Source organism: Rousettus aegyptiacus, unplaced genomic scaffold, assembly GCF_014176215.1.
Source record: "Rousettus aegyptiacus isolate mRouAeg1 unplaced genomic scaffold, mRouAeg1.p scaffold_m13_p_1, whole genome shotgun sequence".
NCBI classification, from domain to species: Eukaryota; Metazoa; Chordata; class Mammalia; order Chiroptera; family Pteropodidae; genus Rousettus; species Rousettus aegyptiacus.
The window spans coordinates 93,360,000-93,504,178 of NW_023416284.1; the positions used below are offsets into that span (position 1 = coordinate 93,360,000).

General features: G+C 39.0%; 2 protein-coding genes, 1 long non-coding RNA gene and 5 pseudogenes across 11 annotated transcripts in view; 3 read left to right on the forward strand and 5 right to left on the reverse strand.

The window, feature by feature from the left end:
- LOC107497872 overlaps positions 1–4,796 on the reverse strand; it is a 6,714-nt pseudogene extending 1,918 nt beyond the window's left edge.
- A 5,823-nt stretch (positions 4,797–10,619) lies between these two features.
- LOC118607105 lies at positions 10,620–10,738 on the forward strand (annotated as a pseudogene).
- A 6,808-nt stretch (positions 10,739–17,546) lies between these two features.
- Positions 17,547–17,662, forward strand: LOC118605465 (annotated as a pseudogene).
- Positions 17,663–28,352: 10,690 nt separating this feature from the next.
- FKBP5 (FKBP prolyl isomerase 5) lies at positions 28,353–110,495 on the reverse strand. Of its 6 annotated transcripts, none has more exons than XM_016120211.2 (11): positions 110,367–110,495; positions 77,291–77,416; positions 73,113–73,257; positions 62,300–62,442; positions 61,253–61,367; positions 46,892–47,048; positions 42,035–42,125; positions 39,988–40,071; positions 33,801–33,986; positions 31,344–31,583; positions 28,353–30,656 (listed from the first exon to the last, which is right to left on the reverse strand). In XM_016120211.2, exons 2-11 carry the CDS (start codon positions 77,393–77,395, stop codon positions 30,558–30,560), a joined length of 1,365 nt encoding a protein of 454 aa, XP_015975697.1. In that variant the 5' UTR covers positions 77,396–77,416; positions 110,367–110,495; the 3' UTR covers positions 28,353–30,557. The 6 variants fall into 6 exon arrangements, with proteins under 6 accessions (XP_015975697.1, XP_015975698.1, XP_015975696.1 ...); XM_016120212.2 differs by having other exon boundaries at positions 77,291–77,419; positions 110,367–110,481; XM_016120210.2 differs by lacking the exon at positions 110,367–110,495 and adding an exon at positions 109,591–109,715 and having other exon boundaries at positions 77,291–77,419.
- LOC118605328 lies at positions 72,718–72,836 on the reverse strand (annotated as a pseudogene).
- On the reverse strand, positions 78,901–79,034 carry LOC118606260 (annotated as a pseudogene).
- Positions 110,496–131,479: 20,984 nt separating the features above from the next.
- LOC118615051 lies at positions 131,480–132,241 on the reverse strand. Its single transcript, XR_004956322.1, has 2 exons — positions 132,128–132,241; positions 131,480–132,025 (listed from the first exon to the last, which is right to left on the reverse strand). It is a non-coding gene; the product is annotated as an uncharacterized LOC118615051 (long non-coding RNA).
- A 753-nt stretch (positions 132,242–132,994) lies between these two features.
- ARMC12 (armadillo repeat containing 12) overlaps positions 132,995–144,179 on the forward strand; it is a 17,528-nt gene continuing 6,343 nt past the window's right edge. For 2 of the 4 annotated variants that reach the window (XM_036239245.1, XM_016120244.2), the window contains exons 1-3: positions 136,783–140,195; positions 140,797–140,942; positions 141,167–141,301. In XM_036239245.1, the coding sequence (XP_036095138.1) occupies positions 140,033–140,195; positions 140,797–140,942; positions 141,167–141,301 (444 nt within the window). In that variant the 5' untranslated portion in view covers positions 136,783–140,032. Of the gene's footprint in view, positions 133,082–136,782; positions 140,277–140,796; positions 140,943–141,166; positions 141,302–144,179 lie in introns of those variants that run through there. The other 2 variants (XM_036239253.1, XM_016120245.2) reach the window with 2 other exon arrangements.

The window sequence follows — 144,179 nt, forward strand, 5'->3', positions numbered from 1 at the left end:
GTATTGATACCCCAGCTTTCTTTTCATTTTTATTTGTGTACAAATTTCTTTTCCATTCCTTCAGTTTATTCTGTTTATCTTTTGATTTGAAGTGAGTCTCTTGTTTTTGATTGTTTTTATAGTTCTCATCTGTTCCTTTCTTCTCTGATCTTTTCCCATGTGATTTGCTGGGTTTTGTTAGTGTTTTGTTTAGGTTCCTCTCTTTTTATTCTTCACATCTTTTGTACTGCTTTGGTTTGTGGTTACCATGAGGTTTATGTATATCATTCTATATCTATAGCAGTTTATTTTTAAACTGATAGGTGTTATACTCTAAACAAACTACATATTTATATTCCCTCCCTCAATATTTTATATTTTTGATGTTGTATTTTAGATCTTTTTGTTTTGTGTATCTCCTAACTACTTATTGTCATTTTAGTTGAGTTTGGTACTTTTGTCTTTTGACCTTTGTAATAGCTTTTTAAACGTCTGATTTCCTTTGTTTATTATTTGACTTAATCTGAGATTTTTTTCCTTTTTCATATTTCTTATTTCTGATTATGGCCTTTTTTTGTTCTGCTTAAAGAAGGCCTGTTAAGATTTTTGTGAAGCTGGTTTAATGTCGATGAAATCCTTTAGTTTTTGTTTGTCCAGGAAACACTTTATCTCTCCTTCAACTCTGAATGATAAACTTACTGGGCAAATTATTCTAGGTTGTAGTTTCCTTTCTTCCAACACTCGAAAAATGTCCTCCCAGTCATTTCTAGCCTATAAAGTTGCTGATAATAAAGCAGATGATAGCCTTTTAAAATTCCTTTGAATAACTAGATTTTTACTCTTGCTTCCTTCAAAATTGTCTCTTTGCCTTTAAATTTTGCCATTTTAATAATAATGTGTCTTGGTGTTTTTAATTATCTCGTTGGGTTCATCTTGTTTGGAGCTCTCTGTGCTTCCTAGATTGGGATGCTTGTTTCTTTTCCAGGCCAGGTAAGTTTTCAGCCATTATTTTTTCGAATACAGTTTCTGTTTGTGAATGTTTGATGTTTTCCTAAAGGTCCTTTAAACTACCCTAAGTTTTAATTCTTTTTTTTTTTTTTTTTTTCTGTTCTGAATGGTCAATTTCCATTAGTCTATCATCCAGGTTGATCCATTCTTCTATATTGGCTAATATATACTTGATTTCTTCTAGTGTGTTTATTTCAGTTATTTTATTCTTTAGGTCCACTTGGTTCTTTATTATACCTTGTTGACATTCTCCTTAAGTTCTTCTATTTCACTCAAGTTTGCCAAGCATCCTTATGACTATTTCTTTAAATTCTTTATCAAGCCAATTGCTTATTTCCATTTCCTTAGGGTTTTTTTCTTGAGATTTTCCTTGTTCCTTCATTGGAGAGATACTTTTCTGTCTTTTCATTTTGCTTGACTTTTTATGTTTATTTATAAGAAATAGACAAAATAGCTCTCTCTCTCAGTCTTGAAAAAGTGGCATGTGTAGAAGAAACATTTATGTAGGCTATGTGTGTTGGGTGGGCTCGGCAAGCCAGTTGGAGCTGAGTGGGTGCCTCTGGTGTCTGGGGGCCTGGCCCACCAAGTTGAAGCAGCTCTGAACAGGAAGGTCAGATGCTTATAGGATTGCCTTGCTGATCCTGTTTGCTCCCTTCGGAGCCAAAATGGGCTCAGATGATGTGCCGAGGAACATGCTGTGGTGACTTTGCTGCAGGTCAGAGTGTCCGGATAGAGCTATTGGGGTGGACGGGGAACATGAACAATGACGCTCACCAGCACCTCGTTTGTTGTACAAAAAGTAGTCTTGCGTAGAAGTGACCTCTTTGTAAGCTGTTTGCGTTGAGTAGTTCTGGCAGGCTGGTTGGAGCCAGGTAGGTGTTAATGGCGCCTAGAATCCTGGCTTGCTGAGCTGGAGCAGCTCTGGGCAGGGAGGCCAGGCGTATGCGGTGATGCACTGTTGATCCTGCTGGCTCCCTTTGTTCAGACCTGGAATGTGCTCCGGGCAGGGTGTCTGGGAATGTGCTGGGTGACCCTGTGGGTAGAAGAAAGCACCCAAATAGAGCTCCTGACCACCCTATCAAGGTGGGACGGGTCATAATCAATGGCATTCACTGGATCTCGGAGAGTTCCCGCAGCTCCAGGAGAGCTCCCATGGTTTCCCAGCCTTCTCTACTCGGTCACTTTCTCTCATTTGTTGTTCAGAAGCTATTCAGTCATCCATTCATTGTCTCTCAAAAGCAATTGTTCTCTGTACAGATGTATATTCAATGCGGTCTTAGGAGGGAGGGAGTTCAGTGTCTTTCCACACTGCCATCGTCTTGGACCTCCCCCCCCTCTCCTAGTCTGGAAGGAGTGGTCTTGTGTAGGAGAGAAACCTTATCATTCAACCCTGTCCTACCGCTTCATTGTCTCTCAAACCTTTGTGGTCATACGAACAGCCTATTTTATTTTTAGTAGTTCCCAGTAGTTGAGAGTGTGCTAAGATTGTTGCAGCCACCAGCCCCCCAATAGACACACGGACCACCAGAAATCAGTGAGTTATAGGAAACGCACTCTTTATTCAGACAGCCGGGTCTGCCGGGAGTACGCAGACCCCAAATTAAGCAGCCCCGAAATGTAGAGGTACAGAGTTTTTAAGCCCTAAACCCCATTCTTCATCCTGTTTGAACACACAAGTCTATTTTTCTTCTTTTTACTAATTGTCATCCCACAGGTCAGTTGTGTAAGTGGGAGGGTACAGAAGCAGAAAGTTAATTGTTAGAGTGTTATATTCCCATGGGCGATAGCCAAACAGTAATTTTCCAGCCAGCACAAGATCTGTAAGTGCCCCAAAGGGGGGAATCTCAGACAGAACCTGGATCCTTAGGTAACAGCTTCTAAAATAGGCAAATATATACAGTCCTGTGGAACCACACACATAAACCCTTTTGGTCACCAGAGCCAGGAAATCTGTAGGTTTCCTCTGGGCAGCAGTTGCAGAAATTGGGACTACAGGTAAGTATATAAGCTCCTTTTTTGGAGATAGTACGGAGCTGCAGTGAGGCAGAGAGAGAGAGAGAGAGAGAGAGAGAGAGAGAGCGAGCCAAGCTGGTGTCCCTTGGCCTAGGTTCCTTGAGAGCAGTTCTGTAGGCCCCAAGATGTGTGTAGAAACTGAAGCCTGGCCCTAGGGCCAGAGCGCTAGGAAAAGCACACAGGCTTCTTTTGCAGAAAGGCTGGGGAGGTGTTTCAGTTCAATGTCTGTGTGGTGTCCTAGGGGTCATTGCCTGCCAGGAACTTTTCCCAATTGTTATAGTCCTATAGGAACCTGGAATGGAAACCTTCTTGGCCACCAGAGCCAGGTGATCAAGGGGCGTATCCCAGGCAGCAGCCACAATACCTGGGAACCAAATGCATGTAAGTGCTCCCCTCTGAGAGATACTAGTGCTCTGGAGCATGGCAGAGGGAGCATGCAAATATAGTGCCTGCCCTCTGTGGTCTCAGAAAAGGTTTACAGTCAGCCTGTAGATATGTGTTTAATTAGAAGCCTGCCCCTCAGGCTGCAGCTCTGATGACAAGCTAAATAGGTCTGTTTCACAGAAAGTCTATGTTCCTGGGTCTGTTGCCTCTTGATGTGTCCTGGGGTGAATAATGTTTAAGAATTCTTTCCCCATTGATTACAGTCCTGTGGGATCTGTGAGCATAAGCCCTTTGGCCACAAGAGCCAGGCAATATAAAGGTGTCCTCTGGTAGCAGCCACAAATATTAGGGCACTGGGCAAGGGTGTAAGCTCTTTCCTGGGAGATACTGGCAAGCTGGAGGGAGTGCAAAGATGGTGTCCACTGGCCTCCATTCCCTAAGAGCATCTCTGCAGGCTTCCAGATGTGTGCCAGACCAGAAGCTTGTCCCTCAGGCCAAAGCTCTGTACGAGCAAATAGTCCTTTTTCTCAGAAAGACTGGGGTGTGTTTCAGTCTGCTGTCTGTGCAGTGCCCTGGCGTTGGTGGTCTGCCAAGAACCATCTCAACATTTGTTATAGTCACATGAGACCCAGGAACGCAAGCTCCCCAGCCTTCAGAGCCAGGGATTAAGGCGTGTTCCCTGTGTAGAGGTTGCAAAATTTGAGGCACCAGATGTTAAAACCAGGGCACCAGACATGTGTAAAACTTTCCTCTGGGCGATACTGGCCCTCCGAAATGCCACAGAGGGAGAATGTGAAGATGGCTTCTGCCAGCTGGAACGAAGCAGATGGGGAGCATGAAGATGGCTCCCACCAGGAGAAAAAAAAGTCCTAGAGTTTTTAAAAACTGATGCCCACTGTCTGGAGCAAGGCAGAGGGAAAGCACAAACATGGGACCTGCCAGCCTCCATTTCTGGAGAGCACTCTGGCAGCCCCCTAGTTGTGTACCAGACCAGATGCCTGCTCCTCGGTCCAACACTCTAAGAATAGCTAATGAGCCTCTTTCACATAAAGTCTTGGCATCTCAAGTAGCTGCTTTTTTGCGGGGCCCTGGGGGTGGGTGAGTCTGAGTACGTGAACCCTTTAAGAGCAGTTTCTTAGTTCACAAGGCTTAATTTCTTAGTCTTGTAGGTCTCATAGACGCAAACCCTGTCCATTACCAAAGAGAGATGTTTCAGGAGCTCATCTCTCAAGTACAGGTTTTAAAAGTTGAGGTGGTACCTGATATGGGGTTCAAAACCTTTGCTCCTCAAGGAGAAGCTCCAGGTTTTGAGTTCCCTTCCAATTGTGGATCACTGGGTGGGATTTATGATAAGGTTGTGTCTCAGCCTCTCAGCATGACTTGATGTGGTGGTCTCTTTCTCACTTACCCATTATAAAGGAGTTGCTCAGCCAATTTTTTTTTTTTTCCAGAGGAAATTATTGCATATGTCGTTCTCGATTTGGTGTGTCCATGGGGGGAGATGAGTTCAGAATCTTCCTATGACCCCATATTAAACCAGACTCCTAGGGTTTTCTATACATAGTATCACATCATCTGCAAATAGTGAGTTTTACTTTTCTTTTTGATTTGGTTGTCTTTTATTTCTTTTTCTTTCATAATCACTCTGGCTAGAACTGCCAATACCATCGTGAATAAAAGTGGTGAGAGTGGATATCTGTGTCTTGTTCCTGATCTTAGAGGAAGAATTTTCCATTTTCAACACTAAATATGATGTTAGCTGTGGGCTTGTTATATACGGTCTTTATTATTTTGAAGTATATTCCCTCTGTACCCACTTTGCTGAGAGTTTTTTAAGAATTGATGTTAAATTTTGTTAAATAATTTTTCTGCCTCTATTGAAATGATCAAGTTATTTTTATCTTTCATTTATTAATGTGGTATATCATACTGATTGATATATGGATGTTAAATCATCCTTGCACCTCGAGGGTAAATCTTACTTGATCATGATTGTGGTGCATGACCCTTTTAATATATTGTTGAATTCATGTTGCTAATAATTTGTGGAGAATTTTCTTATCTATGTTCATCAGGCGTATTGGCCTATAATGTTTTTTTGTAGTGTCCTAATCTGGTTTTGATAACTGGGTAATGCCAGCCTTGTAAAGTGAGTTTGGAAAAGTATCTGCCTCTTCAATTTTGGAGAAAATTTAGCTTACATTGGTATTAATTCTTCTTTGAATATTTGGTAGAATACATCAGTGAAACCATCTGGTCTTGGACTTTTTTTTGGTGAGGAGGTGCTGATTACTTATTTAATCTCCTTACTACTAGTAGTTATATTTAGATTACCTACTTCTTCATAATTTAGTCTTGGTAGGTTTTGTGCTCTAGGAATTTCTCTCTTTTATCTAGGTTATCTAAATTTTTTAATGTATAGTTCATAGCCCTCTCTTATACTTTTTATTTCTATAGCATCATTAGTAATGTCCCTACTTACATTTCTGATTTTAGTAATCTTAGTCTTCTCTCTTTTTGTTAGTATCTAGTTAGAGGTTTGTTAATTTTGTTGGTCTTTTTGAAGAACCAACTTTTGGTTTCATTGGTTTTTCTCTGTTGTTTTTCTATTTTCTATTTTGTTTATCTTTGTTCAAGTCTTTATTATTTCATGTTTTGTTCTGTTTTTGGTATTTTTTTTTTGCTTTGTGTTTAGTTTGTTTTTTTTTCCCTAGTTCCTAAGTCATAAAATTAGGTTGTTGAATTGAAATCTTTGTTTTTCTTTTTAAACATAAACATTTATAGCTATAAAAGTTCCCTTTACTACTGCTTTTACCATGTACCAAAGGTTTGGTATGCTGTGTTCATTCATCTCTATTTCTAGTTTTCCCTGTGATTTCCCCTTCAATCTCTGGGTTGTTTAAAAGTGTATTGTTTAATTTCCACAATTTTTTGAATTTTTCCCTTTACTTTATTGATTTCTAGCTCTGTCCTGTTGTGATCTCAGAAGATACTTTATATGATACCTACCTTTTAAAATCTATTAAGACTTAATTTGTAGCCTAACATTTGGTCTATTTTGGAAAATGTCTCATGTGTATTTGAGAAGAATGTTTATGCTGTTGTTGTTAAGAGTGTTCTGTATATGTCTGTTAGATTTAGTTGGTTTGTTATTTTAAGTTTCCTGTTTCCTTAATGATCTTCTATCTTATTCACCCTTACGAGTTAAGTAATGAAGTCTCCAACTATTATTGTAGACCTGTATATTTTTCCCTTCAATTCTGTCAGGTTTTGCTTCATATGTTTTGAAGCAAAATATATGTCATTAGGTACATAAATGTTTGTATGTATGTGTGTGTGTATGTATGTATGTGTGTATATATACATGCATATATATGTATATATATGCATATGTGTGTGTATGTATATATATACACATATATATGTATATGTGTATGTATATATACACATATATATGTATATGTATATGTATGTGTATATATATATATATATATGTTTTAGGCGAGACAACCCTTGGTTGACTTCACAGATTGCAAGGACATTGTCAGCTTACAATCTCTTTTTAAAATTTTTTACACCTACAGCACTTGGTCTTCCTGGGTGGCCTCCCATCCAAGTACTAATCAGGCCCAACCCTGCTTAGCTTCCAAGATCAGACAGGATTGGGCCTGTTCAGGGTAGCCTGCTTTATCTCCTAGCTATATGGTGCCTTTTATTACTGAATAATGTCCTTTATGTCTTACACAAATTTTTGATTTAACGTGTATTTTGTCTGATATTAGGATAGTCACTCCTGCTCTATGTTGGTTACAATTTGCATGGAATATATTTTTGGGTCCTTTCACTTTCAAATTGTTTGTGTCTTTGGATTTCAAGTGAGTTTCTTGTAGATAGCATACAGTTGGATCTGTATTTTTATTCATTTTCCAATGAATAATGACCCCCATTTTCTTCATTCCTGCCTTCTTTTATGTTTAGTCGATTGTTTTCATAGTAAAATGTTTAAACTGCATTTTAATATCCTTTGCTATATATTCTATAGCCAGTTTCTTTGTGGTTTACCATGGTAACTACATTTACTATCATATAGTTACAACATTCTAATTTGAATTTATAGCAACCTAACTTCAATAATATACAAGAACTGTTTATAGCTGTGTCCTCATCCCTTTTGGTTACTGATATCACAAAATTTCTTTATATGTTGTATGACCAAAAACATAAACTAATAATTTTTAAAAAGTTAGTCTTACAAATTATATAGAAAACAATATTTGGAGTCACAAACCAAGATTACAATCATACTAACTTTTACAATAATAGTTTTTTCCTTAAATGTATTATTGTCTTAAATCATGTAGAAAACAAACAAAGAGTACAATTACCAACTATTTTTACAGTAATGCTAGCTTTATCTCTCTACATGGCTCAGAGCTGCTCTCTAGTGTCATTTTATTTTACCCTATAGGATTTCTTTGAGCATTTTTTGCTGGGCAGGTCTAGAGGTCACAACTCCCTCAACTTTTGTTTACTTGGGAATGTCCTGACTTTGCCACTTTTGGAGGCCAGTTTGGCTGGATATAGGATTATAGGTTGACAGTTTTTTTTCCTACTCAACACTGAATATATTGGCTCATTCTCTCCTGCTCTCACAACTTTTGGTGGGAAATCTGCTCACAATCCTGTTGAAGATCTCTCGTATGTGATGGGGTCTGTTGCTGCTTTCAAAATTTGCTCTGTCTTTTGAAAGTATGATTATAATGTATCTTGATGTGGGTGCCTTTGAGTTCATCTACCTTGGAGTTTCTTGGGGGTTTATATTCATGTCATCCATTAAATTTGGAAAATTTTCAGCTATTATTTCTTCAAATATTTCTCTACCCCTTTTTCTCCTTTTTCTGGACTCTCACAATGTGTATGTTGGTTCACTTAATAGTGTCCCACAGGTTCCTTATGCTCTGCTTTTCTTCAATATTTTTTCTTTCTATTCCTCAGCCTCAATGAGTTTCATTGTCCTATCTTAAAATTCACCAATTATTTATTCTACCTGCTCATGTCTGTCTTTGAATCCATCTAGCAAATTTTAATTTCAGTTATTGTCCCTTTCAGCTCCAGAATTTGTTTTGGTTTCTTTTTAGTTTTTTAAAAAATGTCTTTATTGATAATTCCATTTTGTTCACACATTATTGTCTTGACTTTATCCACATGTTTCTTTGGTTCTTTGAACATCTTTAAGATAGTTGTTTTAAATTTTTGATATTAAATGTAACGCTAATTTTCTCAGAGAAAGATTTTTTTTTCCTTTGAATAGGTCATACTTTCCTGTTACTTTCTATGCTTGTGAGTTTTTGTTGAACACTAGCCATTTGAGTCAAATACTGTGGTATTAACTTTGGAAATCAGCATCTCCTCCTCTTCCAGGGTTTGCTGTTTTTTGTTATTGTTTATATATATTTTTGATTGTTGGAGCCTGTGTGCTGAGGATAACCTGGGGTATAAACTTAGTGTCTTTTCTGGTGTTTTTTGAATCTTCCCCTACAATCATTTTCTAATTTTCCTCGCATATGGATTTGTTTTTGAATGTCCTAGTCTTTAATATCTGAATCCCAAAAGGAAAAAGAAGTGTGAAGTCCATTGGCCCTTTAAATCTTCTTTTAAGTCACTTGATCTAGAGAGGGAATGTTTCCACAATTCAGAGAGGTACAACAAAAAAGGCTGTCCACCTCTTTGTCTGCATGCCTCTTTGTCTGCATTTCTGTGATCAGAAGCTGCAATCAACAATCAGAGTGCACATACCCAATATTTGGTGGATAGAGTCCTTTTTGCCCACCCTAGCTCCCATAGACTGTGTGCAGCTGCTCCAGGAAAACTTGCTTCCTGCCATGTGGCTGGGGTGGGAGATGGGTAGCTGCTACTGTGATAAGAGTTGAAATTGCCTTAATTTAACTGCAGTTTACTGTTAGTGTTTTCCCCTGGAAGTTGCTAGCCTTCAACAGACTGCAGAGTTCCAAAATAGTTACACTGAACAGATTTGGCCAATGCAATTGTGTGTATATAGGGAGACCTATTCCTGGTGTTTTCTACTCTGCTATAATCCCGTAATCTTCTGAGATTTTTGTGTTTTAATTTGCCCCTAGTGCCATCCCTTGCTCTTCCACTGTAGAGTAGCTTTGAAAACTAGCTGCACACATAGTGAAAGCTAGCAGCAGGGCAACTACTGAAAGAAAAAGAATGGTGCTGAAACTTCTTTACAGCCTCATTCCCACAGAATTATCATTATTTGCCCTGTGTAGTGGCTCCCTGAAAGCCCCCACTTCTAAGGCTGTTTGTATTTGATCTGTTTCAGACTTCACCTACCACGTAAAGCCTTTTCCTGGTGCAGGTTGGGGGTGTTTGTTAAAAAACAAGTATAGGCAATTGTTTAACTTTGTGGCCCCCTGAGGCATTGGATAGTGGTTGAATCACACTATCTAGAAATCCTAAAAGAAAAAGTGGCAAATGAAATGTCCTTTGAGGATCTTGAAAAACTCTGCCCTATTTCTAGTAAACTAGAAGACCACATGTATGTGCCCAGAGCTATAAGCATGCTAAAGAAAGACCTGAGAACGTCGTCCTAAGCTCTTACCTCTGCCTGACCTTGAGGCTCCATGCAAGGAAGGAGTAACAGCTCAAGCATAGTTGTCAGCTTTCAGGCTGATTGTAGAAGGCATGCCCCAACATGAACACAGAGCCCCTTGGCAAAGACTGAGAGGCTTTTTGATTCCAAGCAATTAAGGGAATCTCTGTCCAATCATTAGCTGACCACTAAGCTAATGAAGAAAAAACTTTAGTGGCCACACACAACAAAGAACACAGACTTTACATAATTAGTTCAGAATCACCACTAAACGAACAACAGTAACTACAGCAAATAGCAATTATAACAAACTTCAGAGAGGGGAATAACTTGATTTTCAGCGTTGCCACATTTAAGAACATTTTTTTAAGATCTGCATACAAGTGGACCTGTACAACTCAAACCTATTTTGTTTAAGGGTCAACTGTATATATAAATATTAAATTATGATGTATACCTGAAACTAATATAATGTTATATTAAATTATTCTTCAACTAAAAAAACATGAACTCAAAAAATTGGAAAAGAGCTCTGTCTCACTAAATAGAGAATATCAATAAAGATACAAATTATAATAGAGAACCAAATAGAAATTCTAGAATTTAAAAGTTCAATTAGGTCTATGGCCACGCTACTTTGAACAAGCCAGATTCCATCTGATCTCGGCAGCTAAGCAGGGTCGGGCCTGGTTTGTACTTGGATGGGAGACCACATAGGAAGACCAGGTGCTGTAGGTGTAAATAAATAAATAGATAAATAAATAGATGAATAAAAATAAGGGACTGTAAGCTGACAAGGTCCTTGCAATCTGTGAGGTCAACCAAGGGTTGCCTTGCCTAAAAACATTTTTTTTTTAAAGTACGATTAAATGAAAAATTCACTAGAGTGACTCAACAACATATTTGAGTAGGCAAAAGAAAGAATTAGCGAACTTAAAGACAGTTAGTGCAAGGAACAGAAAAAAGAATAAAGAAAAATGAACAGAGCCTCAGTGATCTGGAGTACATCATTAAGAATATCAACATATGGAGAGGATGCGGAGAAATAGGAACCCTCATACATGGCTGGTGAGACTGCAAATTGGTACAGCCACTATGGAAATCAGTATGGAGGGTCCTCAAAAAACTAAGAATTGATCTACCACATGATCCAGCAATCCCTCTACTAGGTATTTACCCCAAAGACTTGAAAACCCATATCAGTAAAGATATTTGCACACCAATGTTCAAAGCAGCATTATTCACAGTGGCCAGGACATGGAAGCAACCAAAGTGTCCTATGATAGATGATTGGCTAAAGAACCTGTGGTCCATATATACAATGGAATATTACTCAGCCATAAGAAGAGATGAAATATTGCCATTTGCAACAACATGAAGGAATGAAGGACCTCAAGATAATCATACTAAGCAAAATAAGCCGGAAAAAGTTGAAAATTACATGATGTCACTTATATGCAGGACATAAACCTAAAAGCAACAAATGAACAGGACAAACAGACTCATGGACATGGACAATGGACTAGTGTTAACCAGACGGTAGGGAGTGGGGGACAATGGGGGAGGAATATGGGGTAAAGGGGGCCAAATATAGGTGGATAGAAGGAGGGTAAAGTGGGAAAAGGAGATCAAAGATATGGTAGCTGAAGTAAACTAGACTTTGGGTGGTAAACACACAATAGGATAGACAGATGTCAAATGATAATGTACACCTGAAAATTATATAATTGTATTAACCAATGTTACCCCAATAAACCTAATAAAAAAATTTAAAAAGAACACCAACATACAATACAGAATGGGAGGCCCAGAAGGAGAGGTGAGAAAGAGGGGTAGAAAGACTATCTGAAGAAATAATGGGTAAAAACTTCCCAAATTTGATGTATAACATTAATCTCTTACATCAAGCAGGATAAACTCAAAGAGATTTACACCTAGACACATCATAATAAAACTGTTGAAAGTCAAAGCCAGAGAGAATTTTGAAATTAGCAGGAGAGAAGTGACTTATCACATACAGGGATCCTGAATAAGATTAACAGATAATTTCTCATTAGAAACTATGGAGGCCTGAAGGCAGAGGAGTGACATATTTAAAATACTGAAAGAAAAAGAAACCTGCCAACCGAAAATTCTATATTCAGCAAAGCTATACTTCAAAAATGAAAGAGAAATTGAGATTCCCAGATAAACCAAAACAGAATTCATTACTAGCAGACTTTACCTTACAAGATTTACTAAAGAGGGTTCTTTAGCTGAAATAAAAGGACAGTAAATAGTAACTCAATCTACATGAAGAAATAATACTGGTAAAGGTAACTAGATAGGTAAATATAAAAAACAGCATTATACATTCTTCTTGGTAACTCTTTTTTCCTTACAGATTTTTAAATCAACTTCATAAAACATTAATTATAAATTTTTGTTGATGAGCACACAATGCATAAAGATGGAATTTGTGTGGCAATAACAGCCCAATGGAGGGGGGAGGGAATAGAGCTCTACGGGAGCAAATTTTGTATATTATTGCAATTAAGTTGGTATTAATCTGAACTAAATTAGTTATATAGAAGTTATTAATCATAATCTCCCTGACAATCACTAAGTTAACTATAGATGTGAAAATTAAAATGTTATAGTAGGAAATATCTATTTAATACAAAATAGGTAGTAATGGAGACAAAGTCAGGACATTAAAACATACAGAAAACAAATAGCAAAATGTAAAGTCTACTTTATTAGCACTTAAATATAAGTGGATTAAATACTCCAATTAAAAGGCAGAGATTGGCAGAATGAATGAAAAAACATGTTCTAACTATGTGTTGTCTACAAGAGATATGCTTTAGATTTAAAAACACAGATAAATTCAAAATGAAAGGATAGAATAAAGATACATCAAACAGCAACCAAAAGAGGGCTGGAGTGGCTATACTAATATCAGCCAAAGTACTTTAAAACAAAAATTGTTACTTGAGACAATGTTATTTTATAAGGATAAAATAGGTCAATTTATCAAGAAGATGTAATAATTATAAACATATGTTCCAGAGCCTCGAAACACATGAAACAAAAAACTGACAATTGAAGGAAGTAGAAAATTCAATAATAAATGCTGGAGATTTCAGTGTCCCACTTTAAATAATGAATGTTGGGTGAGGGGACCGACTGACAAAATGGATGCCGTCAGGCGCCCTCTCAGTAAGCCGTGCCGTTGCCAGGCAGCTTTAGCTACAGCGTCCTATGCAACCTTAGATACAGCATCCTAAACAACCTGTTGATTTTGATCGATTATAGTACCTGGCCTTAAGCCACTATTATGCACCTTGCTGTAAGAACAGTGCCGCCTCTGCAGACTGTGGGCGAGCTGGAGCTGTGCCTGCGCCTTGCTGTGTCCTGCTACGCCTGGATAAAGCTATGTTGCATCTGCCTACAGGTCCTCGCATATTCTTCCAGCTGCCAGAACTGTGCACCCAAGCTTCGGTACCCCAAACCTGCAGAACAGGCAACTAGGCAGAAGAACAAGAAAATAGAAGACTTGAATAAAAATATAAACCAATTAGACCTAAAAGACTTCTATCAAACAAGTCACCCAAGAATAGCAGAATACACATTCTTCTCAAGTGTAATGGAACGTTCTCCAGGACTGGCTATATGGTAGGTCATAAAACAAAGCACAATAAATTTAAAGGGTGAAATCATACAAAGTATGTTCTGACCACAATAAATGAAATTAGAAATTAATAGCAGAAATAAATTTGGGAAACACACAAATATGTGGAAATTAACATAATCCTAAATAACCAATGGGTCAAAGAAAAAGTCTCAATGGAAATTAGAAAATACTTTAAAATGAATGAAAACAAAAATGCAACCTACCAAAGCACATGAAATGAGGCAAAAACAGTGCTGAAAGGGAAATTTATAGCCTATATTAAAAATTTACAATGCCTATATTACAAAAGATCTCAAATTCAATAACTTGACATTCTACCTAAACAAACTAGAGAAAGAAGATCAAACTAATTCCAAAACAAGCAGAAAGAATGAAATAAAGATTAGAGTGGAAACAGAGAATAGAAAAATAGAGAAAATCAATGAAACCAGAAGTTGGATTTTGAAAAGATTAACAAAATTGACAATGCAGTCACTCTTCTATCACAGTCTGATTTCTGAAAATATACTGTTTCAGTTATCTTTTGCATTGTAAACCACCTTGAAACATTGACTTAACATAGCAGAAACCATTTATCTCCTCAAATGTCTGTATTTTAGGCAGGACCGAACTCTGCTCCAAAAGGGGAGGGCTGGGGTTGCAGCCACCCAGAAGTTCAACTTAGGCTGTCACTTCCAAGATGACCCACTCACATGGCTGGTAATTGGTGCTGGGGGCTGTAGTCCTCTTGAATATGGGCCTTTCCTCGTGGCAACTTGGGCTTCTTTACAGCATGGCAACTGGACTCCAAGAAGTATTTCAAGCAGAGGAAGTAGAAGTGGCAGATCTTTTAAAGACAAGCCTTGACAGTCTCATAGTATCCCTACTGACACATCCGGTTGATGAAAATATGTCAGAGAGCTAGCCAACTCGAAGGGAGAAAGGAGGAGAAAAGAAATTGTAGCTGTTTTTAATCCACCACATATGGCTTGCTCGTATGATTCCTCCATAAGCCCTTCTCCCTTAGGACCAAAGCAGATCCAGGGATGTTCCTGTTAGCAACCTGTGCTCTGTACCAGTTTCTGCAAACAAGAGACTTTGTTTTTATATATGAGGGTGTGCTCCTCACTCTCAAGGCGTGTATCTTGCTTCTCACGTTTGTGTGTGTGTGTGCGCGCGCGCACGAGAGAGAGAGAGAGAGAGAGAGAGAGAGAGAGACAGACAGACAGACAGAGAGAGAGACAGAGAGAGACAGAGAGAGACAGAGAGAGAGACAGGGACAGAGAGAGAGAGAGACAGAGACAGAGACAGAGACAGAGACAGAGACAGAGACAAGAGCCTGCAAAGGACAGCAAGATGAAGAGCGCAGATGAGCTGCATGCCTAGGTTTGAATTCCACCTCTGCCACCTACTAACTGGGTGACTTTGGGCAGTCACTTAATCTTTTTGAGCCTCAGCTTCATTGTAAATGTTATATAAGTATTTGCTACTGCTGCTTCTGCCGCTTTTAACTATTATGTCTGCAGCCACAGGCAACCTCTGCTACCGTCCTTGTAACCCCTTTGCTTGTTCGCTGCTGCTTTTGGCGGTCCCACCTCTGCTGTAGCTCAGGGTTTCATGTGGTGCCTAGGTTCCCTGGAAATGGACCTTATGTTTCTGTATCTCATTTTCCATGATGCTCCTGGGTGATTTTTGAGAGAAGGGAGAAAAACGCTAATTTTATTTTATGGTGATGAGAGCGCCTTTTTATTATCCTGGTACAGGGAGGGTACCTTTCACATGGTAGATTTATCTTCTGTTTTCAGGGAGACAAAGGAATGTCAGAGTATCCTTGTACCAGCTTTTTTCTCAAGTACCTTTAATTCAAAATAACCCATATGCCAAAGTGACATCTTTTGGAGTGGCAAGTTCTGCTCACCTTCAATTACACATATCCATTTGAATCCAAACAAATGTTTAATGAAAAAAGCAAGTTGCAAAAGTATCATTTTCAACCAGGGTCTTAACGGTAAGCAACAGAAAATCCTTCTGACTTAAGCCAACAAAAGATTCACTGGGAGGATATTGGCTAGTTCACAGAGTCACCAGGGGAGCTGGAGAACAGAGATCCAGGACTGAACTGTGTAGCTGAGGTGGAGCCCCAGGCACTGCCGTCACTGTCAGGGGTATAGTCTTATTGCAGAGCCTAGGTCACATGCCTGTCCCCAGCTGCAAGGAGGGTTGGGTCTTTTCGGTTTTATGATAGAAGAGGCTCTTCCTTCTCTTGGAAAGAGGCTTCAGACACTGCGCAGCCAAGAGAATGACAAATGGCCACACAGCTATTTGTGCAAAACTTATGAACACTCAAAGCAATAGGCTAGATTGAAGATAAATAGACAGCAAAAGTACAGAATTATTCATGGGAATGATATGCACTAACTCCAGGATAGTAGGGGCCCCTGAGGAGGGAGGGTAGAGGGGAAGATGTGGGCGTTCAGTTGGATCTGAAACATTTTATTTTTTAAAATGAAACCTCTGAAGCAAAGATGGCAGAAATGTTAATGTCCTTTTATGTGTGGTGGGGGTACATGAGTATCATTTTCTACACTTATTTATATGTTGCAAATATTTCCTAATTAAAAAATCACTTCTGTAAATCAATATATGTCAGGCAACTCAGGTTTCTGCTGATGTCTCCTTATATAGCTGTTAAAATATAAATTGATGCTGCACCCACAACAGAGGATGTATCAAAACTAGAAGGCTTTGCTTGCTTGCATCCACCTATTTTGTGTTTTCCAACACCTGTGAGGAGTCTTCCGTTTCCATCGCCTGAAAGTTGGCAGGGGCGCTTGGCTGCAGTTGTGAGGCTGAGTAATGCCTGGCCTGGTACTGTTTACTGGGGATGAATGATTCATTTCATTATCGGAATTCTAAGCCCTTTAAAAGGCTTCCCAAGAAGTTATCGGGTTTGAAAGATCAGAGATAAAAACTAAAGGGAAAACAAGAATCTCAGAAAAGTTGGAAAGATTTTGTAAAAGGAACCAAAAAAAACCCCTTGTTCATTGACATTGACTCTGTAGCCAGTAGGAGTGAACTAGTGAATGTTTCTGTATATAATTTTTAAAAATTGAGATATAATTGACATATAATATTGTGTAAGTTTACGGTGTACAATGTGCATTGATTTGATACACATATATTGCAATATGATTACCACCATAGCATTAGGTAACTATCATGTCACATAATTATCATTTCTTTTTTTGTGGTGAGCACCTTTAGGATCCAGTCTCCTAGCAACTTTGAAGTACCTAATACAGTGCTGTTGACTGTGGGCGCTGTGCTGTATGTTAGATTCCCATGACTTTTTCATTTTCTGGCTGCAAGTCTGTACCCTTTACCAACGGCTTCCCAACTCCCCTACCCCCAGGTCCCAATAACCACCATCCTGCTCTTTCTATGAGTTCAGCTTTTTTAGATTCCAGATACAAGTGATATCACATATTTGTTTTTCATCCTGACTTAGCATAATACTCTCAGGGTCCATCCATGTGGTTGCAGATGGCAGGATATCCTTTCTTGTGGCTGAATAATATTGCATGTATGTATGTGTTCCATATGTAGATATGTGTGTATATGTGTCTATATCCCATCTTCTTTACCCAGCCATTCATTGTGATGGATGTCTTGGCTATTGTAAATAATACTGCATTCATACATAATTTTTAATAACAGGAAATTAGTTTCTCCCTGTCTCTGCCCAATCCCCAAGTAAATGGTTTGCAAATATTCAAAGACTGTAGGTTTGAAAATGATACCAAGGACTTGGTTCCATAGTGTAGTGGTTAGCACATCTGCTTTACACGCAGAAGGTCCTGTATTTGTGTTCCAGTGGAGCCATGGTTCCTGGTCTATGGCCATGCCACCCTGAACAAGCCTGATGTCTGATCTCAGAAGCTAAGTAGGGTCAGGCCTGGTTAGTATTTGGATGGGAGACCACCTAGGAAGACCAGGTGCTGAAGGCATAATAATAATAAATATTTTTAAAAAAAGAAAATGACATCTAATTGTTAGCCTTCCAGGATTATCACCTATTTTAGTTTGGTCCTAAGCATGGTCCTATAATGTGTGCTTAATACATATTAGCTATTATTACTCATAGCAAAAAAAAATCAAATAACTCACATAAAAAAATGGGCAAAGAACTTGAATAGACATTTCTCCAGAGATGATACACTAAAGTCCAACAAGAATTTGAGAAGATGCTCAGCATCATTAATCATTAGGGAAATGCAAGTCAAAACCATAATGAGATATCACCTCACACCTATTAGGATGGCTACTAATAATAAAAAAAAGATAAGTAACAAGTGTTGGTTAGAATATAAAATGGTACAGCCTCTGGGAAACAGCGTGGTTGTTCTTCAATAAATTAAAAATAGAATTACCATAGGATCCAGCAATCCTACTTCTGGGTATATATATCCAAAAGAACTAAAAGCAGAATCTCAGAGATATTTGCACACCTGTATTCATCACAGCCAAAGGGTGGAAGCAACTCAAGTGTCCATCCATGCATGAATGAAACACACACACACACACACACACACACACACACACACACACACATAATGAAATATTATTCAGCCTTAAAAAGGAAGAAAATTCTGACACATGCTACAATCAATATGGAAGAAACTTGAGAACATTTTGCTAGGTGAAATAAACCAGTCACAAAGGGAAAAATACTTCATGATTCTACTTACATGGAGTAGCTAGAGGAGTTAAATTTATAGACACAGAAAGCGAACCGGTCGTCGTTAGGGGCTGGGGGCGGGGAGACTAGGGAGCTGTTGGTAATGGGTATAGTTTGTTTTGCAAGACGAAAAACTTTGGGACATTGGTTGTACAACATTGTGAATATACTTAGGAATACTAAATTATACATTTAAAAATAGTTACGATGGTAAATTTTCATATTTTTTTTACCATAGTTAAAAATTTTAAAGTTAAATAAATAATAGTTACAGTATTTTATGGGTCCCAAGAGGGAGGAAGTAACTTGACCAAAATCACTTCCTATCAACGCAGAGCTGGACCTAATCCCATGCTCTTGCCACTTGGCCTTTGAGTTTCTCAGACTGATGAAGTCCTGACAGGACCTTCTGAAGAAGCGCCGTTTTGGAGCTGGAGCAATAGAATCTCACTGTCGTGTAGCACGGTGCAGAAGATCTGGTCTTGGCCATCACACATTCAGGTCAAGTTGTCCCACAGTAACTTAGTTCTGAGGCTCAGACTTATAGCCCGAAGGTGGCACAGTTTGTTTCTTTTGTTATTATCACATTTGATAACAACTGAACAATGTGATGCCTCACCGCACACTTCACTACAACCTGCCCCTGTCAAGGAGATGTGGCTGGGTTCAGAGAAAGCTTAGTAGCCCATACAGAAACCACTGAGTGACCGTGAGAGAGAGGAGAAACATCCAAGGACCCCTTCAAACAGGGCAGCTTTCTCTGAAGGGTGTATTGACAGCAAAGGGGTGGGGCTGCCCAGAATATCAGGAACCAACATTTTTCTAAAATTCTAATTAAGACATGAGAAAAACATGACAAAGTTAGGCATGGTTTATCTGTCCAGTTGCTTTGTAAACGAAACTTCTGGGGTTATTTAGCTGCAGTTCAAAGGACAGGTCACTGAAAAAATAGACCTAATGGCATAATTACTTCCCACTCCCCAGACTTCTGCCTGGAGTGCCTTTTCAGAGGGAGGCATTGCTTGAAGGAGAAGATTCCACCACCAGGCAAGAGGGCTGGCAATAGTCCAGGGTGGGGCTGGGGGTACTCCACATCAGGGCACTTTTATAGCCCAGGTGCTAAGGGGTGGAGCAGGGAGGAGGAGGGTGGTCAGTTCAGGGGAGCCCTGCAGAAGGACGTGTGCATTGTAGTGGGTCTGGGCATCAGCTGTGAGGTAGGCCTTGGCTGGACTTGGCCTCCACAAAGGATGTGCGTGAGTGGGAAAGCTGGAGAGACAGAATTAAGTTTCTGTTCTGTTCTCCAAGTTTTGTAGGTATGAGTAACGGATGACAGATGCTCTGCAGTGGTACAGCTATCTGCACGCCTCATTTCCTACTTGTCTGGGAGCTGCTCAAGTACAAGGGGCCCTGTCCTTCCCCCTAGCATCCCCTGCATGTGGAGCAGTACCCAGATGGACCTGAAGTGTTTGGGGGCTGCCTGGGGTCTTACAAGAGCACCAGGACCAGGAGGGTGGTCCTAGAAATACTTCTAAGGAAAACATTTCAATTCACATTCTTCTTTCTTTATTGTGTTAAAATACTCATAACAAAACTTACCATCTTAACCATTTTTAAGTGTACAGTTCAATGGCATTAAATCCATTCACATTGCACAGCCATCACCACCGTCCATCCCCATGCACCTTCTCATCTTATAAATCTGAAACTTTATACCCATCAGCCATTAACTCCTCATTTTCCTCTCCCCTAAGCTCCTGGCAACTACCGTTATAATTTCTGTCTATGATTTTGGCTACTCTAGATACCTGATAGAAGTGAAAGCATAGAGTATTTGTCTTTTTGTGACTGGCTTATTTTTATTTCCCTTAGTGTAATGTCCTCGAAATGCATCCATGTTGTAGCATATCACAGAATTTACTTCATTTTTAAGGCTGAATAACATTCCATTGCACATACGCACCACATTTTGCTTATCCATTAATTCATCAATGGACACTTGTGTTGCTTCCACCTTTAGCTATTGTAAATAACACTGTGAACATGGGTGTACAAATCTCTCTTCAAATCCATTTGGGTAGTTACTCAGAAGTGATATTGCTGAATCATATGGTAGTTCTGTTTTAGGCAACTTCCATATTTTTTCCATCATGGCTGCACTAATTTACAATCCCATCAATCAGTGCACAAGGACTCCCTATTCTCTCTGTCCTCACCAACACTCATTATCACTTGTCTTTTTGATAACAGCCATTCGAAACAGGTATGAGGTGATATCTCATTGTGGTTTTAATTTGTATTTCCCTGATAATTAGTAAGGTCGAACACCTTTTCATGTTGGCCATCTGTGTGTCTTTGGAAAAATGTTTATTCAAATCATCTATTCATTTTTAAATCAAGTTGTTTGCTGTTGTTGTTATTGAGTTGTACGAATATTTCTTGGTATCTTGGGTATTAATCATTATCAGGTGTATGATTCACAAATATTTTCTTATTCCATAGGTTGTATTTTCATTTTGTTGATCATTTCTTTTGCTGTGCAGAAGCTTTTTAGTTTGATGTAGTCCTACTTGCTTATTTCTTGATTTTGTTATTTATGCTTTAGATGTCATATCCAAAAAATCATCGCCAAGACCCATATCAAAGAGGTTTATCCTATGTTTTCTTCTGAGTTTTATGGCTACTGTTCTTACATTTAAGTCTTTAATCCATTTTGAGTTAGTTTTTGTGAGTAGTGTGAGATAGGGATCCAGTGTCATTCTTTAACACGTGAATATCTAATTTTTCCAGCACCATTTATTAAAGGGACTGTCTCTTCTCCATTGAATAGTCTTTGTTCCCTTGTCAAATATTAGTTTACTGTATACACATGGTTTTATTTCCAGGTTCTCAATTCTGTTCTATTGGTATATGTGTCTGTTTTCATGCCAGTACCAAATTGTCTTGATTACTTTAACTTTATAAATAGCTCAACACACACTTTTGTTCTTTTTTCAGGATTGCTTTGGCTGGTCGTGATTTTTTTGTGGTTGCATATACATTTTAGGACTGTTATTTATACTTCCGTAAAACTTCCATTAGAAACTTGATAGAGATCACACTGAATCTATAGATAGCTTGTGTAGTATGGACATTTTAACAGTATTAGTTTTTCCAATCCATGAACATAGGATATCTTTCCATTTATTTGCGTCTTCTTTAATTTGATTTATCAATGTCTTGTGGTTTTCAGTCTAGAGAGCTTTCATCTCTTTGGTTAAATGTATTTTTAAGTATTTACTGTCTTTGATTCAGTTATAACTGGGATTGGTTTTTTTTTTTTCAGACAGTTCATTGTTAGTGTATAGATATGCTATTAATTTTTTGTTAATCTTGTATCCTGCAACTTTACTAAATTCATTGATTAGGTCTAACGGTTTTTTGGTGGTCTTTAGGGTCATGTACATATAAAATCACATCATCTGCAAATAGAGACAATTTCATTTCTTTCCAATTCTGATGTCTTTTCCTTTTCTTGCCAGATTGCTCTGGGTAGGACTTCTAGTACTATGTTGCATAGAAATGGTGAGAGTGGGCATTCTTGTCTTGTTCCTGATCTTAGAGAAAAAGCTTTAAACCTTTTATTATTGAGTGTATTGTTACCTGTGGGCTTGTCATATGTGGTTTTTATTATGTTGAGGTATGTTCCATTTATATCTGATTTGTTGAGTTTTTATCATGAGTGGATGTTGAGTTTTGTCAAATGCTTTTTCTGTGTTTATGGAGATATGATTTTTTCTTTCATTCTATTTACACGATGTATTACTGATTGATTTATGTATGTTGAAGCATCCTTGCATCCCTAGATTAAATCTCATTTGATCATGATGAATGATCCTTTTAATGTGCTATTGAATTTGGCTTTCTAGTTTTTTATTGAGAATTTTTGGACCTATATGTATTAGGTACCTATAGTTTTCTTGTAGTGTGTGTCTGGCGTTGCTATCGGGGTAATGCTGGTCTTGTCAATTTTGAGAGTGTTCCCTTCTTTTGGATTTTTTGGAATAATTTGAGGATTGGCATTCTTCTTAAATGCTTGTTAAAATTTACCAGTGAAGCCATTTGGTCCTGGGCTTTTCTTCATTAGATTTTTTTATTACGGATTCAATCTCCTTACTAGTAATTGGTCTGTTCAGGTTTTCTGTTTCTTCCTGATTCACTCTTGGTAGATTGTTATGTTTTAGGAATTTATCTCTTCTAGGTTGTCCAATTGTTGGCATGTAATTGTTTATAGTGGTTTCTTATGATTCTTTGTATTTCTGTAGAATTAGTAATGTTCTCATTTTTATTTCTGATTTTAGTAATTTCAGTGTTTTCCTTTTTAGTCTATCTAGCTAAAGTTTTGTCAATTTTATCTTTTCAGAGAACCAAGTTTTGGTTTCATTGATTTTATGTAGTTCTTCTATTCTCTATTTCATTTATCTGTATTCTCATCTTATTTCCTTCTTTCTTCTACCAGGGTTTTAGTTTGTTCTTTTTCTCATTCATTAAATTATAAAGCTATGGTATTTTTTAATGTAATCATCTATAGCTATGAATTTCCCATTTAGTGCCACTTTCACAGCATTCCATACGTTTTGGTACGTTGCTTTCATTTTCATTTAAGTATTTCTAATTTCCCTTGTAATTTCATTGATCCATGGATTGTTTAATTTCCACGATCTTGTAAATTTTCAGTTTTATGTTATTGATTTTTAATTCATCTTGTTTTGGTCAAAAAGATACTCTGACACTTTTTAAAATCTTTTGAGACTTAATTTGTGGCCTAACATATGGTCTATCTTGGAAAACGTCCCACATGCACTTGAGAGGAATGGATATCATGTTGTTGGGTGGTGTTCTCTGTTAGATCTAGTCAATTTATTGCTTTGTTTAAGTCCTCTATTTCCTTGTTTATCTTTTGTTTGGTTGTTTTATCCATTCTTGTAAGTGGGGCATCAAATCTCCAACTGCTATTGTAAAACTGTCCATTTCTCTCTTTAGTTCTGTCTATTTTTGCTTCATATGTTTTGATGGTCTGTCCTTAGGCGCATAAGTATTATAATCATTATATCTTCTTGCTGCATTGAAACAATTAATGTCATTCTTTGTCTTGTACCATTTTTTAATTTAAACTTGTCTGATATTAGGATAGCCACTCCTCTCTTATAGTTACTACCATTACATTTATTTTTTTTTCACCCTTTAACTTCAAACTTGTTTGTATTTGGCTCTCAAGTGAGTCTCTTGTAGATAGATATAGGTGGATGATGTGTTTTCATTCATTTTGCAGATCTCTGTCTTTTGATTGGACAGTTTAATCCATTTACATGGAAAAACTTGTCATTGTACTGTTTTCTATATGCCTAATAGCTTTTTTGTCCCTCATTTCCTGCGTTCCTGCCTTCTTTTGTGTATAGTTGACTTATTTTTTGTAGCGAAATGTTTAAATTTCTTTTTATTTCCTTTTGTGTATATATTATAGCTATCTTCTTTTTGGTTCTCATGGGGATTATATTTAACATAAAATTATATTCTAAGTTGAATTTATAACAGCTTAACTTCAATAACATACAAAAAGTGTTCCTTTACAGCTGTCCACAACCCTCTCAGTTTTTGATGTCATAAAATTACACACTGGGTGCCCAAATACACGAAGTAATCATTCTTTTAAATGCTTTAGCCTCCTAAAGTATGTAGAAAAGATTTGGAGTTACAAGCCAAAGTCACAGTAATAGAAATTTTACATTAATAATTTTTTCCTTTAGTCACGTAGAAACAAAAATCAGTTACAAACTGTTGTTGTAATACTAGTTTTTATTACTGCCCACTTACTTACCTATGGTGAGATCCTTATTTCTCCATATGGCTTTGAGGTGTCCAATGTCCTTTCGTTTCACCTTGCAGAACTCCCTTAAGCATTTCTTGCAGGGCAGGTCTTGGTGGTTACAAATTCCCTCAGCTTTTATTTATCTGGGAATATCTGAATTTCTCCCTCACTTTCGAAAGAGTTTTGCTGACTAGAGAACTCTTTTTGTTTGAGAACTTTGAATACATTGGCTCACTGTCTTCTGGCCTCCAAATATTCTGATAAGGAATCTGCAGATAATCTTTGGACGCCACCTCGTATGTGATGGTTCACTTTTCTCTCGCTGCTTTCAAGATTCCCTCTTGCTTTTGTCTTTTGAAGATATGATTACAATGTGTCTAGGTGTAAGACATCTTACTTGAAATTTGTTGAGCTTCTTGGACGTTTACGTTCATGTGTCTGATCAAATTTGATAAGTTTTCGGCCATTATTTCTTTTAATATTTTTTGCCCTCCCCTCTCTCTTATCTTTCTGGGACTCCCATGATGTGTATGTTTGTCCACTTGACGGTGTCCCACAGTTTCCTTAGGCTCTGTTCACTTTTCTTCAATCTTTATCTGTTCCTCAGCCTCAATAATTTCCATTGTCCTAGCTAATAAAATTCACTGATTCTTCTGACTGCTCATATCAGTTCTTAAATCTATCTAGTGAATTTTTAATTTCAGTTATTGTGCTTTTCAGCTTTAGGATTTTTTTCTTTTAGGTTTCCTCTTTATTGATAATTCCATTTTGTTCACAGTTTTCTTGACTTTCTTCTCCATATCTTCCTTTAGTTCTTTGAGCATCTTAGACTGTTTTAAACTATTTGTTTAATACATCTGCCATTCTTTTTCAGGACAGACTGTTGACTTTTTCCTTTGAATGAGCCTAACTTTCCTGTTTCTTTGTATGCCTTGTAATTTTTTGTTGATCATTGGCCATTTAAATCTAGTAATGTATTAGCTCTAGAAATCATCTTCTCCCTCTTCCCAGGGCTTGGTGTTTTGTTATCGTTCTTGTTTTTGACTTTTTGATTGTTGTAGGCTGTCCCTGTATTGAGGATCAGCCTGAAGTATAAATTTAATGTCTTTTCACATCTTTTCTGAGACTTTCCCTGGGCAAGTGTTACTAATTTTCCTTGTACATGCACTTGTTTCTTAATGTCCTAGTCTTTAATGTCTGGCACCTGAAAGAAAATGTAAAAAAGGAAGAGGGGACAAAAAGGCTGCCAACCCTTTAAATATCCCTGGAAGTCACTTCAGCCAGACGGGGAGGGACTTGCAATAACAAAAGGTGAAACAATGGCTGCCCACCTCTTTGCACCTCAGTGATCAGAAGCAGCAATCCAAGGACTGATCCCCAGTATTCAGGGGTCAGTCTTTTTATATCGCCACTCTGGCACCTGCAATGGCTGTGACCCCCTGCTCCAGAAAAACTTGAAGAGCTGCCACTATGTGGCTGGAGCTGCTATTGTATTAAGAGCTGAAATTTACTGTAATCTACCATCCCCGCCTCCTTCTGGAAGTTGGAAGGCCTCAAAAGACTCCAGACTTCCAAAACAGTTACATCAGATTCTGCCAGTGCAATTGTTATCCAAGTTGAGCAGTTCCTGATGAAGGCTTCTCATTCAGCCATCTTCTCAGAATTTTCCTCCACTTCAAATTTGATCTGTTTAGGCTGATGAACTGAGTTATCGGTGTGACCGGAAATAGATTTAAGATCAATGTGGCTGAAGACCATAGACCCATTTTGCAGTCATGCCCTGTTAAGTCTGCTGCTGGTTCACCATCTTGAGGAATTCAAGGCCAAAATCAAACTGCAGGAATTGCCAGAAAACCATGTGGCTCTGGTCCCGTCTCAAGACAAGTAACAGGAATAGAGGGCCACTGAGAAAGAAATGCAAGGCTGCCTCATGAAAAAGGCCAGGAAGTCAATATATTAAGTACCTACTATGTACTGGGTTGGGATGGTGTACTAGGTGCTAAGATGGTAATGAGTAAAAGGAGTGTAATGAGTTCCTGAACCCCTCGGTGGGGATCAACCTGAGTACTAACTGTATGTTCAGGCTGGTTTCATCTTTAGGAAGACTTTGGTATCTGTAGAGGGTGAGAAGACATCAAATCACTACAAGAGTAACTAGAATTAGTCATTGCAGCTCCAAATACTAATCCTGATCATCAGCTACTTGTTCTTCCTACCTTATCTCCTTGTCAGAAAATTTTAAGGAGATAACTTTAAAGCCAAGTTATAATGCCTGCAGTAAAAAGGTATTTTATGAAAACACTGATCCAAAGCAGACTCAGGTCAGAAATATTTAATACCCCAAGAAAGGCTTAGACGTTTGGTGTATTTGTAACATGTCAGCTAAGCCAAATTTGAAATACGTGGTCCGGAATTCTTTCTTGCATAGTTTTGGGTTAGCAGGGGCCACATGATCTTGTGTGAGATTTGGAGAGTAGAAACAAGGCATCAACCACATTCTTTTTCTATTCGGAAGTTCCATGGAAAGAAGGTTTGAGTACCTGGCGTGTACTAAGCACCCGGCAGCAGCACGATCGGTTTTCGCCTGTGGCTGCAGGGCAGCTTTTCCAATGCACTGATATCAGCCACTGCTACCTACCCTGCCTGCCGGTGCCTCACAAATCGCTGAAAGTTTTACTACGCTACTTGTCCCTGTTTATGTTAAAAAGGCAGGGTCCCTTCAAGTATTAAGTGTCTGTGCAAAACTAGCCAACTATAAAGGAAAACTTTTTGCCTTTTCTTGCTCCAACCAGATTCCAAGGTGGTGGGTGGTGAGGATCTAGTTTCTAGAGAAAAGGATCTGAAAAAACAACCCAAACACCAGAATTCCTTAACTCAACCCAGAGCCTACTTTAGAAAGCAAAACATGCCTACCCTTTACATATTGGTGAATCTTCCACATTATTTTTACTCCCAAGTAGAACATGAGGCCTATGGCTCTGTGCCATTTCAGTAACACCAAATGCTTAGGGATTTTAAGAAGCTACCAACATCTCATCCCATATGCCAAAAGAATCATATTTCGGACTAGGAAAAGACCTATTTTGTAATTGTACCAGGGCATCGGATGACCTGGATGACCATGCGCCGGCCACTTCACTATTCTGGGTCTTCCCCACTCTTGATTCTCCAAAGTCCTCTGCCATCGCCATTCACACATATAATACGTTGGGGAATTTGACTAATGAACTCAAATTTAACGCATTTGTCAGCAATGTTGGTGAGTCTCCCATGGTTGCCAGTCCCAGAGAATACGTCCAAATGCACCATGCTAAAAGGAGAGTTCAAAATGTTGCTAGAAAGGCCAGATAAATATGGACAAAGCTCTCCACTGACGCTCCTCATGCCTTGCAACCAGGTGCAGGCTGGCTCACCTCAAGATCCCTGATATAATCATTATTCTCTTAGGAAAAATGTGCAAATAAAGGGGATCACCTCATTACCAAGGAATTATTTAGCAGCAAAGGGTAAGTGATGAGTATTAACTCAAAACCAGAGATGAAGCAAGGAATTCAGAGGAAATAAAAGGTGCCCGGACACTGCAGTGACCTGTCTGTAGACCTTGGCGGTACTACTGGAGAAAGGTGTGCCACTGCCCTGGCCCCGGGCCACCTTGATTTTGCGGTGTGAATCTGGATTCACACAGTATGTGACATTATCTCCTTAAACTTTCAGAGCATATAAACATGAGTATCTGATAAAATCTGCTCCTTAAGAAAGAAGAAATGCATGCTCAACATAGTGCATCGCCTGACATAGCTTATATTTTACATATTTATTGAAGGGCACAATTAAATCTTTTCACTTCCCAAACAACCTACCTTACAATCACTTCAAATGGTAGAATACCTACCAGTTAATGAAAAAAAACCAAAACGCTCTTGTTTTTCTGATTATTTGGTTCATCTGAACAAAGATGCATCATTCCATCACCTTTAGCCCAATGTTGATTTCAAGGTCGTCAACACTGTCCCTACCAATATTCTGATGTCTCATTTCAACTTGGGCCCTGCCATAGTTTTCCAATGAAAACGACCTTTCTTGAAGACTAAGCAAAACCAAGAACAATGGGAAATCATGTTTTTGAATTTATTTAAAGAACACAAAAAGTGCATCTGAATGATTAAAAAAAAGATTTGTTTTTAATTCATCATATGCTGCCTCACCACTCCATATGCAGCCTGATTTAGACATCTGCTGATTTCTAGACAAACTGTTTAAAATGACTGAATTTAATACAAGAAAATGTGAAGTTTCTTTTTTGAGTGGTGAAGGGCACCTCATAACTGTTTGCTCAGAACTACTCACACACACTTTCCTCCCTCCCCTCCATACACTCTTGCCTTTTGTTCCCCCCATTGACACAACACACACTTGGGAGAAAAGTCCACTGGGATATTTTTAAAATAGTTTTTTTTTTTTGTTACCTGCAAAAAGCTAACTGGCTTTTTCAGGATCAAATCTCAACCTTGGGCTCATCGGAGTCATGCTCTAGTCAACAGAGCTACAAATACTAAGCCGTTAAGCAAATAAGCAAAATCAACTTTTGCTTTTCATATTTCCTAGGTGAGACTGGGACTTTTTAAAGAAGTATCTCACAAAAAAAGAAAAAAGCATAAATGAGAAATTTTAAAAAGTTTAGTTAAGGGAGAAACTCACTATTTAATTCCATTTGTTCTTAAGGAGACGAAAACAGGTATAAAAGGAAGTGACTTTATTCTTAGGCTTTAACGTGAGTCCTAAAAATGAAAGTGTTTTGTTAAAACCACCGTAAAAATTAAAGCTAATCTGAAATCCAATTGTCAGTGCTCTTGAGGATTTAAAATGAGATGGTCCAGGTCGAAGCCAATGTTTCCTTGGGCTGCCAAATGCATTCCCGAGTGTTTCTTAGGCTGAAGGGATAGAAAGCCATGCTCAATCTCATTTACCCGTAAGGACTAAAATTCAACTACATGTACATATTTAAGACTTTCCCTAATTCAATGCCCAAGCACTGCAGATTTTATGCTAGGTGCACTTGCAGGGAAGCTGTTTTCAATTCTTTTTCACAATTCACACCAGAACAAAGAAGCCATTGGCTCAGGTAAAGAAAGCTACTACATTGTCAGACCTGCAAAGAAAACCCTTAATATAGAGTAACTACTGATTTCAACCCCACAGGTTTTGTTTTTAAAAATTCAGCTACTTAATAGTAAAAAGTCAAGGTTTTGTTTTGTTTTTTGGACTAGAGAGGAGTGTAAATAAAGTTCCAGTATACAAATGTTTATGAGCCAGTAATTTTAAAAAGACAACAAAAAAAGCTGCATGGATTCTAAGTGGATATGTAAATAAATCCACTCCAGGTCAGAGATATAAGAACAAGTTTTAAATTCTTAATAGCAAGGGTTAGAATGGAAATAAGAAACTGAGCAGTAGCAATGCTAGTGGGCAGTATTGTATGCAAAATTATTTCCTAAAAGGAATAGAGGAAGGGAAAAAACACAATTCTGATTGCTCTTTTCACATTTCAACATCTCAGAACTTCACCCAAAACAGAGAAAGCTAATCCAGAAACTCCCTCTGCTCCCTGTCACTACTGAAGTGTTTTAGGAATGATGGGATTCCTCCTCTGGGACAGGTAGGGTGTGGCAGAAACCCACTCTCACAAGGGGGCTGGCTCTCTAAGGGTGGAGCATGGCTAAGTCAGCAAGCAAGTGGCCTCTGAGGTTCTGGCTTTCAAGTCTGTGACACTGCAGTGGACCTGAGAGGATATCAGACCCCCTACTTTGGGTTCTACTGGTTAAAAATACAACAGGTTGCATCGTAATACTTCGGTTATTTAAAAAACAAAATCTCACCCTCCTTTCCCCCATCCAACTGTAAGAAAGGAGAAATTCATTAAGCGTTTATTTTTGGGTTTCTGAAGTGCTATTAAAGTTCAATCAAATATAAAACTGGACAGTTTCAAATTGTCGGGATTATCTCAAGGGACCCTGAATTGGATATTGAAAGGTGACATAAACTGAAACGAGCTGGACTTAAGCTGTTGGCGCAGTCCCTCCACACCAACAGTCATTTCTGTTTTGTTCCACCTGGAGTGGTCCCACGCCACCCCTCAATGAGAGCACTGGGCAGCAGCAGGGTGTGGTTTTTTGGGAAGCTACCGGTTTTGCCATTTGCTTCCAGAATCACATAGACTATGACAAACTTTACATTAAACACTGTTTAGTCCTGAGTTGGGTGAAAGCCCAGGGAGGAGGGGGCCGAGTTCACCAGGACTCTTCCCTCCTTTTGCGTGGTGTCATACAATGCCTTCCACTTTCTCCTCTTTCGCTGCCTGACCTTCTTTATTGGTGACCCCTTCTAAAGTCTTCTTGCCCACTGCTTTACTGGCTTCTCCCTGAGGAAGAAATAAGCAAAACGTTGGATTAATTCCTGGCTCCTCCAGACTGTCTGTCAGGTCTACCACCAGGGGTCAGTACAATGGCTTCACAATGACTAACTGGGGAAGTCGGGGCTATGCTGCCCACAGAGTGGGGGCTTTCACTTTTCTTTTCTTTGGTTAAAATGACTAACTTGCCATTGTTTAACAGACAAGTCCATGTAACAAGAAGGGTTGTGGAGTGGAGGATAAGCTCAGGACCAGAATGCAGCTTTGCCGTGGGGGAGGCTGACCTCTCCGCTCCTGAACCTCAAAGCACAGGGCACGAAGGTGGTGCTTCCCCATCAGAGCCCACATCCCGAGAAAGTCGGAAGTCTCAACATGAAGTCGCATCTCAAAAAAACCTGACGTGTTTGATTTCTAATAAAGCTTTGGCACATACCTGGGGAATTATTTTTCCTCATCTCTTTCATGGACATGTCAGTGCCTCTCTACTACGTGCCTCTGGTGAGTAGAACAGCCCTATTCTATCTACTTCTGGATCCGAACCAGCCCCACGTCAGACTGGAAACTGTTTTCCCTATTCTTGTGCCTCTCGGGTTGTCTACCTGTCCCTGTGCCCTGTGCTTAACCTTCTTAGAATAAAAATCAAAGCAGCAAGGTCAGTTCTTGATCGACCTGAAGGCAAGTGAGTTCCGCACATACCTTTGCATCCTGCTCTGCAAACTTCTTGAACATGTTGGCATATATTCTGCGGTCCCGGTCATTGTGCTCCTTAGCCCTTTTCTGGCACACAGAGATCTGCAGTCTTGCGGCCTTATTCTGGGGATTTACTTCCAGCACTTTCTCAAAGTCACCCTTGGCGGACTCAAACTCGTTCATGAGCAGCTGGGCTTCACCCCTTCTGTACAAACCCTTCTCATTGGCACTGTCCAGTCCAAGGGCCTACAACAGATAGTCTGTATTTTAGAAAGAATGAACATAACTTGTGGAAATTTTAAAGAAACTCAGTCCTTAAATAACTTACCAAAGCTCTTTGGCCAAGGGAATTGGAAAAAGTGTATTGAAAAGATGGGCTCAAGGTTATTATATACTACTGATCGAAAAAAAAAAATTAACAACACAAATTAATTTCTGTATTTAATGCAATTCCTATAAAAAATCTAGAAGGATTTGGGAGGGTCTCTTGAAAAGTTCATTTTAAAATTCAATGGAAGGAGTAAATGACTGAGAATGGCTGAGAAAATTTTGGAAAAAGAAAAATAATGAAAGGGGACTTGACCTATGGGAGAAAAAGATATACTATTAAGCCACTAAAATTATAACAGTTTGGTTACTAGTCCATGGACAAATAGGTCAATGGAACAGAACAAATCATTCAGGAACAAATTCATGTGTATGTATGTAAAAGAGAATTAATTCTTACCGCATGTCATAAACATAAAAAGAAATTCTAAACCAAGTATATTTGCATGCAAAAAAAAATCTCCATTAAAGCATAATAGGCTTATTTATTTTTTATTATTTTTTAAAAAGTAAACCTAGTTGGAGTAGGTTTTGCAAGAACCGAATGGGGTTATTTGTATAATCTTAGGGTGGGAAAGACTTATTTTAACTAGAAAGAAAAAGATAGACTTGACTATCTTAAAATAGAATTTTCTCTACAGAAAAAAATACCATCGACAAAGTTAAAAGGTAAACAAATAAGAACAGGGTCCCTATTGTCTGACAAAGGGTTAATAGTAACAATGTAAATACTATCTCCACCAACTGAAAATAGACAAATAATGTGGTAGAAGAATGTGAACAGGCAATTCACAGAAAAAATACAAATGGCTAATAAGTAACGAAGAGATGTACAACTTCATTAGTAACCAAGAAATAAAAATAAAATTTTTTGTTGCCAATATTGAGAAAAAATACTAATATTCGACAATAATATATAATGTATACAAATTTAAAAAGTTAATGTATTAAAATGTCTTTTGACCTAGTATTTCCAGTTCTAAGAATTTGTCCTAGGAATGATCCCCCAGATATGTAAAAAGAGGCACTATATAATGTGTAACATTAAACATTTAGAAATCTAGCAAGGCGGATTGGTTAAATAAACTGATAGATGCATACAATGGATACTAAATAGATTTGAAAAAGAATGAAGGAATTACATAATAGACTGCTAAGATGCAGAAAGTGTCCCAGTTTTACAAAACTAGGTATCTAAATCTATACATTTTCATTAATAAAATATACACATAAACGTTACTCTATGTATGGAAAAAAGCAGGATGTGTGAGATGAATGTGGTCTTGGGAGAGAGGGTCAATGGGAATTTTATGAATGGGGTTTACTTTCTTGTATGTTTCTATAATGCTTGAATATGAATAACTTTATACTATTTCTATAATAAAAAATAAAGACGCACAAGTTTAAAAAATGTAATTAATAGTAACATTTCCTTCTTAGGTGAAAATTCAGTATAACATGATAGGGAACGTATTGGTGCACAAAATTCAATCTTAAAATTTAAAAATTACCTTACAAAGAATGTATGAAATAGTAGCTTGTTTTCCTTATCCCTTACTGTTTGTTCACTAAATACCAGAATTGTACATCTGATAAACCCATGCAACACTTAGGTATTAAAAGACCACTAGCAGTATTAACAATACAAATGTAAAAAGGGAGCAGGCTGCTGCTGCTTTGGGGGTCTTCGAATTATTTATGTGTATTCTTAATCAGTGAATAAATATGATTATAATAAAAAGTGACGTGGATATAGCTTCTATGTGAGCAGTTGTAGCAGGTTATAGTAAAGTACCGAAAGGACTAAGTTAAATCTGTTATTACTAAACTGAACTTGAGTTATAGGTCTAATCTGATACCAAATGCCATAAGATTTAAGTGAGGTCACAGATGAAAATTATCAAAACTTTTATTCATAATGTATTATTATAAATAGTCTAGACATCAGAAAAGTCTAATCAAAATCTTTCTGAATTTTCAATTCATATTGAGAAACAAATAATCCCAAACAAAAACAAAGGCAAATGAAAAACACTCCAACTCTCGGATGAGAGGAAACAAAAGAAGGTCAAGTATGACAGGGAGAAAAAAATGTGGAGGTGTGGAATCCACTGCACGCACACGCGGCCACTCTACCTTATCACAGCACTCGACGGCTTTGGTGTACTCTCTGAGCTTCAGGTAACACATGGCCAGGTTCAGGAAGGCAGCGAGCAGAAACGATTCTGAAGCTTTAGATTCCTTTTCTGATAAGCCGTATTCCATCTCTAACCATGATACTATCTTCCCATATTGAATCACCGCCTGCAAATACTTGCCTCCCTAGGAAGAAAAAAACTAGTAATTAGTTGTTGTACTGGCTCTGGACAGGGTACAAAAGAAGTGTAAGCTCAGACCTCCCTGAGAAAAACAAACCCTTAAAACGAAACATCCTCCTCATACTAACCCTGGTATTTCATCATTTCTTCTTGTTCTTAGGAGGTAGCTCTTCAGGCACCTTCTCCATTCTCTTTGAAGTCCCAGTGACCCCTGAGTGTTTTAGGACAGTGCACTATACAGTGCTGTTCTCTCTCACTCACTGTCCCATCCCTTCCAGAGGGGGCAATTCTTTCAGCAGGAGAGCATTTTGGGGGTTACATTCTTTGGTGCTAATATCTATCCGCGTTTCAAAGGGTTGGTGAGTAGTTTTAGACTATGTCATTAGTTTATACAAAGGGGAAGTTACTTTTCCGTTTTCTCCTGAAGATCAGCACCACACAGTAGGTACCTTCTGGCAAGTACCAATTCCAAACACAGCAAATATTAGTCATCTAAGTAAGGGGTCGGCAAACTTTCTGTAAAGGGCCAGATAATAAATAATTAAGGCTTTGCAGACCAAACAATCTCTGTTACACCTCTGTCATTGGTAGTGTAAAAGCAGGTATAGATGATCTATAAATAAATGGATGTGGCTGTGTCATAAGAGAACCTTAATTGCAAAACAGGCTGTAAACGATGGGAATATACATAGTTAAATAGCAGCATCTAACATAAAGAACTATAAAACATAAATCACATAGATGTCTGTTAGCTGCATGAGAAAAATCTTAATCTTATTTTTGCTCTCTTACCTGACCAGCAGAATTCTAACATATCATGAATAACAATTGTGTAATTAACTCACATGAATCATATATATGCTCTATACAAGAAATTATGGGGCTGAGACAATGTGTTTATTGTCATCTTAGGATGAATGAAAGAAAGCTGGTAAATACACAAATAAAGTGGGAGCAGAGGCGAGGGGGCTCTTCTGCAGGAGATGACTAGAAGCACGAAAACAGATGACACATCCTACTACCAGGGTACCAGACCCATTAGGATGTTCAATCCAATGTGTGATCAATAAAGTGTTAAGATCACATCACTAGGACTTACCATGGTCAAAGCAGTGCACACATTTCAATGTAGAGTTATAGCTCCCCACTCCAAACTTGACTATGACTAAGAAAAATCACAGAGCAGTGTCTATAAGGATGTTCTTGTTATAAAGGACTTCAAGGGCTGGCATAGGAAATGAGCTCCACCCGTAGAAAGGCACCCTGATACCAATTTTTGGTGATGAGGATATGGTAGAACAGTTCAAGTGGAGGGCCTGGGTCTAAATGAGGGCACAGCTACATCGCCCTGGAACATCCCTCTTCACAAGTGACATGTGTAGGAAAGGGAAGACATGGAGCTCGCTGGTTCTGCTCTGGAAAGCCAGTGCAAAGGAACCTGAAGTGTCAACGAAGGAGAAGAGTATCAAAATCAGTCTGCTCTCCTCTCTGCCTCAGATATTTGTGATACACATTACCCGTAAGAATATGAAACCAGGCCCTTTTCATGATAATGCTGAAATTCTTGAGGGAGTTATACTGTACTTGCTAAGGACTGAATTGTGTCGTCCTCCACCCTGCCAACTTCATACACTGAAGCCCTATCCACAAGGTGATGTTTTTGGTGATGCGGCCTTCGGAGGTTATCAGGTTGGGTGGGGCCCTGAAGGTGGAGCCCTCATGATGGAATGAGTTTCCTGGTAAGAGACACCAGAGAATTTACTCCCTCTCTCCCTACCTGCAAGTACCTAGGAAAAGTCACGTGAGGACACAGCAAGAAGATAGCCGTCTGTGACCCAAGGAGAGGGCTCTCACGGGACACTGACCCTGCTGGCACCTTCATCTTAGAATTCTAATCTCTAGAACGGTGAAAAATAAATTTCTGTTGTTTACGTCACCCAGTCTATGGTACTTTATTAGGGCAGCCCAAGGTAACTAAGGCAATACTTATATTTAGTCATAGCCACAGGCCCACTGCTCCTTCTTTGGACACTAAAAAAAGAAAAAAGACTACAGTCCTCGCTAGTTTCAGGGGCTGACACATTCTTTCTGTCACTCTTTTCTCTTGCTGGATTGCGAGCTCTTTGAGGACAGGAAGCATATCCAATCCCTTTTGGAATAGCCAAAGTTTAGCACAAATAGGCCCTTAATGAAGATTTGCAGAATAAATATTAAGGTCAAAGGAATATAACTATGAAATCGAAACTTTTTCTATCATTGGGGGAAAAAATGGAGGTGGGGTAGAAATGAAAGGTGTCGTTTCATTTAGATTAGGTAAGAAGGACAGGCATTTTCCTTGTTATGCTTAGTTTCTTCATCCTCTCTCTCCTCCTTTGTTTTTAATGTACTTATTACCTCTCCGATTATGGCCTAATATATCGTTATAGGGAAAGAAAAGAAGAGCCAGGGAGGACAAAGACCCAGGTCTTATCACTTCAGTAGGTTCTGAATAGTCAGAATGGTAGAAGGCTTTTAAAAAGAGAAACAAGCAACAGACTTCACAGTAGTTCCTTTACATTTATAGAGCATTTTGATTTCTTGAACGCTCTTTCATATATATCACATATAATTTTATTTTGACCTCAACTTCCAATGAACAAAGGTATTTGTTCTGTGGTATTTCTGCTTCTAATGTGCTAAACAGTGCTCAACTTAGGGTGATTTTGCATGCCCCGCTCCGAACATTTGTCGGTGTTTAGAGATGTTTTTTAGTTGTCACAGCTGGAGGGGGTGTGTGCACTACTGGCATCTAGTGAATAGAGGCAAGGCATGCTGCTAAATATCCTACAGTGCACGAGACAGCCTCCCACCAAAACAGAGTCATACAGCCCCAAACGTCACCAGTGCCGTGGTTAAGAAATCCTGTACTAAAAGAATGAAGGAAGAAGAGAAAAGGCAGGGGTGACTCTTATGAGTTTTCTTTTAAAACCTAAAATCCTAGAGTCATAAATTACTTGTTTCTAAATCACAGCACTGGTTTCTTGGTTCAGCAAGGGTGGTCAAAACAAAGCAAAGCCTGGTTTGTCTGAAAAGGGTTCAGTGGTTGAAAGATGATCCTTAACCAGCTTGCTGTGGACATGCCTTTTTCCCAGAGAGCACATGGGGGCGCAAGAACCCCATATCACTGCAGTGTCCACTCTGCCTCCAAGTCAGGAGAACACTAACCAGGTGTGACAGTGAATGCTCTTGTCTTAAAGAATACTGCCAGCTAGGATGGGAAAAATAAAAATCACGTCTGTTTAACTGGCTTCCACAATGCCCGGCATAATATCATGTTGTTACCTATGCTTAATAATTTAGAGTCAAATGAAGAGAGTCCTCTCCTACCTTTCTTCTCTTCAGTGTCCAGAGGTTGATATGAGGCGTTTACAATCTAAGCAGCGAAAGCTTTCCTATTTAAAAGCTGAGCACAATTCAACTCCACTGAGGGAGAGTTTGATCCACTTAGGCATAAAGCAAACTGACAAGTCAGTGAAAATGGAGCTTCAGTGTACAGATGGCATGAAATGTAGATTTTTATTTCACCCATATCCTGTTTGCACCCACAAATCTGGACTCTGTGCCTGTGCACAATGTGCGAAGTCAAACGCCCTGGGAAGAAGAGGCCCAGGAAGGCAGTGTGGCAGTGTGAAGCATGCCCTGAGATTTGAAAAGGAAATGTATACAAGAAACTATCTACCAACCATTTTGAAGCTAAAACTAGGATCACTGCTAGGATCCTTCACCTATGATTATGAAGGTGCCTCCAAGGAAGTTTTTAGTAGTACAAGATGTTCACAGACATTCTGGGATAAAAGTCTTAGGTCAGTGGTTTTGAACCTTTCATTAATTTTCCCTCAATGGACCAATGTTTTGAAGATTTTTGTCTATCAAATTGCATGTTTAAAATAATATGTTCCATATGTGTGACTGCTGATCCAGATTTTATTCAAAGATCAGTAATTTTAAAAGGGTTCATAATATTATGAAATATACAAATCACTACTGCAGTTGTGATGCTAAGAATCAACAAAGTAATTGTATAGACACTTAAGCGCTGCTTTCTGCTCCTGATCACAAACTCTAGCCATCTCTGTATATATTCAGGATACAGCTATATGACATGTGGCTTTGCAACATATTTCATTATCAATAATGTTCCCCAAAGTCCTGAGTCATCAGTAACCAATTAGAGCTTCTGAATCACAGAGCTGTTTCACTACACTGAGTTGATATAATCCTAGTCAAATGCTTAAAGCTCACCCGAACTATTAATATTCTATTTAGAAGTTGGGAAAATATAAAAAATACATATAAAGACTTTTATGAACTCCAGACATATAGAAAACACTATTCAGGACCTGTGGTCTGAAGGGATTTTACAGAAAATTTTCCTTTTATTCTCATGTATTGTGTATTTGGGTCTACAAACAACCCATTTGGAATCTTACTTGAATAGTTTAGAAGCATCCAATATACTCGAATTCAATTTTTAAAAAAATTAAACTTGTTCTCGAGAGATTAGAAATTCAAAGGATCTTAGGCCTGGAAAGAAACTTGGGAACACCTAATCTAACTCTCTCACTTTTCATAGGAAAAAAAAACCTCTTTGGACCTTAAACAACTTTAAATCATTCAGAGCTCATTCCATCATATCTCAATGCTTTCTGGTGATCCGCACATTATTTTACTACATATAACAAATATTTAGAAATAAATCTAGATAATTATGTTATCTAAGGCAGCAGATTTCAAATTTGTGTAACCATAACCCACAGTAAAAAATGTTTTACGTTATAATTGAGTAATCACGCACATAAAAGTGAACAAAAGATTTATCAAATTTATCCTTACTAAATAATGTAATATATACTTCCACTAAATTGATTTTGTGACCCAATAATGGGTCTCCTCTCAAAAGTTAGGAAAATAACCATACACACTGTTCCCTGGCTGTGTTAATTTTGTTTGATTATATATACGGTCTTACATAATTCTCTAGCCATTTTATGTGGGTGAACATCGACCCCCCTCTCCAGACAAGGTTGTCAATCCAATAGCAATGTTTTATAGCAGATGCTCCACAAATATTGCTGAAGTACATTTATGCACCACTACTTCAGACTGTTGAAAACATCATCTCATGTTTGTTCATGGATTACAGTAGCAAGAAAAAAAAAACCTTGAAAAAACTCCCATTCTTTCTCCTCCTCAGCAAGCCCTTTCGCCTTGACATGGAGAGGATACATACAGCTGGGGGCAGGGGAGGCAATACGGGCAGCATTCTGATTGGAACTAAACAAAGTGCTGTTTCTTTTCTTCTTATATCTGAGGGTTTAAGATCTAGGTAAGGAACTAACACACTCCTAAATGTTATAAGAAAGGGTTTTCGAGAAGCAATCAATGATGAATAGCATTCAGGAATTTCTGAAGATTCCTCACAAAAGGTAGTGTGGCAGGAATCATCTTTGGCCACAAGGAGAAATTAATACTCTCCTCCTGTCAGTTTCTTTTGAAATCTGTGCACGTTCTCTTTCCTTTTGTCACGTGCCTTTAGTGACTTCGCCAAGACCACAGACAAGAAAATGATGTGAAATTTACTCCTATGAATTCTATTACTTGTTAACAATTATTCTATTCATTCTTTGTTTCACTCCACAAACACTGAGTGCCAACTCTGTACCAAAAGTGCTTTAGGCCTTGAGTGAAACAGTGGTGGCTGGGCAAGCCAGACCTGGTTTGCCATTAGGGATATTGGTTACAGTCTAGAGCAGACCCTGTAAAAGGGGCATTTGTATTCCTTTGTCATATTAATTCATTCTTTCTCACCATTTCTTATATTGGAAAGTACAGACTTGTAAAAATTCAGGCTTACTCTTATCCAGAAGAGTACAGATAAAATTCAGAGTAGGGAGTATCATCAGCACAATTCATTGACCCTTGAGTAAATCTCTTGAGATGAAAAGATAATACAAGAATTCACATACCTTAAAGTACACAGTTCCCTTCTCTTTGACAATGGCAGCCTGCTCCAATTTTTCTTTGGTATCCATCTCCCAGGATTCTTTGGCCTGTTGTGTAAATTTGTGACAATGGTTAGATGAACAGAAGGAAAAAGCATCAGCTGATGCCAATAAGAACAAACAGTAGCTACTTCTACAGGATACTCACACCTCAAAACACACTGACATTTAATTTTAAAACTGTGTGCCATTGCCAATTCACTGCCAGGCTAGAACTCACTTTTTAATGACAAAGCTGCAGCTTGATCATGTTGCTCAAGAGGGAGGAGCAGGTAAAAATACAGTAAGGAACATCAACTGTTGAACATTGTGCAACAGTGCTTCTTTAGAATTAAAGGTGAGGCCACACAATGAAAGCTAGAGTCCCTTATTTCCCTCCTGCAAACTTCACCATTAAACTGCTACTATAACTTCAGCAAGATGTTTCTCTTAAGCCTCAGTTTTTCGACTCTAAAATGGGAACACAACTGTAATCAATTCACAGTCAAATATTCATGAGAATTTTTAAAATTCCTGGTCATGTAGTGGTCTCTTCCACTCTAAAATAACCAGATATATACTAAAACCTCCAAACTGTATCAACCTGATGTACGCTTCAGGAATTTCAAGTAAAACATAACTGAGAGGGTAAAGATGATACAAAAATATCATTTCAAAGCCATAAATAAATGATTTCATGGTCATCTAATTTGTATCGTGTATCATTATTCAACTCCATTAAAGATAAGAATCCAGAGACAACTGTGGTTTCGTGAACAGCTAGATTTAGAAGGATCATGAAGAGTCGACAGAACAATCTGGGGTCCTTTAGGGTATATGACAATGGCTATGTCAGAGTTTTTTACTATGTAGGAATAGGAAAGTCAAAGGTCTAAATAACTATGTGCTAAAGATTATTTTCTTCCTAACATTAAAAAAAAAACACAACACTTTGTGCTATGAAGATAACTTTGGTGGATCAGTGATGAGCTAGCAGGCCTTCAGAAGGAATTACCTGAGAGCGCATGTTAGTTTTGGGGGAACATGAAATATGGGGGGTATGATCAGGAATATCACTGTTAGGGGAGAATCCTAGAGCAGTCCTTCTCTGACTTTCTTAGCCCAAAGTTACAGACCTACAGGACAATGATCTCTTTTCAGAGTCTAATAAAATATAAACAGTCACGTTTCCAGTCCAAAGCTTAATATACAGAACATGGAGTAACACTGTGAGAATAAAAAAGGCATACAAAATGCAGTTCTTGCAGTCTCAGGGAAGGGGCCTGGGGCTTTGGTGATGCAAAGGGACTTAGCTGGACATGACAGACTATCTAGCTCAGGCATATGCTTTGCATTTGTCCAGTGACGCTACTGCTGGGAGCCTCCAGAGGCAGGCCTGAGATGGAAATGTACTCAATGGGGTATGCTGTTTCTGGAACTCAAGGCAACTGACAAACTCATTATTCTATCTGGATAGGTATGAAAAGAAAAGGCCTAGGGTTAGCAAGTATGTCTCTTGTGTTCCTTGTCACAGAGCCTGGTGGCCCATGAAGCCTTGCATTTTGGCTAATAACGTAGAGCCACAATGAAGGCCTCTTCACTGTGACTCTTGGGAAGGGTACAATTCATTCAGCACTGAAAAACTGCGCCCTGCTCCCCCAAGGAGCTGCTTGGCAGAATGTGAACCTTTTTGTCTTCAACTCTGGAAAAAAGTACAAAAAGAACAAGTCTAGGAACAAATAAGAGAACAAGTCCTGGATTCTGCCCAAGAAAGTAAAAAAAAAAGGGGGGGGGGGCTGACACATAGGAACAAAATAAGAACACTGAGCTCCTCGGCTGTAGATCAGCTGTGCTGTATCAGTTGTCCCATACTCTAGTAGCAATGTCAGAGACAAAAGACAAACATGATGAAAAGAACAACATACAAATAAATACCATCTACCTACACCACCTAGAAATATATCTTATAATTTATAGGAAGTGGCTGGAGAAGAAACCTACCACGATTTCAGAGAAGTTGGTATTTTCTCACCTTTTCGAAGCTCTTAAGTGTAACTTCATACATAAGCTCAACATTAGGTTCAATGCCAAATTTAGGCTTCCCTGCCTCTCCAAAACCATACCTGAAATGGAGAGTAAAGAAATAAAACTTTAAAAGAACTGGTGTATTTCCAGGCGCTTCCTTCAGTACTTTGCAGTATCACATTAGCTTAGAGCTATCATTTGCGAACTACACACAACAGAGATCCTGAAGACGAACCAGATGTTCAGATCAGAAAATAGAGTGCCAAGTTCCACTGCTGTGGTTTTTTAAGCAACCAGGCTAGATTTAGTTTTCTTTTCTCCTTCACATTCACATGTAATGCAGCACCTGTACTCCTTGGGACAGCCTGCTTAATGTGATTTTAAACGTCACTGCCTTTTTCAGTGCTTGATTTTATCTCTAGTTCTTTTTATAAAAGAGCCATTACTTGGCTATTAGAACTCTTTCCTAAAGCTTAATCAGCAGGATGACAGAGAAGACTGGCACTGTAATCGTTCCAGTGCTATTCATTAGAGGTATGTTTTAATAAGCTGTCAACTTTAAAGCGCTGTCTCCTAACAGTACCACTCCCAGTTAGAAGAATGGGGGAAAGGCTCACACAACAGGGGGCAAAAAAACCCCAAAACCCCAAAATGTTTTCACAGTATTTCTTCAACACTTTTAAAAAGCACACTAGAAAATGCAAATGAGATAACAAATATGTAATCAAAAAGAAAAGACCTAGCAAGCTCTAACACCTCATCAAGAGAAATACTCTCACAGCTCTGTGGCTATCAAACTGTAAAATGCTAGCACCTTTTACCTAAAACTTACTGAATAAAATCACTGTGGGCATATAAATTTTTTTTCCCAGATCGTTTAAGATCATGAACAAATCCACGGCACGCAGGGAGTGCACACCTGCCAGAAGGGGAGTTCTGGCAGCGCTGTCTGGACGAGGGCTTCCCAGCATTTACAGCAACGCCCAGCATATTAGGGAAGTGTCTGCTCATCTGTTTCAAGCCAAACTACTCTTTAGTGTATGAAAAGCCATTGCAGAAAACTTAGTAAACCCAAATATTCAGGCTATGGGTTGAAAGATGGCACACTGGGGCAATGTTAATACCTTGAATTTTCTCTGGGGCAAAAGGACTAGAGTGAAAACACTCATCTTGCTGCTTGCATCACTTTCTTTACCCCTTGCCTAAATTTCTTAGGAAGAAAGTGCTTATTCACCTCTACTGTTACACACAAAAAAATGGAAGCTGGAGCCAGAGTGAGGCAAAAAGACAGGATGAGAGCTGGCAGAAACGGGCTGTGCTAGTTTTAATAGCAGGGCAAAGGGTCTCTTCTGCAAAGAAATAAGAGAGGACATAATTACCAGTGGCCAATTTCAGGAAGTTGGTGACTAGTTTTCTACTTTGAGCTCTTAGACCTATCTTTTTTTTTTTTTTTTTTGGTTTGTTTGCCATCTGGTAAATAAAGAACATTCCTTAACTGGTTGGAACTAGGTAAATAGGTGAGTCCTTGCTGAGCATGTGTTTACTGATAGCATGTTATATTTGGAGCCCTGTGCTAAACAGGTACAAATCCAACAGATGTTCTGGCACTTGCCTTAGACCAGTGGCTCTCAATGGGGGGTTATTTTAATGCCCCCACCCCCACCAGGGACATCTGGCAATGTCCAGAGATGGGTTTGTCACAACTAGGTGGGTGCTATTGGCATCTAGAGGGAATAGGCCAGGGACACTACCAAACATCCTACAATGCACAGGACAGGCCCCACAACCGAGAAGCACCCAGCCCGAGATGTCAATAGTGCTAAGGATTAGAAAAGCTGCCTTAGTGGAACTCACAAATAAGGGTCTGAAGGCTGGGGGTGGGAGGTGTGGGGCTGGGTTAAGAGAGGCACCAAAGTGTCCTGGTTGTTATCGGTGGGATTAAAGAAGGTTGAAGAGGGATATTATTTCTACAATCCCTCCTGGGTTCAAATGAAGAGATTCTGTGGAGATGTATGTGGAACACATCATTCTGGGAAGGTGTAAACTCACACCAAACTGTTTTTGAAGCATCTAACCTGACTTGCATATTATACAGAAAGTTGTCTGACTTATGCTATAATGGCCTGGGCAAGGAAGGACCCAAGGCACACAAACTAATCTGACTAAAAGATAGAATACCACAAGTGGAATTCTAGGACTTCACCAAAAGACAAGCTGGGCTACAATAACAGAAAGAATCCGGTATTAATGTTCTTGAATTAACAGTTGCCTGCAGAGTAGAGATAATATAATGACCATCAAGCCTTCATGTGCATACAAGAAACATTTGTACTTAAGTTCTTACCAATCGTTCCCTTTTCATAGATGAAAAAACTAAGGCTCAGAGAGATGTGCTTCCTGAGATCACAGAAAGAGGCAGTATTAAGCCAGTATTTAAATTCAGACTCTGTGTGCCTTCAGATAATGGTTTAGTTTCTGACCCACACTGCCTCATAATTAGACACTATGACTCTTGGCAGCTTATCGTTTTGTATGGAGTTAGTGCAGGACAGAAAATATAAGGAAGGATTTAAAAAAAGTCAAAACTAGCCATACTTTACCTAAAACGAAAAAGATTAATAGTCATAATATTTAAAGATTAATAGTCACAATATATAAGATGTTATCGTGATAAGAGAAAATGGGTTCTTTGGAAGTATTTTATGAATTTCTTATGAAAACACCCTGCCCTGCCAAGGAGTCTATCAAAATTGATAAGAAGATAAGACCTGGAAATCTTTTGGAGAATACAGGTGACACTAAGAGTAATACAGAACATATAGTCACCAGAGCCATGTTTACAGCAGCACTCAGATGCAATGCTGTGTGATAAGTGGAAGTCTGAATAAGACAAATACATTCACTGCAAGCACTCACAAAATGCCTGGTTTGCTGGGGTTTTCTACATACATGGATAATACTACGCAGTGCATGTCTGGGTAGTCTATTGCAAAGTATGTACTTTACACAACTCTTCAACATACTAATCAACATCTTAAAGAGAAGACAACATGTTTCTTTCTAACTACATTCAAACATATGAAAAAACTTTTACACCTAGAAATTTATGAGAACTTGTTGATTACTTTTATGGCTGAAAAAATCTGAAAAATCTACCGTATGTTAAGACAGGGTCTCCTTTTTCTTGTGGCCTGAGTGTAAAATGGAAGAGAAAGATAGAAATCGCAATAGCAAAAAGAGCTAACATGCTGAGGGTCTGTGTCAGGCATAAGTCTGCCAAGTTCTTTATGTGCATTATCTCATTTAGTTCTCCATAATTTTATGAGGTAGATACTGCTATACCCATTTTACAGAAGGGGAACTGAGGTTTAGGAGACTTAAGTGACTAACACGAGAGGACACAGCTAGTAAGTTGCATAGCAGGGTTTAAGCACTGAAGACATAACAAACAATTTAAACTTGCGAGGAACTATTTTCATTAATAAATATAAGGATAATTTGTTTCTCTCTGTCATTACACTTGAGAATCTGCCCTAAATACCTTGTCAGCTAAGTTAAAATGTAACAAACTCACTCATAATATTATATGCTCACAGTGTATACAACTTATCCTCAAGAACTTAAATCTGAAAACATACATTGGACACAAAATGCCACCCTATATGAATCTAGAACTACTATAATTTAGAAAATCATTAGATATTATTTGGATATGGAGGAGACAGACTTCTCTATGCATTGTCTGATTTAAAAAGTTTCTTACAGAAAGAAATTGGTTCACTTAGAGGTGAACTACAAATACAGAATAAATGTAAATAAAACACTGAAGTAGAAATATATTAGTGGGAAAGGAATATGACAGAGAAAAAGAAGGTATTAAATAAAAGGTGCCCCCAGTGAAGGCTCTGAAGGGTTCAAGGAGTAGAGCATTTGGAACGATTTTCAAGTGGTGAAAACATCGCTTGAGAAATATGATTATGGCATGGTGAAAACATCGCTTGAGAAATATGATTATGGCCCAAGTGTTATGGCAAAGGTATATCCACACTGACTACTACTGAAGCTATACAAAGGCAAGTGATTGTACAAAAGGCACAGTATTACCTATTGGTAAGTGTAGTTCCTCAAAATCCTACTGAGTGAAATCCAAAGAGGCAGAGAAGGAGCAGACACAAGATAAGCAGATGCACTCACATGCAGACAGAATCAAAACAACCGGTTTCTCTCAAGGGTCCATTTCTCAAGATAGAAGGGTTGGATACATGGTATAATTTTAGATCTAAAAATAATACCAAACATGTTTTCACGAGACTGTTAGTGTCTGATAGTTCTAAGCTTGGAAGTGCTAATGGGTATCCTTATGATGGGAAAAATTTAGGCAAAAATGAGTCATCTCCGCTGCCTTTAGATGCAGGAAGAACATTCTTTTTCTTTTTTTCAGGGACTGTATAAGAACAGGTGGCACAAATTCAAGTAGTAATAAATCATCCAAATGCTTCTATTTCCAACCCCAATATGTTACACTGCCTCCTGCCTAATTTAGAGAAAAGGAAAGAGGGGGCAAGAGAATCACGTGAGAAGTGTCAATAGCTTCTTGTCTTGGCAATATGGTAGGCAAAATAAATAAAAAGGGAAAACTTGCCTGGCTATCTTATCCTTAACACATACATATCAATCAAGTAAACAGGCTCACAAACCTTTGTGACATAAGGCCTAGTAATTCACTCTATAACTATAGCTTGATTTAATTGTTTCCACTGTTAGCATTAACTTCATTGAAAATACCAAAATGTTGATTGAAAAAGCAAGCATATCCCTGTTCTTCAGACCACTTCGCTGTGTACTGAACTAATCAGCTGCTTACCGTGGTCCAAGATATAAAATACATTGCTCTTCCCGCTGCATTTTCTCCAGGGCTCTGTCGATTCCAATTGGAATGTCGTGGTCTTCTCCTTCACCAACGATGAATATCACATCTCTGCAATCAAACATCTTTCCACCACAGTGGCCTTCCAGGTGGACTGAGGGAGAGGAGACAAGGCAGTCAACAAAGCTGCTCCTAGGACTGGCTAATTTAGGGAAGTGATAAATGAGTATTTCCTTTTCTCATTTCATCTAGAGACACACATGATATGGCTTATCAAGGCTTAGTCCAGCCAGTCTGGAAATTTAAGAGCAATCATATTTCTTTCTGTTTTAAGTTTAAACTTATAATTACTGATAACTGTATCAATAAGATAGCTTAGTGGATAACAAAACAAAGTGGAGACATAGGTTTGATTTAAACCTACTAAGTGACACATTTCCTCACCTGTAACACAAGATCAAGAAATACTATTTAGTAGATAATTATCAAACTGGCACAAATTTAATATCAAATATATAGTAGCTTAAACATTTATAACTTCATTTTGACTTCAGATGCTTAGATGAAAAACAACTGAATGATTATTTCCCCAATGATGTACAAAGGTTAACTGAATACAGAATATTTTTTTTAAAGTCTTAATCTAGTTCACGAATACATTTGAATAAAAATGGAAAACTCAGAGTCAACATTATCAACAACTAACATAGCTATGTCCCTCAGTAGAGGAATAAATGTAAAGCTTGAAGGAGTCAACAGTCTACTATAACTTCACAAATGACTTAAACGCCTCTTCTGAAATGTTAAGTAAAGAGGTCAATTTCTTGGGGCCTAATTCCCTACTCTACTTAAACTCACTCATCTTATTCCCAGGAAATTTCATATTACATAAGGGGCTTTTATGTTTTTACAAGACAAAATAGAAAAAAGGCATATAAATATATACATATTTTTTTGATCAGTTAGACTTTTTTCTAGGATAAACAATTCTCTGAAACTTTCAAGTAATAGTAAGGATTATTCATTCCTTACCTTTTAGGTCTTTAACTTAGTAAGAAAAATGGATGGGGGTGTAGATAAGGGAAAAGGGGGTCAAATATAAGGTGGAGGGAAACTTTGGGTGGTAAATACATAATGCAATATGCATATGATGTATTATTGAACTGTACACTGAAACCAATATAATTTTCTTAAACAATGTCACTCCAATAAATTTAATTAAAAAAAAAAAGGAAAATAGATGGCTTGTATGATAGCACAACAGCAATATAATAATTTGTCTTTGATAAGAAAATGTTTTATTCCTACTTCTGTAATATAATGGCCTAGATTCAATGTAACAATTTCCTAAAATGCTTCTTTTCTAAGACTGGTTGCTCTATTTTAGATCAATAACTTGCTTCAGAGAGACTAAAAATCACTCGTTCTGTTATACTTTTTCCACGAGACAATTATTATTTTCCAATTACAACTTACTCTACTTTTGAACTACATGGCCTCAGAGGTCCCATGAAGCTCTAAAATTTTATGATTCTATGACCCAGTAACAGAACTCTAAATACAGGCCGAAAACCAGCTTCAAAGCTAATTCCTATAGTTACTCATTTGATCGGGTTACCATTAGCCAGTACCTGAGAAATAAGAGAAACCCTGAAGAGTAAACAGCAGTTATTTAGACACTAGGGTCATGGTGTCTCATGGACATTTATGCTTTTCTAATTCACTAGGATTAATATCATCCTGACTTGTTGCCACTGCAGACACAAGATGGAGTATAAGAAGCTTGGGCAAAATTAGAAAAGGCCTGCCTCTCAAGTCAGACCCTCCAGACAAGGACAAGAACTAGACTGGCTCTCAGGGTGGAGCTAGCATATAGAAATTTTGCTTTTGGTCCCACACTACAAATGCTGCTGATTCTATTACACTCACTTCTGGAATGCTCTAGCTAAAATAATCAACCTGCAGCACATTGAAAGTTCTTTTGAACTGGAAATTATTTTTAAAGTAAATTCAACTTTATTATTTTCAAATACATACATACTAGAGAGGTTTAACAGGGAGTCTAAAACTTAAGATATTTTTACTAGACTAAAAGCTGATGTTTCTTCGAAAGGAGTTGAGAATTCTGAAAAGTTTGCATTCTTAAATATTTTTAGATCTGCCCAAAAAATTGAATTTAGACTAATGTGATGACACCTTTCATGAAAAAAGATCTGTTGGGTGAGCAAAGTGAACTTCAGCCCATGTACTTGGAATTCCTCAAATAGTGAGATTTATTATCCTAGTACCTCACAACTTAGTTGATAAATCTTTTTGTCTAAAGTTTATTGTTAGAAGTATCTTCCTCCCTAAAGGAGAGTACATTTAGTGGGGAAGGAAACTATCAGTACATTCATTGTGGTTTTTGGTTGATCAAGTTTGAATGTGTTTTCAAAACAGGAAATCCAGAGACTCTGCAGAAGATTCCTGCCTGTGTGTCAGTTTCCTAGCCTGGTTTTCGGTTTGATGCATATACTTGGTATTAAAATTATATAAATAATTTCAGAAGTTCTCTTTACACCTACTCGGCCATTTAAAAAATGAAATCTTACCATTTGCAACAACACAGATGGACCTAGAGGGTATTATGCTAAGTGAAATAAGCCAGACAAAGAAGGACAGATACCATATGATTTCACTTATATGTGGAATCTAAAGAACAAAATAAATGAACATAACAAAGCAGAAACAGACTCACAGATACAGAGAACAAACTCGTGACTGCCAGATGGGGATGGGGTTGGGGGATGGGGTGAAAAAGGTGAAGAGATTAAGAAATACAAACTGGTAGTTAACAAAACAATCACGGGGACATGAAGTACAGCATAAGGAACATAGTCAATAATGTTGTAATAATTATGTATAGTGCCAGGTGGGTACTAGACTTATTGGGGGGGGATCACTTCATAAATTATGTAAATGTCTAACCACTAGGCTGTACGCCTGAAACTAACATAATACTGAATGTCAACTCTAATTGAAAAAAAAAAAAAGAACCAAGACGAATTCTGGGGAAAAAAGGTTCTTTACAAGTGATAACCTGTAATATTAGAATAAAAGAGATAAGCTACTAATAAATATGTTAGGAAAGATAAGTGAAGCAAGCATGTAAAAAAAAGTTCAAGTCAAATGATAATGAAAGCATAATCAAGAAAGCAAAAAAATAAAAAAAACCAAATCCATTCACTGAAGCTGGTCTAAGAGAAAATAAATGATAGAACGAATGTGGCCACCTAATAAAAGGTAAAAATTTATAATAACTCTCATAAATACTTACTATCTTACATATGGACTAATCTTTTTTTCCCCCCCTGGTAAATCGAACTGTTCTAAGTTGGACCTGAACAAAAACTACCTACAGTAAAATCTGAAACTGATAAACTGACGTGTGTGTGTGCACACACATGCACGCGCGCGCACACACACAGTTTTATATATACATGTAAAACTGCCATCTTTTAATACTATCTGGAATGTCAGAGCAAGAGGAGGTGTTATAGCCTCAGGGAATATACAGCCCATTGACTTTTTACATCTATAAGTAGCAAAGACTATAGCTAGCTAACTGGCTTCTGAACTTGGAACACTGTTGGACAAGTTCTACAGGACTGCTGAACCACCACCTCGGAGCCAAAGACATGTGTGCCGACTGCCACATGAGGGCTTCCCTTCATGGTGATAGAGGCACACATGCCTAGCTCCTATCCAGCCAGTTATTATTTTTTTTCAACTGTCTCAAAAATTGTCACCAAACTGTGGCAGAGCTGGCTGTGGAAGACCTGTGGTTGCTTCTGACCTTGAATCTCTTAATGCAAATACTCATTTAATAAATATTTAATAATAACCATCATGACTCACTGGGAGCTCAGCCTCCAGGGCTCAGGAGGTCTGTTGCTAATTCCAACCAGCATGATTTACGGGAAGTAAATGATCTATGACGTGCCCAAAGAGAATAAAAGTACATACAGGATGCTTCTACTTAGGGCTTTTTTTGGTAGAGAAAGAAATACGCGAGTTAAAAAGGGACAACATTTTCTCTTGACTTATAGTTTATGTAACTTAAAGAGTAGGGGAACGTCCTGCAAACCCCACAAAGTCAAACCAAATCAAATTACTAGAGCTTAGCTGCGCAATCTGAGTGTAACCACATCCAATGAGACTGGTCTGCTGCAAAACATCACTTAAACTGGAGCTCTGACTTATTGTTCTCTTACTGCCCTACAGCAATTTTGTTTTGAAGAGCACAGAACACCCTGTTCTGAATGTGGCTGGCACATGAACTCAATGTGCTGACAGCAATTTGTACTCCGATTAAAATGGGTGGGGGGAGGAAAGAGTGTACTGCAGTAACAAAAACTGGAATGCAAGAACCCCAAAACTGTAGAATTTTATTTTAGGAAGCAAAACTGACAAAGAGGCTCCATAACCTTTTTAAAAAAGTGCTGTAAACGCTCCAGCCTAAAGACGTAGCTCTGGTAAGTGTCTGTTTTTCCCTTTTCTAATTATAGTAGTTGGTGTCTGATAGCTTTGCACTCATTCCTAAAACAATTACTGGGTCATGGGGATTTGAATGGGAATGTTGTAATAGCATTACTACTAGACAAGACCGGTCATTTGGCCAGAGAAAACCAGGTTGACAGGTTACTCCTACTAGCTAAGCATTTTCTCTGATGCCTAATTCATGCCAGATGAGTTTCTCTCTGCCTGTGTCTCCTGCCTAATAGAGTAGAAGAGCATCCAAGAGACAGTGGATCTTAACGAAGCCCTGAAAAGGCAAATGAGGAAGCAGAAAAAGATTTCTAAAATCAGGAGAGCATATTAACCACTGATTAGCAGAGAAACTGTTCCCACCAGGCATAGTGGTCAAAGTGGGGGCAAATTGCCTTCCTTCCTCCTCTGCACGATTTCGTACTTTTCGAGATTAAGAAATACCACTGTAAAATTGCTTATGGAACTGAGGGATAGATGCTGAGAGCAGGCATGGAAGCTGACTACGTGAATAGAATAACATTTATGCAAATGACATATCTCAGTCTAAACAGGAAGCATTAATACGGCAATAAATTCTACACCAACACGAATCTTCACAACTCCTCTATACATGGGTTTAGCACTTGAGTCAAATGTGTATTTCAGTCCCAGTCTGCCACTTAACAACTGTAGCTTTAGGCAAGGTCATCTAAATTATCTGACTCAGTTTCTTCACTACAGCAAAGGAAAAATAGTATTAGCTAACTCATAATTGTTGAGAGGATTAAATTAGGTACTGGTTAAAGTTTTTAGCCCAGTACTTGACATTTATTCATTTGTATGTCAGGGTGTCTACCATGTTTTCACACTGTGTTACGTGTGGACACAGAGATGAACTCAATAAATGTTAGCTAGAATTATTTTCTGCAATTAGTGGTTAATTATACCAGATAAAACAAGTTTTAGAACTTAATATAAGAAACCACTTAATGGCTCTCACAGGGAGTTTTCAAAGTACGAATAAAACTCTAAAGTAGGCAAAAGCAATATCCTATGCTTCTTTGGTACCTCACAGTGCCCAACACACAGTTCAGGGCCAGAAAGTAAATATTTATTTAGTGATTAATGTGAAAACAGAGCATTAAGAAAAATGGTAGTAATTTTCACTCATAAGAATTTTCCTTTTTTATATATTAGTCAGTACTATTTTTAATAAATTTCAAGAGTTATTTAAATTCTTCAATGATATAGAGCTTTTGTTTTTTAATACTATTCTAAAATAAATGATCCAGCTTTATAACAAATAAGACTGTTTTCTACTAAGATTTTACTCTAAAACTTGATAACTTTTTAGAAGAAAGCAGCTATATAAATCTAAAATACTGAAAAAAACAAACACTGTCCATTTTAGATCCAGAGCCACAATACATTATTTTGTGAAAGATATAATAAAATGGTTTCAAGAATTTGCCCTTTTTTACCAGACGAAATGTGCCAGGACATTCATAAATACCTCAAAAGCATGTTAAAAACAAAACTGAAAACACCTCAGTTCTATCAGATCTCACACGGTCATACGTGAAATCTTTCCTCCATTTTCAATTTTTCATACCATTCTGGTTTTGGTGTTTTATTTAAAAAGAACATACAGCTAACATTTTGTTGTTTTAACCTTGTAAGAATTTTTGCTTTTAATAGGTAACTTTTTCCCACCCATATATTTTATAATCACAGATACAATTTGTTTTATTCCTACCATCTTATTTTAGGTTTTCTATATAATGTTTTTGTATTATTTTTCCTTATTACTTTTACTAGATTGGTCACATTTTCCTTGTTCCTCTACTTCCCCACTCCCCACTGGGTTTGGAAGTACTGTTCCTACTGTTCCTACTAGTACCTAACAAAAGATTTTAAACAAGTCGTTTCAAGGCATATGTATTTTCATGTTAACAATTAATCAGCACAATCTCCCCTAGAATAAGAAAATCATTTTAGGCAATTTTGTATCCCCTTTCCATTTCCTATCTTACCACATTTTGTTAAAATGATCCAGAACCTAGCTCCAGACTATCAAACTATTATTTTTAACATTAAAGTTCTACCATTTCAGGGCTTTTTTAAGATAAGTGTATACAACTTCACTGTCATGTTCTGGAAATTATTTTTTTGCTCCCTAATGTTTCTTATGCCTGAGTCTTCACTTCTTGCTTTTATTTATTTTTTGTGTGTGATGTTTTAGTATATATATCCTATAGTGCTTTTTTTTTTTTTTAAAGGGCATGAATCTGCATGTTCCAAGTTAAGTTTGTTCTCATACTTAGAAGATAATGTCTATAGAATTCCAGGTTTAAAATACTCATAGTTAGACATAATGTTTAAAGAACTGTCTTTTAGTATTTAGTGTCACGCATAGGAAGTCTGCTATTCTGATTCTCATTCCTTTGCATATAGCTTGTTCCTCTCTGGAAGAGTTCAAACTTTCTTTTAAGCGATGGAATTAAGATATTTCACCAAGATATATCTAAGCGAAAAAGCACTCTTTCCTCCTGGTATGGCACTATCAACCGGCCCTTTCAATCTTAATGACTCTTCAATCTTCTCTAGGAAATTTTCTTCTATTACATGTTTGATTAGATGAACATTTTCTATCCTTGATTTATTATCTCTGTCTTCTAATTTTTCTTTCATCTTTCTTTTTTTGCTCTGTGTTCTGAGATATTCTTGACTTTCTTTTATATCACCAATCGTAATTCTTGAACTGTCCCTTTTGCTTTTCAACCCCTTCTCTAACTTCCAATTTTGATAATCATATTCTTAATTTCCAAAACCTTTCTTATCTTCTCTTTCCTTTTTCAGAGAAGCTGGCAGTTTAACTTATAAATTTCGTATCTTGTTAAATATCTTTGAAGATAGTAATTAGCATTTTAAAAGTTCTCTTCTATTTCTTCTTAGTCCACTTTGGTGCTTCTTTTCCATGGTATTTTGCTGATGAGTCTTTGTTGTCTAGTCATATTATAAAGAAAGGATTAAGCAAGATCAAACGTTTATAGTTACCTAGCACAGTATTTCTAAGCTATTGAACACATTTCCATGGTAGGCCTTTTACCAAAAAAGGGTGGGCTAATTGTAGTGATCTCTGGGTAAAGAGATTACAAGTATTTACTGAGCATTTACTATGTCCTGAGCACAATGTGCACAGGAAGGCTGGGGACAGTTTTCCCACTGGTGATGTATGAAAAGATTTTACTTCAGAAGCAAAACACTTCAGCATATTTACTGTTGTGCAGAGCTGCTATTTCACTTTTTCCCCCTTCACATCTGTTTTAAAAGTTCAAAGACACTTTACGTTCTCATTCTCTAGTCTAACTCCTCCCATGTGGAGTCTTCTGAGACAGATCCTATTTTAGAAATCTGGCCTTCATGGCTTTAGCCTGGGAGCAAAAGTCACAGCCAGATCCTAGAGTAGTAATTTTCAATCCTGAGCTGCAAATGAGAATCACGTGGGGAAGCTGAGGAGTTCTATCTTTGGAAGTTTGAGGTTTTTATTTAACTGGTCTGAGCTAAAAGCCTGGGCATCAGGATTTTCAAAGCTCCCCAGGTAATTCTAAATTCAGCCAAAGTTCAGAATTACCACACGAGAGGTTTACTAGCCCAGCTGTTCCATTTTGTGTTATAACAACCCTGACGATTGCCCCATAGCCTGCTTTGGCTCCCCTGCACCGGCTGACTGAGCTTGGAGTTCTGCCCATGCTTGTCAAGAAGAACGGTATGTACCTCTGCGGAGGTCTTCTCTACACCTGTTTTGGGTTGGGTTTCCTGAGCCTAGTTTCCATCAGTCCAATTTCATCTACTTTACATATTCCAGAAATTCTTAATAATTTCTGATCCATTTCTTGTATTCTCCCTGTTTTCCAGCACTAATATGGATTTTTTCCTCTTTTCTGAAATCAGTTTCCACTCTCAGGTCTTATCTTTCACTCCAGCGAGGTTTGGAGAAGGAAATGAGATGAGTGGGAAGGGTGCTCCAACAATTTGAATCCCACAGATCAGGAGTCCCTAACCCTCGGACGTGACCATACCGTCTGTGGCCTGTTAGGAACGGGGCTGTACAGAGGCAGGTGAATGGCGGCAGGCGAGCGAAGCTTCATCTCTATTTGCAGCTGCTCTCCAGAGCTAGTGGCAGCACCACCTTGGATTGGATCGGATCGTCAGGTATTAGATTCTCATAAGGACACTGGTCCCTAGTGCCAAAAAAGGTTGGGGGCCACTGACATAGATCCTTCTACTGAAATTTTCTAATTTGCAAATCCTACCCATTGTCTGCATTCTTTGCTTGCAAATTTGGTTGAAAACATTGTGAAGCTAGAGGTTAGAGAGCCAAATACAGCCGGCACTTAGATGTGCCCACTCGAAACACTTAACAAATTAGATGTGAGAGATGGGGAGTTGTGGTAAGGGGTCCTGGTGGCTATTTAGAGCGTTATGTCAGTCCTATTGAATTTTCTAAGAAAGCAAAGCTTAAAAGTAACAACTAGCCACTACTGGCAATTAAACTAAAGTAGGATGACTAAAGTATCAGTCATCATAATAATGTCAATTAGAATACCTTAGAACACAGTGACTTTTTTAAAATGCAAAAAGGACACTGAATAAAAATTACAAGATCGTCATCTTAATTGACATAACAAAAAGCACACTGGAATGGAATCTAAAATTTGATTTGCAAGCATTAGGATCTTGACAGAGACAGTAAAAGCCAAAATTTCTATAAGAAAGAATAAATCCTGTCAAACTAATATAAGTTTTCTCTTTCACACAGAAACAAACAAGTTAATAAAAGGAAGCAAAAGATCACTATTCAGTAAAAGCCATTTGATTCAGTCTGTAACTTTACTTTTCGAAAAACAAATAAACAAAAATCTTGAAGGAATATGATTTAGGTAAGATTACTATTAAGATATATGTAATTAATTTGAAGGCTGTTAAGGACAAAAGACAAATTAATCATGGGTTCCAGGTTAACTCTGGTAGATCCAAAAAGATTTGCTGATGGATTGGATCTGGGATATAAGAAAAAGAGGAGTCAAGGATTTCTTTCCTTAAATCTACTTAAAGGAAGCAAAACAAATGATATAAACATACAGAGAAAAGAAATTGAATGTCATCATGTACTAGGCACCTTTCTTCATTTAACTGTCACGACAGTTTATGGGGGGGCGGGGGATTATTATTCCCATTTTACTGATAAGAAAACTAGATGCTCAAGGTGGTTAAGTAACTTGGATAGTCATAAAAATATCAAGATTCCAAATATACTTCAAGTCTGTTGCTCCCAAAGCCTGTGTGGCCATGCCCCCAACACTCACTGTACTTTTACACAGAAGTGACAGAAACTTTGTAACTCCCGTGTATCTATAATGACATATAATGAATGATCATTGTCTGTTATTCTACTTCACTATAGAACTGGATTTAGTTCTAGGGTTTCTACCTGGTTTTGAATCTAAGTGTATGGCCGATGTTACAAAAAAAGGCAAACTTGTGAAGTATGAGAAGACTTCAAAAAGAACAATGTGATCTTGGTTTCTGACAGGGACTACTTTTAAGTCAACCTCCTGTCCTCCTCCCACACATAGCTAACTCGTTTCAAAGAGGGAAAACAGGACACCTTAACTTTGATAAATGAACATACAAGAAATTTTTGTAAAACTGACTTGTTCCAGAAAACCAAAAAGGGCTTTGGGAAGAAAAAAATAAAAATTAACAATTTACTCTAAAATTTTCCAGTAAATTATAATCTAAAAAGATGAGAGACAAAAGATTAGTTATTGCCCTTTCTTAAGATATTTAAAAGCAGAGAAAATAAAATTATAAAAAGAATTATTCGAATACATTTAAAAATTTTCATTCATAGTATGTTACCCTTCGTGCAAAAAAAAAAAAAAATGTATCTGCTCATTTCTGCAAAAGAAATGAGAGAATTAGAAACTCATGAGATTAGTTACCAACAGGAAGAAATAATGGGGAAATGGGAACAGGTTAGTAGGGATAAGGGAGGAATAACACTTCTGAGTATATATTTTTGTATACAGTTGGCCCTCTGTATCTGCAGGTTCTGCATCCAACTGTGAATCGAAAATATTCGGCAGCAGCAGGCGGGGGTTACGTTGCTGCTGACATGTTCTATGTAGATAGGCCTATGATGATTGCTTCTGTACTGAACATGCACAGACTTTTTCCTTGTCATTATTCCCTAAATATAGTATAACAATTATTTACATAGCATTTACACTGTATTAGGTATAAGTAATCTAGAGATGATTTAAAGTATATGGGAGGATGTGTGTAAGTTATATGCAAATACACCATTTTATGTATGAGACTTGAGCATGGGTAGATTTTGTATCTGTGGGGGATGGAGATGGGGAGAGTTGAGTGTGTCCTGGAACAAATCCCTTGTGGATACTGAAGGATAACTGTAGTTTAGAATCTCATGGTAATGTTTCATATCTCCAAAAAACAAATGAATAATTAAAATGAACCACAGTGTGAGGGGAACTGCAAATGGAATGCAAACACAACCAATGAACCAAACTGTATTACAAATGTATAACATAACCATAGCGAAGGGAGTGAGGAAGAAAAGAACTAAGTTGGAAAACTGTTTTTAATGTATGCTGTAAGGCTAATGACAAGGGGAACTATAGACAAATATGTCCTATTAAGGAAATTTGTTTTTCACAGGGACATGGGTTGGCAATTCTGAAACTACCTTCTGTATATTCTACAATTTGTGGATGATGAGAGCCAGGTTTCTCACTGTCGGAGAAAGTAGTTTCAAATAAGCACAGGAAGAGGTTAGAAGAGACCTATGGTGTTAGACTGGAATGGGAATTATCAGTATATACTCATAGTTTTATATATATACAGACTAATATAGAAATACATATAAATGTGTGTGTATATGCATATTGAGGTACATATATTTCCTAGTTTTGTCCGCTAAGAGGTTCTTGAAACAGTAACATTCCATAAGTATACCTAGCACTCAGATCTTATTTTCTTCAAAAATGGTTAATTTTAAGCCTGGGGCAGAAAAATTACAAATGAGCCTAGAGCACCAGTGGCTCCAAAGTAACCAAGAGTTTAAAAAACGATGAAATATATAGATTGAAAAGACACAAGAGCCAAATTGGAGCAGAGTTTCCAATGGCCAAATATGGGACAATCTGAGTAATAAAATAAGTAAGAATAGTAATGTAAAATAATTTACAGAAAAACATATCCACACTGATATAAATAAATAACTGAATAAATAAATGGGAGAAGAGACAGCTCTTTCTTACAGTAGAGCTCCAATTAAATGTAGAAGGAAAAGTGGAGGGAGATAAAATCACCATTAGGCAAATATCACAGCAATAAACTGTTGCATGCGAAAATCATTCAGGGATGCTAAAATCAGTGTGTGACGGTGTAATGTAAAAGAAGATATTTGTATAGTCTCCTAGTATTTCACTCCCAATGAGATACTTAGTAATTAAAAGGAAAAATAGTAAATTTACGGTGGAGAAACATGGCAGACCTCTCCTTAACCAATGTTCACATCAGCAATAATGAGACACCAACATCTTGTACCTCCTGATAACGATGAACTGAGAAGCACACATCACTTATGTGGTATTTTCCCCCCAAAATGTCACCTCAATCTAATCAAGAGAAAACATCAGACAAATCTAAATTGAGGGTAGTCTACAAAATAGCTGGCCAGTTGTCTTCAAAAGTATTAAAGCCATGAAAAACACAAAGAAAGACTGATGAACTATCATAGACTGGAGGGGCCTAAGGAGACATGACAACTAAACACAATGTTGGATCCTGAATTTGATCGTGGACCAGAAAAAGAACATCAGTGTGGCAACTGGTGAAATTCAAATAAAGTCTGTACAAAAGTTATTATTATTATATCAATGCTAATTTCCTAATTTTGATATATGTAAGATTTTAGCATTAGGGGAAGCTGGGTGAAATATGTAAGGGAATTCTCTGTACTAGTTTCGTAACTTTTCTGTAAGTCAAAAGTTATTTTAAAACGAAATGTTTAAAAAAAAAAGACTCCCATTGAAAATATTACCAAGCAGGATTTGATTTAATTTAGCCTGCTCTAAAGTTAACTCTACAGTGGTAGTTTCGTGGTATTGTCTGTAACTGGGAAAATGTTTCCTCTTCAATTTAGTTGACAAAAACCTTCAGTTTTAAAATATATATTATAAATTGTTGAATGTGGGGAGTCACTATATCATAGGGGAAACACCCCTACCTTTGTATATGTTTGAAATTTTTCATAATTAAAAATTTAAATATATGTTATAGACAAGTTTTTCAAGTGGTTGTTCATATACTGAGGATAAATTTTTATCAGTCCTATAACTTTCATAAACATTTAGAATTCTATCACGGAATCTTTAAGGCTGGTAGGACCTTAGCTATCAAGAGGTCTACAGTGCCTATATCACTGTATAGGAAGGAAGCTAAAGCTCAGAGAGGCGAGGTCTAGTTAGAGACAGCTGAAGCCAGAATCCTATCTCCTGACTTCTGGTCTAGGTATTTCTCCAACATTATCCATCTGAGCTCATCTTCATTTATTCTAAAACTTATCATGACTGATAACTAAACACTTCAACTGCAATAGTACAGTAATATGATTTAGAACTGCTTCCAATGGGGGGGGGGGCGAGGGAATAATTTGAACTAAACTGCCAAACTCATAGAAATATGGGTCCAAAGTATATACAACATCAAAGATAAGAAAATCAATTATTACTGTTTTAGATGAACTCTTTTAAAAAGCTTACTGTTTTAAACGAACTCTTAAATTTAAAAATAGGCCTTTTATCATAGTTCATATTGCCATCTTTATTTAGTGATATTTTTCTTAATGAAAGTATTCTCGTTTTCTCAGAACTCTTTTTTGAAGTATTTCAGCACAGTAAATGACATCTTTCAAACATTTACCCATGTGGAAAGTGTTTACTGAACACCAAATGTGTATAAGGCACTGTAGGTGACGGAAACAAAAAGGTGAAGAAGACCCTAGTCCTCAAGCACTCACTGTATACTGGGCAAATGCACAAATGCTGATTGAATGTTAACTGACAAGGAGGGTACATAGTGGTGTATACAAAGTCCATTGGAAGGAAGAATGATCACTTATCCTAGTCCTCGGTCCTTACTCCCAACTTAGCAAATGAAAAAATGGAATGAATAGTCTCAGATCACTCAACAAATGGCAAAGCAGACCTTGAACCCAGGTCTCCTGATATAGAATAGAGTGAACACTATTATCTAATTTTGATCTAACTAAAATGATAAAACTGTTTTAATCTTGATGACAGCCAGTGAGATGGGTCTGGGAGCCCTGGAAGGGCATTAGGATCTACTGCTTTTTAGTAATTCTGTAACATTGGGCAATTTATATAACTTCTTTAAATTCACTTTTCTCCCCTGGGGATGATAAATCTTACCTCATAAGGTTGTGAGAAATAAATGAATAAATATGTAGGGCAACTAATGCAGTTCTTGGAACACCAAGAACCCATAGAGTAGAAATTCCTTGATGGATAGGATGAACTTTTTTCGTTTCTTTCTTTCTTTTTTTTTTTTAAGTTTGAATAGGCTAAATAAATATTTACTAATGATATCATTACTAAATAAATGTCAAATTTAAAACTATTCTTGATATATTCAAAACTTTATTTCAATAAACAGATTTAGAAAAAAAATTTCAATTTCATTCACATAAATGGAACTCGACTTTTAAAGACTAGTTCCTTTCACAACAATACTTACTTTCTACTGTAGCTCCTTCGTTTGGGTTTGAGTATCCTTCTCCTTTCCGTCTGATTCTTCGGATAATGCCTCCATCTTCAAATAAATCCTCTCCTTTGAAATCAAGGAGCTCAATCTAGAAGGGAAAAATGGATTTGGCTGAGAAAAGACCAAAAATATCAATTTAACATATTTAAAGGCAAAGGCAACCAACTGTCCTTTCATTTTATAAAATAAAATTCTGTTTTATACTTATCTATGCATCGTAGTTATTGGAAGAGTAGGGAAAAAAAGAACACAGCACATTTCAATCCTTGGAAAGAACCTTCATGTAATGATAATGTCTGGAACCACATTCTGTGGGGCGGCTGTGCAAAGATAGACAGGAAATAGTAGGAACACTGAATAGTGGGCAAAAAGCCACAGCTACCAAGTACTGGCCCCAAACTATTTTGTCTGACTTGCGAGGCTACCACTTTTTCACCCCAGATTCATGGAATTCCCTTCTTAAAATGTAGGAATAAATCCTATGAATCAGGCCTACCTACAACCGAGGGTGTACCGTACCTTGTTATGCTGTTTCGGGCATTTGCCCCCCTAATTTTTAAATCAGGTTTAGCCAAATATGGTAATTAAATACAAGATGAACACCTTATTATCACCACTGCTTCTAATGAAGATGTGTGACATTTAGAAACCTTTATAAAATGAAAATATCTTACAACATGATTTAGGTATATTTTGACATTTATCTCCCACTTTTCCATTCTGTCTTCTGGTCAATTTTAATGTCACATTCACACCACTGACCGTAACCTTTATCCCTAAGCCTGGTGTCTTTTGTTTATTTGGATATGACTTTTCTGTGCCAGAGACACGTTTCTAAGAAAGCACTGGTACACACCCCTTGGGTTTGTGGGAAACAATTTAAGAAGCCAAGCTCCAAAATAAACAAATTGGATCTGATTCTCAATAGCAAGCTTAGCTCCTTATTCCACGGCCTGTTGCTTCACAGCCAGCACTACAGTAGAGCAGATGCCGACAAGGCAACATCGCACACATACTTGCCTCAAAAAAGAGAGTTGCATTTGAGGGAATTTTGGGGACACTGCCAGCTGAGCCGTATGCATATTCTGGTTTGCACAGTAAATGGCACATCTCTCCTTTCTTCATGGTAGCCACCCCAATGTCCCATGCCTTGATAACTTGACCTGAGAGAAGGGAAAAAAAGGTGAGAGGCTAAAACTGCAATCGTATCACATAGTAAGTCTTGGTTTGCTGATGTGGGGCTTAGAACAAGTGACTTCATTTTAGACCTGCTTCTGTTTTTAAGCAAAAGCTATAGGTCATATTTAACAACATATAATTGTCATAAAATGAAAGTTCAAATAAATTTCCAGTTTTTTACTCTATATACTCAGCTAGGAAGGAAAGGCTACAAAAGAACTCAGTAAAAGCTACACTGAGAAATAGTGATTTTTTTTTTTGAGGGCTATCAGAGAAGATTCCCCACTGAGTAGGATGTAAGTTGTGTCAATTCTCAACTGCTCAAAGATTAAGTCTTTGAAAAGTGGCAGTAACATAATCTTTGAAATGTGGCTGGGTTGCAGTTGTTGCTTAATTTATAATTTCAACCATAATAATAAGTGAATGTTTTCTAGGCAGAGATGAAACAAAAATACTATAGAAAATGAAATTTGTCCTAAGGAAGCTTATAATTTAGTTGGGTAGACAAAAACAAACAAGAAACCAGAAAAGCATACATTGCATAAAAGAGCCCACAAAACAGATTTTTTCTCAAAATTTAGCACAAGATAAAATACTTTTCTAAAAAACAAAATGGTATGTGTCCTTTTGTCAAATCGGAGTGTTTTTTTGCCAACTTCCAGGAAACTACAAGTTAATTTTAGTTTTCAACTACAAAACTATGCTAATCTATGTCTTAAAATAAGTAGTCTCAAATTCGTTGGGAAACAATAGAACACGTAGGTAACTTAAAGGGATAAAATACAAAATTAAGGTGCTATGTCAACGGAAAACTTAAGTATTGAAAGTGGGATCAGATAAGCAATGAACCCCAGTAGAAGTGAATCTGAAGAGAGCTATCTATCATCTTGAACTGAGAGCTGGTGGCAGGATATCAGAATAGGGGTACCCTATACTAAGGTGTGTAACTAGGGAGGAATAAAGCATTTGAGACTCGTGACATCAGCTTAGTCTTCGGTAAGTACTATAACTTTTCAGAATATCAGATATTCTTATTTTACTTAAGAATTTATAATATGACTATTAAAATGCACGGATATGAAGTGAAAGATAAGAGATGATCCACTTCCTCCATGTAAGAAGCCACTGTTGTTTCTTTTGTATCCTTCCAGTGTGTGCTGTCGTTTTTCTAAAAGTTAATTTAAAACATAAGTGACAGCATACTATACATTCAGTTCTGAACTGCTTTTATATATAACAGATGTTCCTTGACTTATGATGGAGCTATGTTCTGATAAATCCATTTTAAGTTGAAATATCCTGTCAAAAATGCATTTAATAGATCTAACCTACCAAATATCATAGTTTAGCCTAGCCAGTTTCTACTGAATGTGTACTGCTTTTTGTACATTGTAAAAAATTGTAAGACAAACCATGGTAAGTCGAAGACTGTATCTTGATTATTCTCCATTAGTAGAAAGGAGAATATGCATTTTAGAGGTTAAAAATGCAGCCTCAGAATGCCTGGATTCAAACACCAGGTCTGCCCCTTACGAGTAGTGTGACCTTGTGCAAGTTATTTAACATCTGTGCCTCAGTTTCTTCATCTGCAAAATAATAACAGATACTAGTACCTGGGATAATAGTTGTAACTGCCATTTAGCTGTTTTAAGAATTATTAAGACTATGTCAAATGCATGACAAAGCATGTGGCATATAATACGTACTTAATAAAGGACAGCTATCATCATTATAAATACAAATAGATCTACCTCATTCTCCACTGTGGGACCACTCCACACTAACTGCAGAGTATTCTAGTCACTCTCCTATTGAGAAACACATAGTACCAACAGTACTCTAATAAGGATATTTGTCTCTTTATGTTTGCCTACTTTGTGCAAGTTTATTTGGAGGGTAAATTCCTAAGTGCAAAGGTGATGTGCGTTTTCAATGTGACAGATATTGCCCAACTGTCCTTATAAAATGCTGTTATCAATTTAAATGTCCATACATGGTTCTACTGCGAAAATGGTCCAGAATTATCAGAAGAAATGTAAAATCTGTTTTTAGGCTGCTTTCCTGTCACTGATGCTCTTCAAAGACTCTGTTTTAGTGTGGGCCATTGAGAAATTTTTTTTTTTTTAAACTATCAACTCTTTGATATTTTAAGAGACAGCTTACGCACTCCTTCAGGAAATCTTTACATCGTGGGGCTTCTACTGTACATTCATTCAAGATATTTAGCCAATTATTTGCGAGCAAAAGTCTGTCTCAGTACTAGGAATACAACAAAGGTGGCCATTCCCTTCTTCCAAGGAACATGCAATGCAGATTGGCTAGTGGAGGAGAGAGATACATGCACTAACACTGAAACGGTGTATAAAGCAAGGGGCATTTGCCTTGGGGTGAGGGTTGGAACAATTCACAAAAACTTAATTCATAGATGATACCTATGCTAGGCCTGAGAAGCTGGAAACATCGGCCTGTCAATTAAACCTAGAGGACCCACCCCCAAGCTAAATAAATCATGGCTGTGCCTTTGCTTTTCTTCTCATTTGGGAACATTAAAGCTTCTCTTACTGAATGAAACACACTGAGCAAAGAGCCAGAAGGATAATGGACACAGGTATGTTTCTAAAATTGACAGTACTGAGACTCTTAAAAAGCATCTTCGGATTTTAAAAAAACAACATATACTCATTATAGAAGAATACTTGGAAAGTATAGAAAAGCATAGAGAATAAAAAAATCTCTGAAATCCCAGTACCTAGGGTAAACTGTCAATTTCTTGGTTCATTTCCTTCAAATTATGTACTTTGTTTGCATACTAAATTTTTGTCCATATATTAAGAATATATATTACATATACATTCTTAAACTTCTGATTATAGTGTTTGGTTTTGTAGCCAGCTCTTTATAATTCACATTATGTGATTGTTTTTCTTGTTGAAAGATCTTTTAATAGCTAGATACTATTCCATCTTTTGAATATGCCATAATTTCATTACTCTCATTAATAAACATTGAGGTTTTTTTTTTTTTTAACTATTATTATAAAGTTTCAGTGAACAAGTTTGCACCTAAATCTTTACATAACTTTTTTTGGCACAGTAAAAGCCTCTTACCTAACTCAATCAGGACTATAGTTGGGTTGATTTAAAATGCTCCTTTAACTGAGGATTCATAAAAATGAACATGCATACCTGAAACTTTTGACTTAAAATGTATAGAAGTGCACTAATGCACTAACCTTTAGAAGGCCAAAGCCTTGTCTCTGAGTGTGGTTTCAGTGAAAAGAGTTCTACCTCATCTTTACTATATAAATAACACTTGTGATGTTTCATGTGCAATTTATAATGTGAGTTTCTGTAAAGTGCAGTAAGAACCTGAAAACATTTATACTGTAATCAGAATGCAGAATCCTTCTGGTAAAAAAGTATTCTGAATGGTCTCTATATTGTCTTTTACTCACCCCTAATTCAAGTCATTTAAAAAATGCCTTTAGCCAGCGATCCCCAACATTTCTGGGACCAGGGACTGGTGCTCCTATTAGAATCTAATGCCTGATGATCTGAGGTGAAGCTGAGATGGTGATGTTAGTGCTGGGGAGCGGCTGCAAATACAGATGAAGCTTCGCTCACCTCCTGCTGTGTGGCCTAGTTCCTAAGAGGCCACAGACTGGTACTAGTCTGCAGCCTGGGGACCCCTGCTTTTAAAAGCAATTTGCTTTATTAAGTCTTCCCAAAAATGTTCAACTTAGTTTTCACAGAAATAATTACTTTTCATACTAATTTCAATGTTTTATATCCCAAGTAATGAAATCATATAATTACAAAGAGTACAATGGATATAAACCTGTTTCAAATGAATCTTACCAACAACCTGAGGAAGAAAAGAGCAGCTCCTAATGTCTGAAAACTGCCTAACACAGCTTGGTGATGTCTAAGTTGGCCTTGGGCATACAGCCAGGCCATGCTATTCTCCTGTTCAACATAAACAATCTTACAAAACATCAACAACAGACAAGGTCACTCTGAGACCTTGAAAAAGTAAGACAAAACAAGAAAAACTTCAAAATTTTGTCTAAACAAGGTTAAAAAACAAGGTTACTGTGTAACCTACAGAATACCAAACATCCCCCTCTCCTGGCTAAAATGAGTGATTGCTACTACTCTAGCAGGTATAGCTTTAGCCTCACTCTAGTCAGCCTTTTTAGATAAGATTTATTAAGATACCCAAAAAATTACCCCACATTGTAATAATATCCTATCCAGAGCAAAGCCCCTCTTCCTTAAACCTTTCCCCCAAATCACCCAACACAAGCCCAAATCCTATAATAAGTCCTTATGACTTAATGCACTGTGTATTCTCCCTCCCTACAATGGTAATAAATCCAACTTGTTCAATTACAGATGTGTTCCCAGTGGTCTGTGGCTGGAGGGCATTGACAAGAGCAACTCAATTGACTGAAGCAATGTGTGGGACCACTCCGCAGAATAGGAAACCAGCAGTATTACTTAGTTTATTTACAAACAAAAAAAGAGCATCTTTATCCAGTTAATCTGGAGTTGGTTAAGCAAAGCTTCTACCAGACGTCTTTAGGTTCGATTCCTAGAAGTAGAATTACTGGTTCAAAACATAAACGTTTTTAAGATTCTTGATCTTAATTGGAGGTTTAATATACCAAGAATGTATAAATGCAATTTACTGTTATACTTAATCAGGACTTTAATAGCTCAAACAGAATTCATCAATTTCAGTTCTATTCCACTTGTAACAAAATCTGAACTAAGTATATTTATACAAATGTATAATGTAGCAATCCTTAAGTTTAAATGCTTTTTATATGTACCTAACTGTAGGCAACTGAAAAAGTTTAAAAGTATGCAAAGCCCAGTATAAAAGCAGTGTATTACACTTTTTTTCCTTCTGCAGAATATTACAGAATTTGTTCTCATTAAAAAAAATCATATAGTACATTTTGAAACATAAAATTTTATAGGTTCAATGTGGCTCATCAATTGTATCAAGTGTACCACTCTGGTGGGTAATGTTTAAAAGGAAAAATGACTATACAATCTCTACCTTCTACTCAATTTTGCTGTGTCCCTAAAATTGCTCTAAAAAATTGTCTATTAAAAAATCAGATTTTTTTCACATAACACTTTAAAACATAAAATTTTAATTTAATCATTGAATACTTTCAGTTACAATAAAGATTATAGTAACCACTTTGGAACATTCTTTTCTCTCTATTGTTTAAAAACTTGATAAAATACACATAACATATGTTTTACCATCTCACCATTTTTAAGTGTACAGGTCAGTACTGTTAAATATATTCATATTGCTGTGCAACCAAACTCAAGAACTTTTTCATCTTGCAACACTCAAACTCTACCCATTAAAAAACTCCCCATATTTCCTCCTGCCCCAAGTCGTTGATAAGAATTTCATTCTATTTTCTGTTTCTATGAGTTAGATTACTCTAGATTCCTCTAAATGTAAGTGGAATTGTACAGTATTTGTCTTTTTGTGACTGGCTCACTTTGCTTAGTGTAATGTCCTCAAAGTTCATCAGTGTTATTGCATGTGTCAGAACTTCCCTCTTTTTAAAGGCTGAATAATATTCCACTGTATGTATATATATGACATTTGGTTTATCTGTTTACCTGTAGATAAATACTTGGGTTGCTTCCACCTTTTGGCTATCAATGAATAACGCTCCTATGAACATGAGAGTGCAAATACCTCTTTGAGACCCTTTCAATTATTTTGGGCATGTACCCAGAAGTGGAATTGCTGTATTGTAACGTAATTCTATTTTTAATATTTTGAGAAGCTGTCATAATGTTTTTCATAGTGGTTGCATTATTTTACATTTGTACCAACAGCGCACAAGGGTTTTAATTTCTCCACAACCTCATCAACCTTTTGTTTTTTGATAGTAGCAATCCTGATCAATCAATGTGAGGCAATATCTTGTTGTTTTGATTTGCATTTCCCTAATGACTTGTGATATTGAGCATCCTTTCATGTGCTTGTAGGCCATTTAAATATCTTCTCTGGAGAAATGTTTAAGTCCACTGCCCATTTTATAATCAGGTCATCTGGAGTTTTTTGGTTGTTGAATTATAGGAGTTCTTTATGTATTTTGGATATTAACTCCTTATCAGATATATGATTTGCAAATATTTTCTCTCATTCTATAGGTTGCCTTTTTTAACTGTTATTGTATCTTCATGCACAGATGTTGCTTAATACTGATGTAGTCCAATTTATGTATTTTTTAATTCTGTTGCCTGTGCTTTTGGTGTCATAACCAAGAAATCACTGCCAAATCTAAGAAAATATAGTTTTAGGTCTTATGTTCAAGTCTTTGATCAATTTTGAGTTAATTGCATATGAATATCTAGTTTGGGAAAAAATCAATTGTTGAAAATACTGTCCTTTCCCCACTGAATGGTCTTAGTGTCCTTGAAAATTATTGACTATGTAACTTTTAAAAACATGTTTGCATTTGAAATATGAGCATACTTAAAATAACAGGATGAAGGCTCTACAGTATTATACAGAAAAAAATATTTATTTACTATGGGAGTAGAAACGAAGTATTCCTTTCAAAATTGATTAATACATAAATGTAAGGTTAATTACTAATAAGTTTCAGATAATTAAAAATATATCTGATTCATTTCTGCTGTACTTTCACTGAAGGATTTTTAGGACGTAGTACCAACTCTTGAGCTGCAATATTTTGCGTTTTTTTTTTTTTTTTTTTACAGATAAGCTCTAATAATTCCATTTTAAATACTGCAGTCACAACAGAATCCCCAAATCCTAACCCTAGTGTGAATTTCCATTGAATATTTCTATTCATTCCCTTGGGAGAAAATGTACCATATAAGGGATCAAGAGAGTCCAATATATATGTTTGCTGCAATACTTTTACATTATTTTTCTTCATTTTGATGAAGTAGATACTGCTATAATATAAATATAACATTATAAACTAACATTTCTTGTTTTATATAGGTAACCTAATACATTATTTTAAAGAAGTTTTACGAAAAGTATTGCTCTATTATCATATTTCTAATTGTCACCTTAAGGGGGCCTTTACAGGTTCTGTCACTGTGCTGGTTTTAGTCTTTTTCAGTTCTTGTTCCTATACTTTATATAGAAAGTACAAGAATGGAATCAAAGACTCAGAATTAAACCTAAAGCTCTTCTACAGAAGCTGCCTTTTGATAGGCGCAAGGAAGATTAGGTGCCTCATTCATGTTAACATACCACAGTACAGACAGAAGAGAGGAACCTTGGGTGCCTAAAACCCAGCTGGATGCTCTCCCCATGAGATCACACACTCTTTCTAGATAGGTGTGTCGCACGTTCCATGTCAACTCAAAATTACCTCTTTTCTGTTTGCTCAGAGGTATAGGAAAAATGATATTCAATATAGAGTGTTTTATTGAGAAAACCTGGATAGAGTAGGTGGCAGTATAAATTCTCAGCAATTCTCAAGTCTACTTGCAAAGATAACTGCTGAGAGAAGACTTCACTTAAATCTATCAACTTCTTCAAGACAAAAATTCAGAGTAGAGCAAGCATTTGGGACAGTGGGAACAAATGGGTCTGACGAGGCCATTTACTCTGCAGTCATCTAAATTAAATAATGATGTCAGCGCCATGTTGGTGGTCCTCAAGGTTCACACATCCCTAAATCAACAAAAATTTTTAAAATTCTAATTTATTTTTCATTATGGGCTATATCAAGAAGAAGAAGCCAGTTGATTTTGATTGCTATCTTACTGAAACACAAGATTAATCTCACACAGCCATTAATTCACTAAGGACCCAAAGGAGAAGGGAGCACTGGCATAGCCAGCACTAGAACTTGGAGAGAGAACACCTGGATGGGAAGCTAGGTCACCATAACATACACACGTCTGTGAGTACCAGGGAAGACAGAGTGGCAGAGGCGGAAAGAGTTTAACTCCCTAGTTTCTTACTTGCTGTTCCCTTTCCTAAATCACTGCTTAGTTAACAATTCAACCAATTTGTAGAGTCAGAAAAAATAAGAGGTTATAGTAAACACTGAGCCATGGTGGTAGGATAGGGGGATTATCCCTTTTCTCCTACGCTTAATCTGAGAATGAACTAGAAGTCTGTCATACCTGTGGTAAAAAAAATAAAAAAGACACTGTAATTTAGCTATGAATTTCCAATAAGTCACATGGTCCACAAAGTTCAGTGTGATGTATGAGCTATTATCATTCTTAGAAGATTAAAAAATAAGAATATTAAATTAACTAAAGACATTTAAAAGCATTTGAAAAGAAATTAGTAAAAATCACATTTAAAACTTGAAAACAGAGGTTCTTAACCTTTTTTTCTCAGGATGCCTTTACATCTTAATTGAGGACTCCAAATTTTTACTTATATATCTATTGATAGCTGCCATACAATAAAATGTTATATATAAACTGGTTTAAAGATAAAAATAATCTCATTATGTTAATAATTTTTATAAAAAATAACTATTTTCCGAAAAATAAAATTAGTGAGGAAAGTGGCATTGTTTTGTAATTTGAAAGCTGTAAAATGTGTCTGACTTAATAGAAGACAACCGTATTCTCACACCTACTTTTGTATTTATCTGTTGCAATTTTGGTTTAAGCACATGGAAAAGAATTCAAACCCACATAGACAGTTGAAAAGGTAGGAGTACTTTAATAGCCTTTTCAGATAATTACAAATATAATCATCTGATACTACATCAAAACTGGACAAGTGGTAGTTTCATAAAGGTTAGTTGCAATGTAGAACCTGAAAACATATCAATGAACTTTTCATATTATAGTACATTAGTACATATAGTACATTTCATATTATAGTACAACGGTTCATTTCAATCATGACTGGAATCAAACTTCTTTCCATCTGCCAATCTACCCTGCATATTGAATGGATCTTTTACTTATGCATAACTTTACAATATCTTGCATTGGTCAATGGGAAATGAGTTACACAGATCTTCCAAATGTTAACAGATTTCATTGTATAATATTTTTTAAATCACATACATTAATACCCATTGATCTCATCATTAAGTCTTTTATGTTTTGGGACGCTGTCAAGCTTAAAGTGGCAGATATAAATTTTCCAAAACTGTAATTTTCATTTGAAAACTCAATGGTAACAAATACTGTCAGCTGTTTTCCTTGAAGTGACAGACTCCATTTATTTTCAAGGAAATATCTGCTAAATACCGAGTAATCATACTTTTTGCCCTTTCTAGTAAAAATGGTGTTTCATGAAAAAAATGCAGCTAGTTCAGCTCTCAACTAAGACAAGTATATTTTCTTGAGATAACCACAGTACTTGGGTATGCAGTGTGCTTTATGTATGCTTCCCATTCTGTCAAAAAATATTAAAACAATGTGAAACTCAGAATTGACTTAATAAAGTATTTTTTATACTATACTAAGGACATTCTTAAGTGACACTGGCTCCCCCTCCCCACTTTTTTTCTTATTTAAATAGTAAATGAGGGCAGTAAAGAATACATGGGATCATGCCAGAAGAATTTGGAAAAACATGGCAGAGTTAGAGACGTCCCCAGATCTTTCTCCTTGAAACAACAATAAGCTGAACATCTAAAACTCAACAAAAACACCCAAATTGCACACCAGCACATCTGAGTGAGGGATCTGTGCATAAGAGCTACCACAGGTTTACAGGAAACACAAATGACGTAAATGGCAAAATGTATTGTGGATATATACACAGACTATATGTTTATTATTCTTACTGCACTGAACTAAAATTTACTACATGTGAGAAGTTAGCTAACCCAGTGAAGACTGAGAGTATACTAATGAATGAAGTACCAGATGGAAAAATGTAGTTAGTACAGTTATTTTCCTTTAGCTGTTATCCTGCAAGTAAAAGCAACTTTAGGAAATATACACCTTGTGGATCATACAAATGGAATAAAGATGTTGTAAGAGAGAGAGAGAGAGAGAGAGAGCGCGCGCGAGCGCGAGCGCAAAAAGAAGGCAGACAGACTACACAGCTGCTGGTACAGACAGTTTGGTGCCACTGTCTAGATTTGTGCTAAGGCACCAATGGTTGGTTGGTTGGTTGGTGGGTGGGTGGGTTATTCATTCACTCACTCACTCACTCACTCACTCATTTATGTGAGGCAACCCCTGGTTGAGCTCACAGATTGCAAAGACCTTGTCAGCTTACAATCCCTTATTTTTTATTTTTTATACCTACAGCACCTGGTCTTCCTAGGTGGTCTCCCATCCAAGTACTAACCAGGCCCGACCCTGCTTAGCTTCTGAGATCAGATGGGATCGGGTTTGCTCAGGGTAGCACAGCTGTAGACAACACCAATGGTTTTTATCACTGCAGGTTTTGTACCATCAGTCCAAATGCTAACATAGTAAAACTATAAATAATATCTTAGCATTATTAAAATAATTTTGACATTATGGAGCCTCTAAAAGAATCTCAGGGATCCCAGGAATCCATGGACCATAATTTGAGAACTACTACTCTAAAATATCTGTACTTTTGACAAGTATAGGATCCACTAGCTCCTATGTAACATAAATAGCAATAAATTTATGCAAAACACAACTCAAAAACTACTCTTTCTTACCTTTGCCAAGATTAAAGACAAATGGTTCATTTCGATCATGACTGGAATCAAACTTCTTTCCATTTGCCAATTTTCCACTGTAATGGACATAAACTTTGTCTCCGATCATTGGTGTTTCCTCACTATTCCCCACTCTTTTAACAATCTAGAAAAGACAAATATCAAGAAAAAAGAGGTGGAACTTTTAACTTCTAATCAGAGAACCAAGAAATCACATAGTCCATTTCATATTACCCAGGCAGATTTACAAATAATTTTGTCTTTTCTAAAGGCTCCCTTCCCAGTTCTCTTAATAACCCTCAGTGTTAGAGAACTGTCCCGTTCTACTCTAAATCTTTAATGTTATATTTAATTTTATTGTTAATCACACTATTCCCTCCAAATAATGAACCAACATACCCTACTTCTTTTGTTTAATGCCCCCGCCCCTTGCTCTGACACTGAATCTCTCAAAACAGAGCTAGCCCATATATAAACTGAATTACACCAAAAAGATTAGTAGACTTTCAAAAACATTCAAAAAAGTCCAAAGCAAAGTTTCAAAGGTGAGGTTTTATTTACTTCTCTCCTTTGCTAAAAACATTAGCTTTGACTAGATTCCGTTAGTTTGATTTAATTTCAAAAAGCCCAATTTCCTGGTATAATAGGTTAAACTTCCTATTATCTTAAGAATATTCGGTATATAAAAAAAACAATATCACTGCACAGTTTCATATGATACTGAATGTCTTCTAGTAAAGGAAATGCAAAAACAAAAACAACAACAAATAAACAAATCCCTCCAAGCTAAAAAATATTTAGCGATTTAAAATCAAGTATATTTATTTGTTCTTGGCCAAGCAAGCAACAAATGTAGTTGGTTAGTTCTGGGAATAGAAAATCAAATCCGGGCATGTGATGGTATAATTTATTCTGTCAATCACCTATGCCAAATCAATCATCTTTATCAGATAACAGAGGGTGGTAGCTAATGTTCAGTGTACATCTTTTTGGGGGTAGGGTCTGAATTTTTATCTAAAGAATTAAATTATTTGCTCCTAAATTCTTTGAGATGTGTCCCTCTTGCCTCATCCTCATATCATCACATAAACACTCTGAACTCAAATCTACAACTTTCTTGGTTCAAAAGCTTGGGCGAACAAGAATCATAACTAGAACTCTATCAAAAAACTGTTAGAACTAATCAATGAATTCAGTAAAGCTGCAGAATACAGAATCAACATTTAGAAATCAGTTGTCTCTACATACTAATAATGAAATATCTGAAAAAGAAACCATTCTAGAAATGCAGATCAGAACCACAATGAGATGTCACCTTATGCGTGTTAGAATGGCTACTATCAAAAAGACGAGATAACAACTGTTGGTGAGTATGTAGATAAACAGGAACCCTTGTATATCATTGGTGGGACTGTAAATTAGTACAGCCCCATACAAAAGAATATGGTTCCTCAAAAATTTAAAACTAGATCTACCATAATCCAGCAATCTCCTTTCTGGATATAAATCCAAAGAAAACAAAATCACTATCTTGGAGAGATAGCTGCAGTCCGATGTTCACTGCAGCATTGTTCCCAACAGCCAAGCCTTGGAAGGAAACTAAGTGTCCACTGATGGTTGAATAAATAAAGATGTGATCTATCTATCTATCTATCTATCTATCTATCTATCTATCTATAGATATATAGATATCTATATATAGATATCTATCTCTATATAGATATATGTATAGAGAGAGAGAGATTGAGAGAGAGGGAGATTATTCAGCCGTGAGAAAGAAGGAAATCATGCCATTGGTGACAATAAGGATGGACTTTGAGGGCACTGTGCTAAGTGAAATAAGCCAGACGAAGAAAGAAAAATACGGTATATTACTTATATGTGGAAGCTAAAAGAGCTGAATTCACAGAAATGGAGAAGGGAATGGTAGTTGCCAGGGGCTAAAGGGTGGGGAAATGGGGAAATGCCAGTAAAAGAGTATAAACTTTGAAATATAAGATTAATAATTCTGAGGAGCTAATGTACAGCATGTTGACTATAATGACACTGTATTATACACTTGAAAGTTGCTAAGAGAAGAGATCTTATGTGTTCTCACCACAAAAAAAGAAATGGTAATTATGTGAGGTGATAGAGGTGTAAACTAACCCTGTGGGAATCATTCTGAAACATATAAATGTATCAAATCATCACATTGTACATAACGTTAGAGGTTAATTATATTAATAAAGCTAGGAAAATCATTATAATTTAAAAAATTAAGTTAAGAGCTACTTTAAAAACCATTACCACCTTTCAAGGACTTCAAAGGGAAAAAAGTTTCAAAAAATTAATCTAAAAGAAATCCCATGATACTCTGAAAGTGCTCGCATTCATAAATTGCATGCAGCATTTGGGAAGAAATATGCATTTTTAGGACTATGAACAAGTAACTGGGCATATGAATGAATGGCTACCAGGAAGTCAAAAAGCTGTCCACACTAGCAAATGCTCCTGTGGTATCACTTAAGGTTTCTCCAGCAAGATCAACTTGTGCCTAAATGTGGAGTTGCCTTAAGGGTACCATCTAGTCTCCATTCATTTTAAAAATGTGAGCTCCACAATGTAATTTTATCTTCCTGGGCTAGGTAGTTACTGACTTCCTAGACCTTGGTCTTTCTTTATTTCTTTCTTTAATATATAATCATTAAGAGATCATATCATAGGCAAGGCACTGTGCTAAATGCTTTATGTAATCCTGATAACTCTATGAGGTAGGCAGTATTATTCTAGTTTTACAAATGAGAAAACTTCATGCAGACAGGTTAACTAAACTGCCCAGGGTCATACAGTTAGTAGATCTACTTAATCTTAACCAGAAGCCGCATAGTGAAACCTGAGGCTCTAGACAGTGATAAATAATATGATTTAAAGGGCTTACCATCTCAAACTGTTTCTTACAAGCCTAAAAATCTTATTAGTTTATTCCCTAGAACAAAAAAAAAAAAGGCCCGAGGCAAGTTGGGGACTGTGTTCTCTGTATGTGTGCTCTGAAAAGATGAAAGAAGATAGAAATGCTGAGGACGCACTACAGAATTTTCACTGTCTCTAACAGTATCCTGAAATCTGGGATGAGTAATTCATATAGCTACAAGGTTGAAAGGCTTCTGAAAGAAGATATCATGATATAAATCAATAGTTCCAAGTCTCCAAAATTTGGCTTGGCACACAGCAAGCCAATATTAAAACATATAAATTCAGAAAAGATTCAGGCACAGAACAAAAGCTGTCATGTAAGCAACATCAGAAAAAACAAACTAAAAAATTCTCATTTGCTACGGCAACACAAGTACTTAAAATCAGCTTAGTGTTAATATTTAGAATGTGTAAGACAATGTTTTCAGCAAAAAAAAAAAATTAACTCAATTATGCAAAACTTACATGTATAACAAGTGTAGGAGAAATAACCTAATATGACTAAAGCCATTTTAACCCCTCTCAGCTTTAGCTGATTCACTTATGTGGTACAAAAAATACATATTTGCCATATATAAATAGAAGAATCAAGAGGTGCTGATTGTCTCACAAGATTTGTGAGATACAAATTAAAAAACACACATAAAAATGATTAACTACGAAGTGAAGAAAATATAAAGTGTTTTAAAAGGAAGAAAGCTAATTCAAAAGTGAGACATATTGTCTGATGAAACCTCAAAAAACATCTTCACAGCACAGGTACACTATTTGTATATAAAAATGCATCCTTTTGAACTTTGCAAGTTAGTTTTTCTTTTTCCTTAAAAAAAGACTTTTGGCTAGCTTTAATATACTTAAATATTATATTAAAATAACAACCCATTTGTACACTCTGAGAATAGAGAGAGACAGCCTTTTGGAGTCAGACATAACTTGGACCTGAACCCCAGGGCTGGGGTCTGTCATATTTACTTAGATATATGATACATGTTTTACTATCAGCAAGTTAATTTACATAGCTGGGCCTCAGTTTCGCCATCTATATTTCGGGATTAAAAAAATCCCTCAAGTTATGAGATGAAATGAGAATTTAGCTGTAGTGTGTGGCACTTAGTAAGCCTTAATAAAGATTATCCACCTCCAGCCGCTCCCTCAACCCCCAACTTTTACAATCTTTTTGGATAGCAAATTCTCCTACATGCCATTCATCCTTGTGGCCTCACCTTTAATACTCCTCTATCTTTTTTAGAGGTAATATCCTCTCCCAGCTCAGCAACAGCTGCTGCCGGGCTTCCTCCATTGTTCTTGGCACCTTCATCAGTAGTCATTATCTTTCATAAGTAGAAAACCTGCTGAGAAGAAATATGTTTTAGCAAAAACATCACTTCTTTATGTGTCTGAAAATGCCCTCAGAAACTGAGCTTTACTTCCCCTAAGATATACTCAGGGGCAATAAGGTTAAACACTGAAAATGAAAACAAAAACATTTGCAATGAGCATGTGCTGATGTCATGAGGCATGTAAATAAAATATCATCCAGCTCTTCAATTTCCCATCCAGCTCTGGTCCCAATTAGACAGCAGTATAAGTCAGGTTAGGTAGTGATTATATTCCTTAACATAATTACACATTGAGGAGTAGTCCTTTCAGAACTTTGAAAACGTCCTTTCGTAGAGCCATATTCTTGATAGAAAATTAAGAACTTACCGGGTAACCTGATCAAAGAAATGACAACATATCATCGTGGTAAACAGAACAGGTTTGGGAACCTGACAGACCCCAGTCTGAGTCCTAGCTTCAGCAACAGCTTTTGACATTTGCAAACTTACTTAATCTCACTGAGCCTGTTTCACATCTATAAAATAGTACATTGTTCACAGAGTTACTGTGAGGCATTAATAAGATAATTTTAAGAGATCAACAGAGTCATACTTAAAAATGTAAGCATTTATTAAAATTATTTTTGGGTTTCTACATTTTTCATTTCCTGCTCAAAAATATCTATGCAATGAGATTCTTCCCTAGCATGATCTTCACAGCCCTTCACATTCTGATCCTAGCCTATCTTCCAGGTATAACTTCCACTGCTTTCTTTTATGTTTTTTCATGCAGCTTATGCTCTAGCCAAACCAGACTGATTCCTCTTCCATAATGAGCCCTGTGTGTTCCCATCTCCGTTGCTTTTGGTCACTCTTTTTCTTCTCCATTTTCCCCTTCAAAAGTTACCTCTAGCATACCAACCTTAACCTTATACTTGGAGCCTGTCTGCCCTTTTCCATACTTCCTTACATACTTCTCTTGATTTGTTGTGATGTATTCATAAGAAAAAGGACTTGTTGGATTTAAAAGATCCTTGAGAGCAAGAGCCATACTTTGTTCATATCCAGATTCTGGAGAACGCCTCTAACTTTTAGATTGGTAAGACAGAAAGAGCAAAGAATTTGGAGCTCCTTAACCAGATGTTTGATGTTGCTACTTTAACTTCTTATAAGCCTTTTTTCCCTACCTGCATAATTAGACTAACAGCAATATCTACTTTCACAAAGTGATCTAGAACATGTGTTCTAGGGTTGGGGCTAACCTGATCCCTAGAGTTGAAGCTAACAGAAAATTGTCTTAGGCATGTGGCCTCAGAAACTTTTTTTTTTTAAATCTCAGGAAAAGACCAGCTGGGCACATCAGTCCCAGGTGACTTGTGTTACGCTTTTAATAGATGTCAGCATCCTCATCTTTCTACTGTTGTATGGTGTATTCTGACCTCAGTGGTCAGTCACTAGTGTAGAACCTTCTCCTTGGCCCTTCGCTAACGGATTCTAAAATGGGACTCTAGAGTGAGTTATGTGTTCATGTTCTGAACACATTCACTATATTAAATGTATTAAACAGTACAATGTCTAGTTTAAAAGTATACTATTCCAATGTTAGCTTTTATTGCACTTGATCTTAGCCAAAAGGCCAAGAAGCAATTAATATTAGTTCTTATTATCAGCCGCCCAAATGGCAGAGACTTTTTTCATACAAGGCAAACCAATGTTACAAAGGCTAATCAAGAGATGAAACAAAATACATGGCTTACTGCTCTCCTGGTTAAGCAAGGAAAGTCAAGAACTAATCACTTCTATAGCTATTCCCCAGTAGGCTAATAACGGACATATGGCTCCCTAAAGTCTCCTGCTGGACCCTCTTGTCTACACAGTCAAAAAGAGCCACTTTTACACTTGTGAAAAATGTCTTATTGATACAAATGACAATTAGACAACTAAAACATGTACTGCAATGGCTTTAACTCATTTCCAATTGACCTAAGTTTACTTCAGTGTCAACAAAGACATAAGTCAAATTTTACTGTGACCCAAAATCTTTAAAGAGGACACCAAAAACCAGGGGCTTTGTTCTAACAGTTTATGCCAAACACAAAAGATCCAAATGTTTGGCTCAAAATAAGGGAAAGCCCAGAACAAAGTGTTCTCAAACAAATAACACCAACGAAAATTAAGTATCTAGTAGTATGTGATGCTGGGCTAGATTATTAGAAAAATTAGATGAACAGGGTTGATTTCTAGCTTCTGGAAACCTACCACTTATAATAGATTTCTCTGATGCACAGAAACTTGTAGAAGACGTCAAAAAAGGCAGAAGGGGAGCTTTTAAATATTTTGGCAGTCATGGACTATGTCCTTGGAAGAATACATACACACAAAATTTCCCCAAGGCTTCACAGATACACTGATATCCATCAATGGAACCCTGGGCAAACCCTGAATTAAATCAATAAGCAAATGAATACCACCAGGTGAAAGGTTATTAGGGAACGGGACAGCCAAATGGTCTCAAAGTAGGAACCTATAAATTACTTATTAAAAAAGGTAAAAGAGCTTTCCAATGAAGTGGTCTGACAGATATCCCCTTAACGCAAGTGACCTGCATCATGACTAAACTCTGTATCACCAAGAACAACACAAACTGGTAACATTGTGCCACCTGATGTGATGTAATGAAAAAGCATACACACAGCAGTCCTACCAAAAATGTTTAACCTGAAACTAATGACAATAAAAGACAAGCTTAGGCTGTGGAACATTCTACAAAACAACAGGCTTAGATTCCTCATGTTAATGTTATAAAAGAAAAAAAAAAAAAAAAAAAAGGAAGAAAGAAAAAACGAGGGCATGCCTGTTCTAGTTTAAAGGAGACTAGACACAACAACCAAATTCAATGTGTGGTCCTTGCCTGGATCCTGGATTAGAGGAACAAAAGGTTATAAAAGTACATTTTTGGGAGGATTAGAAAAATCTGGAAAAAGACTATACATTAGATTATTACTACTGTATAATATAAACTTTCTAGAGTGTAATAGTATTGTAGTTTTACATAGAATGATATCTTCATTCTTAGGAGACATGCTGAAGTATTTAGGGGTTAGATGTCAGGATGTCTGCCACCTACTTTCCAATCATTTAAGAGAAAGCATGTTGCAAACACAAATATGGCAAAAAACAAAAAACAAAGATTGTGAAAGCATGACAATATATCCAAAGACAATGCCTTTCTTTTGAATGCTCGTCATTTAGAGATGAGCTGACATTTTTAATAAAAATATTGTCAATCAAAAAATATTTTTAGTTCTACCTGACCTTTGGAAACAATGGCTTTCTAAAATTCAAATAAATAGGAAACATGATGTGCTACCTTTACAAGTCCCATTCGATAAAGGAATTTGCCCTTCATTTTTGGTTCTAACGCTTTAAGGGACGCAAGTGACTTTTGGAATCTAAGAGAACAGTTCTTAGTATGGAGTTAATATGAAAAGGGGTAGCTTGAATAATTAAAATGCAAAGATGAAAATAAAACAGACTTTTTTAAACTTTAAAGGCAGATAAATCTGGAAGAATAAAAAAACTAAACTTTAGAGTATTTCTCGTTAATTCCAGTAATGCCATTTGGGGTACAGATTTTTATAAGCAAACAAAACAAATGAGGGGAAAAAAACCCTTTAAAAAAACCCCTTTTTCTTTGATCTAGTGTTACATGAAAAAAGGCAGTAAGAACAGTTCCTAACAACCTATAATACACACTGAGAAAGTTTCACTTTTTTTCATAAAAGAGCCTTTTCTTCTTTCCTCTACCCTAGGTTTATTCTGGATTTAAAACCACTATGTAGCTATGGATATTAATCTATGATAAAACTCACTGTTCTGAACTGTCCAAAGGGGAGAAAGTGCTACTCAGTACATCAGAGAGGGAACGCACAGTTCCTTCTGTTATGGACATGCCAGATAAGCACACACTCTCCAAAGTGCTAGTCAGCAAACACCCAAGACACTCAAGAAAAATGAGAATATGCTTAAAATTTTATCATCGGTATACTGAAAACTTCAGTTAACATAACTAAATTGTCATATCCCCCAAAATGAGAAGCCATTTTAAAGCTTTATCTACTAATTCCCCATGTATATTATTTACTATGTTTTTTATTTTGTCAAAATTTATCTTGAACCAGGATATTCTACTGTCTAACAGGAGAGTTTTCAGAAGAAGAAAAAAAAATTGTTACTGGCTACCTTGTTAGAAGCACAGAATTACAGCACCATTCTTTCTAAGTACAATAGATGTCTGGGCCATAAAAGGCTTTTAGCCTCCTAAAACTAAGACACAAAAGAAAACAAAAGAAGGAGGTATATCTAAGGTGTGTAAGCGAATTCAGTGTAAATGCTTCTTCATTTTGAATATATCTAAGGATGAACTGGAAAGCCCTCATTTACTTTCAACCCCTGGCTTCTCTCAAACACTCAAGTCCAGTAATACAGGAGCATCAGGAGGAGTTATTTATTGGTAGACAAGACATACATATAAAGAGATAAATATGCACTCATAGAAAACAGGATCAAATATAAAGACAGAGACAATACAACTATATGAAACTACACGCTATTTTCCTATCTTCCTCCCTCCACACTGGGGTGGAGAATTGGGAGATAATGAACAATACTCCTATACATACACATACATTTATTTTTTTCTCCTTAAAAACAAAACAAAAAAAACCTGTGAGAAGATATATACAAATGGCCAATAAGCAAATGAAAAGATGCTCAACATCATCAGTCATAAGGGAAATGTAAATCGAAATCACAATGAGATAATGCACCCATTAGCATGGCTATTATCAAAAAAGAAAAAATGACAGGTGTTGGTGAGGATGTAGAGAAAATGCAACCTTCATGCACTGCTGGTGGGAACGTCAATGACGGAGCCTTTGTGGAAAAATTTGGTGGTTCTTCAAAATGTTAATCATAGAATTACCATATAATCCAGCTATTCTGCTCCTACATATGTATCCCGAAGAAGTGAGAACAGAGACTCAAACAGACACTTGTACACCAATGTTCATAGCAGCATTATACACAATAGCCAAAGGGTGTGAACAATTCAAGTGTCCATAAACAAAATGTGGTGCATAAATATGTAGTATATATTATTATTAAAAGAATATTATTCAGCCGTAAAAAGAATGAAATTCTGATACATGCTACAACATGGATGAACCTTGAAAACATTGTACTAAGTGAAATAAACCAGACACAAAAGAACTAATATTGTATGATTCTACTTACATAAGATACCTAGAATAGGCAAATTAATAGAGACAGAAAGTAGAACAGAGATTACCAGGGGCTGGGGTCAGTGCTGATAGAGAATAGCAATTGTTTAATGGGTATGAAGTTTTTATTTGGGAAGATGTAAAAGTTCTGGAGGACAGTGGTGATAATTGTACAACAATCTGAATGTACTTGCCACTGCACTGTACATTTAAAAATGGTTTAAATGGTAATTTTTGTTAGGTATATTTTATCACAATTAAAGTGAGAAAAAATCAATCAATCTGAAGCCAGAGAAGACAAAAATTAACCTAATAGAATGATCAGCTAGACTTAAACTTCTCTTTAATCCTCCTACCTTCCCGTTAATTGAGGATGCCTTTCACATTTCCAGTGTGCTTCCAAAGTTCTGAGTCAAGTGTTTAGTAGTGATCGCTGCATCAGCTGTTCAGGAACCAAGAGCTCTAAGATGTCCAGTTATGAAAATAGGAGAGGAAAGGGAATCCTAAATGGAACTGCCACTTTATAGTAACAAATTATATCCTTTATTGTATCTCTCAGATATAAACACCACTTTGGTAAACTCTACTTTTCAGTACAGAAAATTAGCTACCAAGGCAAGCATTTGGGTCCTTCTTTTGTACTCTGACTTTATGGGTTGCCTCTGACCTCTCACTAGCAGCAGCCTGCTCCACACCAAGTCATGACACCCCATGGCTCAAAGGTATTATCTGATTTTTATATACACACACATACATACACATATATATATGTGTGTGTGTATATATACACATATATGTGTATGTGTATATATATGTGTGTATGTGTGTGTGTGTGTGTGTGTGTGTATATATAAAATTCTCAGAATAAAGTCCCAAATTCCTCCCTTACAGCTAAGTGTGGTCATGTGACTAAATTCTGGCCAATGAGATGTAAGAAAAATATATCCATAAAGGATCGTGGTGGCCAGCTCAGCGGGGAAGAACATTATAAGAAGGGAACATCTCAGTTGAAAGCTGAAAGGAGCCATTCACCTATCTGCTCAACAAATATTTACTAAGCACCTACTATTTGCCAGGCAATGGAGATACAGCAGTACACAATAGAAAACAAACAATTTCTATCTCCATGGAACTTAGAGTCTGGTAAGACTAGAGACAGCAAGAGTAAGTCTCTACTACTTATTCATGTTTTTGACAGAAAAATTAACTTTCTACCTGTGTCAGTGGCAGAATATTAACTAAGTTGATTTTCATTAGGGCCAGCCTGATTGCAAATCTGCTCATGATTTCTAAGAATAGGTCAACAAGGTAACTTATGACAAAGGTCTACAAACACTGTATAGGCAGAGAATGTATCCTATTTGTTTTTTTACTCCTGCCACCTGAGATAAGTGAACAGTATATAAGACACTCAATAAACACGGAAATGAATTGTTATTTTCAAAAGGAGCCAATATAAAGATGGCAAAATATCAGCTACTGTAAGGAATCAGTACTGAAATACATTACCGGTTAACTATATTTCTTCTCTCAGTCTACTCTGAAAATTCTAATCTGGAGAATTACATAGCACCTGAATGTTCAACTATAAAAGTAAAAATAATTTTCTGTTCTAATAAGAAGTGGTAATTAAGAAAACCTCAGCATAATGTCTCTGAAATGCACTGTAAGTATATGTCTGTGCATACATACACAGAACATATTCATCTTATTAATTATATGAGTTTGGCTTAAACATGGGCAGTCAAGGACACAGAACCACAACTGGCTGTCAATCTCTGAGTAGAGCAGTCCGCCCTTATCCGTGGTTTTGCTTTCCAAGGTCAACTGTGGTCTGAAAATAGTAAATGGAAAATTTCAGAAACGAACAATTCATTGGTTTTAAATTTCGCACAGTTCTGAGTAGCTTGATAAAATCTCCCACTATCCTGGCTCCGCCCTGCCTGGGACCTGGGATGTGAATCATCCCTTTGTCCAGCAAATCCACACTGTATATGCTACCCACCCATTAGTCACTTAGTAGCTATCTTGGTTATCAGACTGACTGCCTCGGTATTGCAGGCCCTGTGTTCAAGTAACCCTTCTTTTACTTAATAATGGCCCCAAAGCACAAGAGTATTGATGCTGGTAATTCAGATCTACCAAAGAGAAACAAACCATAAAGTGCTTCCTTTAAAAGGTGAGTATGATACAATATTTTGAAATACAAACCACATTCATATAACTTTTATTACAGTATATTGTTACAGTTTATTATTAGTTATTATTGTTATTTCTTACTGTGCCTAATTTATAAATTAAACTTTACCAAAGGTATGTATGTTTAGTAAAAAACAGTGTATGTAGGGTTTGGTACTATGGAGTTTCAGGTATTATACTGGCAACTGGAGGAAAAGATGGTGCAGAGAGCTGAAACGCAGAGCCAAGAAACCTAGCATAAAGGTTCTTTATCAAGAGTCCCTAAACCCTGGGGCCTCGGACTGGTACCAGTCCATGGCTTGTTAGGAAAAGGGCCTCACAGCAGGTGGTGAGCAGCGGGTGAGACAGCGAAGCTTCATCTGTATTTGCAGCTGCTCCCCAGCACTAGCATCACCGCCTCAGCTCCAACTTCAGATCAGGCATTGGATTCTCATAAGAGCACTGGTCCCTGTTGTCAAAAAGGTTGGGGACCACTGTTCTATATAACATTGCATTATTCTCTTACATTATTGTCTCATTAACTGCTGTAATATAAATTAAGCAGTTTTAAAACATGGCTTCTCTTTTTTCTTGATCCATCAGGCTACAAGTTTATCAATTTTACTCATCTTCTCAAAGAACTAGCTTTTGATTTCATTGACTTTATCTGCTGTTTTTCTGTTTTCTATTACATTGCTTTTGGCTTTTATCTTTATTTCTGCTTATTTTGGGTTTGTCTCTTCTTTTTTAGTGTCTTAAGGTGGAAACTGAGGACACTGATTTGCAACCTTATCTCTTCTCTAATATAGGCATTTAGTGAGCACTTGTGTTAGCTAAAGTTTTGTTTTCATTTTCAGTTAGTAAGAAACGCACGTTCTAAATTCATTTTTGATTTTGTTCGTTAAATGTTTTCGTTTCCAAATATTTAGGGGTTCCCCAGATATCTTTCTGTTATTGATTTTTAATTTAATTCCTTTTTAGGCATTCTTTTTATGATTTAAGTAATGTCAAATTCACTGACATTATTTTCTGTATCAAAATATGGTCCGTATTAGTGAATGTTCTGTATGCAACTAAACAGAACCTGTATTCTGCTGTATTGGGGAGAATGTCATATAAATGTCAAATAGGACAACTGGTTGATAGTGTTGCTTAAATCTAAGTCATTACTGATTTTTTTTGTCTACTTGTCCTATAAATTATTGAGAGGTAAGATACTAAAATCTCTAACTATAATTGTGGGTCTGTTTCTCCATTCAGTTCTATTAGTCTCTGATTCATTTATTTTGAAGTTTTCTTATCAGGTGCTTAAATATTTTCATCTCTAGATGTTCAAACTGGGTCTTTTAAAAATATTTTATATCTAGTTCACATTCTCAATCTTTCCTCTACTTTCTTGAACATATGAAATATAGTCATAACTGCTTTAATGTCTTTGTCTACTAATTCTATCATCTGTGTTATTTCTGGGTGTGTTTCTATTTTTTAAATTTCCTCCTCATAGGATGTATTTTTCCTGTTTCATTCCAAGTCTGATATTTTGACTGGAAGCCAAATGTGAATTTTACTTTGGTGAGTGCTAGATATTTTCATATAACTATAAGTATTGAGCTTTGTTCTGAAATGCAGTTAAGTTACTTGGAAACAGTTTGATCCTGTTGAGGCCTGTTCTTAAACTTTGTTAGAAGGAATAAGGGCAGCCTTTAGGGCTTCATCTGCCCCACTGCCAAGGCAAGCCCTTCTCAATACTCTACCCAATGTCCTGTGACTTATGAGGTTTTCTCTCTTCGGCTGGTGGGAACACAAATCGTGACAAAGAATCAGGGTGGGGGGGGGGGTTCCCTCTAATCCTTTTGGGTTCTTTCTCAGCTTTGAGTAGTTTTCATATAACACATGCACTTATCAGTACTCATCTGAAGACTTAAGGGTACTCTCTGAAGACCTCTGGAGTTCTCCCCTTGTGCAGCTCTCTCTTCTCCAAATTGCAGTAGCCACCCTGGCTTCCTGGACTCCAGCTCCATCCCCTCAACTCAAGGAGACTGCTCAGCTCTGCCTGGGTTCTCCATCCTTACATGGCAGCCTGGAAACTCTCTCCAGGCAGTAAGTTAGGATTATTGTAGGATTCATCTGTTTGTTTCTGCTTTTTGGGGGATCACTGTCCTGTCCTACCTATTGTTCAGTGCTTGAAATGTCACATATTTTTTCCTGGGATGTCTGTTTGTTTGTTATATGATTACAGCCAAGAGAGTAAATCAAATCTGTTATTCCATCTTAGCAAGAAGCATCAAGTCCACGAGTACATTTGTAAGCTAAAAAAAGAAGACAGAGTAAGAAAACCTAACTATTTGAATGGAGGTCCAAATAGGGAAAAGTGTCTGATAAAATAAACACTGTTTAGAAAAAATTTTGACAGTCTGAAATTTGAAGGGTATAGTTTTCCCATGACATTACAAAAGTCAAAGCAGTAACTGATGCTAATAAATCTTGTTTCCTATTTATTTTAAATTAGCAGTCAAAACTATGGACTTGTGCATATTTCTAGAAATATGGATAATTGCAGTATCTCTTCTTCTATATACAGAAATGATTATTTTAAATCTTACAAAAATTTTTAAATAAGATTCTACATTTCTAAAGGCGATTAATAAATAATACATTTTTTTAAAAATCCAAGTTAAAAGATAGTTTTTCTCCTTCTTTTGATTAATTCAACTAAATAATATACAGTGGAAATCATCTCAATAGTTCAAAGTTATAATGCTACACAAGTTGGCTTGTGGTTGATACTGGCATTAATAGTCTTTAGCAGGTCTATAAAACTTGCTTTTGTTTTAGAACAAATCTCAAATGGACACCTATAATATGCAAAGCCTATAAAGTATTTCATTATATTGTGATTTTAACACTGCTTAAACTGGAAAGAAAACCCCTATTTAGAATACACATACTCTATAATGGCACTTACAAACAACATATGAACAACAGTCTGTCACCAAGTCACATGGCTTGCTTCTCTGTGTGTCTAAAGTTTTCACTAGCCCTAGCATCACCTGCAAATCTCTGACCTTAAAGAGCACATGATTTCATAAGGAAACAGCATATACAGATGCAAAGAAATGGAAAGAACACAATGGGGGCAGTAAAGAGCTCTGCTTGGATGACTTCCTTTTCTCCCTTTGAAAATCGCTTTCCATCAAAGTGGCTTCCGTGGTTCCGACTGCATTGTCTGGCCCCTTGCCCTCATGCTGCTCAACCACCATTCATTCCAGTTATCAATGGCAATTATACAACCTAGCCAGAGCCCAAGAATTTCATCTAAAAATGATAATTTCGCTGAGAAAATTTCGGAGGAAAGTCCTAAGCTAAGGTGTGGGGGAGGGCTTTTAATGGAAAGTGAGAAGGCAGAGAAGAAACTGAAGGAAACTCAATGAAGAAAGAATTCAAGGAGCTGAGTGTTAAATTCGAGACTGGCTCATTCTATCCATAACCTTACATACCCCAGCTTATACCCCAGCTCCTCACCTTCATATAGTCTTCCTGGAAGGTAACTCTGGGTTTTTATCTATAGAGGTAACTGCTGCCTCTTGAGTTAAAAAGTGATTCTATTAGTCAAAACTTACTTAAAATTTAAAAATTATAAAGGCAATGTATTACGGAAATTTTGAGAAATGAGGAGAAAAGCATTCACAGTAATCCAGATATTACACTTTAAAGGTGCTTTTTAAAAAACAGACTTAGTTTTTTAGAGCGATTTTAGGTTCACAGCAAAATTTTGAGTAAAATAGCCAAAAGAGCCTTGAAAAGAACAAAGTTGGGAGGACTCACACTTCGGGGTTCCAAAACTTACTACAAAGCCACAGTAATCAAGTCAGCGTGGTACTAGGATAAAGACAGATACATAGATCAACGGAATAAAATTGAGAACTGAGAAATAAGCTTGTACTTTATGGTCAATTGACATTCGAAAAGGGTGACAAGACAATTGAATGAAAGAATAGTCTTTTTCAACAAATGGTGCTGAGGACAACTGGAGAGCCACGTACAAAAGATTATAAAGTTGGATCTTTCCCCACGGCACATACAAAAACGTAACTCAAAATAGGTCAAAGACCTCAATATAAGAGCTAAAACTATCAAGTTCTTACAAGAAAACACAAGAGTAAATCTTCACTGACCTTGCATTAGGCAATGGTTTCCTATGTAAAACTGAAAGCACAAGCAACAATGAAAAAATAAATTAACTAAACTTCAGGAAAATTAAAAACTTTTATGCTTCAAGGGACACTATCAAGAAAGTAAAAACACAATACACAGGATGAAAGAAATTTTGCAAATCACATATCTGATAACAGGATTATATCTAGAACTATCAAGAACTCCTACGACTCAATAATAAAAAGGCAACCCAATTTAAAAAGGGTTCAAATAGACATTTCCCCAACGAAGATATACAAGCAATGAAAAGATGCTCAGTATCATTAGTCATTAGGGAAATGCAAGCCAAAAGCCACAGTGAGATACCACTCCACACCCACTAGGATGGCTATTAGCAAAAAGACAGATAACAACAAGAATTGACAAAGATGTGGAGAAAGTGGAACCCTCATGTATTACAAGTGGGAATATAAAATGGTGCAGCTGCTTTGAAAAACAGTCTGGCAGTTCCTCTAAAAGTTAAAGTTATTTGCTCAACAATTCTAAGAAAATGAAAACATATGTCCACACAAAAACTTGTACTTGAGTGTTCATAACAGCATTATTCATAACAGCCAAAGAGTAGAAACAATCCAAATATCCATTAACTAAAGAGTAAACAAAATGTAGTATATCAATACAATGGAATATTATTCAGCAATGAAAAGCAATGAAATACTGATAGCATGCTCCAACACGGATGAACCTTGAAGATAAGCCAAACACAAAATGCCATTTATTGTACGATTCCACGAAATGTCCAGAATAGGCAAATCCATAAAGACAGAAAGTAGACTGGTGGTTGGCTGCCTAAGGTAAAGGGGGAGGTAAGGAGTGACTGCTAATTATAAATTTGTTTTTGTGATAAAATGTTCTGAAGTGGGATAAAGGTGATAGATGTACAACTCTGTGAGTATACAGAAAACTAACTTGTATACTTTAAAGAGGTGAATATTATGCTGTGTGAATTTTATTCTTCAAATAAAGCTATTATAAAAATGATTCTGTTGAACGGATGGGTTATAATTCATGATATACATCACTTCTACATAACACTGGGTGAACATTTTTGTGTGCAGGCTTTTAACATGTCCTGTAATTAAGAGTATGGATTCTTCAGACAGTCTGCTTCAGTAGGTATCTTGGCTTGACAACCTAGCAGCTGTATAGTCCTGGGCAAGTAATTTAATTTCCTTGTGCCTCAATTTTTCCATAAGATTAACAGTATTTATACCTCTTGGTGTTCCAAGGATTAAATTAAGTAATGATCATAAAGGGCTTTGCATGGTGCCTGTCACATAGTAAACTTTCAACATTAGTAGTAGAGGCAGCTGTTATAATTATCATTCTAATTTGTTTTATTTTCTTAAGATGTTTTTCAGAAGTGATGTCACTAGGTCAAAAACCATAAACATTTATGTGTCTGAATAAAAGGGGTGCACTAATTTGTGGTGCCGTTAGTACCCATATGCGAAAGGGTAACCATGCCATCATCAACATTATCTTATAGTAAATTTTTTTTGTTAATTTAACAAGTGTCCCACTTTGTTTGTTTTTGCTGCTTTTGGCCCTTTGCAACTTGAAACCTTATAGTTTTCTAATTATCCAATGAATCCTGCACACCATGAATACCCACTGAAAGTGAAATGTGTGTAAGACCCTATATGAGGGGCCACAACGGAAACTGAAATGAGTTAAGGCCAAGGATTTTGCACGAGTTAGGCCAAAAAAAAAAAAAAACTTAATTCAAGATAACGATGATTAAGTATAAGAGAGCTACAAAGTATAACAGCAGGAAAAAGATGGCAATATATAAAGGTTTATAGAGTAGGGAAAAGATAGCAGTGTTTGAGCTGGTTCTTGAAGGATGGGCATAATTTCAACTGGCAAGGGTGTGGCACAAGTAAAATCAAAGCTGGTTAAAAGAACACAGTACATTCCCAGACTACGTGGCTTAAGTACAAAGTGGCTATGGAAGGGAATGATGAGAGAACAAGACACAGGGGTGCTCTACGAGCACAAAGAGGACCCTCTAAAACAGAGCCAATGACTCTGTGAACTGAGAGGGTGGGTCTCCTCACAGGGCAAATAGCATGCAGAAAGACACAAAGACACGAATCATCATGACCTATCCAGGGAACTGCATGTAATCCAATTTGGCTAAAGTGAAGGGTACAAGTGGGAAGAAGGCAGATGATGCTAAATAAACAGGCAGAGGTCTGACTGTGAAGGACCTTGTGTACCGAAATAAAGCATTTGAACTTTAATCCAAAGGAAATAGAGGACTGAAGCATTTTTAAGAAGTGACAATCAAGACTGGCCTTAAAAAAATTACTCTGGCAACACTCCAATGGCTTCCCATCTCTTACAGGATAAAATCCAAGTCTTATGTTTAAAACCCCATATGCCAGTCAGTGGCTATCTCTGAAATTATTTCCTACTGCTCCTCTCGCTCACCCTGTTTTGCTACACTGACCTTCTCGCTGCACCCTCCAACATGCCCCTCCCTCAGGGTTTTTGCACTAGCTATTCTCTTCTGCCTGAAATTGTTCCCTCAGACAGCCACAGTTTGCTCCCTCACTTCCTTCAGGTCTCTGTTCAAATACTTTCTTATCAGAGAGGCCATCCCTATTTCCCAATATAAAAGAGCAAGAAATGACAGCAATCGGCCCTACCATTCCCCCCCCCCCCCCACTTACCACCTGGGACATTTATTCGTCTATTTCCTATCTCTCCTTACTAGAATGTTAAGGTTCATGATGGATCCTGTCAATAATCACATGACACAGGAACTATTATGACCATTTCCAGGTGGCAAAATTAAGGGACATAATATTCTAGCGAACAGTGCAACTAGGTAGAATGACTCCTGAGCCTGCACTCTATTTCACAGACTGACTGACTCTCTAGTAGGGTCGCATGTCCCTGATTTTGATTTTAAAGCATTTCCTGTGAATAGGCTCCATCCTGACAATTACAAAAGATAGTAAAAACTATAAATTTGCACTATGTCCTTCTAAGAAAATATGGATTCTTATTGTTATTAGCCAAGTTTCAAAAGTCAGAAAAATTTTTTAAATGATTAAAATACACACAGTATCTGGATTTTTATCTATCTAACAATAAGCTGTATTTTTTCTTGTTTAAGACCCACAGACATTAAAACAAGATGAAAAGATTTTATGAAACTAGAAGGAACATAGCATAATACCAAAACTGTTTTTTCCAAGACCTTTTTTCAAGTAAATATTCAACTTCAGGAATAAAATTAATTATAAAATAAACCATCAAAATTTTCTGAGGTATAACTACCATCATAAGAACATGATGTTTTCCAGGTAGATAACATGTTATACAGTAAGTATAGTATCATATGCAGAGTAAAAGAATGAAAGTGAGGTCTCAGTAACATCTCCTCATGATTCTTTTCCTATTCCTCAATTAATTTCATCTTTCCCTGATTATTCTTTCATCCCATCTCCATTACTGAGAGTACCCCTTTTCAAAATGTAGTTCTCAACCCACACTCTTAATTTCAACTATGTACCTACCTCTGTTAGGATAACTCCCAAATCTAGTCACAATTTCTCCCTCTTCTTTTCTCCAGTTTCTGGCTGACTATAGATATACTTTGGAACCCTTTTAGATCTCTATATTTTTAAAGAAAATCAACTTTTTCAAAATTGGCCCCTTCTCTATTTACTTCATTATCTGTATTATCTGGGTATTCTAGGTTTATGACTTTAACATATTTTTTCTCCATTTAATCCACAGGACCTGCCAACTGTTCATTGTGTTTCCTATAATCTTACTTTCCTATTCCACAGCTATCACCGTATTCTGGATTTTCTTCATTTCCTTTCTGAATTACCATAGGTCTCCAGCTGACTTGCCTACTTCTGGCCTACTCACTCACTTCTATTCATTTTATACATACTGCCAATAAAAGCTCACTTATACAGTACATTTCCCAATTCAAGGACTTTAAATAGTTCCCCAGCACCACAAATCCAACTTTCAAACCAGCAGTCAGGGCCTTCTACCCCTTCAGACTATCACTAGTAAATGCTTATGTTAAATATTCTAAGGAGACAAAACCTTGAAAACCAACATCTTGATCTTCTATATCTGAATCAGTGCAATGCGCACTATAGGTCTGTAGAGAATATAGTTCAGTATCCTACACTTCACTTCAACCAAATACATCAGATAATGGGAATATCTTACTTAATCTACCATCTTCTGAACATCTCAAGTTACCACGAGGATTCATTTTCAAAAGTTGAACACTTCTAATCCACAAAATGACAGTGTGTATGATTATCAGAAAAAACACCTCACATCCCTAGTGAACATTAGAGTACAAAGCAATAAAATATTTTAAAGAGTGAATTTGCTAATATCTACAAAAAGCTTAAGTATAAATATCCTTTAAGCCCAGGAATATCATTTCCAGGTATTTACCTGCAGATATTCTCACAGAAGCAAAAAAAAAAAATTATATACAGAAGGATATTAAACACAACATTGTTGTAATAGTTTAAAAAATGGACACAACTGAAATTTCCTTACTGGACAATTATTAAATGTCTCCAAAATGAACTATTATGTGATAATTAAAATTAAAGAAGCAGCTGTATATGAATTGATATGGCAAGATATTTAAGAATAGCATAAAGGGGGGAAAATCAAGTTACAAACAGAATGTGTATTATTCTATTTGTGTAAAGGAAATGCATATACATTTGTAAATGCAAGAAAATATCTAGCAAAAAATATATACCAAATCATTAATAGTAGCTAATTTTGGAGAATGAGATTTATGGAAAGAAACACAGGATTTTCATTTTTTGGTGTGTCTGTGTACATAGTTTCAAAAAAATAATCAGTTTATTAAATTTTCATTTAAAAAGAGAAAGAAATGACTGAGTACAGGGAAGGCTCTTAACTTTAGATGAATGTAATTGATCTTGATTATACACAGTGCAGGAAATATGAACTACTCAAAATGCTTAATGAGAAACTCCTCCATTCATTTAGCAACTATTTATGGAACACTTACTATGTGTCAGGCATTGTGCCTGGTGATACTGACATAATGGTGAACAATAAGGACCTCGGCCCTACTCCCAAAAAGCTTATGAAAGGGTTTTCGTCTTCATTTTTCCTGTTTCCCTTGTAAGAACCACATCCAGGTTTGTGTTCTCATTATGCCTATTAGGCCTATGGTTTCCCATAAAATAAATGCAAATTAACAGACTATATCAAACAAAAACAAAGGCTTTTAAAATTAACTCTTATTTCCTTCATAATTAATTTTAAAAAGTTATTAGAAGCACAATTTTTAGAAAGAATAGTTCAACAAGCATCCTTTCAAATAAATAATTAGTAACCTAGATGTTAAATGAAGTTTAAGGGAAATTAAAACCATTCAAAAAGTAAAAAAAAAGTTACAAGAAATTTTTATTTTCTTCACTGATTATACATATTTACTCAATTTTGTACAATGAACATGTACAACATAGGAAGACATTTAAAATTGTTATCAAAGAATCATCTACTGCAACAACAGATTAGTTGCTGGTAAAGTTCAACCCCTTAACTCACTACATACCAAGACCTTTATGGTATGGCCTTACGACTCCCTTGTTCTGTCGGCTCAAAGCCCATTCCCCCTTCTGCTGTAAACAGCATTCTGGGACTTTCCACTGGGAAACCACTGCTCCTCACCTCTTGGGGTGGACTCAATCCCCAACCTTTGCCGGTCAGTGCTTTCTATCCCCTTGGCCACCACAACAGTTTCCAGATGAACACATGACCCTAACAGATTCAAAATCAAAATCGATCCTGAAAAGAAGCTCATTTTAATGAGGCTATTAAAATGATTACCATTACTGACATAAAATGCAGCTGAAATTCCTAAAAAGAACCTTGTAATAAATAGATTTTTCATTATGTGGCAGTGAAATAGTCATGTTACCTTTTATTGAAATATACACCAATGGTACAGCAACAAAAAATACATTGTCAAAAAATCCCCATTTTAAAGAAACTGTTAAAACTTCATGCTTGTCTCAAAGAGTGAAAACACTGAATTCATATCAATCACACTGTTAAAAAAAAAAAGGCTAAAGAAGAGGAACAGTAAGAAAATACAGGTTACAAGGCATATATGTTAATCACATCTCATGACAAATTTTTAAATAACTTCAGAAATAAAGATCGCTATGGGTAGCATTTTCTGAGGCACCTAAAATGCCACAATACCAATGTTTTACCTCAATAAAAAAAATTAATTAACAAAAATAAAATAAAATGTCACAATACCAATGTTTCACCTCAATAAAAAATTAACAAAAACAAAATTAAAATGCCACAATACCAAAAAAGCCCCACTTGAGATACATTTAACTTTTTAAATAGTTTTGATCAATCATTTCTTTTCAACACTAAGAAAACTATAGAGTATATTAATAAATTAAAGAGAAACAAAGTTCAGTTCGGTATGAGAAAATAAAACTTAACCATCAGAAGTTCCTAGAAGTAAAATGGGCTACCTTGTAAAAGAGTGATGCCCCCTTCCATGGAACTAAACTAAAACCAAAACTGTAATTCTCTGAAAATAAGACATCCTTGAAGAATTCAACTGATGTGCCAGCTGTTTTATTTCTTGAAAGCATATAACTGAACACATATAAGAGTCTGTTGCATTTTTTTCCTAGCGTTGCACAATTTTCCTGGCCTACAATGCACATACTGTATCTATTATCATATTTAAGCATCTGACAGCACTGTTATAAGAATCCATAATATTCATCTCTAACTAAATGCATATATAATTTTTTAGTCTTCAAATGTTAAGCCGTTAAGTATCATATATATTTTTCCCATAAAACCTAAATACAATACATTTCCTGAACTTTTAGCTTTCAGTTTCCTGTTCGTCAATGGCTACAACTCTAGAGGCAATACATAAACACAGCCTAGTCATGGTATTTCCACTTTTGACAATAGTGGACATGAACTTAATATGACCAGATATACAGTCCATATAAGTGGTACAAGGCAACTAAAATAGCAATAGCAGGAATTTAATAATTACAAAAATTAAAATGTAAATTATATGCCACATATAAGAATTCACATAACCTCTTTTACAAACAAGAATTCAGAAAAAGTTTCTCTCTCCTGAAAAACTGGTAAGCTTTCTTTACCAGACAATAACTATGAAACCTATCCTGTTTCCTTTTTTCTCTTGCTTGCCAGGAAGCTCAGAGCTAAATTTAATGTTCAAATACAGAAACTATCTTGCCTCAGATTACTGATATAAAGATTTCTTTGCACTCCCTCGTCCTGCTCATTATTTCTTGTGTGATTTATGCCTGTTTTCTGGCTTTGTTTTTAAAGGTCCTTGCCTGTTTTGTTTTAATTACAAACTATCAAACCCTTCCAATGAATAGGTTAATATAAACTATGAAGAAATTTAACAATTTAAAAGAGTATACCTTTACATCACTGAATAATCTGTCAACCTAATCTGTTAAACAAAATCTGTCAATCTACATTTATATAAAACCTAGGTTCTAAAATGTTTCCTCATTTTCCTCCTTTACAGTTAATTATTTCACATAATTCATGATTTGCTTTTAGAAAAGCCACTGGCAAGTTTCTAAAATAAAAGAATGATAAAATGACACAGGATAAAAACAAATTACTAAATTCAGGACACTAGATTAGGAAGATTTATAATTTTTAAATGTTTTTAATTTACTAATAAAATTGGTCTGGCAAAGTTTGGTAATTGTCATAAAATATTAATTAACATAAAGTGTATTTAAAATCTTATATATTGTTATCAGCATTCTTACATGCAAAATAAACAATAGGTATAAAAATATTTAGTCTAGAAATCTTTTAAAAAGAGAGACACTTAGTCACACTTTAGAAATTATAGACACACATACACACACATGAAAATGTTCAAATAACAAAAAAGTTGTTAAATGGAAATAAGAGATATCAATAAAATGAACAAAAACAATATGAAGATGAAAAGAAACAACTCATATTGACAAATCTAGACAAAAACTAAACAAAAATATATCATGAATTAAATAAAGAAAACCAAGAACATAATCATATCAAAAACAGAAAAGAGCAATAACACATTTTATAACAAGGGCTCCAATCTATAGGAATGCACAATATAATATTAAAGCTCTCCACTTCCAGGAGTCACAAAAAAAACAAACAAAAAAAGAAATGATAATAAACGGAAGAAGCGAGACAGCCAAACTTACATAATTATAGGGACAAAAAATTACAAAAAGAAATTAATATTCTAAGAGTGAAGTTAATAGCAAAATGTGTTACCTTATATAAATTTAGAAAAAAGGGCTAGTAACCACTCATAAATACACAGTTTAACAGATTTCTTTCAAACAATAAAACAATTCAACAAAAAACATTTTAAAAATAGAAACAGAAAATCCTATATATTATATGAAGAAAGCAGCTAAGAAAAATCTACACATACAAATCCAGCTCTCAAATCGAAAATCCAAAATCTAATTTTGAAGTATTTCTCTTCCCTCTTAATTGTATAGAGGATAAAATCTGTTACAAAGAGTGATTCAAATACAAAATAAGTAGCAGATCATGAGAGAGAAAAAAATCCTCTTCTCTCTTCAGAAAAATAAAGACAGGAAAAAGAAACCAAGCCATAGAAAATATAAATAAGTGATCTACTATAAAGCATTGAGGACATGGAAATTTTTTTTTGTACAGACATTTGTGGATTATACAATTCAATTTCACAGTGCCTTAAAATCATAAAGAAAAAGTAGTATTTCAGTAAAAATGAATCTAGTCCAGACATATTTTTTTTTGGAAGCAATATGGCAGGATGAATACAAATCTAGAGCATTTTTACATAACCCATGCCACTTTTTCTTTCTTTAATCATTGGAAAGAATACAGAACCTGATTGCCAGTTGCGAAATGACTTCATAAAATTATGTTTAATGTGACTAAAAAACATTTGTACACTACACAAATTTTCAAATTGTAGGGAGGGCATCTTGCCAAAATTAAAACAATACATTTCAAAGGGGAAAAAAATTGTGATAGGGATTTGGTGATTAGGAACTGACATTATTTATATATGAGAAAAAGTCACCTTCTCTGTCAAAAGAGAAGAGATATTTATTAAGCAACTAGAGTAAGCAGACCCTAAGCTTAGGGCTTTACAAATATTCTATCACATTTCTTATCTAGGTTGGAAAACAATGTAGGAGGAAAAAATATTTAAATGTTTTCACTATTATTTGTGGCATATATTTAAATTTAAGAGACTAAAAAGATGTAAACTTAGAGATTACTGTAATAGTATATGTACAGTGTCAGGGGCTGTGAAGTGAAAGTACAACAGTTCCCAATTTTTTGTGCTAATCTTAGTGTCCTACCAATTACTCTGTAAAAGAACCTGTGTTCCCCCATGATAGAAACAAAGTCCACCTTATTTGAGAATGCTATTTATGTTTACAACACTATTACAACTCTAATAATTTACAACTCTAAAAATGAAAGAAATCCTTTCTTCTTAATGCAGATTTTGGAGTCTTGGTTTTAAATGTTACTCTAAGAGTAATAACGCTTGTCCAAGAAATGTAATCATGGGCTTCTCATTAAAAAGGGTGAATTATTATCACATTATTCCTGGTATTAAAATTATTGGTAGCACTACTGTAATTCCCACCGAGATAGGTGAAAATCACACTAGGAAGACAGTAAGTAAAAAATAAAAATAAAAATCCCTCATTTAGCTCTGATAGGTAGGGTCCTGCTCATGAATTAGCTGTGGATCTTGAGCATGTGACTTTACTTCCGATGGACCTCAATGTCCTCATCTGTAAAACAAGATGGCTGGACTAGAGGCTATTTCCCTCCCTTCTCTCCCTTTCTCTGTTCTCTAGCCCTTTCCACTTTATGGCTTTGGTGATTTAGGATCTAGACTGGGGTTTTCACGGACAGAGAGGAAAAAAGTAGCAGAAACCCACTAAACTGGAGAAAAGAAATGGACATGTTTACAGAAAGAAATGGACAAATTAAAGAGGCATAATGGTCCAGGAAAGAAATCATGAGCTTTATTGTCAAAATTAGTTTGAACAGAAGCTCCAGTTATACTGACGTCAGAAAAGATAGCGAGAAATGCTAGAGATACAGTCTTAGAAATGTTATCTATAACACACAAGAATGCTTCACAAATTACCTAAGAAATCCTCCCAAGTTTCCTCAGTACATATGGAAAAAATGTCATACTCCTTGGCTTACTCATTCATAATTCTGCCCTGACATAATCACCATTTTCCAATAGGTTATTCCCTTCAGCCAGTTTGGTTTCATCATTTCAAACAAACTTTGGATTACCTTCATTATCACTCGATGTTCTATCTGAAATACATTTTTCCTTCTCTCAACTTACAATAATTTATCATGTTCTAACCATGTCTGAGGCACATTCTAAGTGCTTAACATGTAATAACTCATTTAATTCTCTCAATAATCCTAGGAGAGAGGTTAAGTAAATTGCTTAATATTACAAAGTAGCAGAACTAGGATTCTAACACAGGCAATCTGGTTCCAAGGAGCCTGTCTTCTTAACTTGCTAACTAGTCCTTCAAAGTTCAGGTCAAATTCTGTCACCTTACTGAAGTTCTCATCTACTTAGCAATTATTCCTACCTCTTGAGTCCTTAACCAAACCACTTAAACATGAGACCTAGGCTGTTATTTACCTTTTGTACATATGTTCTATCTTTTCTAAGAACAGGATCTTGTTTTATTTATTCTGTAACAACACTATTTAGAACCTAACAGAATTTAATATATGAAACACAAAAGTGCTTATTAATGAAACTATAATAGCATTTAATATTTATTGAAAACAGATACCAGGCTCTGGGCTGAGTGCCTTATATATATATATCATCTCATTTAATTCTCACAACGATCCTGAAGTAGGTATTAATACTACCCTTCCCCAGTATTATAGATGAGAAAATTGAGGCTTAGTAAAGCTAAATAGCTTGTCCAATATCACAAAGTGCTAGAGACAGGCTTAAGGTTTTACTTGAGATTCTATACCATCCTCTTATAGTCTTCAGCCTACCACAAAACACCTTTAAGAATCAGTCCTAACAACAAATCAAGTTTTACTTTGCAGCACTATGGTAAACACTGAGGATTCAGAATTAGAGGTATAGACGTTGCCCTCAAGAAACTCACGGTCCATTAAGATTTCAGGACCAAACTTTGATATAACTGGCAGAGTCGTCATCATCAAAAGTTAAATATTTTAACTTACATATTAAATCGAAATATCTAAAATCCTTGAAAACTCTCTTCCACACCATCTTTTCTCTCTTCAGCTCTCCCACTTCCTTTACCCTAGGACTCATCTCTCTAGTTTCTGTATTATAAAGAAGGTCCCGTTAATCCTTACAACTATTAGGATGTCTAAATTTAATTTAGTGATAGATCAGACTCAAGCATCTATTTGAGGGATTTCATGCGCATAATGGAATATGGGCAATGAAGGAGAGCTAGAAAAAAGGAGTGGCAAGGAGAAGCAATGAAGAGAGCGATATGAATGTCACGCTGTAAAGCAAAGACAATAAAAAATAAAGCATACAAGGCAGGAAAATGGACACAAATAGAAGGTGAAAGAGTCCAGAATAAATTCAGTGGAGACACATAGATAAATGAAAACACTAAAATCTAATCCATTTTATGAATGCTGACTGACTCCTTTATTTCCTAACAAAATACGTATGTTAAAAAGCCACTGAAAAACCATTACCTAGGAACAGTATAAAATGAGGAAGTTTTCTCCTGAGAAAACACTCATTTTAGAATTTCAGAACTGCAAAGAGACCTTAAAACACTATATAATCCAACCCATTCATTTTACAACTAAAATAAGGCTCAGAAAGGTGAAATAACTCACCCAAGATCAGAGTTTACTTAGTAGCAACACTTCTGAATCTCATCCCAATGTCTACGCCTACCACACTAGCCTTCCTAGAAATGGTGTCTTCCTCTTCCATTTTTCACTCTTAATAACCATTAATTTCTGCATGAGCATCTCAGAATTCCCATACTACTCCTAGTTCCCTTAGGAAAAAATCTGATAGTGTAGATTATCTAAAACAATATAAAATGATTATCTCATTCTTGAAGTTAGTAATCTTAAATTGGGTCTTGGTTCCTACCAAGAGAAAACAACAAACATGTCTGGGAAGAGCAGAAAGGTGCAAGATCTCCATAAATTGACCAAACGCAAGCCAAATTCATAAATTACAATCCCTCTGGAAAGGAATCAGGCCCAAAACCCCTGGAGGCTGGATGACTGCTAGTGGGAAGTACAATGGATATCACTTATTTTCCCCTTTCTACTTTAATATTCTCCCACTAACCCCAAGCTCCGTAAAGAAAAGTAATAACAACAGAGTTATCATATCACTTTCAGCAAAGGTGGCTTTTTGATGGGTACTATCTTGGCCGGGAAATATGGGACAAAGGATAGGAGAAGAGTTCTAAGATAAACCCAAAGACCTATACTTTTTACCATGAAAATACTAGGAAGTCCTGAAAATGTGTTATCTATACTCAGTTTTTCCACTACTGCATAGCATTTGTTGATATTGTGGGCTGGAAGGAACTCATCCTGGTCCATCTGTTATCTAAGAAAGTCTGCTGCTTATATTCCTTGATAAACCATGGGCCCTGACAGCCACTGTTCACCAGGTTATTCAAGCGGAGTGATTTGTAAATCATCTAAAATTATACCCCTTTATCCACGGTTTCACTTTCTACAGTGTCAGTTGCTCTGGTATATGGAAATTTCCAGAAACAAACAATTCATAGGTTTTAAACTGCATGCCATTCTCAGTACTATGATGAAATCTCGCTCCATCCCACCCGGGACGTGAATCATCCCTTTGTCCAGCTTATCCATGTTGTATATGCTACTCACACATTAGTCACTAAGTAGCTGTCTAGGTATGGCAGTGCCTGTGTTCAAGTAACCCTTTTTTTTTTTTTTTTAAACTTAATAATGGCCCCAAAGCAGAGAGTAGCAATGCTGGGAATTAGGGTATGTCAAAGGGAAGCTGTAAAGTGCTTCCCTGAAGTGAAAATTGAGTAAAGTATGATAAGATACTTTAAGAGACAAACTACAGTCACATAACTTTTATTGCAGTATACTGTTATATTTTATTCTTAGTTGTTAACCTTTTACTGTGCTTAATTTATAAACTAAACTTTATCATAAGTGTGTATGTACAGGAAAAAACATAGTATATACATATGGGTCAATACCATCCCTGGTTTCAGGCATCCACTGGGAGTCTTCGAATATATCCCCTGCAGATAAGGGGGAACTACTATGCATCATTTGGTTTAAATATAATTATTACCGAGACCTTAAACATGATTTATTTGCCTATAAGGCTGAATTTTGATATGTATGAAGTTCATTATAAATTAAGGATATCTTCCTGATTTAACACGTTTTAACCAAATGATGGATATAGTAGTAATGAAAAGGACAAAAAGATACAAAGAGATATTTTAAAGTTAGAAACAAAGTGATATAGTGACTCACTCGGTTTAAGAAGTAAAGGAAGAGTAAAAAATGACCAGTAAGAATAAGAACAATGGAGTCATTAACAGCTGAAGAGAAAAAGTCGGGAAGAGAAGCAATTTGCGGGGGTGGGGGGGCAGAGGTGCTGGGTATGCAGCTGCTATAGAGATGGTATTTAAGCATATTTAGTTTCAAGACATAGGTGAAAATTTGGGCCTCAAATTTGGTAGGCCTCAAATTTAGGTAGAAGATACAGATTTGGGACCTAAAAAGAACAGCAATTACTGAGTTTCTGAAGAGAGGGTAACGAAAACATTTAAACAGCATTCCTCAGATACTACACTTCGAAGATAATCTAACTTCCCAAGTGAATAATAGTATTCTATAGATATAGAATATTTGGACTAATAAATTCTAAACAAAAAGCTAAACAGTTAATCTTTCTTTTCCAGGCTATGAACTGACAGAAAGAAGCCGAAGATAAAAATTTGTTTCATAATTATCATTTGTCCAAAGTCAAGTCTCTGAGCTAAAATACACTGCTTTTAAAATTTCTCTATAACAAAACTTTTGAAAATAATTGAGAAATATCTGGTATGCCGATATCACTATTTCACAATATCTGTGCAAATTTAACAGTTTTAAAGGCCCATTAACCAAAAATTTGATAATTAATAAATCTAGAGAATAAGTTCATTCTCTCCAGTTCTGTGTAGTTTGAAACTTCTATAATGAAAAGTCTAAAAAAAAAAGGCTACGTTCCAATATTTTAAAAGTTCTATCTGCAGTAAAGGCTTGACAACTCAAAACAAAATTCTAACAGATAAAAATTTTTCAAATATTTTATTCATTCTTGATAACCAATGAAATTTAGTGTGTATGAAAGGAGAAAATGCCCTGTCATTTCGGAGGAACATGAATATGTTCATTAACTGGAAAAAGTTAGTCCTTTTATCCATGTTGGTTGATGTTAGACATCTGTCATTTTTCTCTTCAATAAACAAATTTTTGTTGAAGAAAAATATATAGGCCAATAAATGTACAGTTTTGGTTAGTAAAGGCAAAATAGATGTTTATCCCCAGTATCGACGATCAATTTGTTGAACCTATGATCAATCTCTTATTAAACATCTTCCATTCTAGTAAATAACCAAATAAGCAACTTTCTTACATAGATGCAAAAAAATAAAATGTTTTAAGTGAACCAATATCCATAAATTACACCTAATCCTAAATTGTGAAGAACATATACATAAAACAGTAGAGGGACAGTGTTGAATGTTATTTAACAATTACAGTCTAAGCTATGATTTAAATAGATGTAATTTAAATCAAATCACTCTACTGAGACTATTGAAGCACTAAAACTAACAGAGAGCAGCAAATTCACCACTTAGTTTTATCATTTAACAATGATCAGGAACAGTTTATATGGTTTATAGGCATCAATCTTTCCTATGATAAATAGCACCACCCCAAAGTGACAACATTTGCTTTCCTCTTGTCTGGTAATGACTTGACAATTAAGACTGTACATGTCTGTGCAAAACCTAGCACACTGTAGGTGTGCAACTCTTTTAACAAGACTAATCACCACCTATTAATTTCCAAACAGCTATTGCTAGCTATCAGTCTCATGCCCTAGGAGACATGCATAAGGATAACAAAGTATAGCAGGGTTTCCCTGCGGGCAGTTCTGCCTTGGATCATTTTCGGTATCCTGTTTCTTCTAATAGAAATATGTCTTCATGAAACTTCAGAAAGCAGCAGCATAAATACATATATGTAGAAACAAAAGACTGTCAGTTATTCTCTTTTTCTACATTATTAATTCTGGAGAGAAGTTATTTCACATTTTGCATATAATAAGATTGTTCTATCTTCAACAATTTTGTAGCTTTTTACCCTTCTAAAGTAAAAATCACATGCTGTAAGATGCAAAGATCTTAAGTACTCAGTTAAGTTTGAACAAATGTTATGTACTAACAATTGGTGAATCTGGGCATTCTTTGTAGTAATCTTGCAACATGAAAATAAAAAGTTACCAAAAGTGTCCGCTTGAATTACCATCACCTAAAATCAAGCTATAGAATATTTCCATCTCCCTTGAAAGTTCCCTTTTGCCCCTTTCCAGTCAACCACAGCCCTAACCCAGAAACCACTGACCTGATTTCTATCAGTCTTGCCTCTCTTATATTTTTTATAAATGGCATCATTTGGTACATACTTGTTTCTGGCATCACTTACTTTGAATAATGTTTCTGAGATTCATATACATTGTGTGAATCAGTAGTTCATTCTTATTATGAAAAAGCTGCTGTAAACATTTTGCATCAAGTCTTTTTGCGGACATGTGCTTTATTTTACTTGATGTTGTAAGATTTAATTTGAAGTGTAGGGGGAGATTCACATACACATTTAGCAAATATAGTTACATATATAAAATGCAAAGAACAGACATTTCACCTAACTTGTGTGTGTATGTGTGTATCTATGTACCTGTGTGCGTGTATATACAGTTGTCCCTTAAACAACACTGGTTTGAAATATGTGGGTCCACTTATACATGGATTTTTTTAACATTTTTTTTCTTAACATTTTTTTCTCTCACTTACCTTATTGTAAGAATACGGTATATAATAAATATAACATAGAAAATACATGTCAATCAATTATGTTATCAATAAGGCTTCTGGTCAGAGGTAGGCTATTAGTACAGTCAGTTCTTCACATCTGTAAATTCCCAACCACAAAATAAAAATATTGTTTTGGATCTGCAGTTAGTTGATGTGAAACCCACGGATGTGAAGGGCTGACCATAGTTAACGTTTGGGCGAGTCAAAAGTTATACCAGGATTTTCAGCTGCTCTGAGGTGGGTTACCCTAACCCCTATATTGTTCAAAGTTCAACTGTACACACATACATATGCACACACACACAAATAGATTCTGAGAAGTCCACTTAGGACCAAAGGTATATTAAAAGAACTTAAAAAGTTCATAGTAAAAATAAATCTAAGATGGGAAAGATAACCATCTCAAATTTTCTTATTAAGTACTGTTTTAACCTAAGAATAATTCAAAAAGGAAATTTCTCTCGTTAGTTACTGTTCTGTGTCAATGAAATACCCTCTTCTCATAACGAATCCCCTTTCCAAATTATAATTTCAAAACATTAAATGTTATAATCTACCATGTAATAATTTTTAAGCTAGAGGCAAAACCTAAAATGTGTCAAGATTACAAGGTTTTATTGTCTTGCTTTTTTTTAAAGTTAAACATGGAAATCATTCCATTGGTTAATATTTAACATGGGTAAAGACCATTCCATCCTCATTCAGAATATATTCCAATAAGGGCTCAATCTCTAGGATATTTTCTCTTCCAAAAAGTAATTTGATGAAGCATTAAGTCTGTGATAGAGACATTCTGACTTTCAAATTCCACTGTGTAATTTTCAGCTGACAATTGAAGTTCTTTAATTTCCAGAGACAGAAACACTAATAAACGTACATGCAAATCTTATTTTTGAAAAGATCAAACTGAAATTCTCAACCCTGCTTCTGATGATCAGACTGTCATTTTCAGGTACTAGGAGTGGCTCTTAATTTAACACCATCTGTAAATCGCCAAAATGGAGGCAGAATATTACAAATGGTTCTAGAAATTATCCACTGCCTGCTTTAGAAAGGGTCTGCAACTACAAAAGAAGGAAAAAAACCCTCATCTAGTTTTTGATCTTTCCTCATTTTATTCCTTCTTCCAAAAAATAAGCAATTTCAAAAACATACAACTGAAATGTACTACATTTTTAATCTAAAAAAATTTTTTTAATATTTGGAGGTTCTCTAACTTTCACAGAGGTATAACTGCCTATTTAAAACCTATTCCTTCATTCTTAAAATACATCATTTTTGTTTTTCTAATAAATGTACCTTTTCATAAAACAGCCTTGATTAACTGTTACAAAAATGTCAGCGGCTCCAAACAGGTACAAATCCCCAATTTACTTTTAATCTTTTGCCCAATTGTTTCAGAAAACTAAAATGAAATTTTATTCTTATTTTTAAAGTATTTTTCTTCCAGACCAAGTGTAGAAAACAGGTATACCAAATGTGTAGACCCCATATTCCATCTGGTGATCCTTCACTCTCATTAACCAGATGTTTCCCAAAAGACATAATATACCAAATCAAGCATAAAATGAGCATGCCCCATTTAAGGACAATAGTCTTACATGTTTAAGTTTCAGCTGAGTGCAAGTCAATTCTCATCATAACAAACTACGAGGTGCAAATTATTTTGAGTACTCGAATTTGTTTCAAATAGTGCCAAAATATCTTTAGTAACCTGTTAGTTACACAGATTACAGTTACTAGGGTGCATAAGGCCCCATACTATAAATTATTTTAACCTGTCTCATTTGGCAGAAGTTTCTTTTTACATAAAAAACACCTTATTTGCAAATCAAATCACACTTAAGTGGCTACTGCTTTTAAATCAATAGTTATGATTTACATAACAATGACCCATCCACCCAGTCTCTGATGAGTGTAGATTTAACTTTATACTTTGAAAAGTTAATATCACAAGGTAAAAATGCATTGTAGAAAAATTTGGAAATGTAAAGTCATGAAAAAACAAAATCTAATTACTAACCAGCTAGGTTAAAGTCCAAATAGTTTCAGAATTGTAAAATATACATTTTAATTGTTCAGCATTAAATAACTACAAAATTTTATGTGCCAAAATATGTATAATATAGATTCTCCTTTAGGAATTGTATGAATTATGTTAAAGGCCTACAGTTGATATTCCTCACGCCACAGATATCTGGCGTGCATATTACTGTTAAATAAAACAGAAGTAATGTCTAACAGTGTTATATGATTTATTCTTTAATTTAGCTGTTTTAATGTCTTTGTTTTTGTTTTTTTTGTGAGTTTTTTTGGTGGTGTTATTAATTCGAAAATATCTGCCCACTCCCAAACTCAAAAGGAGCCACACCTGGGGGTAAATAACCTAAAAACACTCCTGATATTTACTGTATAGATGTGAGAATTAAACTTATGCTTAATTTTGAAACTGAAATATAGTTGATAATTTTATGATCTGGTCTACCACAAGTTAAAATGGACAAAAATTAGTTAAACATCTAAAAACTGAATTTGAAAATGGGCTTTTAACTATAAGTCACTTTTAAAGTTCCCATAATATGCTTTGTGTAAATAAAACTATGAGATATAACTTTATGATATTTGAGCATCATTATAGGAAAAGATTATAAAACTTCTAATTATTAATAATTAAACTAATACATCCTATATACTTTAAAGAGCAATTATAAGATTCTCTACAACTATTTATACAGAATAAAACCCACTTTACATAAAGATGAGCCATCATTCTACTAATCTACTCTAAGGGTCAAAAAACTAACTCAACTTTTTAATAGTAATAACGTCTTTTACAGCTATAGAAAGAGGATATTCTTTCTTCTTTAGACTGATTCCTTCCAAGCTAAGAAAACTTTACTAAAAATAACCCAAGCTAGGTATTCTTTTCCAATCCAAGAATAAACAGAAAATTTAAGATTTAATTAGTTGCCTAATCCAATATTTTTTAAGTGTTTCATGTTGAACTGGTTAAAATCCCCAAAACTTAAAAAAAAAAAACCTAAAGATTCAGAAACTTACTTTTGTTAAATGTTAGAAAGACGAAAGGCCTCAAAATATATAAGCCTATTGTTTTAGAGAAAAAACACATTTATAAAAATCATCTTTGATTATCTTTTTAAAATCATGAATAGTCACAACTAGCCTCTTGGTTAAAAAACTCAGCTCAGCTTTAAATAGTGTTACTAATGAGCTAGGTAAATAAGTAAAATTATTCAATGAAACACTAATAATCAAAATTATAACTTTATGATTTGTAAAAAGTTAAACTTACATCTATTATGTATAAAGCATACTCAATGCAGATATAAAACAAGACACATTGGGAAAAAACTGAGTAAACTAAATCGTGTTTCTTACAAATGATGTTAATAATCCTCGTTTAAAATATATATTTTACATTTTTTAAATAATTACAAAAATTATTTTTAAATACATTTTTCTACAGATGCCTTGATTGGTCAGAGCCATACTATAGATTGTTAAATGGAGGTCAGCTGGCAGAGAGACAAACTGAAAATAAGTGCAAGTATGACAAAAAAAAATTTCCGCAATAATTTGTCCATTCTTGAATTTTGACTCAAAAAGAGAAAAAGCTACTATAATTCTCTAAAGTTTTTTAAAACCCTTGGGTGGCGGGGAGGGAAGCCCACGGCAGAACTCGACAGACGAGTAAAAATAACCATTGTCGCCTTAACTTTTCCCTTGTCCACAACCTAACAAAATGAGAAGACAATGAAAATAAACACTCCTGTCTACCCTCGAGAGGCAAAGAAAGCTCTCATTCAATGCTAAGTCTTATTCCACTGGAAAACATACTCCTGAAAAGTAAATCCAAAACCACGAGCTCAAACTGCTTCATGCAGAATTTACTGAATGGCGGCCAAACGTTGTACACGCTGTCCTGAACCACACTGAAGGATATCTAGAGTTCTGCGTTCTCCATTTACAACTTGTACCTTACTATGCTTTCGCCACCACTGCAAAAAAACGATTTTTTTAAATGAGACTAAAAGGTTTCTCCTGGCTCGTCAATCGAAAGAGGTCAATCTGCAGGCTGACCCCCACCCCCATTTTTTAAATCAACACTGAATTTGACTCCTACACTTTCGTCAGCACACCCCTTTAGGCATCAATAAGAGGTATGGCATTACAGGGTCCCAGGAGCGAACTGAATAAAGAGCCCTAAAACAACTTTTAACTGGCTTGCAGCTGCCACTAGAATAATCACCTGTTAGAATGGGCGCTGCACTGGCACCCTCCAAAAGCGTCAGAGAGCGAGGATGCTGTTCCCAGTCACTTGTCCCAGGGCGGCAGGTGAAGGCAGTGACTGCGCATCCACACCCACCGCCCCGGGAGCGAAAACCTAAAGTGAGGACCGCAGCAGCCGGACACTCCGTTATCCTCAGCCTCCACGGGCCCTGCCAGGTGAGCGAGGTTCCATCGCGCCCTCGGCGTCCCGGCGCACGGCTCACCCTGGCTCGACTTCTCCCGCCGCCCGGGCCCCGAAAGGCGAAGTTTCTCTCTCGCCCGCGGCAGAGGCTGCTCACGCGCCGCCCGGCGGGTCCCGCCGCCTGCTCCAGGCGACTGCGGTCACAGGCGCCGGGCCTCGGGCGAGTTGGGGACCGCGGACAGGAGCCGGGACCTGTCAACCCGGGCGGGAAACAAAAGCCGGGTGAGGACGAGCAGGCGCGCCCGCCTCGCCTCCGCGAGCGAGTGCGGGGCGGAGAGCGACTCCCGCTGCTGCCCGGCTGCGCGCCTCCCGAAGGGAGCACCGGCCCGGCGGCCGGGCGGAGCGCAGAGGGGCCCCGCAGTGGGGCTGGGGACCCTTCAGCGCCCTGGCCTCGAGGCTTCACCGACCCCACTCGCCGCGAAGCTCCGTTCCCGGGCTAGGGAGCCGCGCGAGGGGGCGGGGAGGTGGCGCGGCGGCAGCCGGACCGCGAAGGAGATTCGGCCCCCGGGGCGCAGCGGCCGCCCGCCCCATCCCTGCGGCCATGGCGCCGGTACCTGTCGCCACGGTTGCTCGTCGACTCCGTCTTTCTCCGCCTCACCCGCACACCACTCACCCCTCAGCCCGCCCAGCAGGCCGCCCGCGCACTGGACGCCGCCGCTTGAGACTGGCAGCGCCCACAAACCGGCCCTAATCCCCGGGGCAGCGCCCGGCACCGTCCCACCCCCGCCGGCCGTAGGACCCGCCTTCCATTGGGCCCTCGAGCTGTCAGTCCGCCCCCAAAAGGCGCGCGGGCTGTAGCTCTGCTCCACCGGATTGGTAGCCGTGCGCTGTCCATGCAAATAAGGCCCCGCCCCCGTCTATTTGCACCTCCGCCTTAGTGTAACCTCCGCCTCTTCACGCCAGCCCACGTGTCTGGCCCTAGTCCTTTGTGGGGGCGGGAGGGAAGGAATGGAGGAAACTGACCGACCCTCCCACCCTCACCCACACCCCCGCCACACACACACCATCCCTTACCTCCAGAGAAAGTAATGCCAGAACAAGCTAGTTGACTTCCCATTCGAACAGTCTTTCTGAAAGCTCTGCCCTCCTATCTGTCCACCCGGCCTGCCCGGAGGATGGAGAGGGGCAGGCCAGGTTGTTGTGTCAGATGAGCAGGCTAGGTTAGCCCCGGGAAACAACCCCAGGAAGTCAATGTTGCCCAGTCGGACTGGGCCTGGGGAAAATCCCATCTCGAGAATCAATTTAGCATACAGCACTTCCCTCCGGGCACTCCGTTAAGACTACGCTTTCCCATGGCTTTTTACCTTTCAAACATGAGATCCCGGGCGATTGAGACAGAAAAGGATCAAAAAATGTTCATGTTCTCTATCACCACTCCTCCTCGCAGGCCTGTTGAGCAGCTCAGCTTCATGAGGGGCCCAGGATTTCCTGGGCATTGAGGAATAGCTCAATCCTTTCATTCCTTGCGGAAACATGAACTCATAGCTTTGGCGCATCGTAGTTACCTATGAAAACTATTGTCTCGTAGCCAGATTATAAACCCCATCTCCTAAGCTTCAAATCTGCTCTCTGCACTGTACCACATTGGACATTTAGGTATTTATGAAGAACCACTTCTACAAATCATCCTGCCTTGGAGAGGTGGTATCTGTAGAAAAGACAATGGGAGCCACCACTGAAACTGACTCAAGGGCTAGAGTCCTGCCTTGGTGCCTAGATGCTTCCCTTTTTACCAGGAAGAGTCACTGAAACAATTTATTCATACATTAATTCAGCAAGACAATGGTGATTACAACTACTCTGCATACTAACATCAATTAATTAAGTATCTACTATGTTCACTAACAGCAGATTTTAAGCACTGTGCTATGTCCGGGATATGCAGAGGTGAGAAGACATTGTCCCAGCCTATCAGGGCTCCAGCCTTGGAGACAGTGACATCACATTGCATGGCAGTGCTTTTCATGTTACAGGCACTGTGACAGATATCTGTATAGGGCACAGTGGAAGGCTCCAACAAGGGAGGAATCAGCTCTTCCTGGAAGAGGCAAGGAAGGCCTCATTGAAGAGGTGACACTACAGCTGACTCTTAAAAGATGAAGTCTTAAAAGGTTGTCTTTACCAAACAGAGGGATGTGGAAGAGAGAGGAAAGGGACTCCCAGGTGGGGATGGGGTGAGGGTCAGGGTGGGGAATACATGAGCAAAAATACAGACCTGGAAAGGCATAGTCATTGAGGGAACAGCAAGGAGCGGTGTGGGCAAATCCGCAGGGCCATGTAGCCATGTCATATGCTCTGGAACCAGGCTCTTCCAGGGGGAAGACAGGCCCAAGAAGCTGCCAGGCTGTGTTGTAACACACCGCAGCAAACAACAACAGGCCCTGTACATACAGCTGCAGACATTTTTTTTTTTTTATAGGCCAGTCTGTGGAGAACAGTCAGTTCCACAGTTCCAATGGCAGCCTGGCTGGCCCCACCCATTCTCTCAGAAAACCACTCTGGTCATTGCACTTGCCCTTCTCAGTATTTGCATTTGGAGACATGTGTGCTTGCAATTTCCCTAAATATTGCTACCCTTCAGAATTCAAAGATAATGTGGGCCATGGCAGCAGACACCTGGGTGTGGGCTGAGCAGCCCTTTCCTAAAGCACAGAGCAGTTCTTTGCAGGGCTTGCCCCTGAGGCTGGCTTTGTGGGCATGTGAACTGTGCTTGACTTAATGCTCTGTTGTCATCATCTTGAAATTCTTAGTCATTTACCAGCAAGGGGCCCTGCATTTTCATTTTGCACTGGGATCTGCAAATTATGTAGCCAGTCCCTGTCACTGTTAGGTGCCCCTGGAATGCTTGCGATAGTATTCAAACCACATCTCACTTCCAAAGCACTTGGCATTCACTAGGTTTATTCACATTTATTATATCACTTGATTCTCACAATAACAATGTGGGGTAGGCCAGTATTACTAGTCCCATTTATTAGTTGAGAAAACTGAAGTTTGACAAATTTCTCCAGGTGGCACAGCTAGGAAGTAGCAGAAGTTGTACTTGAACTCAGCACACCCAAGCCTGATTCCATCTGCTGAGGAGCTACCTTCATGTTGGTTTCAGAATCCTTTCAAAGGCAGATTTGTACATGAAGAATGTACTGTTTTAAGAGTCAGAACACGGTGTGGAGTGGATATCTGTTATTTCATGGCTTCCTATCACCTTTTGAATAGTTTTTCATCGATTCGAAAAATTATCAGCCCTTATGTTCAAATACTGTTTCTGTACCTTTTCCTCTTTCCTTTTGGGCCCCCAATTAAAACACGTTAGACATTCCACTATATCCCTTTCTTCTGTATTTTCTATCTTTAGTCTTTCCATGCTTTGTTCTAAAAGTCTTTTCACTATTTTTCAGTTCACTAATTCTCTCCTTAGCTTTTTTTAAAAAAGTCTATTAAACCCATATGTTGAGCTCCTAAATTTGATTATTGTATATATATATATATATATATATATATATATATATATACATATTTTAGTTCTAGAAATTCAATTTGGGTCTTTTTCAGATCTGCAATGTCCCTTCTTATATCTCTCAGTGTCCCGCTATAATTTTCAAGCTTGGCTTTCTCTCTGTAAGCATAGTAAGTATAGTTATTTCATGGTCTGTGTCTGTTAATTGCAATCTGGAGGCCCTATAGGTCAACTTCTATTGTCAGTTTTTACTACTGGTTCTTCCTCATGTTGTTTTATCTCCTCATGTACCTGGTTATGTTTTGGACATGGCATTTTAAAAATTTACAGCAACAATGATAATATCTTCCTCTGGAAAGAATTTCCATTTGTTTCCTCAGGCATCTGACAACACTAACAAGATAGAATCATCTTAAATCAATTTTAGGACTTCTGATTACTGAGTCTCACAGATGCCTTGAAGCTGGGCTTATATAGTCTATGGAATGGTTTATTTATGGTTCCCATTTACTCCATGCTACAGTTCTTTGAAGTCCCAGTAGAAGATAGGGAGTGTTTTTAGTTATATATTGTTCCATAGCAAACTATCCCAAAATTCAGCAGTTTAAAACAGATGTCAGTGGACTTTGTCTTAAAGGGCCAGATAGTAAATATTTTAGGCTTATAGGCCATATGGTCTCTGTCACAACTATTCAACTCTGTCATTATAATACAAAACGGCCAGGGACAATACATAAATGAATAGCATGGCTGTGTTCCAATAAAACTTTATTTACAAAAACAGGCGGCAGTCTTCAAACTGATAAAGGGCATCTGTGAAAACTCACAATGAATATTATACTTAATGGTGAAAGATTGGATATTTTCCCCAGAAAACAAGATAAGGAACAAGACAATGATTTCCACTTTTGCCACTGGTATTTAATATTGTACTGGAGGTTCTAGCCAGGGCAATTAAGCAAGAAATAGAAATTAAAAGACATCCAGATTGGAAAGGAAGAAGTAAGACTATCTCTATTTATAGATAACACGATCGTCTTTATAGAATATTCTAAGGAATCCACTAAAAAACCATTAGAACTAATAAATGACTTGGCAAGTTTGCAGAATGTGAGATCAATAACAAAAATTAATTGTATTTCTGTACACTTTCAATGAACAATCCAAAAATGAAATTAAGAAAATTTTTTTTATTTAAAATAGCATTAGAAATGAATAAAATTCTTAGGAATAAATTTAACAAAATTGGAAAACATTCTATGTTCATGCATCAAAAGACTTAATATTGTTAAGATGGCAATACTCTCCAAACTGGTTTACAAATTCAAAGCAATCCCATTAGAGTCCCAGCTGACTTCTTTATAGAATCAACAAGCTGATTCTAAAATTCATATGGAATTGCAAGGGACCCAGAATAGCCAAAACAATATTTTTTAAAAAAAGGAGAAGAGCTCACATTTCCTGATTTCAAAATTTACCACAAAGAAATCAACACTTGGATAGACATATAGATCAATGAAGCAGAATTGAGAGACTAGAAAACAACCATTACATCTGTGGTGAACTGATTTTTGACAAAGATTCTCAGTGTTGGTGAGTATGTAGAGAAATTGAAACTTTTGTGTACTACTGGTGGGACTATAAAATAGTATAGCCTCTGTGAAAAATGGCACTTCCTAAAATGTTAAACATAGAATCACCATATAACCCATCAATTCTACTCCAGGGCATATAACCAAAAGAATTGAAAACAAGGGCTCAAACGAATATTTGTACTCTAATGTATATGTTATTATTCATAATAGATAAAAGATGAAAATAATCCAAATGTCTATCAGTTGATGAATGGATAAACAAAATGTGGTGTGTCCATAAAATGGAATATTACTTGGCCATAAAAAATGAAGTACAGGTCTACAGATGGACCTTGAAACATTATGCTCAGTAAAAAAGTCACAAAAGACCACATATTATATGATTCCATTCATATGAAATAGCTATAACAGGGAAGACAGATGACAGGAAGTAGATTAGTGACTGCATAAGACCGGGGATGTAGGGGAGGGAAGAATAGGAAGATGCTAGGTAAAGGGTTCAGGGTTTCTTTTTGAGATGATGAAAACGTTCCAAAGTTAACTGTGGTGACAATTGCCTAAATCTGTGAATATACTAAAAACTACAGAATTGGACACTTTAAATGGGTTAATTTTACAGTATGCGAATGAGTTATATTTCAATAAAACTGTTAGACAAACATGCATCTATCTATGGGCCCTAATTTGCTTACTCTGGGCTTAAAACAATAACTACTATATTTATTTGCTTATGAATCTACAATTTGGACAAGATTCAGCAGAGACAACTGATCTCTACTCTATATGGCATCAGTTGGGACAGCTTGACCAGGGCTGAATGATCTACTTCCAAGATGGTCTTACTCTCACAGAAGGCAAATGGGAACTCAGCTGAGTGGGATGTTGGCCAGGGCCCTCAGTTCTTCTCCACATGGTCTCTCCATGAGGCTCAGTTGGGCTTCTCACAGCGTGGTGGTCTCAAGGTAGCCACGCTTCTGAACATGGTGGCCGGCTTCCTTCAAAGGGCAAATATGGAAGCTGCCAGGCCTTCTTAAGATTTAAGCCTGGAACTGACAGCATCATTTCCACCATGTTTTGTCAGTTAAAGCAGGTCACAGGCCAGTCCAGATTGAAGGGGAGAGAACTGATAATGGCGTGAATATTCAAACACATGATTCACTAGGAGACACTAAAGTAACAATCTATCACAGTCCACTCTCTGTCCTCTAATGATTCACTTACCCCCACATGCAAAATGTAGTCACCACCCTTATGATCCCCACTATTGTACCAAGACTGAGCTTAAAGTCTATAATTTCATCATCTAAATCAGGTCCGGGTATGGATGAAGTTTCTCAGGTGATGCTCCTCTGAATCTGACAACCTTTGAACCAAAGAGACAAGTTAACTACTCCCCATAAGAAATGAAGGGGTGGAGAAACAAAGGAAAATCTCAATAGATATTCCTGTTCAAAAAGGAGGAAATAGAAGGCACATAACAACCACAGGTCCATAATAATTCTGAAATCCAGCTGGACACATGTCACCAATTCCTTGGTTAGGTCCCAGAGCATAAATATCCGTAGCCACGGTTCATTGGGGATCACGAAAGGATAGTCTGCCACAGTTGTGGTTTACCCGAGTCTCCAACCTTGGTAGGCTCTGAACTTCAACTTTGTGACTAAAAAGCTTTCAAAAGCACAGCTTACCTTCTCCAGTGACTCAGAATGCCAAATGCCCTTGTGCAAAAGCAGCCCCAAGTGGTGGACTCACTTCTCTAGTGGGATTGCCAGATTTAACAAATAAAAATACAGGACATTCAGTTAAATTTGAATTTAAAATAAACAACCAATTCTTTTTGGTATTAGTATGTCCCAAATATTGCATAAGCATATTTATGATAAAAAATAATTTGTTGTTTATCTGAAATTCAAATTTAAGTGGGAGTCCTGAATTTTTTCTGGCAACTCCAATCTCTCTGGACCCCTATCATGTCATGTAATTTCATCCAGTAATCCCTCGCTATCTTGTTAGATTTTTGATGCTTTTAAGATTTTAAAATATTTGTCTAGTATATATAGTTGTCTTTGATAGGAGGATTGGTTCAAATTCTAAATGGCATTTCTATATTTGGGGGAATTCCCTATTAGGAGTTTTACCCCTCAACCTGGATATCAGAACTCAAATTTCCAACCTCCCTTGCAGCTAGAACATAGACCTAGCTCTACCAATTACACACCAAAAGAGACTTCAATTTGGAAGTGCAGGACATGAGGCTTGGAAAGAGGCTCCCACTTTTCATTGGACAGGTGGCTATAAACAATTTCATTTTTTAAAATAAAGCAAATCTATTTACTGTAGCAGAAATTGTTACATCCCCTAATATCCCTTCTTTTCTTCTCTTCTGATTTTCGAGCTGGGTACATGGTTACTGGAATAAAGAATATGTTTCCAGGTTTCCCAGCCTCTCTTGCAGCTAGCTACATTTGTCCCTGTGTTCTGGCCAATGGGAGCTGAGCAGGTATGTCATAGGAAATGTCTGTAATGTGAAGAAGGATGTCCCTGTCTTTTCTTTTTCTTTTGGCCAGATGCAGATGTAATGGCTAGAACTCAGACAGCCATATTTGTACTGTGAGGTAGACTCCCTATGTTGAAGATGGCATAGTAAAAAACAGGGGGAATCTGGTCCCTGATAATTGTAGAGTCCTAGTATTGCCTGGCTACTTACCTCTGGATTTCATTCATTAGAGAGAAATCAATGTCTAATTTTGTGAGGCACTCATAGCTGAATCTAATCTTAACTGAAACGCAATGATATGGAATCATTTCTAAAATAAATTGTTCAATAAAAAATATAAGATACAGAGTATATGGTACTATTGGGGGGGAGGGGGAAATACACATAGATATAGCTATGTTTATATATGAGCAACCTCTTCCAGAAGGATATACTATTTGAATTGTTCCATGTGCAAATATCACTTATTCAAAAGCTGACTTTAAAAAATAATTTAAAATTAGTTAATAATTTTAAATGGTTTACACTTTTAAACCACAATAATTTGGTGGAACTATGATTGATTTTCATTCTCTTTCTACTTTACTGTATTTTTCAGTTTCTAAGCATGTTTCCACACAAAATTAAGTCACCTCAGATAATAAAAATAACTTATACTTTAAATATTTCTATTTTGTTGATAGGAATACACTTTAATTCCCAGGACCTTAAAGACCAATATATTGAATATACGCTTTGGATTGCAAATCCATTCAACAATTTATATTGAGCATCTGCTACCTATCAGGCACTGTTCTAGGTAAAAACAGACAAGATATCTTTGTTCATGCAGCTAATGTTCTTATGGGGCAGGCAGTCAACAAACAGACAAACAAACAAGATTCTTTCAGATGGGGCTCACTACTACAAAGACAAAAATAGGGTAATGTGATAAAAAATGTTGAAGACACCAATAGAAAGAGTGGAGAGGAAAGACCTCTGAGGAGTAACACTTGCGCGAGAACCGAATGATGAGAAGGGACCAGTTATGGAAATTACGAGAGGATGAAATTCCAAGAAAGGAGCCCAGAGCATGGGAGGAACAGAGAGAAGATCTGGGCAGATGGGGAGAAGGGGTGGGGTGGGGTGGGAGTGGTGGTTCCAGAAGATGTTGGGAGGTGGGTATATGTGTGCTTGAGTGAGAGATCACTCATGTCTAACCAGAATGCTAAAATTGAAAAGACCAGCAATACCAAGAACTGGCAAAGATGTGAAACAAACAGAACTCTCAAACTTTGCTAGTGGGAATATACAGCCACTTTGGAATACAATTTGGTAGTTGCTTTGGAAGTTAAACATATACTTACCATATAAATCAGCAATACTGCTTCCAGAAGAAATTTTAAAAAAAAACAAACATGTGTTCACAAAAAGAGTTGTACAAGAATTTTCATAGCAACTTTTTCGTAATAGCCTCAAACTACAGATGATGATAATCTCCACCGACAGGGTAGATAAACAAATTGTGATATAGCCATGCAATGGAATACAGTACAGTGATTAAAAGGAACAAAATAATACACAGAAAAACATGGACAAATTTCAAAAACATCATGTTGTGCAAAAGAGAACATATTGTGTAATTCCATGTATCTGACAGTCTAGGATATACCAATCAAATCCAAAGTGACAGAAAGCAGATTAGAGGCTGCTCAGGCCAACTAGAAATTGATTGTGAAAAGGAACAAGTGAAGGAAATGATCTATACTGTGATAGAGTTTACACAGGCAAACACATTTGTCAAAACTCATCAAACTGTACACTTCAATAGGTGTATTGTATAAATGTAAAGTTGATCTCAACACATACACACACACACACACACACACACACAAAAAAAATGTATGTATGCACTTATTTACTAGCCTGATACATTATCTGTCTGCCTCTCTCTATATTTCTTAGGAAATGGTTTGTAAATAATGGTTCCTTACCTGCCCACTTGTTTTTTTCCCTCTACCACTAACCCAAAAGTGAATGAAACCTGTCACCCAGAATTTCTAACTGTTGAAGCTGGCTCTGTCACCTCAGCCCTCACCACAGAAACGTTTATCTCCATTGTACAGAGAGCAGAGGTCCACTGGTTAAGTCAGTATGAGTGCTTTCCTTGGAGGCATCCTTGGTAGATTGAGGGGTGACCTTCAGAGCCCTCATTGAGTTTCTTTCCTCTGCTGACCAATGCCTAAAATTCACAAGTCCCAGTATCATCGTTTCAGCATTAGGTTTTGGGAGCCTGGGAAGGGAGATGGCGCTGATCTTGCTGACTCCATGAATGAAGAATAACCCCTCGCAGCTCAGCATTTCATTTTACAAACAGACCCTGAGGGGATTGGGGGCACAGAGATAAGTGACACTGAGGCCCTATGGATTGAAGCATTCACAGTTTCAGCGGAGTGGTAGTTGCTTTGGAAGTTAAACATTCCATTCAGTGGGCCTAAGACTTCTGAGTTCCCGGGAGATTCTTATTGGATGGGAATGAACAAACTCCCAGGTGTCCCGTGCAGATTGTCTTTGAGAAATAGTGGTTGGGACAAAAAGAAGACTAAAACCATTTAGAATAAATAAAAGCTAAAATTGTTCCAAATTTGCTGAACAGAACCCAAACAGGATAAACACAATAGAAATTTTACCATAGCACATTATGATCAAGTTGTTTTTTAAAAAATTGTGATAAAGGGAAACTCTGGTTTAGAAAGCTTTGGCAAGATGGGGGTGTTAGAAGAAAGCCCCAGAAGTGGGTAAGAAGGGCAGGATAGGAGGAAAGGTGAACCTGCTAGTTTAAAGCGAATCTTCAAGGCCCTCATGGTTTTGCTAAGGAGCAGCCAGTTGGGCCTGGCACTGGGAAAGGGCCCAGGCTCTGTTTTGTAAGCTAATCCCCTCTCCACCTGCCCCTTCGCTGTGAGGAGCCAGATTTGTATCCCATCCCAGCCTAGTTTTCAGAGATATTTGGGCTCCCTTTGCATAGCTGGATGGTGCTGTCCCTGTTGTGCGAACAACAGGTACAGTATTTCCCAAGCCCTGCTACATGCAGGGCTGTAAGCTGGTCACCCCGGAGGAGATGAGAGGCACCAGCACCTACTCTCTGGGGACTTAGCTCTGGTGTCTGGAACCTGGCTGACCCTCAAACTAAAGCTGGCTGTGTGCCCTGTGCACTCCCAGAAAGTATTTACTCAGGTTTCATTGCAGCTTTCCTGTCCGGGTCCTACAAGCACAAAGCAAAATTAACCTTATCCTAAGAAACCAGTGTATCAGTCTACATAAGTAAGCAGAGGCAAAAGAAACGAACTAACGAACAAACAAACAAACAAAACAAAACAAAACAAAAAAAACGAGGGGGTGACTGATTTGGGACATTTGGTGGCTGAGGAGGATGTTGCTCAAGTCAACAGGAACCACACCTGGGGGGAGAATCCTGGGACTCGAGGTGGCAGCAAGGCCAAATCCTGTGGCCTGGAAGAGGGAAGAGGGATAAACCAGTGAAATTTTGCATCATTTTGAAGATACAGTTATGATATTAGCTAATGTCTACAGGGCACTTATTGGAAACTGGACCATGTTCTAAGTGCTTTAAATTTCTTAACTAACTTAATCTTCAACAACCACCTCCGAAAATTGTGCCAATGACCTGCCTACCCATCAAGTGGCAGAGCCGTGATTTATCCTCTAAGCCACACCACTTTTCAGAAGTGAATGTAGGGAGACCGAAGCTGTTGGCTGGTGAGCCAAGTGTGGTAGATTGTAGGATCAGCAAACTCTGTTGCTCTGGGGATTCTCATCTGAGCTTGTCCCTAGGCTTAAAGGATCAATTTTGCATATAGGATGGCAGAAAATAAAAAAATCAGCCACTTGTTCAAAAATACACGGTCACTTAGGGTGGAAGTGAATGCGATTTCAACCCCTTCCACTCTACCATGCGGTCGTTACCTGCCTAGTCTCACCACCCATCACATCCTCTCTTTCTTTCCTGCTTTCCTACCTTGCCTTTTCTACCACCAAACCTGGGGATCCAAACATTCTCTGGACTTCCCTGCCCTTCTCCCTTCTCTCCAATTATCAAAATCTTTCAAGACTCAGCCCAAATCTCACCTCTTCCAGAAAGCCCTCACGAACGAACCTGGTCGGAACAACTCTGTCCCTGGCCTGTGCGCTGAGATGGGGTGTTCTTTGAGCATCAGTCACAATTCACTCTGCATCAGGTCACTTCTCAGTTGGTCTGTCTCCCTGGTGACATAACCACAGGGATGGCTCAGTGTATAGCTGACACCTGCCCATGTCATGGGCAGCAGGCCATGGTATGCAGGTCATTAGAGGATCCTGAGGACATTTCTCTTCGTTGGCTTGAAAAACTTAGGCTTGGAGATCCATATAAATTCCATGTGAAAAGTAAGAAGATGAAAATATGATACACGAGATTCAACTCTCAAAATCTATTTTCTTTAAAATTTTCTGTGTTCTATAAAAATAAAATAGCTTTAGCATTGCAGATATCTTACCTAAATGAAGATGAGCTCTACTTCTTCATTCCATTAAATTTTAATGATTAATTCATTCAGACATTAACTGCTTCTGAATACTCAAAAGCTGTATAAGTTGGCAAATACATGTAACAGTGAGGCAGTGTCATGCAGGGGTTAACTGCACAGACTCTTCAGCTGAACTGGCTGTGTGTAAATCCCACTCCACCATTTACTAGCCATGTCACCTTAGGTAAATAAGTCAATTAAACTCTCCGCGTCTCAATTCCCCCTCTACAAAATGGAGATGATAAACGGCAGTACCTATCAAGGTTGTTATGAGGATTAAATAAGCCATATCTATATCTATATCTGCATCTTATCTGTATATGTACATGTACATGCATATGTATATGTACATGTACATGTATATGTATATGTATCTAGGCAAGAAAAACCATTTGGATGGGGTAGGCGAAGGCAGATTTGGGGTGGCCCCCAAGTTCTTGCCCAGGGCTGCCATGCGATGTTAGTAACCAATATAGGAAATAAAGCAGAAGGACCAGAAAGGCAGAGGTGTTTGTGATGCTTTGGGCAGGGGTGGATAAAAGTGACGGCTTCAGTGTGGAGCATGTTGTATTTGAGTTCAACTCCCAAGGATTGTTCTGCCTGTGTTCCCTGCCCCTCCCCCCCCCCCACAGACAGACAGACTCTCTCTGCCTCTCTGTCTCTCTTTGTCTGTCTCTCTCTGTCTCTCTGTCTCTGTCTCTGTCTCTGTCTCTCTCTCTCTGACTCTCTTTCTCTCTCTCTCGCAAAACAGTTACTGTGTCTTACTCATTCCTGTTTCCACTCCCTCACCCTCCCCACCCACCCTAGAACCTTGCGGGGCACAGGCTCTGTGATCGGTGATCACAGCTGAATTGGGTTTAATGGAATCCCAGCTTGCTCTCTGCCCAACCCTGTAGATACAGTACTTGTGTCACAAACACAACCACTCCTTCTCACCAGTTTCTGGATTACTGCTGTGCTACCTTGGAGGAGTCTTAGAGAAGCCCCCGTTCCACTTGAGGGGCCCAGCTTGCCTGAGACCCTGCTGTCAGCCCCAGAGCTACATCGGTCTTGGGACTAGGCCTTCTTCAAAGCCTTCCCACCTCCCTCTCCACAGGAAAAGAACATGGGCCTGAGGCCTCTGCAGCAATGGGAAGAATGGATAGAATGGGGTGAAGTGTGTGACAGTGAAAGCAAAGAGAAAAGCAGCCTACTATTTATTGGACCCACAAAACGGTGGCTGCTTGAAGACATTTGTTCACAGAAGTAATAGAAATCGTACTTTGGAAATCTTACTGCCCTCTCCTACTTCATGCAAATGGAACCCCATCCCATGGGTTATTCTTGTCTCATCCTTCCCATTCACTCTCCTTTCAGGGCTCACTGCTACTGCCTTGACATCCCTCACTACTTTCCTCCCAGGGCTTCTAAGTTGGGGGGAATCCCACCTCCAGGCTTATACTATCCTCCACATTACTGCCAGAACCACACGGCTGATTTGTAACTTAGAACCCTGCACTGGCTCTCCATGACCATCAGGATGAAGGCCCAAATGCCTGACATGGTACAGCCATCCTTCCATGTACAGCATGCATAGCCTCTGCACCTCTCAGCTTGCCCCCTCTTGCCTCCATTCCTGTTAGGCCCTCAAGCAAGGTGTTGCACTGGAGTGAACTCATAGCTCCTAGGGCTTTCTCTGCTTCCCAAGAGCCATCAGTAAGGAAAGTTAACAGAAAATAACCCAGTTTGATAAGAATCTAGAGGCAGCCAGATCCCCAAAATGGAGTGTTCTCCTCATCCCACGTTCTTGTGGAGCATCCTTGACTTGGCAAGTATGAGCTCGGCTCACCTGAGAGCTAAGGGTGGAAAGGAGGCCACATCATGGAGAGTGTGTACATGTGTGTTACTGTAGGTACACGTGTGTGCCTGTGTGCCTGTGTGTGCATGCATGTTAGTGTGTGCACCCAAGGCATACATGGGCATGACTTCATGCCCATGTGCATGTCTGTGTATGCTCATGTGTGCATGGGTGATGAATGCATGTGTGTGCACAAAGCCTGCCTGGGGGAAGGACAGGGGAGCAGAGGCAGCAGTGGGTACATTGTTGTAAAGTTGCTAGTCTATTTGTGGGCAAGCAAGTAGGAGTGGGTTTGGGTGTGGTGGTGGGAGCCAGAGCCAAATGCTTGCTGTGAGGGAGGGTTTCTGCCCAGATGTTTGTGAATGAGGATTGGACAGGTGAAGTGGGGCAAACGTCATTCTGGCTGAGGCCCTGTTTGTTCTTCTCATCCTTCCTGGGGTTACCTCCCAGTGTGGCCAACGTTGCCCAAAGTGCCCCAATCTGATACCCTTGGTTTGCCTGGCCTGCCCAGCAGGAAGGCACAATCTCTTAGAGGGCCTAAGAAAGATGGGTTCGGTCTCAGTCTCTGAAAACTGAAAGGGACACATGGAAGTGGGGTTGGAAAAAGAATTCACTTCACCTCCTCCAACAGTGTCCTACAAAACAGATACCTTCCCCATGGGAGGTCCTGCCCTAGGATGGAAAGGTCACAAAATGAAGGAGGCTCTGTCTGTTCTGTGGAGATCTAGGTGACACCACTCAATGGATCCCCAAAGACTGTGGGGGCCTCAAGGGACAGCATTTGAATTAGGTCATAAATGATTGGGAGAATGTCAGAAAAGGGAAGTGGGAGGTAAGGGGGCATTCCAGAGAGCAGAAACAGTCTGAGCAAAGGCACCCAGGCAGTAAAATGCTGGGTACACTGGAGGAAGAGCTAAAGGAACCTTTAAAGCTCCTCTGTAAGGAGGCAGCCTTCCCCGTTTACATGGAAGAAAAACTGAGGTCCAGAGAGAGGAAGTGCTTCTAAGACCTAGAAGCAGAAATGAAGTCCCCTGACTTCCAGGTCAGTGCTCTCTCGGGTACTCCAGAAAGTCCGTGAGGGAGAAGGCCAAGCTCTCAGGCTATTGATTTTGCTTCCTGTGCTTTCTTATCTCCAGCTAGGGAGGGCTGAGTCAAGGGTCCCCCTGTTCTTTGCCTCTGTCTGCCTGCAGCAAGCTATGTGATACTGAACAAGTCACTTTACCTCTCTGAAATCCTCATCTAGATTGTGAAGGGGGTATAACCTCACCTGAGAATGCTACCTTTGACTTTCCAGAGAGTTAAAATTTATCTTAGTCTTCTTCTTATACCTCACACCTAGCAGAAAATACAGAACAATGTGGGTGCTCAAATAAGTGTTTTAAATGAAGAAAAGAAGAAATGATGAGCTCCATGACTCTTTTATCACCCTACTTTGAGAGCCTCTGCCTTTCGCCTCCCCAGAGCTCACTAAGTTAAGATGGCCCAGAATCATGAAGACCTTGAAAGGGAAGGCGGGAAAGATAAATAACCTAATTGTGCAGAGGCTCTGACCTCTCCCTTTCTCTGGGCAGATGCCCTTGAGAGTGCCCTTCTGTGCATCCTTGGCCTTGCTGAAAACTGCCAAGGTGAAGGGGCTGGAGGAGGGACATGGGTCTCTAGCAGAACATGAGGGCAGCTGGACCCAGGAGGAGCCCTGGCATGCCTCTCCTTTTCACTCACTGCTTCTTTGCTCTAAGAATGTTCCAAACGGTCCTGTCCCAATCCTGAGGGGTCAGGTGGGCGTTGGAACCTCCTGTTTCCTCAGGTTTTTTTTATTCCTTAGTTGTTTTTTTTTTTTTAATTTGAATGACCCCCTTTTCTGAGGCCCGCTTGTCATGTGAAAAATACTATTGCCCACTTCCCTCTTCCATGACAGAAGCTGTATTTCTTTTAACTTTGTAACACGCATGAATCTAATCTATGGTGATAGAAATCAGATTGTGGCAACCTTTGGGGTGGGGACTGACTTGGGGGAGGAGGCACGAGGGAACTTAGGGGTGCTGAAAATGTTCAAAATCTTGATTTAGGTGATGGTTATGTGAGTATACACCTGTGTAAAACTGCTTCAAGCTATATATTTAAGATTTGCCTGTGTGTAGATTATACCTCAAATAAGTACTGCTAGCATCTGAAAGACACACATACAGAGAAATATATAGACCAGACCTGATTAGCCTGTGTAAACAAACCCAGAATGCATGGTGCCCCACAGAGTCCACAGTGTTGGCTATAACCAAGCAGCTCCCCTTGGACCCTAATACCAGAGACTGGGTATCTTGGATACCGGACAGACTGCAGACACCATGCTCCTCTTGCTCCCCAGATTTATGGGGACACAGAGACCAGGGACGGGGTGGAGCCCATGGAACCTAGATTTTCCATCAGTGCTTGACTGCAACTCCTGTTCTGGTGAGTTGAAGGAACAGAAAACACACCCGTTTCCCCTTTCTGGGAGGGGGTTTCCGTACTGGCCTCTCCAGGCCAAGTCTTGGCTGGGGGGTGGGGGATGTCCCCAGTGAAAGTCCAGGAGTAATGTGCCTTCCCTGCATCCCTGCTAAAAATAACCTCAGGCAGAGCTGCTGCCACTGAGCAGCAGGAAGGACAGAATGGTGTTTTGCTTTAGACCTAGAAGCAGCTCAGCAGTTGGGGGTGAGGGAGGGGTGGGAGAGGGAGGCTAGGGATCTGAGAACCCTGGCAGGACTCTCCCCACCCCCACACCCCAGCTGCAGCTGGTCCTCTCAGGGATGCCTGGGAGGGGTGAGTAAGTGTGTGTGTGTGTGGTGACAGGGCGTCAGCAGGAAGCTGGGAAGGTTGGGGATGGGTCGGGGAGGGGTCTCTGTTCTGCGAGCTGGAGTGTACAGGCTGGAAGGGCAGGAGTCACGTACTCCACGGGGTCCACACCTCCTCTGAGAAGTGCTCTGTCCCAGCAGCCCACGCCAGGCTCCCTCTGCGGTCCCTGCCCTCCTGCAGCATGGCCGCCTGCCCTTGGGGGCTTCTGGCACACACAATGCTGAGGATTGTCACCTCACAGCTCTGTCGATCTGGCTTCTGCTCTGCCCAAAGATGGGGGCGGGGGCGGTCCAGTGGTGAGGAATTTCCCTGGAAATGGGAAGTACAAGATATGTCAGTGTGAGAGCCAAGCACCAGGAGTGAATGATTGAGTGAAGGGAAGAGGCCCTCCTAGCGGCCCTCTCCTGTTCTCTCTCCTCCCACAGCTCCCCTCTCTGTCTCATGCATCAGAGGCCTCTCATGGGGGCAGGATCATTCAGCCAGCAGTTGCCCTCAGCTTTCTGAAGTAACAATAAAGAACTACCATGAATTGAATGTGTGCCTTGTTCCAGGCACCCTACTGACCCTAACGTGGATTACCTCATTTAATCCTCTCAGCAAGCTTATGATATTGGAATTATTACTCTTCTTATTTACAGATGACAAAACTGAGTCTTACAGTGATGAAGTGTTCATCGTAGGATCCCACTGGTAGTACATGACAGAGACAGGGTTTGGCATGATTTGGAACAAAGAGAATGTCCAGGATGACTATCCAGAGAACAATGAGACAATTTTGGAAATTGGACTTTCCTTAATAATTTAGGATACATGGTTGCTATACTTGATACTTTGGTAGAAAAAGGGGCAGTGGCTTTAGAGCTCACATTTGTAATATTAGTTATAACTTTTGGCCAAGGAACTTAAACCATCCTGAGCCTCAGTTTCCATCTCTACAAAATGGGTACAGTAATCCTTGCATAGCATTGCCGGGGATTAATGAATTTGAACCCAACATTTTCCCTAAACCTAGAAAACACTAAGCTCCTTCCTGCATCAGAGCCTTTTCATGTGCAGTTTCCTGTGCCGGGAACCCTAAGCCCCCACATAGTCACATATGGGTTTGTTCTTGTCATCTAGGTTTCAGCTCAAACATAACTTCCCTTAGAGCAGGCTCCTGACTACCCAGCCCACCCCATTACTCTCATTGCATCACTTTGTTTTATTTTCTTTGCACTTAGCACAATCTGAATTTATCGTACTAATTTATTTGTTTTGTTTCTTTGTTTATAACCTATCCTTCCTCCCCAATTGCCAAGGATGCAAGTTTCTTGAGAGCCAGGACCTCTGTGGGTTTCAATGACCCACTCCCGGTGCTCACAGCAGCACCTGGCAAACATCAGAGCTTGCCAACAATTAAGAATGAATGAATGATTGTATCTTGGAAACAGCATTATATTTAAGTGTCTGGCTCTCGCACAGGCCTCACTGAACCCACGGGCGGTAAATACAGGTTAATCTGGGCTTGAGAGAGAGCTTTGGGCCTGGCCTAAACCCAGCCCTGAGGCTCCAGGGCTGTAGGGAGCCATGAGGTCCTTTTGGCTTCTGGCTGCTCCAGGATAGAGGTCAACCCTCTTGCTGGAACATGAGATTCTGCACCATCTGGGCCTTCCTGCCTCTGGCCTCATCTCCCTGGGCTCCCCAACCTGCAGACTATGTCCAGGCCAGACCAAACAACTCACAAAATGCCCCCTGGAGAACATGGGATGGCTTCGTGCCTGTGTGCCTTTATACACACTGTTCCTTCTACCTGGAATGCCCCGCTCCCTTGCTCTGTCTGGCTAGCTCCTCAGTCAGAGCTGAAGGCTAGCTTCTTCAGAGAAGCCTTCCCTGACCCCTCTAGCCACACCCAGTCCCCAACTTCCCAGGACATTATAATGATCTGTTTTTGTGCATCTTCCCAAGTAATTTAGTGATCTCTTGAGGGCAATAATCAGCTTTTGTACCCCCAGTTTGAAGCACAATGCCTAATGCACACAGTAGGTGCTTAATAGATGCTCCAGCACAGCGTTTGGACTTTGGGTTCCCAGGTATTAACACAATTCCTGGAGCACACAGTAGATGCTCATTAAGTGCCCACTGAATGCATGAACCTTAGCAAGCTGACTTTGGCAGAAGCCGGAGGTGAACTGAGGAGTGGGGGTGGGGTATGAATGGAAGATGCTTCTTGGGAAACAAGACGATGTCAGTGGGAAGAAGGCAGAAGGGACCTTAAGAAATATCCCAGAGGAATAGACATACAAAAAGCAAAAATAACAAGCAAACACGGATGGAGGCATATAAACAGGGCTCTCATTGAGCAAGGAGAGAGAGAAGGAAGAATAAAAGGGGAAGTGAAAACTGGGCTCAGAGGGGACAAAATGTGCCCATGAGAGTCACAGAGGACAGGAAGCCAGAGACCAGGACAGACCAACTACCTACAGGATGTCTGGTGCCCTTGCTTCAGCCCCTGAGGGTAGATAAGGGTGGCATGGGTAGTATAGTGCTATGGTCCCTTCCTAGACTGATAGGGCTGGGTGAAAGGCCACATGTCACCAGGTTTTGGGACATCTTGGGAAACTCTTCCTCTCTTAGCTCAGGAGAGGCCCGGTGTTATGAAATAAAGTACCCCAGATATCAGTCACAAACCTAGTTTCTTGCCCTTGAGTGAATAACTTAGCTGCTCTTGCTTCAATTTCCCCATCAGGAAAGTGAGTGATATTCACCTTACTTTAGAGAGACATTAAAATCATACTGAGTTGTGATATGTAAGTGAAATGTACACAGCCCAATACAAATGCCAGGGGTTGACATGTGATGATTTCTCCCGAAGCCCTGCTATGAATGGGTCTTAAGAGACCATGCCACCGTGTCACTGGTGCCACAGACAGATCTGAGTTCAGAGGCCAAGAACCCAGGCTCAGCCTCTGGTTTTTAGATCCCAGTGCCAGATCAATATAATGAGGCAAAGTTTATTCCCCAGTGATGGGGTGAGCGGCAGCAGGCGTGCCAGCTGGCCGAGAGATAACTGAAGCTGTCCACAGCCGGCAAACCTGACTATCTAACTCCACCACTGAGTGTCCTTTGGAGCCTCCGCATTTCAGCTCATTAAAAAGAGCTGAAAACACTTTTTTGGCTAATCACACTTCAAGGTATGCATGGGCTCCAAGGAGGAGACAGAGTTCCTGGAATCATCCTGGAAAAGCAAATGAGACTCTAAGGCTTGAGAAATGGAAGATTTGCAATTTAGGTACATGATCTAAGCAAGCTACCGATTATTTAGAACTGCTGGCTTAGATATCAGATAGACTTAAATGCGAACTCCAGCTCTGCCACTTCACTGAGACTCAGTTTCCTTAACTGTCAAAGGGGGATAACAATAGTACCCACTTCCCAAGGTTCTTAGGATGCATAAATGAGCTCATTTATATAAAGCCCTCAACTCAATGCTTGGACCCTAGTAGGTGATCAATATTAGATATTATGTGAATAATATCACACGTTCCTGGGGAGGAAGGCCAGACCTCTGACTATCTAAATCACTTTGAGGAGATTAAACTTGTCACAACTCATTAAGTTACCAAAAGTCAAATTCCATTTTGCAGTGTCTATCAGGAATGTGTGACTCCTGGGCTGGGGGGTGGTATCCCCCCATCGCCCACCTCTGCTGTGTTCTCTGTAACTGATGGGGGCAAGATCATGGATTAGCAGGTCTGCCAAACCTTTTTTTTGAGGGGGGGCAATTTAAATAGAGCCTTGAGCTTACTAGTCTATCTGGACTCAAGAATATTGCTGAAGTGCTCTGGTAGCAAGGAGTAGGGGATTAACCTCAAAGGCCCAGAGAAACTTCAGACCAACTTGGAGAGTCCAAGGAATTGGAGGCAGTTTCAGGGCTGGGTGATGGGAGAGAGAAAGAGGACCAAAGGCTTCACCGTTTCAGGTCCAACTTCTCTCCTCCAGGGCTCTCTCTGCACCCCACCCGCACTTCCTATAAGAGTTTCGAACCCAAAATGACCCATGGTGTGTGGGAGGGGGGCAGGTGAGAGGTGAGCAGACAAGAGCAGGGGTGACTGAGAACAGGATGCCACAGCTGAAGAAGTAAGTATAAATATAAAGCAGCCAGTGTAGGACTGGACAGAGGCCATATGAAACACACGGTACATTCCAGCCCCAGCAACAAACTGTACCAGCCTTTTGGAGAGCTGGGAGTGCTGAGGAGGGGAGGGAAGAGAGCAGAGGTTCTTTCGAGGTTGGCCCTGCCTCCTCCTCCCCCAGTTCTCCCAGAGCTCGGGCACCACCGGGAAAGTCCCAATGTTCCTTTTGCAACCACAGGAAACCTACTATCCCTGCTCACATTCTGTACCCAGTGTTCTCAGCAGCTCCCGACTGGGAGGGAGCGATGAGCGTGTGTGGGGGAGGGGATGGTGGGGCAGGCAGCCACAGCAGCCCAGGTAACATCAGGGGAAGTGTCAAGCATCACTGGGACACTGACTTATAAAGTCACAGCCTGTAAGCACTGCAATGGAAGTACAGATGACAGCAAGGTGTAGGGAAGGAAGTGCCTTGCCCAAGGTCACACAGCCAGTTGTTCAGCAGGGTGGGACCAGAGTGCATCCAGAGCTGGTCAGTGCTGGGCAGCCCTATTGGGTGTAATAGTAGGTGTGGCAGGCCAGGGAACAGGCAGTACCTGGGGAATGAGGGTGAGGAGACCAGACTGAGGCTGCCTCTATGCTCTGGTTGGCTCTGGGCAGGTCTGCCTTAGGCACCGTCCCCTCTACTCCTCCCAAACCTTCCTCCGCTCCTTAAATATTAGAGATCATGAATGTAAAGTGCCTAGCACCAGGGCTGGTTTGTCAGCCAGCATGAGTCACCTCAACGCCCACTCTCTCCTCCTCCACACACAGCTCAAGGCCTAGAACCCCTTGGGATCTTTCTCCCACATCACCACCTTTCTACTGAGTCCCTATAGCTCTTACACATAGTTGGTACTTAACCACCTGGGTTATTATTTAACCTCGACGCTATGTGTTTGTCTCTTTGACTCCCCTGCAAACTGACCAGGGGCAGGAAATTATTTCAATACACCCAGCATTTATTGTACATCAACTCCAGGTTCAAGCTTGCCCTGTGGGGGATGAGCTTGAGGGATGGGGGAGGCCTCAAAGAAGCAGACTTGGTTTTGCCTCAAGGGCTTTTTAATCTGGTTGGAAGAACAGGATTAGTAAACAGATCACTAGAATATGAGACAGGCCACACGCTGTCCCGTGAGAAAGGTACAAACTCAGTGTGTGGGGCGTTCAGAGGCGAGAAGAATCAGATTTGGCTGGCACTGTTGCAAGCAGGCTTTATGAACTGGAGCTTGAAAGATGGGTAGATAGGGAGTACCGGCTCTCCCTACATGGCAAATGGCACAGCCAACTGTGGAGGTGGGAAGGAGGGAGAAGAAAGGGCTTTAGGAATTGTGCCTTTAACAATTTTAATTTAATTTAAAATTTTTTAAATTTAAATTTTAATGGCAACCTTAGCAGGACCCAACAGAGCCTTCCATACAGCGGTAGGTGCTCAGTCTAAGTCCTTTGTCCTCTCCTTGGTTTGGAGACTGAAGAACCTTCAGGACCAGCACTCAGTAATGTCTTTCTGCAGAAGGATGGGTAAGAAGAAAACGTGGCTCTGAATAAATCCTTCGGGCTGGACAAAGGGAGGGGCCAGGTTCCAGTTTGGGGTCGTCTTCCTCCACCCTGCTATCCGCTCCCACCCGTTAGTGTCCGGGCTCTTCCTACTCCTGACGTCCTGCCAGGGGTTTTCCAAGCGATCCAAAAGGGCTGGGTGGGCTTGGTTTGCCAGCCCCTGGAAGTTCCTGGAGTATCCGGGCTGGTGTGAATAAAGGATCAGGGAAGAGAGACGAGGAGCTGGGAGGCTCCTCCGGGGATCGCTTGAATTGGCCCCCTCTACCCGGCTTCCGTTGTCACGTGACTGAATCCCAGGTCTCCCAAGTCTGGGACTGGCGCGCTCCCAGCTAGTCTCCTCCAGACTCCTGGGCCGAGCTCTGGTGGGGCTTTGGGCGGCAGGCTGGGCGGCTCCTCTCCCTCGTGGAGCTACACCGCCTACCCCCCTACCCAGCCAACTGTGCTACTCCAGGTCCCACACACTCCTGGGGTTCCACGCAAGGGCTCAGGTCGGGAATCGACAGGTCTGGGTGCTGTGAGGCCTGGGCACGCGTCCCTGAGGTTGCACAGGCGACCCCGGAGGTCCCTGGGGCCTCCTGGCCCCGGACCCAGCGCGCACACTCGCAGGCTGCTGCGGCGGCAGCGGCGGAGGTGGGGAAGCTGCGCGCCGAGCGCAAGCCGCGAGCACAAACAGGGCGAGGAGGCTGGTGTGAGCGCCTGGGCCCCGTGCCAGCGCGCCGGGGCTGGAACACAATGTCCCGAGCGGGCGGGCGAGCGGGGAACGAGAACAGCCTGACTCAGCAGCTGGGTAAGTGGGTGTGCTCGCTCACCAGATTAACCGCTCTTGCAGCCTGCGGTCAGCTACGACCGACTCTCGGAGGCTCCCTCCAGCGGGAGGGGCGAGCTCACTGCCGGCTCCTGGGCTCCCGCCCCTGCCTGCCGCTGGCTCGGGACCTCCACGTGGCCGGTTGGCGTATCCCTCTGCCTTCTCGCCCTTTCACTAAAGCGTCTAACAGCCCCCAACCTGAGCAGAGTGGTCTCTACCCACTTAGGAGGTGTATTCTTTTCACCCGACCCGGCAGGTGTGGCGGGGCATACGGCTGCTGGATACATGTCACATTTCCTCCAAACCTCACCGCTCTGGAAGGCCTCTGAAGGATATAATTCTTTGTTCCAGACGGAGGTAGAATTTTGTTCTAGGGTGGTGGGGAGCAGAAGAGGAGGATGCTGGGAGAAATGGGATATAGGGCAAGATCTTCCCCATCTGTCCTCGGCTGACCCAGAGTTCAGAGACTCTTCCTGTCCCCTCCCCTCAAAACCACTAGGCCCCTGAAGGTTTCCTCAGAGGGAGGGAGAAGCAGGTGGGGAGGTGCTTTGAAGCCTGAGACCCTGCTTTTCTGCCTTACCCACCCTCCTACCCAAAGCCACAAAAAAGACCCATGAATTCTGCCACCCAGCCGCAAAGCTTCTTCCTCCTCTGTGTCTGCTGTCCCCTGTGGTCTGGTGGGGCCATTGTGAGGATGAAAGCTCCAGAGTGGGGAGCTCAGATGGCAGCCCAGAGCAGGACTCTTCCTGGTGGGTGGGGACCTGTCTCATGCCCTAGGCAACTTGGGTGTCTGCAAGGTACCCCAGGGGACATGCTGTGCCTGGAGTGTGCCAGGGCAGGCAGGGAGGGGCTCCATCCCCTGCCGAGTTCCAGGAAGGGCCCTGGCAGTCGGGACAGGCCTGGGCTCCAGGGCCTTCCAGGGTGGGGTTAGGGGAGGGACCCTAGGCTGCTGAAGTGCCTACCTGGGCCTCACATCCCAGGGCCCAGCTGATGGTATCTCTGGCACCTTCTGTAGCCAAAGGTGAGGAGATGGATGCCAACACAGGCCTGGGCCATGGACCACCTTCCCACACATATAGGCATGCTGCCCACAAGTGTTTGCCCAGCCAACACGCACAGACTCTCCCTGTCAGCAAGCACCTTCACTGTCATCAATTCCAGACTTCTACCTGATGTATGAAATCTGTCCATGATATCCCAGGTCAGTGATTGTTCTGAAACTGTTTGCACACCTATAGTGACAGGGACACTCTCTCACAATGCAGCCCACTGTCCTTCTGGACTTAGCTATCTCCAAGCCTAGTTACCTACAAGGACACCTGGACTCACATGGCCTAAAAGTGACTGAACTTATCCTCATGTCCTTCACACCAGCTCTTCCCCATTGCCCACTGTGACCCTCCCATCCCCTACACTCACCATGATGGTAGATTTTTAAGGATCTTTTTTCTTCATTATTCTGACTTAATACCAATTTTTCCCTTTGTTGTTTTCATTACAAGATGCATTGTTTGTTTTTCTCATTCACCCCTTCCTCTCCAACCCCATGGATTCCATCTTTGGCCCAAATTCCCACTGCAGCTGCTACACTGTCCTTTATAGCCCAGCATTTTCCTTCCTCCTACACACCCTGCTGAAATAATCTTTATCAAATACTGTTTATTGTGTGTGTTATCAACTTCGGAGTTTTCAACCAAGCACACCGGGTACACCAGCTGCTAACCTGTGTGTTCCATATGAAGGGGATCTGGATTCATTCGTGGTGTGCCCAGACCACAGAGTCCAGCACAGGGCTGGTGCAGAAGAGGGCCGCAAAGTGACTGATCCATTTGGTGGCTCCTTTTTCATCCAGTTCTCTCTTCTCACTTGGTCTCCCCATTCCCATCAAACCTGTTGGCTTCCTTACGCTGCCTCAGGCCCTTTTGTTTGGAGGTGCCACTACTTTTCGTTTTCCAGAATCTTCAGAGAGGGGTGGGGAAGGGAGAAGCTGACATCCAAGTTAACATCAGTTGGAGCCAAATATCAACTGCATAAACCTTGACTGCAGAGTGGAATGAATGCAGCAGCCTGTTGGAGGTCTCTGCTCCAGTAAGAAACAAAACCACTGGGAAAGGTGAAAGGTAGAGAGTGCGTACAATCAATGGCTTTAGTGTGTTCGGAGGGATCTTCTCACCATTGGAGATTCCAGCCTGCTTAGTTCTGGGTCCCTGGTCTGATACCCTTAGGTTCTTTCTTGGCACCACATCATACACACACACAGGCACATGCACACATACATGCACTCATATACACTCCAATCACCACCTCATAACCCAGCTCAAAATCTACCTCCTGCAGGAAGGCTCTAATAATCTCCACCTTACTCTGATTATTTTGTCAGCGACTTCTCTCTGAGCCTTATGAGCTGCGCTTAATCTTTTCAAAATTTGTGGTTTAGCTATTACCTGTAGTTTTTTCAACCCCATAAATTATAAGCTCCCTCATGGCAGGGACAGTGTCTTTTATTTATTTAATATCATCCATAGCAAAGATAGGGCACTCAGACTTTAGAGGCCACATAGACCTGGGTCTGGATTCTGGTTCTAACAGTTAGCTGTTTGGTTTGGGGCAAATCTGAGCCAGTTTCTTCATCTTTAAATGTAGAGATATTTACCTTTGCAGAATGAGGGGCAATGACAGAGAAGACAAAGTGCCAAGAAAGTGCCTGTTGCACAGTGAGTAGACAATAGGTTATCTTCCCTGCAGGATCGGAGCCTTTCCTGGATTGGGTGACAAGTTTCCTTAACTACGCCCCCCATGTTGAGATACTTTTAAGCGTGAAAAGGGACATTATTAATAATTACATCGGTTCTACAGACAACCATGGAACAAATGGCCACCCTGCCCTAACTCACAGTCACAAGCGAGAGCAGGGTTCGGAACGAGCGCCGCGGTCACCCAGTGTCTAGGCACAGCGCGGAGCATAGTTCAAGCTCAATGAACGCCTGTTGAACGAACCAGCGAACAAAAACTGCCCTTCCCTCAGTTTCTTGGCGCACCAGCGAGATCGAAAAGCCCGCCCCCACCGCCTCCCCACCCCCACCCGGGTCCTAAAGCCTCCCGCAGCCTTCTTTCTCGAAGGTCTCCCCTTCCCCAGCCCGCTTCCGCCGTCCTCGGTTGCCTTGGCAACAGTGACGTGCCGTGAGGGGCGTCACCTCCATCCTCTGCTTGAACCCGGGGCCCCTTCTCATCCCAACTAGGGAGAGAATGAGGTTAGGGTCCTCTACCTTCCTGCTCCACTGCAGGGCCTGGAGCTAACTGCACCTACCTGGCCAGCCCCTCTTGTGCTCATGGCTCGGGCTAGTGCGGGCACCCAGCCCCAGCCCCCTCCACAGTGCTGACCTGGCAGGGACTGAGAAGATGCGGGCCTCAGTCCGGGGCTCTCCATCCCTTCACCCCGGATGAGCCAGTGAATCCCGAGAACCCAGGCCCGCCCCTCCGTGGGCAGCCCTCGGGCTCCCGGTGGGCGGGAAGGATGGAACTCCTGGGGGCAGCAGGGCGCCACGGAGCGCGGGAGAGAAGGAGTTAAGCTAGGTGCCGGCGTCGAGCGCGGCGGGGGTGGGGGAGGGGAGCGAAGGGAAAGTGAGAGCGGGGGCGCGGGGGCGCGGGGGCGGGTGTGGGGAACGGGAGCGAAAGAACATCCTGTGCCCGCCGCCGGATGCGCGCTGGGGGGAGGTAGACCGGGAAGGGAGGGCAAGACGGGGGAGGCCCAGGGCGGGGAAAGGCGCGGCCTCCACCCCCTGCCTCCCCTCCTCCTCTGGGGGCACCGCCTCTCCGCTCCCAGTTGCGTTCACCGCGGTTATCCCTGTCCCCACGCCTTCGCAGAAGCAACGAGCTACCGAGAAGCCCTTGAATCTGGTTCCTGGGCGGGAGTGAGCGATAGCTGGGGAGGGGACAGTCTCGGAGAGTGGGAACATGGCATGGGCAGCCCCCGTCCCCCCGCCTTTCATCCCTACACTGCTGGCTTTCTGCGAGGGAAGCTCGCACGTGTCGAACGTCTGTGCACCGAGAGTCATAACACTCCCATTTCTGACAGCAGCACTTCCCGGTAGTAGGTAGGTATTAATAGATCCGTGTTCCGGAGGAGGAAATTGAGACTCAGATTATGGAATTTGCCCAAACCCAAGGCGGTCGGGCTCCGATAGGCTTTTCGTTAGATATACAGAGTAGGCTAATTTTCCTTTAGCTTCTCCTGTGCATTCAAGCTCTGGGCCCTTCCAGAGTCACCCTCCTTAGTGGTCTTGCACAGTAGGTTTCTCTAATTTCTCTAATCCGAAATTACTCAAGGTAGTTAAATGGGTTACAGGAATTGAGAGTGATTAGCCTGAAGACCAGGGTAGGACGGGTGGAGGGTGAGTGGAAGGGGCTGAATGATGTACCTTTTAGGCCTCATTGAGGCCCACTGCCTGTATGCTCACTGCCTTCCAACGTTTTTTTCCAGGTGAAACCTCCTTATGATAGTCATTAATTTAGTCAATGTCTAGTGACCTCTGTGTGCTGGGCACTGTTCCAAGTACTTAATCCCCACAACCCCATGAGGTCAGTATTATTATTCCCATTTTACAGGTAGGGAAAATGAGGCAAGAAGAAATCTCAAAGCTAAGTCAGTGACTGAACTGGTTTTGAACCTAGCAGTCTCGCTAGAACCCATACTCTCAACTAAACTTCATCTAACATGATGGAAACATCTGCCTCGAAGGTAGAAAGCTGGTGCAGATGGCAGCGAGAGGTATGTGCTAGGACAACCCACTTCCTTTTGCCTTGGTCAGGGTAGGTAAGAAACTTGAGGCTGGCTGTGTGTATATGACTCTCTAGCCAATGTTTCCAGATTTCTGGATTTGACAAACCAAAAACCAAAACAAGAAAACAAAAGCCAAGTTCCCATGAAGAGTTGCAGCTTTAATTTGCGCTCTCTACGAACATTAAAAAACACATCTACCACCTATTATCACCATAATTTCACAAAAGTATATTTTAATTCTCCTCAAACTAAGACATCATCAGAATCAAAAGCGTTCATTCCCAAGAAAGAACAGTCATTGATTTTACACCAACAAATAAGACATTTCTCTATTTTTTTGTTGTGCTGTAGACCAATGAAAATATACTGGGGATGCCTCTACCTCTAATCCATTTGAGAACCAAATGAAACAGGCTTTCAGTGTAGCAGGAAGAAGTGGGCCAAGAAAGCTCTCCTTTGGAGGTCTTTAAAGAACGTGTGAGCACTGTGTTTGTTTAGGATGTGAGGGTTGCAGAGTCAACTCCTTGGATTGGCGAGACCAGTAACTCTGGGTCACACCCCAGAGAAGGGCAGGAACCTTATTCTGAGGATCTATGTTCAGATCCACCAGGGGAGCTCAAAATGGTCCTCATCAGGCAACTGTTTCCTTCCTGGAGTTTAGGGGTGGCGATTGGTGGTCCCATGGCAGTGAGGAGGCCTCTGGGGCGTCTCTCTACTCACTCCATGCAGGGAATCCATGTAGTTATGCCGTTTGGGGCTGGGTAGAGTGCTAGGAGTGACCCTTGAGGACCAAGGATGAAAGAAAGGAAAGGAAAAGAATGGCCACTTAGGAATGTTGCCTGCAGCCCCAGTGTGGTGGGTGAAGGCTCCGGTTGGACGGGCCTGCCAGGCTGCAGCATCCTTGGGACAGCTGTTTCCCTATTTTCTCACCTCCTTTAAGCCCAGGTGGAGCCCAGGACCCAGAGCCTTCCAACAGGAGCTAACAGGCAGGTAGGGCCCTGTTCTGGTACAACCGTGCTCAGTGCTGGCTTTGAGTCTGAGCCTGGCTTGGGGCTTATTACCTACTTGTTCTGTACCAGAAGTTGATGCCAGCAGTATGAGAATACTGGGGGGTGGTGGAAGGGAAAGGAGGAGGGAAGGGGCTGGTTTCATCTCCATTCTGGTGGTGGAGATCAAGGCCTCCAAAGTTGAGCTTTCATTCTCTAGGGTAGTGGCATCTTCTGATTACAGAGACCTCAAGCCTCTTTTTGTCTGTGTGTGTGTGTGTGCGCGTGGTGGGGAGACTGGGGTGTGGTACTCAAAGATTTCTATCTCCATGGTTTAAAGGCACAGACCTACCCAAATTTTAATCTTTGAGTTTTAGAATGGTAAATCTGGATCTCCTTAGGTTACGAATGCAGAAACTGAGACCCAGGCAAGGGCAGTCCCTCTTCTAGGGTCACACTGGTTAAATGGGCCTGGAGCCCCAGTATCCAGATTCTATGTCACTGTTCTGCCCTCAAGTCCTCAAAGAATGATAGAAGTCATGACTTAAACACCTATTAAGTGCAGGACTCTGTGCTGAATGTTGGAGATGCAGACAAGTGCCTTCAAACGCTTTTGGTCACACAAGTGAAAATATATACTACAGTAGACATGCAGATGCTGAAAGATGATAAATTTACCTCAAAACTGTAAAACTTTATAAGGTGCTCCCCTCTCCTCAGGAGGGCTGTACTTGCAGAAGCACCTGGGGCCCAGCAGTGGATCTATGGGGAAGTGAGAGGAAACGGCTGCCAGTGGCCACATCCCAAATATCCCTCCCAGAAACATCCAAAGGCGGTTGCCGGGAAATTGGATCTCTGCTGTCTTCCAATGGAGGAAATGTAGCCTCTGGCGCCGCCTGCTGGGGCCCCACCAACCTGACTCCCCTAAAGAAAAGGAGACCTGAAGGACCTTTGTGCCCCAGACTTTATTCCCATAGAGTCTGGACCCTCATTTACTACAGCCTCTAAACTAAACTTCTCCTTTCAAGCACCCCTGGCTGCCCGGGTTTCCTTTGTTGCCCAGGTTCTGATTCTAGTACCCTGAGTTCCTGGCCCTGCCAGAGTTCTGGTTCCAGAAGGTCCTTGCTGGGTGCCTCGGGCCTAGCTCCCACCTGGGTGCAAGAAGACATGGGCAAGAGTGTCCCCCAGGACCTGGGACAGCTGGACATCCGTAAAAGTGTAGTGGGCCTGGCCATGGGTGCTGGGGCCATCTACCTTCTCTACAAGGCCATCAAGACCGGCATAAAATACCAACCACCCCTCTGCAGCACCTCACCCATCTGTATCGCCCGTGAGTGTCCGGGCCTTGGGGAGAGGGCTCTGTCCCAGGAGGCACCCGCTTCCGAGGTCTCCAGTGTGGGAGGGCCCAAAGGTGACTCCTTTAAGTTCCTTTTCTTCCTCTTTCTTTTCTGCATCTTCCTCAAACCTGTCCTAGAGATGCTACCTCAGGGTCCCTGAGAAGTGGATGGCACTGTAGGGGATCCTCAGGACTCATCTGGCAGGTCTTTAAATTCTCATTCACTCTAGCTTCCAGGATGCCACTGAGTGGAAATTTGGCATCAGCAGTTCTCCCCAAGGGAAAACTGGGGTCCTGCATGCCCAGAGCCTCCACTAGTTCATATGATGACCTTGTGCATATGCCAGGAAATGGTTACAATAAACATTAAAAACTGTGATGTTTACAATATGAATAATAATACAGCATTGGATATGTGCCCTTGTGCAGTACACATCCTGTTCAGCTGTACGTGGGGGTCCTACATATAGCAAGAAAGATTCTCTTCAGAAAAGGCAAGGCAGCTTTGTCCCCAGGTCTTTCTCCCTTACTCCAACCCCATTCTTTCATTACTTCTGAGTCCACAGCCTGAATTGGGTTGGGGTGGCTGTTCTAGGCCTGGCAATCGAGCGAGAGCGGCACGGGAGGGACTCAGGTGAACTCCGGAGGCTTCTCAACTCTTTGGAGTGCAAACAAGATGAATACACCAGGAGCATGATCCTGCACAGTATCACGCGCTGTGTGTACTTGCTGGAGGCTGAGGTGAGGGAAGGGAAGCAGGAGGTTCTTCCCAGTCAGCCTGGCCCCTGGAGGTTACAGCAGATCCTTGCCCCTTCGACTGGTCAGACTGTCCTGGGACCTCTCTCCATCTGATGGTGGGAGGGGTTGTGCTGAGGGGTCTTGGTGATATGGTGGGGTGGTGGGGGAACCATGGGCCCAGGACACCCACTTCTCCTGCCTCTTCTGTCTTTCCTGGCACACACTAGGCCTCTGCTTGTACTACCGATGACATCATGTTGGTGGGCTCCATGCTGGATGACAAGGACAACAGTGTTAGAATCCAAGCTCTGAACACACTTAAAGCTTTCTCTGGCATCAGAAAATTCCGGCTCAAAATCCAGGTGAGCCTAGGGGCAAGTGGTAGGGCAGAGCACACAGGATATCCCTAGTCAGTGGGTCCTTTAATGGGGGTAGGATAAATGGTCACGTTCCACAAGTTTGTTTAAGTCTGAGTTTATAATCTAGAAATATGTTTTTCTTTGGAAATATGTGGGGGAAATGGTAGTCAGCTTCCTAGCAGGGTCAAAAGCCTTTGATACTCAGGACGAAACTGAACTAGGGCACTGGGCGTATGTCTGAATCCCGGATAGCAGAACCCCGCCTGAGGTTCTCTCTGACACCAGCCTGTGTTTTACAATTCAATTCAACTGACACTGCTTGGAGTTAGCACAGACTCCACAGGTTAAGGGCTTAGTCTGATAAGACTGACTGCCCCCACCCCTCAGATGCTAGTCGCAAGTCCCAGTACTTTTTACTGACTGGGCTATAAATTTGGAGGTTCCCACGACTCTCCTTTTGGGTTCGATAATTCACTAGAATAGCTCTCACAACTCAGGAAAACTACTTATGTTTCCCAGTTTGTTAAAAAAGGTACAACTGAGGAGACAGCCCAATGAAAGAAACACATACGGCAAAGTATGGGAGAAGGTGGGGTGCAGATCCTCCACAACTTCTCTTGGCACACCACCCTCCGAGCACTTTGATGTGTTCACCAACGTAGAAGTTCTCTGAACCCTGTCGTTTGGAGGTATTTATGAAGGTCTCATTATATAGGCCCGATTGATTAATCATTGGCCATTGGTGATTGAACTAAATCTCTACCCACTCTTTTCTCTCCAGAGGTCAGGATAGGGCTAAAATTCTCAACTCTCTAATCATGGCTTGGTCTTTCTGGCCACCATCCGCTATATCTAGAAGCTATCCAGGGGTAAGCTATGAGTGACCTCATTAGCATAAACCCAGGAGTGATGAAGGGGCTCATTATGACTAACAAAAGACCCTCCAGTCAGGAAAACATTTTAGGAGCTCTGGTTCTGGAACCAGGGACGAAGACCAGATGTATTTTCATATCACAACCCCCATGCCGGGCTGGTCAGAGACTGGTAGCTGGGCCACTGATGCCTTCTTTACCACCTTGCAGAGAAAATATAATTCACCAAAAGTCAGTTCCTCCAGCTTCCTGCTGTCAGCTCCCAGCCTCACCTCTTTTCACACATCCTTTTCCTGCTTTCCTGCTGATGCCATGAAAAAATGGCTTTCTTCCTGTCTGTGGTCAATGTTAGCCTCTGTTGTGGATCCCATCCCCCTCCTTTTGAGAGCCTCTCTCCTCATTAGCCTCTCTGAAATGGCCTTTCCTGCTCTTTCCCATTTGTATTCAGCATGCTCTATTCCCTCCCACCTTAAAAAGCAAAACTAAAAAAAAATTCCCTCCTTGACCTCCAAACATCTCTGTAGCAAATGGTCTGTCCCCCCAATTAAAAATAAGCAAAGTATTTAAAACTTACAAACATTTTATGTGTGTATGGTAGAAAGAATAACCATAAAAACAAAATACATATAACCGAAACCCAGGCTGAGAAATAGTACATAACCAATAGATTGGATGCACGCAGATGCCCTGCCCCAATCCTAGCTGCTTCTCCTACTAAAGGCATTTTCCTGAATTTTGTTTATCAATTCCTTGATTTTCTTTGTAGTTTTACCATGTATGAATGCATCATCTTATATTGTAGCAGAGCAAGGCAGACAATAAATGAATAGGTAAAATATAGTTTGGAGTGTTTTTAAGCTTCAGGTATCTAGAAGTATGCAGTGTGTATTCTGTCTTTTACCCCTTGACATTGAAAGATTCATCCATATTGATGTTCATAGCTGCTTCCTTCTTTTCCACTGCTTAGAGTATTCTACCTACCATTTTATTTATCCATTTGCCTGCCGATGGGTAGGCATTTGAGTTTTGCACATTGTGCTGCGAACATTCTTGTACACATCTCCTTTGCAGACGTGAGAGACTTTCTCCAGGGGATGTATGCAGGAGTCGAATGGCTGGGTGAAAGGGTAGGCCCAACTTTTCAAGGAAGGTTGTATCAATTTACACCCTCCACCAGCCTTGTACAGTGTTCCTGTGGCATTATTTTCTCCCCACCCTTTGGTATTCTCACACTTAAATTTTTTTTTGCATTAAACTTTATTTTTTGGGGAAAAAGGTCTCTAGGTCTTCACTGTCTTGCTGCCTCTGCTTTGTCCTTTGGCCCTCTCAGTTTCCCAATGGCTGATTCTCAAGGGTGTCAGAATTCCCTCGAGGGCTGGTTGAAAATGAAGGTCTCAGGGCCCCACACCCAAAAAGTCCAGTGCAACCAGGGAGCTGTGTTTTTCACAAGCTCCCAGGAGATTCTGATGGAGCTGGCCTTGAAACCACTGTTTCTTCTTTCCCCTGAGGTCTGTATCCAGTGAAGACCTGTACTCTGTTCTCTCTCTGGGTGAAAGCAACCTGCCCCCAGTTTCAATATAGATGTACTGTTCTGGTCTCCGTCAACAGCCTGGGCGCTCCCCTGACCTCCAGACCTGTGACCAGCAGCTCCATTTAACAGCCTAGTGGCCCTTTAACCACGCATCCAAAATGGAGCTTGTCTCTATTCTTTAAGTTAGACCACCCTCTTCAGAGGGATCTGATCCCATCCACCCCCTGCTTTGTCTTCCTCAAGGTTCTCTGCATACACTGCACTATCAGCTCCACCCCAACCCCAGCCATTTATACTGTATGTTTCATGCTCTCCCACTCTCTAGGCTTTGACCTGCTGTTCACTGCCTGAAATCCCCTTTTAGGCTTGCTAACTCTTGCCTGTCCTTCCAGTCTTAGCAGATAGTAAGAGGTGGGCACAGGGAGGAGCTAGGGTCTAATGGGAATACTGTGGCCCTCACTCCAGGATTCTTGCCTCC

Excerpts from the sequence above, each read along its gene's own strand:
- FKBP5 (XM_016120211.2), bottom strand. The coding sequence starts at position 77,395 with ATGACTACTGATGAAGGTGCCAAGAACAATGGAGGAAGCCCGGCAGCA. Across the intron at positions 40,072-42,034 it reads CACTTAAGAGCTTCGAAAAG|GCCAAAGAATCCTGGGAGAT; the intron begins GTGAGAAAATAC and ends TTTACACAACAG. Across the intron at positions 30,657-31,343 it reads TTGCAGAGCAGGATGCAAAG|GGAGAAGCCAGTAAAGCAGT; the intron begins GTATGTGCGGAA and ends TTTCTTCCTCAG.